This window comes from Scatophagus argus, chromosome 3 (genome assembly GCF_020382885.2).
Source record: "Scatophagus argus isolate fScaArg1 chromosome 3, fScaArg1.pri, whole genome shotgun sequence".
NCBI classification, from domain to species: Eukaryota; Metazoa; Chordata; class Actinopteri; family Scatophagidae; genus Scatophagus; species Scatophagus argus.
The window spans coordinates 4,171,969-4,284,596 of record NC_058495.1 but is presented as its reverse complement, the minus strand read 5'-3'; the positions used below and the strand labels follow the sequence as shown (position 1 = coordinate 4,284,596).

The 112,628-nt window shown below is 39.9% G+C and overlaps 9 protein-coding genes and 2 non-coding genes across 12 annotated transcripts; 5 read left to right on the top strand and 6 right to left on the bottom strand.

Annotated features, from left to right (window-relative positions):
• Positions 1-1,919: 1,919 nt before the first annotated feature.
• Positions 1,920-15,786, bottom strand: pank4 (pantothenate kinase 4 (inactive)). 2 transcript variants are annotated; one of them, XM_046382235.1, is made up of 19 exons: positions 15,590-15,784; positions 15,048-15,130; positions 14,598-14,806; positions 12,790-12,973; positions 11,940-12,032; positions 11,657-11,810; positions 10,062-10,243; positions 9,842-9,923; positions 9,175-9,275; positions 7,922-8,077; positions 7,507-7,619; positions 6,948-7,035; positions 6,172-6,323; positions 5,372-5,427; positions 5,075-5,124; positions 4,663-4,767; positions 4,478-4,578; positions 4,263-4,331; positions 1,920-3,580 (listed from the first exon to the last, which is right to left on the bottom strand). In XM_046382235.1, the coding sequence occupies exons 1-19, from the start codon at positions 15,711-15,713 to the stop codon at positions 3,331-3,333; spliced, it is 2,352 nt and encodes a 783-aa protein (XP_046238191.1). In that variant the 5' UTR covers positions 15,714-15,784; the 3' UTR covers positions 1,920-3,330. The 2 variants fall into 2 exon arrangements, 1 of the variants encoding a protein (XP_046238191.1); XR_006842635.1 differs by lacking the exons at positions 1,920-3,580; positions 4,263-4,331 and having other exon boundaries at positions 4,663-4,733; positions 15,590-15,786.
• A 3,857-nt stretch (positions 15,787-19,643) lies between these two features.
• Positions 19,644-30,514, top strand: LOC124055419 (serine/threonine-protein kinase 35-like). The gene is made up of 3 exons (XM_046382251.1): positions 19,644-20,334; positions 21,770-22,511; positions 27,372-30,514. The coding sequence occupies exons 1-2, from the start codon at positions 19,842-19,844 to the stop codon at positions 22,486-22,488; spliced, it is 1,212 nt and encodes a 403-aa protein (XP_046238207.1). The 5' UTR covers positions 19,644-19,841; the 3' UTR covers positions 22,489-22,511; positions 27,372-30,514.
• A 2,547-nt stretch (positions 30,515-33,061) lies between these two features.
• Positions 33,062-44,505, top strand: LOC124055401 (CCN family member 5-like). The gene is made up of 6 exons (XM_046382225.1): positions 33,062-34,477; positions 36,181-36,514; positions 38,904-39,120; positions 40,343-40,591; positions 41,115-41,344; positions 41,986-44,505. The coding sequence occupies exons 2-6, from the start codon at positions 36,443-36,445 to the stop codon at positions 42,271-42,273; spliced, it is 1,056 nt and encodes a 351-aa protein (XP_046238181.1). The 5' UTR covers positions 33,062-34,477; positions 36,181-36,442; the 3' UTR covers positions 42,274-44,505.
• Positions 44,506-44,581: 76 nt separating this feature from the next.
• Positions 44,582-46,459, top strand: LOC124055398 (P2Y purinoceptor 1-like). Its single transcript, XM_046382212.1, has one exon. The coding sequence runs from the start codon at positions 44,722-44,724 to the stop codon at positions 45,742-45,744; it is 1,023 nt and encodes a 340-aa protein (XP_046238168.1). The 5' UTR covers positions 44,582-44,721; the 3' UTR covers positions 45,745-46,459.
• A 14,114-nt stretch (positions 46,460-60,573) lies between these two features.
• Positions 60,574-73,960, top strand: si:ch73-267c23.10 (serine incorporator 1). Its single transcript, XM_046382197.1, has 10 exons — positions 60,574-60,852; positions 65,493-65,654; positions 66,798-66,991; positions 68,089-68,168; positions 68,300-68,437; positions 68,699-68,868; positions 69,387-69,477; positions 69,955-70,156; positions 70,907-71,134; positions 72,388-73,960. Exons 1-10 carry the CDS (start codon positions 60,814-60,816, stop codon positions 72,521-72,523), a joined length of 1,440 nt encoding a protein of 479 aa, XP_046238153.1. The 5' UTR covers positions 60,574-60,813; the 3' UTR covers positions 72,524-73,960.
• On the bottom strand, positions 73,512-79,899 carry LOC124055386 (signal-regulatory protein beta-1-like). The gene is made up of 7 exons (XM_046382186.1): positions 79,728-79,899; positions 79,276-79,617; positions 78,487-78,819; positions 78,272-78,391; positions 77,276-77,611; positions 76,179-76,496; positions 73,512-75,431 (listed from the first exon to the last, which is right to left on the bottom strand). Exons 1-7 carry the CDS (start codon positions 79,789-79,791, stop codon positions 75,097-75,099), a joined length of 1,848 nt encoding a protein of 615 aa, XP_046238142.1. The 5' UTR covers positions 79,792-79,899; the 3' UTR covers positions 73,512-75,096.
• A 1,802-nt stretch (positions 79,900-81,701) lies between these two features.
• Positions 81,702-83,478, bottom strand: tp53rk (TP53 regulating kinase). The gene is made up of 2 exons (XM_046382174.1): positions 83,203-83,478; positions 81,702-82,331 (listed from the first exon to the last, which is right to left on the bottom strand). Exons 1-2 carry the CDS (start codon positions 83,423-83,425, stop codon positions 81,844-81,846), a joined length of 711 nt encoding a protein of 236 aa, XP_046238130.1. The 5' UTR covers positions 83,426-83,478; the 3' UTR covers positions 81,702-81,843.
• Positions 83,479-84,701: 1,223 nt separating this feature from the next.
• Positions 84,702-91,227, top strand: slc2a10 (solute carrier family 2 member 10). Its single transcript, XM_046382148.1, has 6 exons — positions 84,702-84,984; positions 87,333-87,411; positions 88,517-89,788; positions 90,071-90,193; positions 90,775-90,910; positions 90,995-91,227. The coding sequence occupies exons 2-6, from the start codon at positions 87,408-87,410 to the stop codon at positions 91,089-91,091; spliced, it is 1,632 nt and encodes a 543-aa protein (XP_046238104.1). The 5' UTR covers positions 84,702-84,984; positions 87,333-87,407; the 3' UTR covers positions 91,092-91,227.
• A 1,080-nt stretch (positions 91,228-92,307) lies between these two features.
• On the bottom strand, positions 92,308-106,199 carry LOC124055377 (casein kinase II subunit alpha). Its single transcript, XM_046382159.1, has 13 exons — positions 105,950-106,199; positions 102,798-103,097; positions 102,599-102,710; positions 102,396-102,497; positions 99,698-99,748; positions 99,327-99,386; positions 98,944-99,027; positions 98,594-98,704; positions 97,509-97,610; positions 97,058-97,158; positions 95,946-96,094; positions 95,724-95,813; positions 92,308-93,974 (listed from the first exon to the last, which is right to left on the bottom strand). Exons 2-13 carry the CDS (start codon positions 102,896-102,898, stop codon positions 93,856-93,858), a joined length of 1,182 nt encoding a protein of 393 aa, XP_046238115.1. The 5' UTR covers positions 102,899-103,097; positions 105,950-106,199; the 3' UTR covers positions 92,308-93,855.
• On the bottom strand, positions 97,982-98,118 carry LOC124057212. The gene has a single exon (XR_006843086.1). It is a non-coding gene; the product is annotated as a small nucleolar RNA SNORA57 (small nucleolar RNA).
• On the bottom strand, positions 99,503-99,639 carry LOC124057213. Its single transcript, XR_006843087.1, has one exon. It is a non-coding gene; the product is annotated as a small nucleolar RNA SNORA57 (small nucleolar RNA).
• Positions 106,200-112,628: the final 6,429 nt, after the last annotated feature.

The window sequence follows — 112,628 nt, the reverse complement described above, 5'->3', positions numbered from 1 at the left end:
GTGACTTCCACCGAAAGGTACATGGAAACATCATGGAGTAACTGAAGGAAACTTCAAAATTTAAAGACCCAATTACCAGCTACACAGGAGGAAACACACTCCCCACCAACCTGAACCCAGTGGTGAATGTAACTAACATTTACAGAAGTTCTGTACTTACAGAGAGTACAAATATGGTAACTATGGTGATAATAGTTTAAGTCATTTTTCCTGCAGAAACATTTTATGGTTCCAGCTTCTCAAATGTGAGGATTTGCTGCTTATTTTTTTAAAATAACTGTATTTTTTTTAAATATTTTTTTTTATTGAAAAAAAAAAATTCCACACACACAGTGAAGGGGAGGTACAAGTAACTGAGGGAAGTTCATCTTAACCATCCATCATGGACACAGCATGAATAGTGCTCTACAAGACCAGAACAGACAACATTTAAGAACAGACACAGAATCCTGAGAGAGGTAATTCACAGATTTGGTGATAAGCTTCTTACTCTCTGGCAAGAGAAAATGCAGTTCCAAGAGAGTGTGTATCTTACAAGTGGACTCAAGATGGGCTATGTTTTCCTCACAAAAGTTGAAAATATTGAAAAAATGTAATTTATTTTTAATAACTTCACTCAAAGCACCGTGAAGGTGTCACTTTGAGCTAACTTGATTAGACGTATTGAAATCCATCATTTCCATTTTGTATAATAGTAAAGTTATTCATTTTTATACAAGTTAAAGTATGTCAGTATGTATCAGGTATGTCAGAGGAAAAGGTTGGGAATGTGGCCTGTGAAGGTCTTTTTAGCATGTTATGACTCTGATACTTCATATTTGTACTGTTAGCTACACTCTTCGAACACAATAAGATTAAATCACCTGCGAATAATAATATAAGGAAAAAGTTGGTACAAATTACCCATGAGTCACAAGAGGAACTTACTGTTTTTACATGCATCTAAAAAGTGGTGATACACAATGTGTGGCATTGTACGTTTAAGGTCACGTTGCCAATCAAATTGTTGTTATTGTTACTCAGATTCCACAAAAGGTTCAGCTACAGCATAGAAAAACCAAAGCTCAAGAAAAATAGTCTTTTGAAATAGTTGTTTACTGTAACTACAGTAATTAGTGTTATGCAAACAGAAGCAGTCAATGCTGCTCTGTTTTCTCAGGGCCTGTGTTATCAGTGTTATGAACCCTGCCTGTAATTAGAAAGCTATACAGTGCAAAGCCAAGCAATAAAGGGTTTGTCCCACTGCAGCTGCAGGAACAAGTCTATCGAAACTGTAACTCTGACGTGCTCCATGCCTTCCAAGGGAGAGGAGAAGGAGGAGGAGAAAAGAGGACACTCAAGAAGCAGAAGAGAGTCAGTGTCGATCTGAACCAGATACTGACATTAATGTGCACCACGTTAGAGTTCTGGTTCACTTGCAAAATGTCACTGTCAGAGATGCACAAAGATTACAAATGACTTTCCCATTTTTTTGTGTGTAAGAAGTGTGTGTGTGTGGGAGGCTTCGTCTCATTATCTGTCCATGAGTGCATTGATGCTGGGGGGAAACACTAGTGCCCACACTGAATATTATGCAGTAACAAAAACCATAAAAAACTGGGACAGATCTCACGTTATACATAGATGTCACTAAATCCATGAGGGTGTCTTGCAGAACTGGTGTGTGTGTGTGTGTTTTGGCAGTCAGAGTGATGAGCAAGAGGAAAATCAGGGGGACCCCCTGCCAGGCGTCCTCATGCATTATCAACCCGCAGCTCCACAGCAGGAATCAACCACCACATACCAGGGTGTCGAGCTTTTATATTGCCAAGGGCAGGTTTGGTTTTTTTGAGACTTTCAAGTCTCCCTATTCCTCTACATGACTGCAAACTCTCCTGACACATGAGAAATGAACACACACACACGTAAAAAGAATAAAATAAAAGTTTTCACAATTTAATTAAAATTGATTGTCAGGAGAATAATACACAAAATTGTGCTTGATGCGCTTAACTGAAGTAATGCAAATGAATTATATATATACATATATATTTATCTATATGTATAGATATATATATATATGTGTGTATGTATATGTATATATATGTATATACACACACATCTGTATATCATATGTACGCACATATGACAACAATATTGCAATTTGAGTCCATATGTCAAGCAACTGCAACTTTGCCTTTAAAATCAGATCCTGCTTTGAATTCATATATCTACAATGAAGTCACCAAAAGATTCAGCTGCTTCACAGTCACACAGTGTGGTTTGTTACAACTACATGCTGCAGTATTATTGCCATCAAACAATTGCATTTTTGATTTAGGGATGGATTATAGCTTGTGCTTAAACATGCCAGTTAATTACAACGAATCCCTGGACTCATGCCACAGCCAGTTCAGTGACCAAAAGTTCCAAGTGATGCTTTGATTAGACAGTAGGAATAGTTGACCTGAAATATGCAGTGTTAATTTTTGACACCAAGCACCTTGGGAAAGATCTGAGAAATCATAAAAACCTATGTCACAGTAGAATAGTGCCACCTTGTGGAGGAACATGACCAAATCTCATTGTGATAAAGTGCTGCCTCTTCCACTGTTCAAAAGTTTTCCCTGATGCACTTTGACAGCTACACAAGTGATAGTGATTCATTTCTTAATCTCAGTTCATTCACTGGCAGTAATAAAACACAGGAGATCCATGGATTCTTCCGAGACTATGGCATTAGACTGCAGAGAAACAGAAGCAGACATTTGTGGAATCATAGCCTTCAACAGGAATTAAACACGATCTAAATGAATGATGCTTTTATCACATCAGCCTCAAGGCACATGAAATAGTCTTTATCGAAGAAGTGTTACCGCTGAAGGCAGTAATTAATGCTCTCTCTCCAACACACAAACACACTCCAGCAAAAACAACACATTTGCCCATATGGTTGCACAAGGTTGTGTGTTGGCAGCATGTAAATGGCTGATGCAAAATATTACAAAACAAGTGTGAGAGTTTTTCAAATTCTAGATGCTGCATGAGATCAATCGGCAGTAATGACTGTAGCAAACTAAGTGACTGTACAGGGTGCTGGACAGAGGCCTGCAAAACAATGTAAAACATGTTCATAAAACAAGCACTAAAATGAACAGTGTTTGAAGATTAAATGTAAAACCTCTCTCTTAATGATCAATGTTAAAAACTGCCTAACTTGTACAATCAGCTTTGCAATCAGTCATTCACTAAGTGGCAGCATATGATCACTGTCCTTACATTCAGTGCTCCAGCTAAACCAGTCTGGTTGCTCATCTTCGGTGTCCTGCTCAGACTCTAGCTCTGTGGGGCTCATGATGGCGTTAGGACGTTTGAGTGCTGGCTGGATTTTCCAGCAGGTACCTCATACTTGAAGACCACACTGAACAGTTTTCCTCCCAGTCGGTCGGCCAGCCACGAGTTCTTGATGACAGCCATCTTGAGGCTCTCGCAGCTGAGCATGGCGTAGTAGTTGGTGTGAATGGCTCGGCCCATTCCCTCAATGATCACCAGGTCGGTTTGTCGCTCCCGCACCACCATCGCCAGCACTTTGTCCAGACGGCTAGGGATTAACACAGAATAAAACAAATTAATATTTTTGCTGCATTAAATGACAAAAAAGACATGAAATCTCACGAATTTAATGAAATCTCAGATTTTTAAAAGTGAAAGCGACCAGACGAAACTCAACCATCCCAATATGACACGAAGTACAGCATCTACGAAAAAGGAAAACTGAAACTATCTACAATAAAAAACAGAAAATGACAAAGTGTCCTGGTCATCACACAATATCCTGACAGGAACAAACTGCCATGGTGATCATATTGGTGAACTGAAGTGTCAGTCACAGCCTGTCTAAACTGCTGCAATCTGGCAAGAGATACAGAAGTATCCACTGCCACACTACAGAACACATTTCTTTCCCCAGGCTAAGAGACTTCTGAACTCATACGCCACAGCCATGAAAAACAGTTAATTTCTATGAGTTATTATTTATACAGGCATCGATAAAATTTCTGATTCTGTCAGTAGCAAACGGGAATACAAACTTCAGGTCGAAACAGAAGCCTGTAGTAAAACTATAAAAATAAATGAATCTAAGCATGTTCATTTTTATCCAGATTTACAGTATTTTCACTTCATATATGTTTCTTTTATTCTGCCACAGCAGATATTAGGCCACTGTTTTCACAGGCTGAATGGTACTGCTTTTAAAAATGTTAAATTGCCAAATAACCAACCTCAGATCCAGGCAGGGTGAACTGGAGCCACTCTGCACCAGCGTGAGCCTGTCCTCCCTCAGCCCGGCCCTAAACAACACGCAGAGCACAGGTCACTAAACACCTTCTTCAACATGTGATCAGACATAGAACATTATGTTATCGAAGTTATACAGGATAGGCAGTAAGATTATAGTGTTTCTTCTCAGTCTGCCCTGCCCATCTTTAAAACTCACTGAATCACTGGATCCATAGCTGCGATTCGTTCGGTCAATATTTGCAGTTCACCATTAGTTACATCGTTCAAAGCTGGACCAGAGTTGCTGGCCAACACAACCTAGGTGCAGATGGATAAAAAGGTATATTGATGTTTTATTTAGCAACATAATCGTTTTTAAATTATGTTGCTAGATTTCCTTACCTCTGTTCCTCGAGAGAGAAGCTCTCTGACAAAAGGGATCACCCCTAGAATGATGTCTACTCCACTATTATCTACGAAAAACAAGGCACACTTATGAGGAGGACCCTGCAAGAGAAAACCAGGATGGATCGTATTCAAGCACTAATCATCACGAGCAGAAACACTGTCACAAGAATCTGAAATATTACTAATGAGTGCTACAAAGCTGTTTTCCCTTTGTGCTTTATCTTGACATAGTTGTGTCTGGCACTGAATGTATTGAGGTTGTGTGTTTATTTCCCTCTGTGCTGAACATCATGTGCGTGTACTCATGGTACCATCCAGAGCTTTTGATAAAACCACTAACCTCCCACCATAAATGCCACAATGAGTAACTTAACTTTGAAATGAAAAAGCAGAGAAAGAGCCTGACCTTTAGTCTCTCAATCCACTGATCATAGGAATCAACAAGCCATGGTCGCTCTGAGAAGAAAACCCCCAAAAAATTCAGTTTGAGGTACCACTTCTGTGTACCAAGAGTGATTCTATAAGTCTCTCCATTTGACAATATTTACTTTACCTATTATTACTCAAAAAGACATTAAAATATGTAAAAATAATCAAGTAGGTCTAATGTTTATCAGTGTATCAAAAGGTTTAAGATCAAATGTTTAACAAATAAAACAGCTAAAAAAAAAGAAAAGAATATAAAGAAGATATATTTATATACCTTCTAACTGTTGTTTAGCCTCCTCAAACCCAAACTGAGAATCACATTCGAGGACGCTGCAATGACAGGAGAGATTGAATCTAAAATTTACCAAGATTCAAGATTCAAAGATTCAGAGATTCAGAGCATTTATTGTCATATGCAGAGTAAGGAAACAGGTTTCCTCGTGCAATGAAAATCTTACTTTGCTGTCCACACTGAATGCCATTAAAAGTTAAGCAATACTGAAAGAATAGTATAATTTAACAAAATATGCAATTTGAGAAGAAAAGTAAACATAAAATATGAAGTAAATATAAAGGTAAGGTAAAGTAAGCTATATACATGAATGTGTCTGTCCAACCTGCATCCTAGCCTGCAGATAAAGTGTTACTGTCTCCTCTCAAATCCTTACCTATTCATTACTTAAAGAGCAGTTCTGACCAAGAATAGCAAGCCACTGCTGACCTTTTGGCAGCCCAAAGATAAGATTACTATGATTCCTTGTGAAGAAACTTACTCAAAGCTTCAAAGGGCCACAGAAACTGAAATCTTAAAGAAATATCTGTTCTTTGTTGGACAATGAATAGTAGCAGGCCTTAGGTATTCTAATATTCCATTTACATTCTATTCGGGGTAACTGACTGACGAAAACAACATAAAATGGCCAAACACATTACCACAGTAGTAAAAAAAATCCCAGTTCAAAGCTACTGCAGTATGAAACTTAAGTAACCAGAGGTTCTCCCACTACCCACAAACAGAGAGAACAGAGCAACCAATCAACCAGGCTGCTCACAGGATCTAACTCCGTCACTCACTCTGTCACAGCCTTGGCTCCCCAGTCGAAAACATTTCCCGCCAGGACGCCCCTGACCAGGGCGAACTGTCTCTCCTCCCAGCTCAACTCCTCCAGGGAATTCACTGCCTTCTGGTAATACCTGAGAGCCATGTCATTCTCCCTCTGTTTAATCTACAACAGAGCACAGATATAATACAGCTAGTCTGAACAGAATAAAAGGTTGGTCATCAGAAGCATTCAGAGTGGAGCTGCCACAACTGGTCAATCAAAAGAAAATTAGTTGCCAACTGTTGATGATAATCGATTAATCACTTGAGTCATTTTGAGGCAAAGCTGTCAAACATTTGCTCGTTTACGCTTCTTAGATGTAAGGATTTGCTGCTTTTTTGGTTGTAAATGAAGAGTTTTTAGATTTTAGACTGTTGTAGATGTTTGGACAACAGAAACAACTTGAAAATATCACTTTGACCTTTGGGAAATTGTGACGAGCATGTTTCACAATCTTGACATTTTACTAAACAATCTTTAAAATAGCTGTTGGTGGCAGCCCTAACTCAGAAATGTGAGAAAATGTGGTTTTGTCAAAACCTAATGTATCACCTGAATTCTAGATTAAGTTATGAGGCAAAAAGAAACAGTCTGTGCAACACCATGAGCCTGTATAAAAATCTGTAAACGTATTATATATATATTAATTCTATTTGACAAATCAGAACAGTAAGAGCCAAACCAGCTGTGTGGCCCACAAAAAGAAGACAAAAGAAAAGAGAATAACTCAGTAGATTTCACTCAGACCTTAGAGTAGGGATCAGGAAAGTTGAACTCGTTTAAACAGTGTTCCCTCGTGTCTAACAGACTTCTGACAGTGAGGGATCCGTAAGCACTAGGTGAGAAGAGAAGCACTCTACATTAGCAAGAGAGAAAAACACACACACACAGACACACACACAAAATGGGGCTGGGGTGGCTGATTCAATGCACGTTTCACTGGTATTGACAGTATGTGGCTTGATGGAGCGTAAAGAAAAATAAAATAAAACTGGTTTCTGAAAATCTGGCATTTGGGAGCTTTTTGTGTTGGATTTTACTGATTGTTGTTTACTCTGCTAAATCACTGACAGAATTAATACGACTGACACATACGTATGCACTGCACCCGACTCCTAGAAACAGTAAACAGATTCAACACCAAGAGTTCCCCTTTTCATTGACAAAGCAGAAGAGCTGTTACAGCAGGTATGAAGACATCAAACTACTGCAGACGCTGAAGAAAAGAAATGAGGTACAGTTTACTAAAAGCAAGCTCAGGGTCAAACACAAAGGCCCTGCATGCAAAAACCAAATCAGTTCTTACAAAGGCTGATGGCGGAGGGTCTGAAGCTTGTGTCTGTATTTCTGACTGAACTTCTCGGCTCGCTCGGCTGCCTCCGGCATGTCAGGCTGGCTCGCAACAGCTCTCTTAACCACCTGCTCCGAAAACAAAAGAACAGCGTTCAGCCACGTTTGCAATCTCTGTGGCACACAAGCACCGAGTGTGGGAAAAAAAGCCTTCGAAAGGCTGAACCGTAAACACCAAATGTAATATCTATTTCAAATACAACACACGTTACTCAATGCAGCCTAATACGTAAAGGGTAAATTTTGTTCTTCAACCATACAAACAATCAGTTATGAAATGGATTTTTCCTTCAAAGATAACCTTGACCAACATTGTCTGTTAATTTCAAAATCTGAAATACTGTATTCCAAATCATAAACTGCCCTCCTACCCCATCTAGGGCCTCTTCGAAGCAGGACAGCCAGTATTCACGGGCCACAGCATCCTCTGTGAGGTCCATAGTGTCGGGGATGTAAGATGAAGGGTCCTGCAGCAGTGGCAGATTCACCAGCTGCCTCTCCAGACGGTCCATCTCCAACATGTCAAACTAGACACAACAAAGAGACAGAGAAGACAAACGCTGTCTCTCTTGTCCATAAAAACCAGACAAATCAATGATTCTTTCTGCTCTTCAAATGCCAACGACTAGTCCAACTATCACTCTCAAAAACTTGTATTCTAGGAGCTACTTCACTATATATTCCTTTTTCTTAGCAATGCTGTGGATGGTTTCGCTTGTGTTACTATTTTCTCTTTATTAAGACAACAAATAAGCAGAGAAGAAGAAAAAGGTGGGAAGGTTCAAACAAGATTTGATCCAAAAAGCCAGTGGAAGACAGCAGATTCACTACTTGTACATGGATGCTTCATACATTGACAGAAGATTGCTGTGTTGTAAGTCCCCAAAGATGAAGATGAATATTTCATTTAAGACAAGCATCACTTTTTGCCAGTTTGCACTCATGAAAACTAGTTAATGAAAACCGAGGAAAAAAGGAGGAAACTCAGTGGTGAGAGCAGCTAACGCTAAGGGTTAGGTTACCAACTCCTGATGTTATACAGAGGCCTGCATGCATCACACCAAGGAATCAAAAAGCCAAATCGAACGGTCACTTCTCATGTGCACAGCATATGACTGAACCCAAAAATTATGTAGTGGGGGACCAAACAGGAGCAAGATCTCAAAGCTAAGCTGAAGAAAACCTGCACTCAGGTCACTCTTGTCCTGGGGCAAGAGAACAAGGAGAATGTCTAAAGTGTCTTAAGTGGGATGTTTACAGCTAAAGAACTGTGAGCAGAAGCCACGTCATTAAACCAGGGCACACAAGTGAAGCAGACGGAGGTACTTACAGGAAACTGAAGGAGACAGTTAGGTAGACAGAGGAATGTGTGGAGAGAAGATGAAAAGAAAGATTATCAAAAATTAATAAATGTGTTTATGGGATGACATGTACGGATTCAGTGAGGACAGTGGTGATGGAAGTTCAAAACTAAGTGTGAAAGTTCAAATGTAAAAAATATCAGAAAAACCACAGAAGCAGCAGAAGAGTGAAAATCGGTCAGGAGGTTTAAGTGGCCCCACATGGTGCATTGCCCAGCTTCGGGTGTTCGAGTTTGATCACTCTCCTTCCTCTGCAGACTCACCGTTCCACTACGCGCACGTTGCATGGGATTCATATCTGGAGAAACGCTCATCAGGCCTGAGCTTCCTGCGTAATTCTCACCCCAGCTGTACTGGTTTGGATCTAGAGGAGAACAAGATGTTCAATTATGATATATTCACAATGTTACATTTGCATCATAGCACATTTTATTAATATTTAAGTTAAGCACTGAAAAATATTTCTTCTATCGTGTCTATACATTGCAGTTAAGTGTTTGTGTTTAGACAGACAAGCAGTGAAACAAAAGGTGCAGTCAATTCACTACTGAAGTCCAGGGATTTTATGCATGCCTGAAGTCAGAGAAAGCATGCAAGAATTTACTTAATGCCATACTGCAGGTTTGCATGAGTGAGGGAGGACTTGCATGCTGTTTGTGAAAAATAGGTGACTAGTTTCAGGAAATTTGTTGTCAAAAAGACAAACTACATAATACACTTTATATAACATTCATATCTTTCAGTCAAATATTTATTAATAAGTAAGCCAGGTGACTGAAGATAATAACGTGTGTTTGTAGGGTTTGTCTTCAGTGCGCATGCGTCGATACATGTGCAGCCTGTTACAGACGCTCCCGATCTTTCTCACTTTCAAGAATTTCCCTCCAGGGATTAATAAAGGAATTCTGATTCTGATTCTGATTCGCTTACTGTCCTCCTCTGCTCCTTTGAGAAATGCTCCGATGGCTCCGAGATAGCCTTCATGTCTTAGGAACAAGGCCTGAACTTCACCCTACACAAAACAGGTGATAACATAAAAATCTGGGACAATCAGGAAGTCTTGTCAATCAGCAGCACTCACTATGTCATTTAACGCTGCAGTCACACCTGGGGAGGAGTTTTGTTTTTCATGCAGAGGAAGTGGTTTTACCTTGGTGAAGAAGTTGATGCTGTAGGTGATTGTGTGCATGGTGACAGGATGTCCTCTGATGAAGAAGCCTCCAAAGTAAACTCTGGACAGGTTGTGGAGCTTGGCATACAGACAGGCCAGCTGCCCGATGTCGTTGCTGATCATATGGAGTAAGCTCTTGGCCATGTCTTCTTTAGAGAACTCTACAAATCAGGAGAGTCATATAAACATAACTGCACAATATCCACACTGCAAAACTGAAAAGCTGTCTGAGGCGTTGACAGGAATGATATTTGAATATAAGTGGTAAGGTATTGGCAGAACAATGGCAGCAATTCTTCAGAAAAACTTCTTCAAACCTATTCAAATTATGAAGCTTCTTACTACCATCCCTCTGTTCAGTGGCAGTACAAAGTACTACAAAATTATATGAGCACTGAGACAGCAACTGGACATCAATATGAAAATAATAAACTACTCAGTAATTGCTCAAGAGCAGCAGATGCACAGTAACAGGTGTTTCGATAAGCCAAGACAGCTGTGTCACTGGTTAAGTGCTGATACAACGCTGTATCACAACTGGGTGAGAGGTCATCAGTTCACTTCAACACAGGCTTACACTAAAACTGGACAATATAATACCTGCCTTGTTGAGAAGACATCACAGGCAGAAACATTTCGGACTTACTGACATCCTCTTCATTTTGTTTACATTTCAAGCTACACTCAATCTTCTGACTGACAAGTCTGTATTGTACAGTGGCAGTGAGTTAGCTCGGATTAAACAGAGGTTATGATGAGTTACAGCAGTGGTGGGTGAGTGTGGAGATGACTGTTGCATGATGACTGTGGATAGACGGGAAGTGGATTATACCTGCCGCATTGGTTTTCAGTGGAAATTAAATTACAGTGACAATGGGCTCCCACCACTGAATTTTAGTTTTAGAAACAATGAATCTAAGCTGACTGCAGCTGCTGCCCTTTGAAGCAAACAAACAAAGGAAATTACAAACTTCTTACAGCCAACTTTCAAGTCCAGAGAAGATCAGTGCTGGATACTCAAAAAGACTTGAGGGTCTGATTTTATTCACAATCAATTTTTCAGCGCAAGATGTCTTCCTGATTTAATGAAAAGATAAAAGGGCACCATCTTCAGTGTTTTGCTCCAGTATACTGTGTGTCGAGCCATTCACTAGTGCACTTAGTCCACTGCGATACAATATGAAACATAACAATTCAGATAAATGCCTTTTCATTTTAAAAAGTTAACAGTAACAATTCACTTCATTTAACAAATTAATTAATACCAAAGCACCTCACAATGTAACGCCTGTATGCGAATAACAAAATGAGGGGGGAGGCGGAGTGCTCTGCTGCGTTGTTGTGCTGTTATTTCACGTCACCTGCAATGGAAAGCAGCCCTTCTGCTGCATGGTTGCACAAGGCGGTGAGAAGGTGTGAAACAGACTGAACATACTTATTTTCTTTACCTCAGAGCTGGTTTAAGTTGTTAAATGCTGCAGTGTGTTACAGTCTTTTATCACCCCAGTGTGGATATATACATCTATAACACTACAGGGCAGAAATAAATAAACAACAATGTGCCCATGTGTCACCTTTGTCAGCAGTAGCAGACTTTCCAAAACTGCTTGCAATAAGATCTCCAGTCAAGCCCAAAGACCCGTAAGATCCTCCGTAGATATCTTTGACAAGCATATCGACACTTGTGTGCTGCCCTTTAGAGGCCAATTGTAGCAACTCATCAAATCTCTACAGGAGAGAAAAAGTAAAGTTCACTAGGCTTAAGGAGACAAACTATTGCACTGAGGAGACATCTTTAATGGTTGACTTCAAAAGCAACAGCTTTCACAGTCTGACAGTAAAACTTAATTAGGATACCTTTGTTTTGGTGAGCAAGGCTCCAAGGCCCCAGAACGTTCCTCCGCCGATTGAGCTTCCTCCAATTCGCTCAAACTTGTCCTCTGACTCAACCTGTTGAAGAGGGACAGCAGAAATCGTGTGGGGAAAAAGCCTGTACATTCAGCTAAATGTATTTTTAAAAGGTCAGCCACTTCTACATACCCTATATTATACATCACAGGAGATAACACATATCTTGCAGTCAAACCTTCACCACAAGGCTGGACGTTGTGGCAAAATATACAACCGTGCGGATTCTTCATTTCAGTTTATTGTAATATATGATTTTTTGCCAGTTTGAAGAGCATCCTGAAAATGACTGAAGCTTGAAGAAAACAGACAGCTTATTGGTTAAAATTTAGACTAAAAATTAACATAAAATATAGACTAACATAATGTAAACATTTAACTGTGCAAAGAATACTTTGGTTTAGATTATATTTTAGGGTTAAAAATAAGTAAAACAATATCTGGGATAAACTTATGAATTTCACTTGCATGCATATTTTTCGGCACGGGTGCCCACAGAGCACAGAGGCAGCGCACTGACTGACAGCTGTGGAGATTATTTCAGCTGTGTGATAGTCGGATTTTATGCAACTGAATGCTTCAATCAACAGGATGCGTACTGAATGAAGAATGTTACCACTGATTTTGCTTCACAAATGACTTAAACAATAAATATATTATCAATTATTATAATACCTGGTAACTAATTCATAATACTTATCATTTAATCAAAACATTGTGTCAGCCTTTCTTTAAATTGTTTAACAGTAAGACCCATTTTGCTAATAAGCTGACAACACTCTGATTCGCTGGTCATTACCTTGACTATGGATACCCCAGAGCCGATGTTTACGAGCAGGTAAGGGAAAATGTCTGGTTGAGTGGTCTGAAAGCGGAACTCTGAGTCGGCGTGCTTGGCGTACACGAAAGCCTCGTGGGGTATGTTCCTCAGCACAAAGTTACAACCCTTGATGAGACAGGTCATCTCATCCTCTTTGTCCACTCTGCCACAGTGTAAAGACTCAGTTAGTTTGACTCATCCTTAACCAGCATCAGAAGGCTAACTGTTTTGTCCTCCGTCTGGTTAATCATGGAGTACATTGTAGAATCTCATTTTTACAATGCTACTTGACAGTTACATCTTTCTATTAGGGAAGCTGTGTGTTCACAGCCACAGAGACAGGTTTTAATTCCAAACAAGCACATAACAACAATATCACAGATTAAAGGGCTGTACGATGAAGGGAGCTTAAACTGCTCAAATTTAACTCAGGATTATCAAGGAAAGTCAGTGCTGACAAACTCTGATAGATGTTAAATGGACTATGACAGCAAATAAAATGTTGGTTGGTTGATGTGGTGTCAACTTAATTGGAGTGTTCAGCAATGCAGGTGGAATTCTTTCATTCATTCATTCATAGCGACTCAGGCTCCATAATTCTCCCCAGAAGAACTCAAGAAAATAATGTTAAGACTTGCAGAGTTTTAAGAAGGTAAGCAGACAAATTTAATGCTGTGGCAGCCAACAAAGCCAGGGAGGCTTTGGCAGGGCATTGCTGACAAAGTTAAACACATAAATATTCTCCATCATAATAATCACAAATTTACTAGAACACTCTGAAAATAGTGTGTTTGTGTGTGTAGGAGCGGGGGGTGTTCTCTCACACCACATCACTTCACTTTGCAAAAATGGGTCAACTTTGTCACAGCAGAGAGGCCACTGCCTGGAATGTATGATGCCTGGAGTGAATGACCAAATCAAATCACACTTCTCAATTGGATTTAGCAATAAGAAAATACTTGCAATTTTATTTCACAATCACCGTATTATCATAAGCAAAGAGCCATTGCTGTGAATTGGGCCAATTTTGAAGAAAACAACACACCGATTATTACTTATTCTCAGAAATTTGTGTGTTTAGTGAAATTTTTTCAAGGCTTAATATCCAATTCTGCTGGTTCATTGTTTTGAAACCTACAATAGCCCTAACAGGCTGATATGAAAATTGCGAAAACAAGTAGCATAAATGAAAATTATGCAATTATACACAGGGACTACATATCAGAAACTGACCCACATATTAAGGTCTACCCCCTGCACTATCTACGCTATGATTAGAAACGTACATAAGGTAATATCAAATTAACCGCAAAGATAACCTGCAGAAGCTTAAAGATGCAGTGTAACTTGCTGTGACAGTATACACTGAGTAAAACGTACCCAGACTGCCACAAAGATACGTCTGAAGTTGCACTGATAAGCCAGTCACCTCTTAGTGAAGTACTTCCCCTTTCTGTGAGCTGAATCAAAAGAGTAAAACTATTGCTGATTGCTGAAAAAAGGCTCTCAGTGCTAATGCCACATGGATCAAGTCTTCAAAGTGAAATCAAAACAAATAATGTCCAACAACCACATTTGTCCTCTGTTTCAACCTGATTCACAGGAAGAAAACAGGATATTGGTTTGTGTGTGTGTGCGTCAGTTACAGTAAGGACAAAGGACTATTGCTCATTTCAAAGCAGTCATCTGAAATATGCTAGAAATGTTCCCCCACTTCTGTTTCCGTTAGTACATGCAGTAGCTACAGTACAGTAGTGTACAACATCAAAACAAAAGCTAATACTCACTTGAGTCCGAGTTTCCTCTCGATGAGTTCTTTGAACTTGTGTGCCCCTCCACCTGTGGCTTTGATAACTTTGGTTTCCGTGTTGACCAGATGGTCTTTAATGAAGTCCAAGCATGTTTCAATATAAGCATTTTCAAATTTGATGAAGTGCAGGCGTGCTGTGACCTCTTCCTGCACAGATATTTCATAGAGCTTGTCACTGGGAGCCTCCTGTGACAAAGATGACAAAGAAACACAGAGGAGAAAGAAAACTCCATTACACCTACTTGTTTACCTATTGTTCGTTAGATTATATAGATAATAACTGTTGGTAGTGGTATTTTCAAATTAAGAAAAATCAGGCTTAACAAGAGATTATACGGTTTGGAACGTCCATGCAGTTTGGGTTTTGTGGGTGTAAGAGAACTTGGCACGATGTACAGGACAAACCAGTTTCTACAGATACATTTACCTTTGTAGCGTGGTCGAAAGAGCGTACTTTAGCCACTTTGTGTTGAACAGTCGAATAGTAGGCGAGCTTTGTGAGAGATCCACCTGTTAGAACAAAACAACATTGATAAAAGATGAAGAACCCCTTACACAATACAATACACAAGCGACACGCTGAATCAAGATCCAGATTTAAAACGAAGGTTTAGTAATCTGTGAAATTGGGTAAACAGATACAATAAAAACCTTAACACACGCTAGCTAGCAGCTAACGTCTGTTGTTGTCAAAGTTGGTCACTTTGTCTGGCACGCCTTCGCTTTATCAGATAAAAATAATCCTGAAATCTCATCAGGCCTCCATCTTGACGTTAACAGATTTGCTGTCAAACGACTTAAAACAATACACGATTTTAAGCGGCTAACATTTAGCTTTGTCTTATATACTTTCATCTATCAGAAGTCTTATGTGTACTATCAGGAGAAGGCATAGCTGTTCCATGAGATTAGCCCCGTTAAAGCAAAAGTGGTAAACAAAATAAAGAAAACGTTTATATTTCTAGGTACCTATGTCTATTGCGAACCGCTTTGCGTTTTCCAGATTGCGGAATATTTCGTCGGGCGGAAGCGTAATGCTTTTATCCATGGTATTACTACTTGTGCTGCTGTCAAGTCGAACACATTCCGCCATGGTCGACAGTGGTTTGACGCTGCGTGCGTGGCGTGCGTGCGTGCCCTGAGTACTCCAATCAGCATTCACGTACAATCTGAGGAGGCGTGCGTGTCCTAACTGTGAAAACAAACATTTGTTCATGTATTGGGCTAATGACGGCTGATCAACCCAAGAGGAAAAATGAGCATGAACTGTTTTTAGGTAGTTGACGTAATCGGTACATTATATCAACGTCTTAGACATATGATATGATGCGACACTGTTTGGTGACTCAGAATCCTTCTGGAATCTCATAAGTTTTATTGATGTAAAGTTACCCATGTGTTGTAGCCAATTTAGACTAGGTATGTTTGTGTGTGTGAATGTGGGTGTGTGGTTGGTGAGGCACTGTGGTTGCTGTGGGTTACCTGCACACCTGTGGGCATAAGTGGTAATCAGTCACAGGTTAGATAAGGGAGACAGCTGATCATTCACAGGGGGAATGAGGATCAGAGGAAGCCACGCAGTTTTTCAACCGTGCCTGTGTGTGTGTGACGTAGGAAATGGTTTTTGTGTCACAAGTTTTATATTTTTGTCTTTTGTATGAGCTTGTTTTAAGTCTTTTGGCACCCGGATTTTTGTAGGTGTTTTTTTTTTTAGAGATTTGTAAGTTAATAAAGTGTGTAAAAAAAAAATACTATGGAGGACCTAATTTTTACACACTACCATGAGTTGGAAATGGCTTCAAATTCCCCCAAGTGGCATTTTTTGTAGCTAGACTGCCACTACACCATGATTGTGCAAAAGTCTTTGACACTGAAGCAGTCATAGGCTCAAGAAGATTACTTTTTTTAGATTTAAGATTTAAGTGGAGTCAAAACTTTTGCAGCTGCTGGGATTTCTCTCAGCTGAACTATGTCAGTAACAATCTGGTCATTTCTGTAACTGATCCACAGGAGGAGTAGCATATTTCCATTTGGATGATACAGCAAAAACATCACGTCTTATGTTTCAATATTTCACCTAGTGCATATCATGATGCCTCTGTGAAGCTGAATGCATTACATGTCTGTAACTGTACTGCAAGACAGTGTGAAAGATATTTTGAAAATCAAGGGGAAACAAAAGAGGAAAGCTATCTGCAAAAAGGTCAGTTGTATTCTACAGCTACATTAGCTAATGCAGCCATTACTGTGTGTTTCTTGGTGTTAAAGGGCACATGCATAAAGAAACCATTAGAGGGTAGTGCTCAAATTTATAGAAATTTAAAGTGTCCTTACTGAAAGATTCTACAGTAGACCACAGTGGGATGGAGACAATATCAGCCAACAGAAACCTTGACAAAGTGAACCAGCTTTCTTTGTACTATTGACAAAACATAACACATTAATGACACTTCAAGACCCAACATGGGTTAGTAATCCTTTACCAAGTAAAAAGTCAGTCAAGTACATCGTTAAAGAAAAGGCACTACCAGGAAGTAGCTGAGATTTGGACACTCCTGTCATTGCATCAATCCTGACACAGAAGACTAACAGGACTTAAAGGCAGATGTGATAATGCTGACCAATACTGGCAGATGTTTTGATTATATGGATAACGCAATAACAATTTTGTACTACTCAATACATTCACAAAAACATTTCATTTTCTTTGAAAATATGTTCCATGAAATTGCAATCAATTAAAACATTTTGACAAATCCATTACATTTTAGAGTAGCCTATGTGTGATAATGACTTTTGACCTATATGGTCATCTGAGTTTGTTTGGCAGTCACTTCAGCCTGTAGGTGTCTACTACAGCCTCTGGAGGGCGCTGTTGACTGACAACTTCAGGAGTTCAGAGTGGAGAAGTCCATCTCTTTCATGTTCTTCTCAGAGGAAGACTGCTGCTTGTTGAGGTGTTCAGCAGTCTTCTCGGGGGTCTTCTCTGACATTGTCTCCATCCTGTTCCTTGGACAGGAAGTGTGCCTTGATGCTGCTGCTGCACTCTGCACTTCTCATTCAGGAGAGCGTGACAAGAAGACTGCTGTTATGACAAAACCTGTTAGTAAAACATGGCCTTGATATATATTTTTTTTTTCACACTAGAGTCATTTCTGGGCTGCAGAGGATACCCATGTAAGATTTTTTTTGTCTCAGTAACAAAATAGGTCCTGATAAAATAACACATCAGTATTTAAACTTCACTGGATTACCTGCAAAGACACATTATTGTTAGTGCTGTACAAGACACTAAAAACTGCTGGTGCTTCAGAAGAGATGAGGTTCATCTGGAAATGAACCAATAAACAGTACATCCTACATATTGTCTCGCCAGGGAAACAACAGAATGATGAAATCATATGAAGTCATCATAAATTTAAATTACCTCACAATGTGTTGATCTGCTCCATTAGAGTATATTTGTCAACAAATAGTTTATTATCTTAACTTAATTTGCCCTACCGATGGGAATTTTTTTTCCAACGCCAAACACTCCAATCAGCTTATATATAATAATAAAATAAGTCCATAATAAATGTAATATATAATTAGCGCAAGGAGGAAATTAACAATGAATGAATAATCAATTTTTAATAAATAAAATGTATTTCACACTAGAATTTTTTTCGTTACTTTTTAATCGGTTTGGTGCCTTTGAGCTTAAAGCAGGTCTAGCAATTAACTTGCCCTAAAACGTCTAACATTCTCCGTTCTTGCCTCTCCAGGCATCGTGCTCCAACACGTGCTCTCGCGGGGAAAGGACACGCGCACGTGAACTACCATGCTGGAAGGAAGAGACCATCTGTAGAAAACTGGCAGGGGAGAGAGAGTTATGTACAAAGTTGGCTACAGACTGTCGCAAATGACGAATGCATATTGTCATCGAATTTAGTATTAACTACATTATATTAGTAATATTTAAACGTCGGCTGATATTTATCTCAGGTCTCCATTGTCAGACGCTTCTGTATGACTTCAATATTATGATTCACCTCGGATGAAGTTGAAATAAAAACATTTCTGTAAGTAGCAAAAGAGGTAGAAGTTATATTTGTTTGTTGACGTTAATGTTATGAATTATTGTATGTTTACCGACACAGCAATAGCGACGTTTGTTTCTAAATCGTTTTTGGTACCCCGTGTTCTTTCGTAATGGTACATCCGAACTCTGGAATTGATCCACGGAGTGGCGTCAAGAAACCATACAGACGCCGAAAGTGTCCGGAAGTGTCGATATTTTTGCGATCAAGAAAAAAGGGCTAAACCTCAATACTTTGGATAAAAAAAAATACATGGTGATATTGAGACAACGGTATCATTGTTTTTAAAATTCGATGTGATAGAAAGTATTAGTGAAATCATGCGTGATTACTTATTTGCACTATTGCTATGACTGTCGTCTGTATATAAACGATGTATATTAGACATTGCATGTTGTCGGTCAACTTTACTTTTTATATTTGTACAGTATTGATATATAACTATACGCTTTTTTTAGACTTTGTATTGTGTGTTTAGCTGTATGCAATCAGCTGTGCTGTTTAGAGACATGTATAAGTGGGCTTACATTGAGAACAACTACAGAGAACTCGATATACTTGGCTGAAGAACCTCATTCTGAAGCAGTTAATTTCTGTAAAATCATAGGTATACTCAAGTGTGCACGTATTTCTCTTTTCGTCTTCATTTACATTCACAAAGAAATTCATAAAGAAAGCTGTCTTTCTCTCTTTTGTCAACATTAAGTTCGCAGCCATTTTTTGAATAAACTTTGATCTCACTGGCGTTGCGAACAGTGTTTACGGTTAGCTTGAGCTCTGTTTCGTGGATAGGTAGAGTGTGAGCAAGAAAAACGTTTAGTGCAAATTAGCTAATTAAGGAAACATGCAGTGTCTGTCCAGATCAAGGACACGTAACGCACGTAACGTTGCTTTATTTTTAGCATCTTGACCGGAAACACTTTTATATGTCGTGGGTAAATTTATTATCTTTTTCTTCCGCTTACCCTCCCCGGAAGATGCTCCTCCCCCTTTTAACCTACATTGCTTAGGCACTTTCTTTCCTGTTTACTCCATTTAAATTAAGGAGAGTGAGGGCACACATGGACGCTGCTGATGTTGACAACATGTGGACATTTTTTCAACTAATATCTGAATCGTGAAGGATTCACGGGTCACATATGGATACAGTTGGTGGTGACAACTGGCGGAGACGCACGAGGAGCGCGCGAGCCTGCTGCAGGCAACAAACCGGAGGACGAGCTGACGAATCCAATGTGCTGCGGTGTCTCAGCGTGGGAAACACGGAAGAAGACCATGACATGAAGGGGGACACCGGCCTCTTCAAGGAGGACAACCTGGAGCAGAGAGTCATGGCGCCCCGCTACAGCCTACTGCGGGAGGTAGGAAGGGGCACGTACGGAGTGGTGTACGAAGCGGTGGCTCGGAGGTCCGGTGCTAGAGTTGCTGTGAAGAAACTGCGATGTGACGCGCCGGAAAATGTGGAGCTCGCTTTGCAGGAGTTCTGGGCGCTGGCAAGTCTGGAGAAACGACATCAGAATGTGGTGCAACTTGAAGAATGTGTGCTGCAGAGGAACGGTATGGCCCAGAAAATGAGCCATGGGAACAAACGGTCCAAGCAGTACCTGCGTTTGGTGGAGACGTCGCTAAAAGGTGAGGCTGTCTAGCTCTCCAATGTTAGCTGATTGAGCTGAGTCACTTTAATAGTCTTATAGAAGTGAAAGACGTGTTGCTGTTTGATTCGAATTAATGCTGACTTGAAAAGCGATCACTACCACTTAGGAAATCGGTATGATGTTAGAGTTATTCTTGGGGTCATCTGCTATATCCACCCTAATCTTAAATCGGAGGGTTTCTTAATGGAATTCTCATTATGTAGTTCCTCAGATTCAGGGTACTATTTATAGACATAGGTCTTTATTTCTTATAAAAAAAACGATTATTTTGGTCAGGTAATAGTTTGGGTGAGTGTCTGTCACCCAGTTACGTCACAATTTATTGGTCATTTGCTCTAGCTAACCCAGAGGAGGATGTTAAATCTAGCTGGTTTTGCTTTTTGTTTTGTCATTTGTTGTGTTTACCTTCAGTCGGGTTTCTCGTGACCCAAAAGAAAAAATAATGCTTGGAAGGTTTAGTTTGTAGGGCAGGTTTTGTCTTACGAAATTTACTCTCGGGTAGAATTGTTGTTGTCGCCATGACACACTCTCGCTGGGGGATGGTAGATTTTGTGAGAGAGCACCCAGAGCTCAGACTGACTAAAATGGAGTCTGCTGTGTTGGCTGTGGTAACAGAGGTGTTTTGCACATGTATTCCTTTGACAGTTATCACACCATAGCTAAATCCACCTCAACAACCTTGTGCCAACCCTGCCTTCACGTGCTGTGCTGACTTCATTCTGCTTTATGATAAATCACAGTGTGGTAATATTGAAAGAGAGACTGAATAAACTATTACTCTAGAACACTTATTGTCCATTTGTCCAGTGGATGCAGTTATTTCCTATTGGAAATATGTATCTCAGTTAATGCTGTGTATGGAGCGGTTCCAGCTGTCAGTCTATGAATAATAGATACAGTTCTTCATTTTTGGCTTACAGTGGATCATTGATGATGAATTCTTGATTCTTAAGTTTCAGCCTGACACACTGAAAACCTAAAATACATGCCAAAACATGTTAGAGGCGCCTTCAACTGGTTCTATTAAGTCTCAGTCTGTTAAAATTCCGATTAACACCACCCACATTGAACCTTTTCGAGATACTCTGGTAAAGAAAGGCAGGCCACATTCATTGAGACTGGAGTCGGTCAGATAGTTAGAGACTGCATATTCACCCGTGGAATTGTCACACTTATTCATATACAATTGTATGAGATAGGTGTATTTAAATAGGTGTATTTAAGATAGGAATAAATACACAAAATCTTACCTGTAGATAGTGGCTTGGTGGATTTTGTCAGTGATTTATCCAAATTGATCTTTTATTAAGATATCTTTCGATTTTAACAAAAATTTTCTCTGGGAATGTCACTAAGTGGAATAGTGTGTATGATTGCATCATTGTGTAAATGACTGCGTGTGTTCATTGCAGGTGAGAGAGTGCTCGGTCCTCCACAGGAGCCTTGTTACCTCTGGTTTGTCATGGAGTTCTGTGAAGGTGGTGACCTTAACCAGTTCATCCTGTCTCGGCGGCCGGACTCGCAAACCAACAACAGCTTCATGCTCCAGTTGACCAGTGCTGTTGCTTTCCTGCACGAAAACAACATTGTCCATAGAGACCTCAAACCTGACAACATCCTCATCTCTGAGAAGTCAGGGGCTCCAGTTCTTAAGGTGGCCGACTTTGGCCTGAGTAAAGTTTGTGCGGGCTTAGGAGACACCAATGAGGGCAAAGAAGGTGAAGACAAGAACAAAAATATCAATGTCAACAAGTTTTGGTTGTCATCGGCGTGTGGCTCAGACTTCTTTATGGCTCCAGAGGTGTGGGAGGGCCACTACACTGCCAAGGCTGACATATTTGCTCTTGGGATCATCATCTGGGCCATGCTGGAGAGAATTACTTTCATTGATGCTGAGTCTAAGCGGGAGCTGCTGGGTACATATGTAAGACAAGGAGCAGACATTGTGCCAGTGGGTGAGGCACTCCTAGAGAACCCAAAGATGGTACTGAACATCCCACAAAAACGTAGGTCGTGCATGTCTGATGGAGTGAAGAAGCTGCTGCAGGACATGCTCGCCGTCAACCCTCAGGACCGGCCCAATGCTTCTGAGCTACAGGCCAGAATGGACCAGGTTATGTGTGCTGCGTGACCCTTGACCAGGTTGTTTTACAGGTACTTATGGCTTAATCCTTATATTAATTTCCCGTGACTTTTTTGACCATTTGTATTATGTTGGCTTGTTTATGAATTACTACATAGAAATGACAAGTGATTCAAAGGGTCTGTGGAGCAATATATCTGAACATACCTACAATTGCTGTTTTTAATGTAATTTATTTAAAAAGGGTGTCCAGTGGTCCTTGAGATTCTTGAAAGTTTCTGAAAAAAAATTAACAAGGTTTAGAATTTTTTTCAATACAAACATGGGTCTATACACCTATTTCTGTCTCCTTTGTTTTTGTTTAAAAAAAAAAAAACAGGAAATGGGACATGCCTTTTAGCGTCCCCAGGTTATTGCCTGAAATTCTGTGTCATGTTGTTTCCTGCAGTGTTTTTAGTTTTCAGAGACTAATATGAGGTTCATAAAGTAGTATTGTGAGGCATTTAAATGCTCCATGTTCATATCAGAATCTTTGTCCTCCGATGTGTTTGGGCCTATACTTTGATGGCTGTCAGCCAGTAAATGATGCTTGCTTTGTGAGGTGTTGTGACATGTTCCATGGAGTTTGCTTGTGCTTAAGTGAATGGTTAGGAGTGAGGGTGGGGTTGCTGTTAGTTGCTTGCACAAAGGCTGGGGTTGGATCCAAGAATCGATTGTTTTTCCACAGCTGATATGAATACAGATTATTAATAATCACACAGACAGATTACAGAAATTTAAAACCAGTATGCACTGGACGTAAAATGTTAGATTAACCAGAAAAGGAATGTAACTACAGTTTACTCATGTACTCAAGTACCAATTTTAGGTACTTGTACTTTAGTTTTTTTGCACGAGAATAACCAAGACACCTTCTTTTGCCCCCCGGCCCCGAGGCCATGGATCCGTCAGCAAATACACACCTATGCTTGTGCACAGGCTAAGTGAGTGCACTGGCTCTTTCCATTGTTTTAATAGTTAAAGTTATTGCACATAATAACTCATTAACTGGACTACCAGAGTCACTTTCTTTGTATGACTGAAAGACACCATGTTCTACCTTTTTGCCTTTGTTTGCTGTTACATCATGAGCCTTGCTGTTGTAGGGGGTTGGGGAAGCATGCATATTATGTGAGTGGGGTGAGGGTAGGGGCTGCAGACATCCCAGCTGACTTTCTCTCTCCTGTTCTGCTTTTTGCCTGTCAGTCTGCTGAACCTGCCCCCCTCCCTTCCCATTCATTATTTTCTCCATCCTCCAATCAGCTCCCTGGATGGTCACCACTGAACTAGATATTTGTTTTGTGTGTTAATGACGTCAGTGAACGTAAATGGGCCGCTGTATTCACATGGCACATGCGTGGTGAAATGCCAGAAACCTTGCAGCGTGCCAGTTAATCATAATTGGTGACACACACTGTGATGTGTTTAGAAAGCCTGACTGATGTAACCAAGCCTTCAAAATATTAATAATGCTAAGCTACGATAGCTAACTTGACCACCCCTTTCATCGGTTGAAATGACAGGCATCACTGGCAGCAGATTAATCCGTTGTAGTTTCATAACATGAGTAAGATTACAAATTATCCCTACTTGGCCAGAGATTGTTAAAGTAAAACACATCAATCTGGAGCACTTGTCAAAATGTAAACCTGAGTAGATTTGATTGGGGATTCAAATGGATCAAGCAAGTTCAAGTCGATCGATCCCTTGTACTTCCTTACCCAGTGACATCACGCAGGCTGTGAAAGACCACAAACTGTGGTCAGGGACCAGTGTTTTATATCTCTTAGCCAAGTGTCAGCAAGAAACAATAACTATAATTACATATAATAGTCTGACCCCAGCAATCATGCCAAGGGTTGTTGTTCTCATTGCTTTGTTGTAGAGAACAAAATGATCCACAATACACTGTAGCATATAAAGGTACACCAATGTCTAAAGACGTCCCAAGTAACAGTGCTGATCCAGACATAACGTTATTTCAGAGGACAGCTAAGATAAAGCGGATCAAAAAGCGATCCTTTCTTTAACGTGTTGTGTCCACCCCAGTCTACTATTATTGCTGGGTACCTTGACTGAGAAGATACCAAAAAAGGTACCAGCTACTATCCAAGACTTTTGCCAATGGAAAACCAATAAAAAAATGGTTCCAAGTCCAGTGTAGCCAAGCAGTTCCAGATTTTCGCAGTTAATCTCTCATTCATGTCATATCAATAATTTAAAATGATAACTCTTCATGGTTTTGAAGCAGGGCCTTCACTATTTTGATTAAGTAGCATCTGAACCTGTCAGCCAGATTTCTATGCTGTGTAAAATTGACAAGTCAGCACAGCACATCAAACAGGTTGCCTCAAATGGATGCAGGATAAAAGTCCAAATCTCTTTCTGAACCTTTTAAGTCAGTTATGCAACAGAGTACGATGGCCCCAACTGTATTTGTGACAAGCCAAGCGGCTGCACATCTCAAAACACACCAGTCCCCTCACATGGTGCTGCAGGTCAGATTCAACAAAGGATTGTTTGTGCTGCTGGATTCAGCAGAGGCTCCGGCTCCTGACTGCTGCACAATGGCTTACGATAATCTTCAACACAGCAGTTTACAGAGTGACACACTGTCAGACATATAAGCTGAGTTTGATGTGAGATGGAGTCCAGGACCTCCCAGGATATTTGGAAGTGTTTGTGGCCCCGGAGTCAGCTGCCCTCTCAGTGTGATTGACAGCAGGTCTGTTGCCTCAGTAACATCCTTCTGATTGTCCCACCATACATCAGGCTTCAGTTACACTGTACTGAGTGAATGCTTTTTATCATGTGGGCTTTTTTCACTTGTGCTGCAGTTTCCATATTTATTTGATTACCAGCCAGACTTTTATTTTTTGACATGTCCTATAAGAAGTTTGTATCTGTGCTGTTGGTATTAATCAGTGTCTTTCTACATGCAGCAAATGTGACTGCCATTAATTGTGTGTGTGTGTGTGTGTGTGTGTGTGCGCACGTGCACATGCACACATGCCAACAGGGCACTCTGCAGTAGGAAATGCTGTAAAAGAGGCAACTTGCTGCAGCAGTGTGACTCAGCACATCTCTGTGTTTATTGGCTGCTGCAAATAACACTGTTACACAGTGTTTCAGGTCAGGTTGGAAGAATGTTAGAAATGTCTTTCCAGTAAGGATGGACGATCTGACAGTTTCACATCATGATTGATGTTGAACATTCTTATTTTTTTATGGGAATTGTAGAGATTGTGATATTTAATGTGCTCTTCTGTTTCCAACCTCCACAAAACACAAATTTAGATCATGTATTTTAATTGAGGTTAAATAGACTGTATTATTATTTTCCCAGATCACCAATCTCTGCTCTCCAGCTGTCACTGTGCCACACACGTTTTTCAGGCTGTGTAAATCAGCTGGCTGTTGGGTGGAATCCTCCAGGGGGTTTCAGTGTGTCCTCAAGGAAAACACAGGTTGTTTATAAGATAGCTGCTGACTGGCATGCTGCTCCCAAATAAAGATCTATCAGGGGAACAGCACTTAACTAAGTATTTGAGCTTAATATGTCAAAGAAATGAGTGTGAAGGGCAAACGTGTAAAGGACGTCTTAAAGCTAGTGCAGACCTCAGTGTCCATCGCCTGACCAGTAGTGAGGTTAAAAATGCTAAATTTGTCCTGAGCATGGTGTTACAGGAGAAGGTTAGTCAGAAGGTCAGAGGATCACTGAACTCAAAATGTTTTATTCTCTGTGTAACACGAATATGCTCAGCACACATCAGGACTGTTTGTTCATTAGGTTATGAAGGATTTTGGGTGTAAATGATGCATATGGTGTGTTCTTCACTCAATGACAGTTTTCCAAAAAAACACAGATTAAGAAAAAAATGCCACCCCTGTATTGTGATATGAATCCTAACGCCAGGACCCAGTCTTTCAAAACCTGTAATCTAGATCAGAATTATCCAGATTTTTTTATCCCTCTTTTCTATAAAAGATCAAATGGACCTTGTAGGTTTTGTTCTGGTTTTTCAGATCTGTTCGCATACTGGTCATATTCACATATCTAGGCCAGAATTGGCAACGTGACGTGTGCTCCTCCCGATGCTGATCCATCTGAAGTTACTGACTACTGTTGTACTTGTGGAATTTATTCTTTTGTACTGCAGCAGAAAAGAGGTGTTGCTTTTTGCCAGAAAACACTTCAAAAGAAACAATGTTAAAATCCGTGTCTGGATTCCATCTTTTGAAGTCTCATAGTAACCAAAATGGAGAAAAAACATCTCCTAAAGAGCTTGGCATTTATTTTCTACATTTTTTGATTATATGTTTGGTCTGAAGATGTATGAAAATAGCGAACAATTCGCATGAAAATTGTGCAAAGTGATGTTCTCAAAGCAATGATTTTGTTCAAGTAACACTTGACACACACAGAGACTCAGCTGAATATTAGGCAAGACAGAGAAAGGCAGTAAGTTTTTTTGCCACAGAGAAGCTAAAACAAGGGTTTTTTCAAGGGAAAAAATAACTTCAGTGATTTCCATTATTAAAATGGTTGGGACAGCACACAGTTGATATGCACAAGTAGAGATTCGAGGGTAGTAGAGGTCGTGGGTTACCAGAAATGTTAACCTGGTGGCCATTGATGTCCACCTGGCCAGTAGCAAACTGATGTGTTGCAGAAGTTGCCCAGTTCGTCCAGCTTGGTTCATATTGACACAAACTGTTTACGATTGTTTATATGCACACAAAAAGGCAGGTTACACCGGTAGACCACACATTTACATCCTCTGTAGTGACATGCTTTATTTTACTTTGCTCCAGCTACTGTAACATCTCATCTGGGTTTTGTGCCTTGTTTTTAACCAATTTAATGGTATTTTTCCTGTGTTTCTCTGCAGACGTGTGTTTCTACCTGGAGCTGCTACATCAGTGAGGGTCTCCGTGTTTTAATCTGAAGACTGTGAAGATAAGGGAGAATCAAAGGAAAGCAAGTTACTCCTGACGTTTGGATGCTGAAATGGAGTTTTTGTTGTATTTGAACTTGTTTACAGTGAAGTCATCTGCCAATTCAGACAGAATGTTTGTCTTTCCCTGAATATTACAGTAAAACAGGAATACGTGTTAATGGGAAGCTTAATTAATCTGACATAGCCATGCCTCCTTCAAAGGATAGAGGTATGAAGAAATTCCCAACAGAAAAATGAGGGACAGTAAAGGACAGTGCAGTGTTTGAAGCTAAATTTAAGCTAAGCTGCAGTATAAGTTGATATATGTGTGTTCACAGGGTTGATCATCTCCAGGTTTTATTTAATGAAAACACTGACATCGGATCACACTGCTTCTTGACACCTCTCGCTTCATGTGGTGGAGTTTCTCTTATTTTGTCTGAAACCTCAGTGACGTTTGGTCAGATGTTTTACTTTGTTGACAGTTGAGGTGGTGTGCCACACGCTTGCCTGTTTTGTGTTGGTGTACTTCCTGTCGTTTGCCTGTTGTTACACAGGAGCTAGGAGACATCTTTGCCATGTGTTTGCCCCAGGGAGATTTGACAGCTTTATGTTGTGATGGAAAACAGTGTCGCCATTGTTGTTGGGTTTAAATTTCTTCAGACATCTGTTTGTTTACTCTGAGGTATGCCACACAGGAGTCAGGGTTAGTTATTAGGATTGGGCTATGTCTGTAAAATCCTTTGTTACTCCATCAATATACATCATGATATGGTCAATTTTCCAGAAACTCATTGAGACTGTATAATTTTTCTAGCCTTATAAAAATGAAATAAAATATCCTGTAAATTCAGTACTGTCCTAAAGTAGTCATGCATGTTGATTCACAGCATTGCCCACAATGTCCTGATGTATCCAAAGCTTTTAAAGTGATGGTTACCCCATATAAACAGTAGAAGAGAATTTATAGTTGACAAATGTCCGCAGCCTCACACTTCCAACCCTGATGGTAGTGTGAGACTGCAGATTGGATGTTTCTAGGTATTTTTTTATTTTTACTTTCGTTTTGTACTGTCTCTTTATGGAAAGTCAGTTGCACCAAAAATCTGTCAAAACCTGTCCTGTCCGCACAGTGCCACCCTTTACTTCCATAGCCATTTTATAGTACTTCATGGCCCCTCCAAGGTTCACATCAGTGGTCCCTCCATTTAATGCTCTAGTAGATCTCAAATCATTATTTAAAAGTAGGCAGCAAACCAGGTTTCACTGATGATCTTTTTCACTCAGTAGTTTGAGTTCCTCGTGGACATGTGTGATATGATTTTTGCTGCCATGAATGCGAAAGCTGGGAAATCCCAAGACAACTTTAAGCAGAATTGAATTTTGGTTGGTTTAGTTGTTTGTTTTTTGAGAAAAAGTCAATGTATGATTTTTAACACTCGGGACAAAAAGAAATGTGAAAACATCCCAGTTAAAACTAAACTATGTTGAAAAGAAAAGCAGAAACATGTTCCATACTCAACACACTTGTACTAGTGTTACTTTTAATGAGTATATCTGGAGACATGTAAGCTTTTCACATGCCCCGTGTTTAATCTAATTCCTTGTACCTATGGTGCCTTGAAATTGCTTGTCAGATAAAATGTGGCTCAAGATCAGCTGCTGTGTTTTGTTTTTTTTTTGATTTGGCACTCCAAATCCATCGTTCAGGGTATATGGTCTCTTCAGTTTCTTCATTACTTGCAGTGTAATTGAACAAGGGATGATAAATGTTTGCCCATCAAGAATAATATGGTTTTCCAAAATTTCTGTGTGTCAGTATTTTTGGCATTTCACTGTGTAACATTTATTTGGTGAGTAAAATCACATTTTTAAAGGGAGCCCAGACTTGATGTTCGAACCGGTGCATCCATGTTAAAGGAACATTTCCTCATGTTTGGGGTGCATTATTGGCTCTAAACTCTAATAGGCTCTGTTTCTTGTTGAGAAATAATCAGTTTTAATGTAATAATCAGTCATGGTCCTTTGTGAGTTGTTGTGGCTGTGATCAGAAATGGAATGTGAAACTTAAGCGGCATTGTGGAAAGGTTGTACAGTGAACCACGGCTGTATGTTGTAATTCTGAAGTGGGACCCAGAATGAGTTGAGATAATCCTGTGTTTCTTTTTAATTGTACTACCTCATGTTTCTGCACATGTTCACCTTTTCTTTACTTAGCCATTGTTTCATTTTTTTTCAGCAAAGACATTCCTAAGTTAGAGTTATAAATTTCATGTCGTGTCACTGTGTGTGCAGTTTTCCTTAGATCCTAAATGCATCACATATGTTTGGAACAAGAGCAACAGCTTTTGACTTCTGTCAGTCCTTTTGATTGTTTTTACTGAAGCATTGTGAGAAACGGGTTTACATTGGTACAGACGTTTACACGGCTTTTAGCTCAACACAGGCCACATTTGCTGGTGATACATTTTTTTGAACTTCTGTGAACAACAAACCTCAGTTCCTCACCTGTTTCACTAACGTTTTAATTATTTGATTGTATGGAGTAGAAATGATGATCTTGAATTAGACATAAGCTAATGGTGGAGCTAAGCTTGAGATGATCAGCTCACACGCAGTATTTTTGTTCTTTAGACGAACTCTTATTTCTGAGGCTTTTATTTTACTTTATTTTAGAGGAATGTACTTAAAATACTGAGAAATTTAAGCAAACCCTCAAACTCTTCTCCCATGTAGCTGCCTCTGGATGGTCCTTTGGTGTTGGAATAATGTATCTGTAAATGAGTGCTGGGACTCTGTGTTTGACGAAATGACTTATAGGTCACTTGTTCTACATGCAACACTCTTCTCTATGCAACTCTGCCTCCTTGGATAGACTGGAACAATCCAGGCTTGGCTGGTTTTGTTTTTGCTCACTGCTTCTCATATAACTGGACCTGTTCAGATGACTTGACCCTTCATTTCAACAGAATTTACTGTCCTTGGTTGTACATCTTACTACACCTGTTTGCTTGAATGAAAACATGTTCTTTTTTTATTGCTAAATTTGTACATGTCAGGGCTCTGTTTCAATAAAGGTTGGAAATAACGCCTAATCTCTGTCAGTGTTTAACATTTCTGTGACGATGAATGAGGTGTGCTAATGAGTTCCGTGGAAATGAGAAGTATATTATTTCCATGACAGCTGGGCGTGCCTGTTTTCACCCTGTGCTCACATGATCTGAACAAAGGGAAATAATTGGAGGGAAGCTGATGATTGTTCACACTGCTTCATTACAGCTTGATTTACTGCTGCCTTACTTGAATAAGACCTGAAATGTAAAATGAAAGTGTCCATAGGCATTCACATAAAGGAAGGTCTTTTTCAAGTGGAGTGATAGAAACGATTCCTGTATAAGTCAGTCATCAATTCTCTCCCCACAAAACTTGGTTGTTAATCTTATCTGATGCAGAATGTTCATGGCAGCAACTGCAACACTGATACATTTCTATTAAACATCAGCACATCCTTCAGTAACCATTGAAATTTCCACGCATTTCCACAATGTGATGTGATTACAGAAAGGATTTTGAGAGAGAGGACATATTTATTATCAAAGCTCAAAGTCACATAGAAGGACTTTTCACACTGCATAGTCTGACAGCATACCTTAGGACTTAGCCCCTTTTCACATACACATTTTTAACCCAGGTTAACCTTACTAACTTACTACTAGCTCTGATTAAAATGTCCGCTGGAACATACAGCTAATGTTTATATTGTAGGATGTTGACTACTCTGTTTGTGTTAATCCAATTTTAAGATATCGCCTTTAAGCCCAGTGTTTAGTTGATTTTTCAGGGGCTAACCCTATTCCATGGCAAGGTCAGCTAGCCCTGGGCTAAAGTCACTGTTTATATAAATAACAGGGATGGGAGTCTTTTATGATTTCCTTCTTTCATTCTCACTTATGTTATTTGTCCTGCAGGTGCCCTTATGTTCACTCAGATAGGCCCTGCTCTCCATCTAGATCTGGTTTTAAGACCTGATTTATTTCAGTTCATAGTGCACTGGCACGCTCTATGTTAATTTATAACTTGTAATGTTTTGAATCATATTGCTGCAAACTGACAGACAGCATGCCTGTGACTGGTACATTTCCAGAAACGGACTGTGATGAGCTCTCCTGTTCTTTGTTTGCAGCACATTACAGCCTGAAATAACTACACAAAAAGCTGAGGTTGAACGGATTTTATTGAGATTGAGGCAATTTTGGGCGTATTACGTTTGAACTGATTGAAGGCCTGCTCTGTGAAGTAAAACACACTTAGTTTAGTTATTTCAACATGGACTGATATTTTCACTGTTCTGTCCACAGCCTCTCCTGTCATGTCTCCTCATGGTAAACAATGTAAATGTTCCCAGATATATCAAGTAGTGACAGGTGTAGCTGTTTAACTGTTTATGGCGTAGTGTCCTTGCGGTGTTTGATTAAAAGTGAGGATTAGATTTAGATGTGGGAGGAGGCCGGTTGCATGCTTGCTAGAAACCAGTTTCAGCATTTAATGTAGCAATGTCAAAATACTTATGAGACGTTCCAACAATACTCTTCATCTTCAGTCTTCTGTTCTTAGCTAACACGCTGCACAGGTCGGCCTCAAACATGATCTGAAATATCACATGCACAGAGAGAAGGGGGTGAACTTATGACAAAAGTGCAGAAATAATTTGAGAGAAGATCATGTTTCTTTGTGTAAAACCAGTCGGATGGGTTCTCTCAGAGCTACATACACTTCATTACATATCAACACACCTGACTCATAGACAAGTACATGGTCCATTAAAGGCGTCCTGAGGTTATTTAAGGTTTACATGACATCTGTTATCTCTGCATTCTTTCCCACTTCAAGGTGCAGCATGATGCACAGTAAATAAACTGATTTAAATTAGATATGAGACCGGTCACATAAGACCATGTGTGGAGTGTGCCACCAGAATAATTATAGACCTTTCCATTGCTTGATCGAGTACAAAATGATACATTTTTAAAATTATTTAGAAGTTCCTGTCTTTAATTAAAAGATGTGGGAGAAGTGTGACATGACATCAGCCCACATAATTGCATCAGGAGCTCTGATTGGCCAGCTGTGAATGTTAAAGTAAGACACATGAATATATGATATAGAATGTAATGGCCGACACAGTAAAATGGGATGCAATTAAAGTTAAAGGTATGTTTTTGAGGCCTTTTAAATGTATATTTTATATATAAAATATGTTTAAATATTAATTCATCATTCACCGAGCATAATATTCTGTGGGTTTACATGAGTCATACTGTTAGTCCAAAAACACTGTGACAAAGTTCCTGTCACGGATATACATCTGCTACAATACTACATGTTACGCAGCATGTTACATAATATTTACCACATTCTTATGATTACAGAGTCAGACATTTGTGTGCCAGAGTATTTTGTTCAGGCGTCATGTTCTCTGCAGCTTGACTGTGAGCTCTGACTGGTCTTTGTTTAGTGGCTGACCAGAATCTGGAGTTGACAAGACATGATCTGTGTAATTAACCCCCAACAATAGTGCACTTATTGCCCCTGATACTTTCCCAGCCCTGAAAGGATGCACAGTTGGAAGTCAGCATGCAAAAGCAGGGTCCCTCCGTTTGTGATGTGCAGTTCAGATAATACTATCCAACAACAACTATCCTCACTCCTCTTCCAGTTGTGCTTAAAAATCCCCTCACAAGCATTTGCTCTGGAAATATGCTCAAACCAAAGTGCTGTGACTGTAAAACCTCCCACTACACACCTCAGTTTCCACTGCAGAGTCTAACTAAGTTGGCTAAATCCTCCCTGTGCCCTATGATCCATTAAGCCTTGAGTTAATCATGAAGTTGTGTACCATTAGCTTGAGCTGAGTGGATTGTATTGATACCACCAAATAGTTGCCCACTGAGGTCACAGTGAACACAGCTGAAGCGATCAATCAGACACCAGTCCCAAAGTAGCCGATCTATCAGAACTGATAAGAAAAGCTGTGTCATAGTGTCAGTGTGTGAATGTAGAGATGTCAGCATTAGCGAATTCCTTAAATGACATATGATAACAAAACTATGAGAGGAAAATTCAGTGTATAATAGCAGTGAATATTAATGGGATTCTGAAACATTAATTGATTTTTGATGGCATGATAAGAGTGGCAGCATTCGACATCTTTGTTACTGTCACCCACTGTATAAGTCCATCTCAAACTGTCTCTCCGCCCTCAGCCTGTTTGTTCCTATTGAAGTTACAACAGTGTGTGTGTTCATGTTAATGAGAGAACACGTCACCCAGTGCATCAATGGGGCTCATTGATGTGTTTTGAAACAATGGAGCACTGTGGCACAGAGGAATAGGACATGTCAGCCATAGTGGTGTCAGTGGTTTGGATCTGCACAGGGAACGATAAGAGGAAAATACTACCTGTCATCACGTGAGAGGCTGTTCTGGTCCTGACAGCTCAAAAGTTCAGGAAACTGTTCATTCTTACACCAAAACCTTTTCAGCAGTGCCACCAAGTGACAGAATACCTGTACTGCAATTCATTCATTCATTGTGGTCAAAGTGCTACACAAACAAATACTAGATTAGTTGAAAACTAATTAACTGAAGAAAAAAGACATAGTTGAATAAATCAATTCAAATCTATGCTACTGATTCTTGAGAGTGGTGGGTTTACATTGAATATGGTTACAAACAAATTACAGGGTGGCATCTCTCAACATTGTCAAACTGTATAGCTTTAGATTTTTTTTTTTTAAGGCAAAAGACTTGAAATTTATCAAAAATGTAACTGAACAGCAAAATAACAACACATAAATATCACATCCAGAATCATATGCACATGCACACAGGTGTTTTCTCTTCATTATGTCCGGGTCAACCTCTGCTCAGGTAGAAGCTAAGTGGAGCTATGCTGTGAGTGTACGTGTAACTTCTCTCACTCAGGTGCAGCCAAACTAAAGGGAGGGTCAGAGAGACGAGATCACACCCACAAAGATGTCCGATCAGGCGGTGATAAGGTATGATGTTAATCAGGCAGCAGAGGTGGAAACATCCGTGTTGCTGTGAAGGACCTGTAAGCTCTTATGCAATGAAAAGATGTCAAAATAATCCCAGAGCTATTTGAACAGCCAATCATACAGTAACTTTGGTCCCATTATTGAGGAAATCAATAAAAGTGGAAGAAGTCTTCATATCTTTTCTTTAAGTTATATGTTATACCAGTGGACAGTTTTCTTTGTTGCATCAATATGTGTGCAGCAATGTGTATTGGATTTTGTAGCTGGTTGAGGTAGAGTTGATTTGAGTTATTTTACATACTGTTGGGTGGAGTCATTTACTGTTTAATTTGCAATGTGTTCATCACAGGTTATATAAATATTTATCTGCAACATAACTCAAACTGTCATGTCAGCACAGTAACTTAGGAAATACTGTATTCTCTCTTAAATGTAACGGAGAAGTAAAAAGCAGGACAAAACAGACATGCTCAAGTAAAGTACAAGCATCACAAAATTATACTTGGAGTACTTAAGAGTACTTATGCACTTGGTACCAAGTAACATGCAACATGCATGTTAACCTCTACAAAAGTAGAGTGAGCATCTGAATTTTAATTTTGTCTCAATCTGCCAGCAGCAACATGCGTCACAGAATGTCTAATAATATTTACACATAATTTAAGTGTATAGGGCTTGTGTAGAAAACATAGTGTTAGTAATAGGTGAATGCAAATGTGTTAATTGATCCAATTCAGCCACTAGGTGGCAACAAATACCCATCATCGTTTCTGCCAGCTCCACTGTAGGCATTCTCTTCCTGTATAGCTGCAGACTGTCATCTGTGAACTGGCAGTCCTGCAGCTGTCTTAAAGGGCCTGAATGAGCTCTGCAATAAATGTTGTTCATCTTAACAGTGAATTAATTAACAGTGAATTAAATTACATATATTGTGAAATGGATATTTAAAAGGATGCATTAAGCTTTTCAAAGTAACTTTTATTTATATTTTTAGCAAGCTGTGTCTCAAACTAGCCCCTTGTTCACTCATTATGTCCATATAACAGACACTCAGACCATTAAACTGAGATTTCACACGCTTATGAATCAATGCCATTTTGCGTCATCAGTAGTTGCACAACGGTAATTTTCATATTGCATTACACTCCTGCTGACATATGCTACTTTCTGCTGCTTTCTAGCTGTTCTAGAGAGAGATCATAAAATCGTGACATGAGGGGAAATATATAGTGCACCAAATACAAATAGAGACTTCTGACAAAGACATGTTACTGCCCTTAAGCTAATTAAGTTAACATATTAGCAAACACTAAAGTCCAATATTAACTCTTCTTAACTCTGTCCACCAACACATGAAATATTATAGATATCTATAGATTATAGATGTTTGCTCTTGAATGTTTAAATGGTAAATTGTATTGTGTGGTTGCTGTCTATCTTCCATCTTCCTTCGATGTTTTTCTTCCCCTTGGTGTTCAGAAATCATTTATTGCAGCTTTAACTGTGGGATTATGTCAAGACAATTGTCTAAACAAACATATTGACAAAAAGGGATATTGTTACAGTGTTACAGTGTTCAGACAAAGAGAAAGAAATGAGGATAAAGAAAATAAGTTTCAAAGGAAGTCTCAGAGATTGACACTGTAAATAACACAAGGTTTGAAATTGGTCTTAGAATTGAACTTATCTCTGTATTTCATTAGCCAGGCTATTCAGCATCTTTGAGCAGCATATTGAAGATAAAGATCATCCAGGGCAGCGGGTGGCAGTGAAGAGAAAAGGTTTGCTGCAGGAACGGGAAGATAGGCCTGAGAGTTTTCCTTCTTCTCCATAACTGTTTACTTTGCAGTCCACCGCCTGTGACATCAGAACCTGGACTATATAAATGAATGGAGGTAGGCCTTAATAAATACAGCTACACAAAGTGAGGGAGATCGAACAAAAGAAGGAGCATAGAGGACAGAGATGATGAAGATGGACAGAAGAGACACCCATCTTTTTTGCTCTTTGTTGTTGTTGTTGTGTATCATCACTCAGGTGAGATCTTCCAAAATGGGACTTATTAATTTAAATCCTCTCTGACAAATGACAGGTCACATCATCAGCCTCAAAAGTAGTTCTTCTGTCAATTGCATACACACACACACACACACACATACACTGATAAATGTATAAATACTGTATTCTGTGCTGATTTCTATTTATTTATTGGTAAATTCTTGCATGAAGATACAAACATTATCAAGATCATGTATGTTCTGTACTTGATTATTTAGTAAGGGTTCAGAAATGAAATGTGTGATTTTTCAGCGTGCACAAATATAGATCAAAGTGGTCTAGACTACGGAATGGAGGCCGAGTGAGGTTTGCTGGAATATATGTGTATATGATGCAGAAATTTACGTTGTCTATTTATCCCAGAAGAGTAAATCTTTATGTGCCAGCTGACGCCTCACTGTGAAAACCAAATGTAAAAACAGTATGTTTATCTGCAAGTAGGGAAGGTGGATTATTTCAATGTAACGTCTCAGGGATAAAGAAAAACAGTTTTGTTTATTAGTCAGTTTTATTTTATGATTTTTCAAAATTGTTTAGTTTTTACTGGGAACCTGAATTTAAATTGTTTACTAATATAAAAACCCGATTTTTTAGGCATGGATGATGCATTAAGACTGAGCTGGCTGTTGGGAAACAGAGTTGGTAAAAAGCCTTACAAATGAGGAAAATTTTATTGATCCCATGAGGCATGAACCAGATGTTTGGAACTATGGAAATTAAAAATAACTGATAATGACAACTGATAATATATATATATATATATATATGTATATGCATATATATATAATAGTAATAATAAGTCAACTGATTGGTCTTGCATGAAAAAATAAGTCACCATGCAGTGCTTATCAACGAAAAATTTGTGGATATTATCGTGATGTTAAAATATTTGTAAGTGAAGGCTCTCATTCCGCTAAAAGGTTAAAAGAAGTTTGCCTAATCTGCAAAACAAAGGCAGCTCCACAGCAGCAAGAAATCAGATGGTTGATTGTCAGTGGTTTCATATCTTTCAGCCTTCAGGTTCTGCAAAAGAAAAAACTACAATGCAGCCACATTTATGCAAGTATCATGCAAACTTTTGTTCCACTCTCATCACTAATCAGTGTGAGTGACTGTGTGAATACACTTTAACAGCATTGTAGCCTATGCTTACGCTTTAGCTGTTGTAGCTGTGATCTGATGCTGCTGCTGCAAAAAAAAATTCCTTTTAATTACAATTGCAAAATGTTCATGTAGAATATTTACAGCTGCACAGGAGTGCAGAACACTCACCTTTTTTTTCATTTCAGTTAGAAACACCGCTTTGTAGTCTAGGTAAGACATGTGGTTACACTGCGGTAACCGTGCAACAAAGTTATCCGAGGCAAACTGAACTGGTGTCTTCAGTGTTCTCTTTATTCTGATGAGCTCTTTACCTATTATGCGAAAAGCAGGTTGAAGGGCTGAATTTCCAAAAATGTTCGAAGGTTTATACTTAAAGATCATTTCCGGTGGTTGCTTTTGCTGCGTGTATAACTTGCTGAGCATAAAAACTTTGCTAAAGCAGACACCAGTGATCTATAAATCTCAGCTTGAACTGAGGACATCAGCCTTGTGATGTCCCCTGATATGAAATCAGCACTAATAAGGCTTTATTCAGAAATAGCCACTGACCAAATTAAAATTAGGGTCCAGGCAATAAATTTTATTAACTGTAAGGAAAATAATTTTCCTTCAAATATAGGCTTTATTCAGAGATACGATTATTTCCACCACAAAGTAAGCAACTTTTTATAAGCAACTACTTAAAGGTGGTTTTCTGCTTGAATCATACTCAAGATCAAAATTGGCTGTAAGTCTATTTTAATTATTTATGAGGCCCCAGGAGTGTCAACAGTACTAAAAGGTATCAACTCAACTCAAGGAGCGTACAGACGTTTTTACAGAAATCTGGCTTCAGTATCCAGCAGAAGCCCTGGAACATGTGAAGGATTACATATTTATACTTCAGATGTTTCGTGATTTGAATGTTAGCAATTAAAGGGTTGTTTTTTTAAACAACTTTTCTTACATGGCCGAAGTAGTATCTACCCCGGCAGATAGTTTCAGTATTGCATGCTGAGGTTTGCAGGTAGAAACCTGTGAAACATCTTTTTCAGAAAAACAGCTCCGGCAGTCTTAACAACACCTCTCTGTAGTTTTCACACCTTGCTTTGAACAGTTTTCATTTCTTCAGCAGAAAGTAGAAAGCAGAAAACAGTTCACAGCAATGAGTGTTGGCTTTGAGTCAAATCCTCTGCCCTTTAAACTTAATTTTGTTACCAGAGGGACCAGATTATGAACTACAGAACACATAACCAGTATCTGAGTGTTGTCAGTGTCACTGCAGGTGTTGTGCCAGCTGTGTACGGGGCCATGTCAGTGCCCGCCCACCGTGCCACGCTGCCCTGTTGGTGTTCCTCTGATGTTAGATGGCTGTGGGTGCTGTCAGGTGTGCGCCAGGCAGGAGGGTGAGGTCTGCACCGACCGGCTGCCCTGTGACACCCACCGAGGCCTGCAGTGTGACTACAGCGCCAGCTTCCCTGGAGGGCCGGGACAGTGTGTTGGTGCGAACACAGCACACACCACCTGAAAGAGATTTGTTTGGATTAGGGCTGAAAATGCATCTAGTACTACTTTTAATACATCTAAAACAAAAAAACCCCCTGCTATTAAGACTGCAACCGCTACATACTAAGCTAATTATTGCAGTAACACCTGTTTCTTCCTCTCATGTATTATTATTACATGTAAGTCACAGGACCAAGGAGACATTTTTGGTATACATAAATCCTTTCAAAACTCCAAAATCCATTTTACAACATTAACTTTTGAAGGTATTTTGGATGGAATATGTTTTGATCACATGCCCAGATGGACAAAATACACTTTGGACAGAATATTTAAAAATAAAAAAAGGAAATCACCTTGACTAACTACTGGAAGATTTTCACCAGCAAGATAAATTCCCCAATAATCCCATACACTGGTTGTGGCTGATGATGACTCTACTGAGACCAATCAGATGAATCATGTCGGCCCCCAGTGACACAAAGTAAAAGCAGCGATGGAAGCATATTTTAAAAGGAAAGCAGCAAGATAATATGCTAGCAATGTAGGTGTGTTGCTGTGCAATTCCACAGATGTGATCAAGAGAGAAGTGAGTGACAGGATGCAATGAAACATAAAAGCAGCGCTAACATCTGGAAAAATACTGTTCATTGAAGCTCATTCTTTGCTCTGTGACTTGAATATAGTGATAATACACAGGAGGCACAACCTGAGGCTACCACAGCCATCAGTCACGGGTGGTTTTATTCCATTATGTTTGAAAGACAAATATTACACTTTTGACTCAAGTGTGTATGACTTTTCACTTTGAAGCATAGCTTTGATGGTAATGGATGGCAATGGACCATAAGCTGTGTTCATCACAGGAGAAAAACCAATCATATTAAACTACTCCTACCAAAATCTTGTCAGATAAACACACCAACATGTATTTTTTGAATGCTTTTTGATTTTGATTTTTTTCAGTACTGGAGTACTTAACAGTAATATTTAACAAGGAATGTCTATACTCTTATTCAAATAATAGAGTTGAGTACTTTTCCACCACTGATGCTAGTTCTACAGAAAACAGCGTTACCTGCTATAGGGACATGTGTTAAACCAGATCAGTGACTCTTTTCCTGACTGAACTGTTGCATCATTTACCAAGGAATTTCAAACAGTGATGCAGTGAGCCACTCTCTTCCCACCGACTCTTCCTCCCCTTGCTGTGTGCAGGTCAGAATGAGCTGGGCTGTGAAATAAATGGCAGGAGGCTTGAGGAGGGGCAGGTTTTTCAACCTTCCTGTGCCCAGCTCTGCCACTGCCTGGGGGGAGGGGTGACCTGCGTGCCTCTGTGCAGCGATGATCTACTTAAGCCAGCTGATGAGTGCCCCAACCCTCAGCTGGTGAGACCAGCAGGGCGCTGCTGCAGAGAGTGGGTGTGTGACGGCATGGACAACAGCATTTCCCCAAATCCACCAGCAGGTACTGGGGGTTGATGAGCTACAACACCAAACAAAGATGGCTGGAAACATTAGTTAGTTTATCAGAACAGCAGTGACAAGTCAGGCTGTTTAGAATCATGAAAGAGTTGAGGCATCAAATTAAACTACTCTGAAGAAGTTTCATCACTGCTAGGATTTCAATGCAACATTGAAGCATTTGGATGATTTTCATATTTTTCCTGTAAAGAGTAAGTAAGCTGCTGTTAAATTCAGTTGACCAGGTGTTTGGGCACATGGTTCAGGTCACTTTCGGGTTGTGACAAAATAAACATTTAAATACCAAAGAAGTGTCAGGAAGGTCACATACATGGCAAACATCTGTGATCACTATGCTTGGTAAACTGACCCAAATAGCAGTTACAGCAGCTGTACAACATTTGAGACCGCATATGTGCTGAATTTCCTGACTCATGGGCTCTCGTCAAAGCTATCCACATCAAACAACGTTTATCTTGTTGCACACAGCAAATATTTTTCTTTTCTGTGATTTCTTTTTCCAGCAGAACCGACTCGTCAGGACTACGAGGGTGGATTGTCTGGCCCTTTGTTTGGCTCCATCTCCAACTGTATCAGTTGGACATCAGACTGGAGCCCTTGCTCCCACAGCTGTGGCCCAGGTGTCTCCATGCGCACCACTAACAGGAACTGGGCTTGTCGCCTGCAGACTGAGACCAGACTGTGCCAGGTCAGGCCATGCCAGACTTTGCTGCCGGGGCTTCGAAGGCTGCAGCCGGTCAGTGCAGTATTAACGCACATTGATAACAAAGAGGTTCCAGTTTTATTACAATGCATTCTGTGGTGCATGTTTTTCTAATACCAGACATTAGCAATAATCTTATTTTGTTCAACAGGCTAATACAACCACCAGCACTTGTGTTTCCTTAGCTAATTTTTTTGGGGTGGAGCCTTAGCAAACAAAACATAATTTAAAGCTAAAGTCCTGTGTGGGAATATTATGAGCATTATAATGTGAGTGTTGTTGAAACTTGTTAGAGCTGTTAGCAGTAGGGGTTTAAGGCTGCTGAAGGAACCCTTGGCTCAAGGGCGTATAGCAGCAGGGCTTGGTTACAACAACACAGCCATGAAAAGATAGATAGATAGATAGATAGATAGATAGATAGATAGATAGATAGATAGATAGATAGATACTTTATTGATCCCGGGGGAAATTCAAGAATTGACATTATGAAATATTTCACCCTTACCGGCACACTTTATCTGATATAGCATTGTATACAGGATAAGAATGGACCCAATACAGATGCTGGGTCCCACTTTCAGTGCTATACATCATATAAATGTCTACACAGTGCTGCGCATGCAATAAGCATACAACACTGTTTATACAGTTTCACTTGTCACTGTGTTTTTCAGGGTTCAGGACTATGTGAGAGCACCTACAAATCACCTCTGTCCATTCAGCTTGAACACCAGGGCTGCTGGAGCACCAGAGCCTACCGTCCCAGATTCTGTTCAGTGACCTGTCCGGAGGGCCGATGCTGCAGCCCTTCCCACACCAGGACAGTGCAGATGGTTTTCCGCTGCCCCCGAGGCAGGCTCACCCAGCAGCAGGTGATGATGATCGAGTCCTGTTCCTGCAGCATCTCCTCCTGCCGCCAATTCCCAGATACAGCTTCCCAGAGTGTCCTGTCGTGGCTGTGAGCAGTATGTGCATCCAGCTACAAGAAAGATAGGCAGGTCCTGTCTGTGAGGAGATTGGAGGATAAAAGTCAAAAATACAACCACAGCAATGTGGAAGTACAGGAAGTTGAGCCAGCATTTCAAAATCATTGAAGTATTACAATCAGGATGTGAAACTTAACGTTTGATAATAGCTGTTGAGAACAGTGTATCCAGATGAACAAATACACAGATTTATAAATGTGCGTTCGTATTTGAAAGTCAGCACTTAGATGTATAATTTAAAAACAGAAAGTAACCTGATTTATATTTTGCCCCATAATTGCTATGCTTCTACAAGTTTCATATGACCATGTCTTAACATTTGAATCCTGTCAACTATCTGGCAAACTCAAACAACTTTAGTTTGTACTTAGATTGCCAAGTATGTGTGCACGTGCCAGATACAGTCTAAGGAAAACATGACACAAGCAACTACATAACCCTCAGTTTCCTGAATAGATATTTTTAGGGGTTCACAAGTCAACCGAAAACCACTCAGTTTTAGCAGTTCCCCGCAGCTCTTGTTCTGGCGTCTTTCATTCTTTCAGTTTTACTGATGGGCGGCACAGTGCTGCAGTAGTTATTCCCCAAATGTTGCACATTCATCAGGTCACCGGAAACACATCTCCCACTGAATGTTACACGTGCTCAGTGTCTGCTAGGTAGCTGCTTGCACATTCATCACAAAGAATTTAGAAGTTCATAATATGTCAGTTTACTTATTTCACCCAAAATATAATTTCCTGTTTTATTTTCTGTATGTTTTCTTCATTTCATGATAGTAGCCTTCAGTCTATAGCTACATTAAATGGAAATTGTTTTCACACAGTCGAATCAAAACATTTCATTTCAACTGTAAGTCAGTGACGCTAACAGTCAGGCAGCTTCCTACAACACCACAAAAACTGAACCCCATAACTGAAACCCTCATTAGCTTTAATGTCCTCTTATCTCCAAGCATGATCACATAACTTGGCTTGTTGAACAAGTCATTATACAAACATTCACTGAGGCAAAATTAGTTTGTACCATAGACTGTATAATAAAAAGTGAATGGGACACTGGAATTGGAATTATGGCTTTATCCATCTTGTGTTTTTGGAGCCAAAAGTGACCATATGTGGATGAGATGTGATAGCTGGGGAGCATGCTGCACTTCTACTCTAACTGGATCTGGCTGAGAACCAAAGGACAAGCAGTAGCAGTGACTTGTCAGTCACAAGGTTTTACTCTAAATGAGAGACTAATTTACCACATGAACACTGTGCTGTATTGAAAACTTGAATCTAGTGACTAAGACCATAAACTCATCTGGAAATTTTACTGAGATAATAAATCAACCGAGAAGTATGATCATTTTTCATAAGCTTACATATAATCATACGTCCTTTGGAAACCAATGGGGTCGCCCCGGCTGGTCATTAGAAAGAATGTAGGTTTTAGGCACTTCCTTATTGGCTTCACTTTTCAGACCATAAATCCACTGTTTATTCTGTCTATGATTTTCACCAGTGTTGGTTGCTTCTTGGCACCACTGTAATCCTCTGCTTATGTGTGGGCAGTCCTAGGTAATGGTCTAAACCAGTGGTGTTGGTAGGGCTATATTCCAGATCTCAATGAATGTCTGCCACAGACAGTGCAAAATTTACAGATAACTGCCCTTTGATTTGGCGATACAGATGGTAATATATGAAACTGAAATGACTTGATGATATAACATTCACTTATGCTTGTCCACTTTTTTCCAGTGTGCTACCAAGTTCTCATTTGCAAATTCTTGGATGCATTTTAAATTTACAAAAAAGATCTGATGTGATTTACATAAAAATGTAGTCAGGAACAGTATTTGTTGTTGGTTAGGTCATAATAATGTTTCTAAACTGATAAATGTTTAATAAAACTGACAGTATTTATGGTTTTTAAAGTAGGCCTATACAGTGAATATCAGAATGACATTTGGTTATCTGATTTAAATATTTGACTTCAATCCACCACAGTGTAAAAGGTTATTGCATAATCATTGTTTAACAAGAGGGAGGGTGTCAAATCACACGGGAGACATTTATATATTTTAATACCCATTTTAATAGCTTGCTTGTATCCTTAACCTTGTACAGCCCGGTCATGCCAGGTATGATGTAAATTACTTCGCAAAAATAAATGCTCTGATTTGTTATTTGCAAATGTCTCTCTCTTTCTATTTCCAAGCATACCCGCGTGGCTGATCAGTATCAAACCTACACATGGGAAGTGGGCGGGCGTTTTCTTGCTTTCATATTCACTTCGCTTAGCACATCTCACTTAACGCATTGGCAGGAGGATATATCTAGTTTGATCGAGCCGGCCACTGGCTGCTTCTATTGTGTCTTTGGGGATGTGTTCAGACTGAATGAAAGGAAAATATAAAAGCAGAAGAAACACCGAAAGATGTCTGGAAATTTCACAAACGTATCGTGCGCAAGTATCAACCTGAATTTTACGCACAACTTTCTGCCGCCTGTGTTCATCACTGTGTTCGTCGTCGGGACGCTGTCCAACATCTGGGGACTGAGAAGTGTGTGCACCAGCTGGAACAACATCGGGAACATCAACATCTTCATGCTCAACCTGGGGGTGGCAGACCTGCTGTACCTCTTCACCCTACCGTTCCTCGTTGACTATTACGCGCACAACAGCCACTGGAAGTTCGGCCAGATTTTCTGCAAGGTGACCCGCTTCTGCTTCAACCTCAACCTTTACGGCAGCATCGGATTCCTGACCTGCATCAGCTTTTACAGGTACCTGGGCATCGTGCACCCCATGAAAGTGATGGGAAAAATCACCAGCCGCCACTCACTGGCCATAAGCACCATGGTTTGGATTTTAGTCATTATTCAGATCTTCCCTGATATGTTCTTCGAAAAGAATGACCCCAGGTCACCACACTCGTGTTTCGACACCACTTCGAACAAACTGATCCAAATCTACTCGCCTTACAGTATCATCTGGACCGTCACAGGGTTTGCCATACCCCTGATTATCATTTTGGTCTGTTATGGGCACATTGTTGTGGTTCTTGCCAAAAAATCCAACGTCAACCCTCTGCTGAAGCAGCGTTGTCTGAAACTGGTCGTGATTGTGGTGATACTGTTCTCCGTCTGTTTTATCCCCTACCACGTGTTTCGAAATCTTAATCTGACAACCAGGATTTTGAAACAAAATGGGATCTGCTACCCCAGCTTCCGCAACATCTACATAGCGCACCAGGTTGGCAGATGCCTCGCTTGCCTAAACAGCACAATAAACCCTTTAATTTATATAGTTGGGAATGATGATTTCCTCATGAAGCTTCAACACCTGAGTAAGCGGGCCCGGATGTCAGTCGTCGGCCTGACAGGCGCAGTCCTGCACCGCAAACCCACGGAGACAGACGCGGATTCGCCGTCAGAGATTCATGTTAACTTGTGTTGAGACTCACAGTCTGTTCACTCCGGGAACAAGTACAACTGTGACGATGACCTGCCATATATTAAGCCTGTTATCTGTCAGAGGGGATTTTCTCTTTATCTGATCAACCTCATTACAGAACACATACTATTTGCAGCTGAAACTCATGCTATCATCTCATTTACACTGCATTTTAGTTGCATTTTATTGCAACTAGGAGTCAGTATTGTGCCAAGATGTTGTTCATGTTTTGTGTGTGTGTGTGTGTGTGTGTGCGTGCGTGCGTGGGTGATATCCTGTAATGTGATTGCCTCCTTATTGTATATTGCAGAGTCCAAACCATGTATTTTGCTGGAGCTTTCCCAGGGATGTGTTAGTATAAGATTTATTGCACTACCTTTGCACTGTTACAAGTGAAGCTTTTGATATACTTGGCAATGCTTTGTATTTTTTACTGTTTACATAACTGAGACTCAATCAGTTGAGTTTTGAATAGAAGCACTCATTTGTTTTTTATAAATGTCATATTGGTCATTCCATTGCCCTTCCATATGAAGTTTCTTTAGAGAAAATATTCATGGGTTTAAGAAGAGCACCTGCCACAGCTTTGTAAGTGTTGGGACCTACAGAATGAAGAAGTGGTGGAAGGAATATTCAGAATCCCAGCAGAAGTATGAAGTACCAGGCTTTAAATACTGTTAGCAAATGTAACACAAATTAAAGTACTCCTGCAGAACAATTTGGACATTGCTGTTTATTGGACTTTACTGTGTTATAGTAAAGAGTGTGTAAAACTGTGTTACTAATATTTTGTCCACCTCATTTATATCTATAGTGTAGGCTTAACAACAGCATCCTCACTGACCAACCAAAGGGTACTTCTCCTGCCACCAGTGAGTGCATGGAGAGATTGACGAGTAGCTCAACTAGTCTTAAGGTGTCTTAATTGTTATTAAGAGTGTGTGAGAACTGGTTAGTAAGAGAGCTAAAAGTAGTGGATAAACTGTTGAAACAGATCACTAACCTTAACAATAAGTCAGGGATAAGTGATTACCTGCTTTTGTGACTCCATATGATCATAATGTAAATGTAAACTTGATGAAGATACTGAACTAAACATTCACAGTTTAACTGTGTGAAAATGTTGTAACAACCACCATTATATAAGCTCTTTTATATAATCAATGGTGATATAACTTCCAATTTGAAATGATGAGATCATCAGATAAGGCTTTGGGTGTACATCTTACCAAAAAAAGTTGGGAACCACTGTGTTAGACTACACTGGTTTTAAAACTAATGTAATGTAGATATTAGTACCTAATAAAATGGCAACTGAGTCTGTGTATGTAAACTGGCAACATATTTACTGTATACTGGGGCCAATTCTTCTTGAAGTTATTCACATAAAACACTAGAAAACTGTGAACATTCCCGCCACAATTTCCTAAGGTTGTGGTCATCAGACGTTGTGTTTTGTTTGACTAACAGTGTAAAATCCAAATCCAAATATATTCAGTTTACTATGAGGCAATGAAAAGATGCAAATTTTCCTGTTTGAGAAGCTGGAGCCATCAAATGTTCGGTAGTTTTGTTTGCAAAATGACTGCAAAATTGACAATAATTTGATAATCAAAATGACAGTTATACGAAAGATACAATCAGCTAGGTTTTGTGTGGCAGCAGCTATGGGTTTATACAGCCCTATAACCAACAGTTAACACACTTGAAAACTGCCAACAGCGAAACAACAAGTAATTTTCACAGGTTTTACTCTAGTCAAGCCAAGTCATTAGTCTTTCTGACTTCAGACGGGGGTAAAAAGCTAGAAGAATTTACAAGCACAACAGATCTGACAAGCAGCGCAGGCTAAAGACACAAAGAGAAGTGAAAGTCTCCGTCAAACAAACCGCAAAGAGCAACCAAAAGGTGAGGTGTTAGCACAAACAAAAGGTGGTTAGCACACACAAACAGGTGCACTGAGAAGGTACCCTGTTTTCATTGAATGCCACTGAATATGCTGATCATATCGGACTTGTTGACTGTGTGAGAGGGCAGACAGTTCAAGAGATCTCAGATAACTTGGCAATGGTGTGAAGCAAGTGCATCTGAAATAAATGTCAATACCATGACGGGCCTTCTTTTGCCCTGCAACATATTTGACTTCCCTGACAATGTGTTGCATTTATGGGAAGAATGTGATGTTACTGCTCTCATTAATCACTACTGCAGCTTCTCGTAAACTGAAACTGACATTGGTGGGATGGATGCATCATTCATGGCTCATTGGTTAGGGCAAAACAAATCGAAATAACCCCTCCCCAAGACAAGAATTAATTTGAATATAGTACCAGGCTGAAAGTGAAACAAAACTGCAGTAAAGTCAAAAGGTTATGAGAATGCGAATATCCGAAAGACAGCAGAGAAAATGTGCAGCAGATTAAAAGTACAACGTCTCTGGTTTTCCTAAACCTGGTCCTGGTGTTTCCTCTTAAGTGCTTATACACATTTGTCAAATTGCTTTGTGTTTTTCTTACCAGACTGTGTTTGTCAAAGCATGAGTGGGAGGGAACATCAGCAAGATGTTAATATTTATCTGTAGTGGTAACACACACTGTGTTGAGATATTCAGTGGTTTTTATTCAGAATGAGGGAATGAGGACTGTTTAAATGAATGTCTGAGACCTCAACAATGTGAAGCCACCCACAGCAAAATGATTTTACAATCATGAAACAAGAGTCCCTGTCACTATTTTACGTAATGGTGCTGCTATAATTTTCATATTGCAGCACCATTACACACTGCAGACCATACTGCTCACAAGATAGCTAAGGACTCTGCATATCTTATTTGTGCAGAATCAATACTGAACTTATCATCTTTCTGCCAACTAGAAACCACATTGTGGCTTTTGTGCATACTACAAAGGGCCAACGGAATGCTGAACTCGAAAATTATATACTCATTGTGTTATATGTTCCTGTTTATATCACTTGGTCTGATTTCCAAGCCAGATTCAAGTTGGAGTCATTACTTCCAGCAATCCTGAAGCTCACATATTGTCTGGGGGCGCAGACAAGGTCACAGATCCCATTAATTATCCTCTCAGCACCACATCCTTGGCTGTGACTTCCTGCTTCATTGTGCTGTTTCATTAGAACTGAAGAGAGCATTTAACTTTGGTAATGTTTCACTTCCTCAGAATCCTCAATAAAAAGTGACATCAGAGAATGATACAAAATACAAAACACTTCACTCCACTCACAAAGGCCTCTGGAGATTTGGTTATGACAGTTTTCTTTTTTTTTTTCAAGATTCAGTCACTAAGATTAAGATACAGCCCCATTACATAAGATAAGATGAACTACTGAACTATGCATGCGTGTTTGTGACTAGGCCAACCAATTTCCTGCATATGGCTTGAAGCTCAACTCAAAATTTCCTCAAATTTCTGGAGAACTGTAGAATACATCCCACAATTGTGAGTGCAATTTTACTGAATAAATAAGGTACTAAGGTACTTCAGTGACTGAAGAGTCAAAGGTTGTAAGTTTGAACCCCATTAAAGGACAACACTGAGTAGAGTTGAAGGTGAACAAAATACAGACACAAATGGAATTTACACAATATCCTCAAAATGACAGCAGGTCATGTATTAAGTATGAACTGTTCAGTATTCACATCCATCCAGAAGTATTTATACTACTGTGAAAATACTCAACTACAAGTAAAAGTCCTGCTTTTACAGTACAACATTACTTGAGTAAAAGTATGGAGGTATTGTCAGTGAAATTATGTTGTTGACGATTTTGTATTGATATCACTGCTGCATTAATGTGTATGTTAATGTTATATACTTATGGCTGGTTTAATCTACAACAAGTCATCATGTTCCATAAGACCATCATATGTGTGCAGTGTGGCTGTCCTGTGAGAACCACACATCTCTAAAGGAAGTGAATGAGTTCATAGAAACAGCCTGTTTTCAGCTTTGTGACGGTGCGTTTTACAGCTAATCCAGCAGGGTTTGGAAAGAGTTTATTTAGCTTAAGAAGGAGGAGAATCTTCTCATCACATAAAGGACCACTTCATTCTTCAGTTTATCACAAACATTCAAAATTAAAATACCTGGAGATATGTAATTTTTAGTGGACAGGAAGGGGATGGACCAACTGTAATCTGAACTAACCAATTAACAACTAAAGCTGTCAAACAAATTTAGCGGAATAAAAAGTATAATATTTCCCCCTGGGGTGTAGTGGAGTATAAGTATGAAGTTACAATGGAAAAACTCAATTAAAGTATAAGTACTTCAAATAAGTAGTACTTGAGTAAATGTACTGAGTTACATTCCACCACTCTTTTCTGATACTGACATTTTATTGGCATCTGATACACGTAATTGACTGTAATTGTAAAATGACTGTGATGTAATTTATAAATGTGTGACTACAGTGCTGATACTGCTGCCAAAGAGAGATGTCTGAGTGGTTAAACAATGACTGACTCTCCTGCAGTATTAACAAACTGGAACCAGAGCAGATCTCACAGAGAGATGCAAAGATGAAAACAGGCCCAGACAGGGGCTTCAGCTTCCTGAGAATTTCTCAGTATTCTGTGAACTTAGCACAGGGCAGATAAATAACTCCCGCATAGCTGAACAGCCACAGCAAACCTGCTCCTGCATATTCAATCAAGAGGTACTGTTTATACATTAGTCATCACACGTAGTATGATGATTGTTATCAGCATTTAAAAACAGGTGGGCTTTAATTTCCAGTAGGCCAGATATTATTTGCACAGTTACACTCTTCTGTTTAAGAGCACAGAGAACATAAGGGAAATTTGCAATGTTTTGTCCCTAAGTGGTGAGGTGAGACAAACAGATCACACAATACATCTGTAATACCCTGGTATTTGAGTGGACTCTCCACATTCAGACTTTTCAAACCTGTGTACAGTACACTAAAGCATAAATAAATGTTTAGCTCTATTGTAATCTACAACATATACTATGTTACTGCTATGCATCTCTGCTTGTGTGCTCCTTCTCTCACACCCCACCCCCTCTGCCTCTCTCTCTCTCTCTCTCCCTCTCTCTCTTGCTCTCCTGCTCTCTCTCTCTCTCTCTCTCTCTCTCTCTCTCTCTCTCTCTCTCCCTCTCCCTCTATCTCAACCCAACCGGTCAAGGCAGATGGCCGCCCATCTTGAGTCGGGGTCTGCTCCGAGGTTTCTGCCTTCTAAAAGGCAGTTTTTCCTCGCCACTGTCGCCAAGTGCTTGCTCAAGGGGGAATGTTGGGCTCTCTCTATTTACAATTTAATTAAAGAGTTTGGTCTAGACCTGCTCAAATTGGAAAGTGTCATGAGATAACTTTTGTTGTGAATTGGCGCTATATAAATAAACTGAATTGAATTGAATTGAATTGAACATATACATATTCCTGGAAACATGGAACACATTACACTCTTTGATAGAAAGCTTCAGACAGTTGACAGAAAAGTCAAGAGTTTGGAGAATGACTGCTGTATCCTTGTATGGGAAAATAAAATTGTAAGGTGTGTGCACCTGCTGGTCTGCAGCTGGTAGCAAATCGTTCCACTAGATTTGCAAGTAGTACGAGGACCTCTACATAAGCCACGGCTTATGTAATACCTAACACATACATCACATGAACTCATGAATCTGTCTGTTATGAAATCAAGCTCTCCTACCCTATTGCATCCCTCAGACAACAAAATTATACTTGAGTGAAGATTTAAAATTTTAAACAAACTCAAACAGGTGTTTTGAACAACTCTGTTAATTAGACCTCAAGTTGAAGGTGGGTCAAGCTTTGCTGGGATGTAACAGGAACATATATATAACAATGGTGTAAATTGTCCTGCCCAGGTGCACCAAACTTAACAGGAGAGCGAGGGAACTGCCCATCAAGCACACTTTGACCACATCCACATACTGGGAGCTCTTATCAGGCACGATAAGCGCAGTTAATATAGTAAAATGTAGCCTACTTCCTCACCATCATGCATCTGGCAAGTTGCTCCATAAGGCTGTTATGACTGTGTCTGTTTTGTTGTCTTAGGCTCTGGCAAACTGTGACACATTTTTCACAATCTTCGTTTTATAGACTAAAAACAGCATATATGTAACAGCAAATCATCCTGCCATATTTGTGGAGACTAAGGCAGGAACCATCTAAGTAGTTGCTATACATCAACAGGAAGATAACAAGACCCGACAAAAGAGAACTTACACTAGCACAACAAAAAAGGACACATGGTCTATCACAGTTGCACAAGAATAGCAGTCAAACACAGAGTAGTGTCACCTCACACCAAAAACATCACAACCAAGTTGTTGAGCAAAGTGCAAGATGAGGGAACGGTGGAGACATCCTCCATTCCCCGCCTGTCAAGATGGCTAACTAACCTACAGTAGCTAGTCTTCAGTGGCTTGCCAAGCTCAAGGTGACTTTAAACGCTGAGCTCATTGTATTACAAATGACCTGAGATGTAGCCAGCTGCAACACACTGAAGCGTGCCTCCACTCTGGATTACCACCAAAAATGAGAAAGGTTAAATAAATTACATGTTGTCTAAATTACATGCTATCTTGGACAGTGTCTCCCTTACACAGGTACAGGAGTTCCTTCAGTGACAGACTGATTCCACCACGATGCTCCACGGTACACCACAGAAAGTCCTCCTTCCCCATGTTAGACACTCTGAGTCAATAGACTGTGACTCTGGTCCTCAGTCATGTCTTCTGCAGTTTTCTCTGTATTGCTGCACTGTTGTTTTGCACTGTTAAAGTAAAATAACCACATACATACTTGTACAACACCTGTATATACCTGTGCACAAACTATATATCTATTTTCATATTCTGGAAGTACTCTTATTTCTATTTTTATTATTACTCCTTGGCCTTTAGACTGCTAATCCTGGTGGTTGGAGCAACTGTAACAACCCAATTTCCCCAAGGGATCAATAAAGTATAGCTCCGATTCTGGTTCTGAGTCTGATAAAAAAGCTCTTTCAACTTGTTACCTGGTCAGGGTGCTCAAAGCCAAAACTCCAAGATACTGAAGCACAGCTAAACAAGGAGTAACAACCATAAGTGGTGTATCAATAAAAGATGACCACGAGATTTAAACAAAAGCCATTACTAATACACACAAAAATTTGGGGATTAATTTACCACACCTCATGTTTGTTAGAATCCCAGACAGAGATGGGAGGAGAGAAGGGACAAACAGTACAAAGGATCACAAACAGCCATGACTGCTTGAAACAATGTTGTGTATGTTTTTGTGCTTTTTCTTAGTGGATTTTTAAAGGTAACTATGAAAGATAAAGAACAGCTTGATTAGGGCTTACAGTATGTTTACTCTGGTGTATTTGTATGGAATATACACTCAAACATACGCACACAAAGTCATAATCAGGCCTCCATATACCAATACTGTAATCCAGTGGAACTAGAAAAATGTAAAATTGGCAGCAGAAATTACAGACCCGAGGTTGTGTTCATAGGCCTGCCTTTTTTAGCAAATAAGAAAAGAAAAACCAAATGTTATGTTCACGTTCCAAAGAGTTCATGTTTCACAAGAATCCAACATGAATGACTGCCTTTTCAGATTACAGAAATGCCTGAGGCGAGGTTTTCAGTTACACGTCACGTTTTACCTAAACTGAAAGTGAAGCTGAGGAAATAGGAACATACCTTCACCTTCACTATTGTCATAGTACAAAATAGAAAAGAAATTCTTGAATGATAAAATAAAAACAATTAATAATAAGGAAAGAATGCATGCTTCATCCTCTTTTATTGACTAAATGTTAATTCCTTGGTTGTTGTATCTTGGACGTTAACCATTAAAAATTTCCAGCCTATAAAATCATCACAGAATATCTATATGGCTGTAGTTCAGATACTTATCGTAACGACTCCAAAGTCCGATCACATGCCTAAATGCAACCAATGATCTGTCAGCACTAACATCTGCCAGCTACAGCAGTAAAACCCTCTTTAGATTACAACATTATCTTAAGCAAAGAATTGTGTCACATTAAAAAAAAATTAAAAATCGATTATTATCCATCTAGATATTATTATTATTGTACAATGTATTATCGAAGTTTGTGTGTTTTGCAAGCATGTTGTCCCTAAAATCATAAAAACAGTCATAAGGTTGAAGGAGGAAGGTTATTAAATCTCCACATTTCTAACAACTTTGTTGGTGTGGCACTCAACTTGAACCTAACAAGCTGAATGGTTCATTGCATTAACATTATCAAGGCAGTTGAAATGACATCAGTAGACCTACTGACCATCAGTAAACCTAATACATGTTGCCGTATGTTATTAGTCCACAATATCAAAGCTTATGGTTACATGAATTCCCAGAGTGGTTAGCCTAATACAGCTAACTGCAACCCCCAAATTTAAAGGCATAACAAAAGTTATCTGCAATTAATGGCACAAAAGGTGTAGCCAGATATGATAACTATTCTAGTAGGCCTGTTTAACTTGCAACTCCTGTTTAGTGATATCCTTAAGTCGCCTGGTTACAGTTTAGCGTCCATGGTACAGAATCATCTACAGGTTCTGACAGAAAGTTTAGGGATCATAGATTAGTACTCCATACTTCCAAATAAGTTCGTTAAGTTTTGCACATGAACCTTAAATGTGTAATGTAATTATGTGAGAAACACACACAAAAAGTATCTAAAAAGTCATATTAAAAAAATACAGATTGTGCCTTTAACCTCCTTGGAAATGTTGCGTTGTTAAAGTGAACACTGCATCTTAAGTTTCTGTGACTCTGCCAGTCAATATTTCTGAATAAGGAACAAATTGTAAAGGGACCAAGTTATCACAGTCACTTCAAAGAAGTATCAATTCAAGCATTCATAAAATACCATCATCAGAAACTGAAACTTGAGTTCATTTAGAAACAGTGACAGCCTTTTACGTAGACAGCCAGGTGGGAAACCCCTAGTCACAAAACAGCATTTAAGGTAATCTCCAAGGAACTTGTTGTCAAAACAGTGGAACAATAAATATAACGTACATAAGGGGATACATAAGGGAAAACACCAGAAAAGAACACAGAACACATTGGCTAATGGATATCTAGAACAGATGCCTCCTAATGGAGGAAATCACAAGCTTATCAGCCAGCATCCAATTAGAGTTTGGGTCTGAACCTATTTAGAGTTATAGAGAGTTCAAGTACATCAGATCGAGCTTGGGGACTTGAAATTGTGAACCATGTGTGTGTGTGTGAGTGTGTTGTGTGTTGAGGTCAGGATGCAGACTGACTTCCAGGGGCTGGTAAGGGCCATTTGTCACTTTCAAAATGATGTTCATACCGGTAATGATCCTAATCTTCATTTGTGCTTTATGACTGCTGTGCTGGAGGGCTGACCCGTGCTGACTCATCCTGTAGGCCTAGTCCAACATAACAGCTATGAAGAGTTTTGTGATTGTTGTGAAATGACACAAAAGTGTTATAACAAGAATACAGGCTGCCTGCTTAATCTCTGCAGCCTTGACCAGTCGTTGGCTTTTCAAGGGGTATCAGATGTGTTCTGTTTTGCTGCAGCTGGGACATGCACACGGCTACTGTGACAAATAATGAATCAGTGGACCAATGAGTTTTCTTTACACTTCAAGTTAACCGAAGACAAAAAATGGCCTGCAGTTTGTATGGCTGAACAAATTTAGATTCTTTCCTACAGCCATATCTGACACTGCTCTGTTGGCCACATCTGTTCTGTATTTATTGTATTGAATCATAAAAGAATAAATGTCGCTGTTGACCTATGATCCCTGTCCACAAAGCACCTGAGGTCCCTGTTTATTTGTGATCCATCACGAGTAACTGCATTTGGTCTCCTTTTTTTCTCAAAGTTTTGACTGTTTTAAAATTTCACTTTACATAATGCAATGTGGCCACCTATATACTGAGTTGTTGGTAACATCAGTTACTACAGATCCCATTTATTGATGAAGGATATGTAATGAAGTCCATCCATCCATTTTCCATACGAGAAGGTTGGCGCCTATCCCAGCTGACTACAGCCGAGAGGCGGGGTACACACTGGACTGGTCGCTAGTCAATCGCAGGGTCCACACACAAACACAGGTGCAATGTAGAGTAGACAATTAACCTAATGTGCAAAAGCCACAAAGGCACAGGGAGAACATGCAAACTACACACAGAACGGCCCGGACTGGGATTCAAATCTGGAACCCTCTTGCTGTGAGGTGACACTGCTAACCACTGCAAGTCATAACACAGAAATGATGTTTTGTTATGCATGGTCTGAACAAAGCTTTCCAATACACAAAGCAATATTTACATCTTAGATTTATTATTTGGGATGCTGCTGAAGTAAAATGTTTGTTTGCTTCAAAGGACTGGCAGAAACTTTGGTGATTTGATGGTGATTTGTCTCCACCTAGTGGTGGTATTATATTTATTGGAGACACACTGATGAGTTAGTTACTGATGTCACTGTCTACAATTGATGTGCTCAGTGTATTGTCTACATGAGTGCTTTCACAGCTGATTACATTTTAAATTACAGCTAATAGTAATTCGGTACTTCTTGTAACATAAGTCTGACTTAAGTCATTTAAATGAGGACTTGGTTTCCCTGTTGTTGTACGTAATTATTGGTAAAGGATTTGAATGCTAAAGAACTTGACTTGAAAGCAAGTGTCTGGTCCATTTAGTCCTTGCAAAATCCCTAGAGTGGTTAAAAATAAAGAAAGAAAGAAGATGGAAGCAGACAAGTCACAGTCACACACCTCAGGTGAGCAGATAGAAATACCTATACACCATGGATGGCCATAGCTCCCAGGCCACCACTGTGATCCAGAATGAAATATCTCAACAACTTTATGTATTTTGTATGCAAATTCATTTTCCCCAGAAGATGACTCATGAAACATTGGAGAGCACCTTTTCATCTAGAAGCCATCAACCTAGTCAAAATTTTATTTTGTCCTATACTTTGGCTAATGACTAAAAATGCCTGCAAAACTAATGACATGTAGTTGTTTACAACTAATTAGCAAATGATAGCATGTTAACAATTTAAATAAATAAAATTACAGGAGTTACAAAAGACCAGAGTTGTTGAATATAAGCTGAGTATAAGTATAATGTGACAACGTTCTCTAGGTGGTGGCTGTTTCTGGTTTCTCTCTCATAAAGCAGAACTTTTCAGGTCAGAGATGCTTCCTCATCTGGTGTTTCACAAGGCTCCATGATTGCCTCTCCTTTGGTCTGTGTATACATGCAGAAAGAAAGAAAGAAAGAAAGAAAGAAAGAACCAACCAGCCAACCACTGAACCAATAACTTTTGCAATCCAAACCAGCTCTGGAATTAATTGTTATTTATTAAAGAATTATTAAAACCCTTTAAAGCCTTTCATTAATGCCAGCACACAGTCTTATTTCAAACATGTCTTATTTCTTTCTTCTTATTATTGTTTTACCAATTATAATTTTGAATTGTTTTTGATTGTCTGATTTAATGGGTACTTTTACTTTTTCTTCTTTTCTTCTGTACTTTTAATCAAGAAAAAATTTAGATGCATGATTTTGACAGTGTTTCCTGTTTTCCTTTCCTGCTTTGCTTTGGAATAGTGTATAGAGAAAGCCTCATGACAGTGAGCCCACTGCAGATATTGTTCCGTCACATTTCAGTTTAACATTGAGAGAATTTCCACTTGCTTTCAAAGTCAACCTCATTCAGTTCTCCACATCTGCACACCAAAGACGGACCACCAGTGTTTTCACCTGGCTCTGAAACTAGTTGTTGGAGTGATTTAGTGACAAGTATGTAAACGTAAATTACTCAGTGGTCCTAAAATACACTCAAGCATCTGCTGATATAAAAACAACAGTTCACCGTGCGAGACAGAATCCATGAGCTGCCTCCTTCTCACCACAGGTAACTTCAGACGAGACATTTCTCATGCTTGCTCTTTCACAAATTCAGCAAAGCTGCAGAGCCATGCAGACTGTGTTTGTGCTAGAATGAGTCACTATATTTGATTTGAACTCTCCTCAAACATGAACATTTAAGCAGACTCTCAGCTTGCCACAACATGTTGTTACAAATTTATGGATCTTTCAAAGCTTTTCTTTTTGTCCAGCATGCAAACTGGTGATATAGCATCCCATAATACACCCTGCACTGTTTTTACTCTGTATAGCTGCCAGTGCACAAACCAGTTTGCCTTTGCAATACTATGATGATAAACCTGATATTAACACCCAGAAGTATCCAGACTTTAACACCGGTCCTGAAGAGTGTCATTGGAGAGGACATGCAGGACTGTAAACTCCACATGCACATAATAAGCTACTTTACACACGATTTTATTAAAATGAAACTGTATTTGTTAGGTGTCGTTTTATTTGTTTCAGTTATATTAATATTGCAGTATGACATTAGCCAAAACATCTTTAATGCAATATTTTATGGTCATCATTGTGATGGCTGCATTTACATGCATTTTGTTATTGCCTAATGACAATGAATATTGCATGCAAAACTGGGCAAACTGTACCAAGAACTCCAAGCTTAATTTGTGTCAAGCAGTTTTAGATTTTTTGATTGAATGCATTTGTTTTGATTGCTTTCAATTCAATTGGGGACTGAAAAGTTTCCAAAGATACCTAATATATCAAACTGAATTTGGGAAACATGTAGCAAAATGAAAAAGAATCTAATTTTAATGTCCTGGAATGGCTGTAAAGAATTCCGTTATCAAACATAGTTTTTATTATTATAATTAAATCTGATGCTGTCATGATAAATATTAAATATAAAAACATCCTTATCCAAATAATTTTGAGAAACACATTTCATACATAAAACATTATTAAACAGAACCCGTTCAAAGTAATATCATGTTTAATCTCTTTCATGTACACTAGGGCCAGATACTTTAAATAACTCACTAATTGCTATATTAATTGTGGATGGTCCTTCCAGCTCCTGAAAGTGGGTTTTGTTCTCTGATTCTATTATGTGTACCTCCAATTCACATTTTCCAATTTACAGAAAACTCATCAACTCACTGACTTCGCTGTCTGTTAGTTGATGTCCTACTTCAGACTCCTTATGAAACTCCTCCACCTGCTGACACAAAGCGGGAGTGGCAGCAGAGGAACAGCTGGATTGCACCTCTTAAGCCACATTGTTTTGTTGTTTGTGTCTGCTTATATACTGACCAGAGATCGCATTTTTGTTAAAACAGTGATCTGGTCCAGTTAGCATGGTTTTTCCCCTAACACATTTTCATCTTGTAATTTACTGCGAACTAATGAACTCTTTGCTGTCTAAGAGAAGATCTTTAATATCTGAATGATTACAAATGATTTGGATGCTTATTTGTCACATTTTGTGGCCATCCATAAATATAAAGTTACAATTTGAGTTTGGTCTAGACCTAGGCCATGAGATAACTTTTGTTGTGAACTGGCACTATATAAATAAACTGAATTGAAATTTCAGAAAATAAAAACAATTTCTAGATTTTAATTCTGGAATTTTTTGTGGAAATGTGCCTCATCACTGGTCTATGGTGACAATTTGATTATTATACGCTCGGTTTTGATGGCATTTTATTGTGTTCGTTGTATGGGTGATAGTACCTACTGTATAATAATGGAAGTATTCATAAATTTGGTGATACTGTGCTGCTTTAACATGGGATACCAGGATGAGTGGACTGCTTATGAGGATCCAGATACAAGATAAATAATTTCCACCTGCAGGTGTAATTATATGAGTTGCATCTGCACACTCAGTTCAAGGTAGATGGTAGGTAGGCCACATGACAGTGCTGTTAGCCGCATCATTAATGCTGCAGTTTAGCGGGATGAATGGTAACCAACCTACATACATGATTGGTCTTGTCCTTGAGTGGCAGGCATGAAGTTGGCAAGTGATCTATTTTCTGAATGATAAAGTCAAATTAACAGCATGGGGGAAAAAATAAATAAAATAAAGTATATTTACAAACAGTGGTTAGCCCTGTCGCCTCATAGCAAGAGGGTTCCAGGTTCGAATCCCGGTCTGGGCCCTTCTATGTGGAGTTTGCATGTTCTCCCTGTGCCTGCGTGGGTTTTCTCCAGGTTCTCCGGCTTCCTCCCACAATACCAAAAACATGCACATTAGGTTAAATGGCTACTCTAAATTGCCCCTAGGTGTGAGTGTGAGAGTGTGTGGTTGTTTGTCTTTGTGTGTTGGCCCTGCGATTGACTGGCGACCAGTCCAGGGTGAACCCCGCCTCTCGCCCGTAGTCAGCTGGGATAGGCTCCAGCTCCCCCGCGACCCTGACGGATAAGCGGTATAGAAAATGGATGGATGGATGGATGGATATTTACAAACATCTCACACAGTCAGACTGCACAATGCATCACAATGTCGATGACAATGCAAAATAAATACATAAAAGCAATTACTTTTATGTAAGAAAAGCAAAAAATAGAATATAAAAGCATATATAATTGATGATAATATAAATATGGATAAGATAAAGACAAATACATTAACCTTTGGCCTAAAGATTGCATTGCATTAAAAACAATGCAAACGACTTAGTTTGTGTAACTAATGTAAATCTTAGAATGGCTGTATTTTAATATTAAATATTATACATAAATAAGAGTTTATACATTTAAAAATCTATATAAAATAAAATTTATAAACTGATTATTAAAGAGCGAGGCTCCGTCCACAAGGTGCACCGGTTGAGTCGGTATACAGTTTATTATAGGTCAACGTCGTAATGACGTAACGCAGTACGACGCGCTTTCAGACGCACCGAGCGGAAAAAAATCGCAACTGTACCTCACAAGCCAACAGTACTGAGCTTTAGTGTCCAGGGTTTGCACTACATGGTCTACTTTAACTGGTCGTGTCGTGTGCTGTCCAGCTGTCTCACTGTATATTTACCTGGTTTGTCTGAAATCCGGCGTGGAGGGACAGAGCAGAAGCGACCGGAGGAAGAACACGGATTTACCGACTCTCCACTCCTGTACTGAAAGTGGACAGCCATGGGAGCTGTTCTGGGGGCCTTTTCTTTCGCAAGCTGGGTGAGTTCTGATATTGCGAGTATGAACTCTGTTACATTCAGCCACACTGTTTTCAGTGGATGGGAAATGTAGGATACGATGACGTCACGAAGAGTAATAAGCAACAGGTCATATCTCTTCCCAGGGCTGTAACCCAAATACCGCTCTCCTGTCCGGAGAGCAAGTAATGCCAAACTCCATTCAAATATCCGGGGTTTTAGTTCGTAATCCTCCTCTACTCGCGTTTGGAGCAGAATAGAACAGAACGTAACTTAGAACTTAAGTTTCCCCACTTAATGTTCGCTCTCCCTCAAAACAGTACTTATTTTATGTCCCTTTCAATTACTGAGTTGTTTCATTCTGTTCTTTTCCGTCGGACAGCTTGTATTTTTAGCAGACGGAACCGAAAACCGAGTTCAATTCTAATGTCTGACGTCTTTAACGCGCTTTGCCATTTACTCACTTTTGGGCAGATATAGGCTTAAAAATTTTAAAATAGGAATCTTTTAAATTACATTTTATCTGTGTTTTCACAATTGTACGCTGCTTTACTCCTGCCTTAACTCCGTAACTGGTATTGGCGAAATAATTATTATATTATCAGTCGAACATTTCGTCTCTACCGACACTGCAGGGAGGCATTTCAGCATGCCGCATCTTTCAGGAATGTGTGTAGCCTACCAGCAAGCACACAGCCATATTAAAATGCGATGTTTTGATTGCTTCAAAGAAAACAGGAGCTTATTCTTCGTGGCTCACGGTGCGGTACTGCAGTTAATATGAGGTTAACCTGCTAAATGTCAGTGTGTGTTATAAAATATTTCTTACATGAGGGACAGCAGATTAAACTCGAAGAACCACAGCAAAGCAAAGGGTTAATCATAACACACTCGGTCATCTGCTTACACGTGATTAATTGGATTAAGTCTGCTTTGTTGCCTTGTTTTAAAACCACTCAAAGCGCCATATTCAGATATACTGTCAGCACGGCAGATGATGATAACAGCCTGTATTTATGCACAGCAAGAGAGGACAATAAGAATTAAGGAGACGACCCACTGAAGGAAAATGGTCAGGATTAGGACAAATACTACAAGAACACCAAGAACATCTTTTAATAAGATTTTAAGGTGTCTTAAGGACAATATGAATGCTTCACCAGATCATTTTATATATTTGTCTAGTAAACTTGAGTGTGTATACACAATGTTAAATTGCCCAATAATCAAACATTCCAAGTATTAAATTTACACAAAGAAACGAAATAATCCTACGTTTCTAAAGCTGCGATGAGCAAATATTATATATTATATATATTATTAAATATATAATATATTATTAAAATTATCATCGATTTGACAATTAAATGAATTCCTTCTGTCTGTCCTTTGCAGTAGCGGATTGTCAAAGCTCTGGTGATGCTCAAACCAAATGAAAACCATGCTTCTGTCAATTTTACAACAGTAAAGATTTTCTTTTTTTGGCTTGTTTGTTTGTGTGGCTCAGGTCAGGACAGAGCGTGGCCTGGTTGGTCATGTGCTGCCTGCGTATCTGGCACACATTACCATGGCCTAGTCTGTGGTTGTACTAGGTCGACCTTGTCTGGCTGGCAGAGGTATTAACTTGTTTACGGTCTTCCGGGCCTCCTTATCTCTTGACTCCACTCAGTCGTTAGTGAGGAGAGACTAAAGCAGTGTTGATACGCAGACTCTTTACCGAGGTCAATGAGCTCCTCTATAGCTTAGCTACTTTATCACAGGCACAATGGACTGATAGATGGATACATTAAAAAAAAATCTCCGTCAAACACCATCCATATGGTTTTTATTGCAGTTAATGTTTGAAATACAACTGAATGACTGAACTGACTGCCACTGGAATTGGAATTGAAATGATTCTCTGTGAGAGGAAGTCCACTTCAGTGCTTAACTAATCACTTTGGGATGACTCCCTCAGGGAAATTGAATTTCCAGCAGCTTATAAAGTAAGTAAGGAAGCAGCACAGGGGGCAGTTTGCAAACAAAAACAAACAACAACTATTTGCAAACAGATATAATAATAGGGTAAACTCTTGGCTAAATATAGAAACAGAGATACGAATAAACTAAAAAAAATAAAATAAAATAACTATAGACAACTGTGTATGGCTGACTCTTAATGTTACCATCTTAAGTGGGAAACATTGGGCCTAGGCCAGAGAGCAAAGTACTGTACAGATTACTAAGCAACAGACAAAGAAAACAAAGACTGTAACTCTGTGGTGGACAGACTGCCTCCCACTGGTCTAGAAGTGCTTCAAAGCAGAACAAGACATGAGACATGCAATGGGACAACACCCTCCTCTTGGTACAGGCCAAAGCAAGAACAAAAATAAAAAAACAAATAAGAGGCGGTCCCTTGGCTGACCCCTTCTGCTTGTCTCCTGCTAGGACTTCCGGTTGTGGGCTCTGGCTCTGTGGTGGCCTGATCTCACCTCACCCCTCTTTGCTATATAAAGCCTCTATTATGCTGGTTATTATCATATTACCACACTATTGTATATAATAATTAATTGGTATTATTGCTATGTTATCATTGTGTATATAGTCACTATGTATATAATTATGTTACTGATGTTGCATCATATATTGATCATTACTCCAACAGGAAAGCTTTGTCCTTTTCTTTCTCCGTGCCACACATCGTACTCCTTACTGCACACACCTACATGTTCAGGATCACTAAACATGGAGACATGTCACCGCCTCTCATACACATATCCAGAGACACACACATACCATAACTAATGTAAGATAATCTCTCCTACATCCTTATCTTATCATCACACGTATATTTTGCCTTTTTTTTGTCTATGGCTTTGGTCATTGGATATGTTTACACTCCCAAATTATTCACCGTCTGAATAAATGTGCTAGGAAGTGAAGCATGCAGTAAAAGAATTACGCTTCATTATATTCTGTCTTTACACCATATGTTACCAATTGGTTTTGATAGTGGCGATGAAACACATCTAACATCTGTTGAGACATACACACACGTCTGCATGTTTTCATTTATGTCTTTGTTTATTTGTCTCGACAAAACTCACATACTGAACTGTGGTTGAGGCCGCAACCCTCCTCACATTCACTGGTTTCTCATAAATGCATGTGGCTGACTGAACAGATGTATTTACAGAGCATTGCCGTGGCACCTCAGTTTAACACTTCCTGTAACCTTGGAGGCCTGAGCAGGTGTCTAATAGTGACCAAAGCCATAGAGAGTGATCAGATAACTGAGAAAAGAGCTCAGAATGTATTATGCTATAGATGTGAAAATTGTCAGTCTGATTCTGTTGAAAGATTGTTTTATGTCAGCAGTTCTCCTTTCCCTGCCTTAATGATCAGAACCGGCTTTTCAGCCCTGTCGTCTGAGCCATTCTGAACATCCATATGCTTACATACTGTGTACAGAGTGTGTGGAAATAAAATGTCAAGTACGAGTTCTGTATGTCAGGCAGAGTTCTTTTAAAATCCTGTCATAATTTAGTCTTTTCATAGCACATTTCTTCTAATTTTCACTCCAATAAAGGCTGTAAAGATAGACTTCCAGAGTTTCAGTATTTAATGCCAGCAAAACTGAAAAGTGGAACATCTTGTCCGCTAACACAGCGAGAACACGTCCTCCTCCTACCCATCCTCAGTCTTATCATCATTCTGTAACCATGGCTCCTACCACTGATATGAAAGATCAGTCAGCTGTTCTTTTTCCAAAAACAGATTCTTTTCTCCATCCTGTGAGAGTCTTATCACTGAAAAAACTCTAACTAACTAACTAACTAACTAACTCTCTAACTAACCATGTACTGTTGGCAGATTAGATCACAGTCGAATGGGAGAAAGGATAAATAGCAGATTCATTCATGCATTTAGTTCAGACAGATCAAAAGTCCGTGATTGTCAGATGATACTGCCTTGGCAGATGACTTTCAGATGATATTTTCTTTTATTTTTAATTTATGATTTACGTGTCCAATCCATTGTACTGTATTTTGGAGCAGAGAAAAATGAGGCTAATGAACAGGGTGACGTGGGATTGTTTTTATGCTCTGATGATGGCACGCCTCATCATCATCACTCACAGCATGATAGCATTGGTTTATTGTAGAAGTACAAAGAGAGAACACCAGCAAAATTATGCCTACCAAAATGTACATGTGCTTGCTGGTGAACCTTTGCAGGTAAAACATTCTGAAATTGTTGAAATACTGAAATAGGTGAAGTTGTAGTTTTAGTGGTATTCAAATTACATATACTGCAAGATGCTGAATTAGCAGTTAAAATGGAAGTATTTGTTGAATTAAAGTATGAAAGGAGTTGAAGCTTGAGTGCAAGTTCAAGCACTTAAAGAAGGTGAAATATTTAAAATCCAGGCCAAATTGAGTCAGCCAAAGTGGTCCCAGTTACCTCATGGTGTTCCCGAGCTATTGTGTTCACGAGAATGGGACCAACAGATGGATGGACAGACAACAGTGTCCAGTGCCTATACAGTGTATCATGTTTTCAGGTTGTCTATCAAACAGTACAGCAGTACTTTATTTATTTTTATTTTTTTTGCTTCAGTGTTTTTTAGCTGTCCCTCGTCTTACATATGCTAAAATGTGTGATTTTGTTTGTGCTCAGATGCCGTGCCTATGCAGCAGTGCAACCTGTCTGATGTGCAGCTGCTGTCCGAGCATCAGGAACTCCACTGTGACCAGGATCATCTATGCCTTCATCTTGCTGCTGGGGACCATCGTCGCCTGCATCATGCTGTCACCTGGTGTAGATCAACAGCTAAAAAGGGTATACATGGACAAAGGAAATGTACTGTAAAAGCATATGTGTAATGCACATTTCTATTCACAGTAACCTGTGATGAATTACACTGAGGTCATGTACAGCCAGTGCAAATCAGAATCCAGAGAGATGGCACAGGAGGTCATAGTTAGCTTTGTTAGCTCTGAATAATATCCATCACATCAGGGTTTCTGAGGCTGATACGATATCAATATTTGAGAATTTTTTAATCTGATAGATGTATAAACCAATAATTGTTTACATAAACATATAACTTATAACCATATAAATGTTATATATGATGTAAGTTCTGAACAGGATATTTTGCAAAATCAACTTGTTAGTTCTCTGTGTATCAGTGACACTGCTTCTAAATTTTCTCGGATAAAAGTATTTCTATACTTCCAATTTGCATGAGCTCATCAAATGTGGAGAGAGCTAGCAGCCTCCAGCTAGTTAACAGGAGCCACAGAGTAGCTGATTAGCTATCTGTCCCTGTCTTGTTGTGTACTACATTTGAGAGCAGTGGACACAGTGCTGCTATGCTACTTCCACAATAATTTGTTTTTGAGCCATACATTTTTCTGCCTTGGTTGTGTTTTCTCTTGAGGCCACAGCTATTTTCTTGAAGTATTTGTATTCTGGTCTGTGTGTATGACCAACATAGCACCTTTTTTCTGACAAGGGATGGCAAAACAATGGAGTCATTTTTCAATTAGCATTAGATTTGTTACCCTTATGTCACTGGGTGAAATGAAATTGGAACAGCTCTGTTCTGAATCACACAAAGGACACAAGCACATGATGACTGTGTATTGGTTGTGATTTGAGTTTTGGTCAGTGGTAGAGGAAGTACCCAGATCTTCTGCTCAAATAAAAATAGCAATACAACAGTGTAGAAATACTGAGTTAGAAGATATATGTTATGTATTCACAATTTGTCCATTACTACTGGCAGGGAGAGATTACAGAATCTTTGTTGACATGTATATATGACATCATTCATGTATTTGTTAATTATGTTTTAAATCATTAATCTGGATCTGTAAGTTTAAAGTTGTCAAATAAATATAGTGGAGTAAAAATATAATAATATATATATATTATATATAAATATAAATAATAAATATTTGTTGTGATTTGCTGTAGATCCCAGGCTTCTGTGATGATGGGGCCAGCTCCTCCATCCCTGAGATGCAGGCTCATTTCAACTGTCAGATGTTTGTGGGCTACAAGGCGGTCTACCGAGTCTGCTTTGGCATGAGCATGTGGTTCCTGTTTTTTTCCATTCTTATGATTAACATCAAGAGCAGCAGAGACCACCGTGCTGCAATTCACAATGGGTAAGCTCAGCAGTAACACCAGCAGCACTTAGATGTTATTAAAAAAAAAAAAATTCATAACCTGTGCAGTTTGACCTCAGCGTACCAAAGAAATACCAAATCTAATATAGGAAGAACTCCATTTCTCTTACACTTCCAGTTATGTAGGCGTCGCTCACCAGTACAAAATGAATGTGGGCTTATGGAGCTGTAGCCCCAAAATGTAATTTTTTGGTGCAAAACAAAAATTCTGCTAATTGTCTTTATGTTTTCAGTATGAGCGGTAGAGAAAATAGATACAGTTCTAATAGATTAAAATTTTACGGCTTTTTTGTGATGAAATACCTTTCTGTATTATTACTCATTATTATTATCATTTTGGTTTCATGCATCACTCAAACACAAGTTTGTGTTTGGTCTGCTGTAGCTGTCATTAGGAAAAGCGTATAGGACTGTAATACACAAAATCGATACCATATTATTGTGGTTATGTTCACGTGATGATAATTGAAGTTAGTCTACCGTAATGTAACGCTGCTAGTCCTAACTCTTTAACCAACCAATCAGCATACATTAGCAGAATGCTAACGCTTTATGGGCAAAACCATCTGCTCTGTAAGAAAAACGAACAGGCATTAGAATTTTTTCGATTTTGATATACAATCGATATTATATTTGCAAAAATTAAGATAAAATCTTGGTGTTTTGGTCTAGAATTAAGTGTAAATAATTATGTAAGTCACTTAGCTCCATTCACTCCTGTTCATTGAGGACTACCTCATGAGTGCCCTCTAGGTGAACTGCAGCCAACATTAGCTGCATTAGGCTGTCTTTAGAAGGGCTGTGAGCGTACTGTACTTGTTCTTCTAAATCTTGAGATTATTGACAAATTACGAACCAGCATTAAGTTGAATGCCACCACCTACTGTGTCGGAATGTGTAGATGCTGTGTATGTTAAGCTAATAAAATCAGTTTGGCTTCTTATTGTTGACTATTTACCGGCAAATTTCATTGTCAGATAATAGCTGCCACTGAATAGATAAGCTATTACGAGCCTGAAATGTATTACTTGTATGTTTATTTGCTGTGTAATCAGCCATTGACAATTTGTTTTCAGATTTTGGTTCTTTAAGTTTGCTGTGTTGGTGGCAGTGACAGTGGGTGCCTTTTACATTCCAGATGGGCCTTTTACCTACAGTAAGAACTTTCTATTGTAACTCACATCATGACATCCAGTATACACAGTGTTGTGATGATACATGATTGATGGATAGATGGATAGGCAGACAGAGAGTAATGGAATGACCCGTGTGTCTCTATTACTGCAGCGTGGTTTGTCGTGGGTTGCGGTGGAGCTTTCTTTTTCATACTGATTCAGCTGGTGCTGCTGGTGGACTTCGCCCACTCTTGGAACGAGTCCTGGGTGGACAAGATGGAGACTGGCAACTCCAAGGGCTGGTATGCAGGTCAGTGAGTCAAGCAGTTGAATGCTATATGCATCGTCTATGTTTTGAGTTTGTACTGTGTTCACACTTTCAAAGTTCAAAATGAAATTCAGTGCACAATAGAAAAAGAAACACTGCTCCTAGCTGGAGCAAAAAAACAAACAAACGAAAAAATACACTTAAAACACTTAATATCTGCCGCATACTGATGTCCTTTTTTAGTGAATGTTTTAAACATGGTTCGTATATGATATTTACCATCCTTCTACCTTCTGTTTGTAGCTTTGCTGGCCATCACAGCCCTCAGCTACATCTCGTCATTTACTGCTGTCGTGCTGTTCTTCCTCTTCTACACCAAACCCGATGGATGCTTCATCAACAAGTTCTTCATCAGCTTCAACTTGTTGTTCTGCATAGTGGCCTCTGTTGTCTCTGTGCTGCCTAAAGTACAGGTACAGGACAGAAGGTCGTACTTCAGTGTCAAATTAGCATCATTTAATGCAACGGTGCAATACTGCGACATGTTTTTTTTTATGATACAGGAAGTAGAGAGCAGCAAATACGTGTTGTCAGAAATGACTAGAGAGCTAAATGTACACCTGCCATCAAAGTCAAAGTGTTGTTCTTATTGTGTCTGTGATCTGCGTACACCAATCAGACACAACGTTAAAACCACTGGCAGGTGAAGTAAATAAAATTAATGATATCTTTATCACGCAATGATCAGTGGGAAAACCTCGGGTTTGAAGCTGTGACATTTTAGAGGATGTGATCATAACTTCCTCCAAAAGAGTAAACGGTGGACAGTGGGTCACAACTTATTTTCAAACTCTGACAAAGTCTTTTTGTCATGTTGCAACCACATCTTATAGTCTTCATCAGTGAACGGACTTTGCTCAGTCATAGCTCAGGAATATTTCATGTTGTGAATTTATAGATTTCTCACTGCTATATCTGTGTGTTACCTCAGGAGTCTCAGCCACGTTCAGGTCTTCTACAGTCCTCCATCATCACCCTGTACACCATGTTTCTGACCTGGTCTGCCATGACCAACGAGCCTGGTGAGAATGTTTGCTGATTGCTTAAAGTAATGCTGTAGTCACAATGATGCAGTTATGAATTGCAGAAATAACAGCCATCCATTAGCCTCAAGCAATATTCCTGCCTTTTGCATTGTTTCTATTTGAAAGAAATACAAACCTTTTATGTCATATGACTATGAGCCAGTGCTTTTGTTAAATGCACTTGAAATGCTGTAACGTTTTGCAGTTAATTGATTTCTCTGTAGAATGTGCAAAAGTGTCCAGTGACAAGTATTTTGTCACTGGTTTGGAGCGGTTTAAGTGTAATTTTCAAGGTACTTTCATGCCCTCATGTCCCGTGCTTACAAACATTTTTTCCAAAGATCGTGATTTGAAGGCATGTGAAAGTCAGTAACATGTCTCCAGGTCTCATATTTTCTGTCAGGTTCATTGTCTGTCATCGCACACAGAGCTGCAGATTCAAACATTGTACTTTGGTTATTCACCTCCCCTCAGACCGGGAATGTAACCCCAGCCTACTGAGTATCTTCCATCAGATCACAGCCCCCACACTGGCCCCTCGGGAGGTGGAGAACCAGACAGCTGTGGTGATCATCGACACAGAGGAACCTGTCCCAACATCTCCGTACCTGCAGTGGTGGGACGCTCAGAGCATAGTGGGGCTCGCCATATTTGTCCTGTGCATCATCTACTCAAGGTACCATTAGTGCCCTTGGTTAAAAGAAGGAACAATATGACCAATGCATGCAAAAACATCATGCCGTCTACGAGGTCGAGGCACATTCACGTGAAAATAACATCGGACAGAGTTGGTTGTGTGTCAGTTGTCGGGCTGTTGTGGGCTGATTATTGATTGGTCTCCCCACTGCTAACAGGCGGGTTGTTGACACAGTTTCAAATGGGAAAGAAAGTGTGAATTGAAAGACGTTTGGATGCACTTCTTTTGCAAAATGAACCAGTCATTCTACTGAGATAATTCAGTTAGTGTTGGTTGTCCATGCGAAAATGTTTTTGTCACAGGACCTGCACCTGACAGCTCAGATCAGCACTGTCACATGACGCATAAGCTGTTAAACACATTCGGTTATGTCTCTGACACATATTCATCGTTGACTAACTTGAAAACTTACAGATTTGAACCGAGTTTCAAAGTTTACCTATTGTTTCCTCATTCATCATTGGCATGGGTTACCACGATTATGTGTCTGGCAAAGGGCAAAGGGCTGTCAGGAGAGACGCAATACACGCTGAACAGTACGTCCGAAAAGATGCACACTGCTGTTCATTCATACAAAAGTATGTTGAATAGTAGCACACATATTAAGTATGTGAATTTGGATGCAGCATTTGATCTTCATCTGTCAGCTGCTGTTTCCAAGATCAAGAATGACCTTCAACCACAGTAGTTTAGTTAGCACAGTAAACATTTTTATCTGTTTGCCTTCAGCATTCGCTCATCCAGCACCAGCCAGGTGAACAAGCTGACCATGGCCTCCAAAGATTCGGCCATCTTGGCTGAGGGCGGCAGCTCCCCCGACCTCTCAGAAGACACGACTGGACCCAGGAGGGTGGAGGACAATGAGCGGGACATGGTCCAGTACAGCTACTCCTTCTTCCACTTCATGCTCTTCCTGGCCTCGCTCTACATTATGATGACCCTCACCAACTGGTACAGGTCAGTCCTACTCCCCCTGCTCACACAGAAATTGGGCCCATGGAAAAAAAAAATAAGAGATTGTTTGAATGAGGTGTGTTAACTCAACACAATATATAACAAAAACATAGTCCTTTTTTTGTTTCAATGCTGAAATATTACATTTTATGTCTTAAAATCTTAAAAGGTGTTTGCAGAGATAATATGTAATATCAAGTAGAAGATGACAGTCAGTTGTGTTTGATGAATCACCACAACAGAAGGTCAGTATGATCAATAGTCTACTCTGTGCCTGTTGTGCAAATTAACAAGAACCTCAGTGAGACAATATCAGCTTCGTTGTGTATATTTATTTGAACTTGGCCCAGGAGAGACAACCATACAGTTAGGCAAACTGCAAGATTCCCTCTGTCTTTTACTCTATGCAGGTCTCCTTTATGCAAGTGGTTATCCCCCCTTTTAGGGATGTTTCTTATCTTTGTAAAGCCTTGGCTACCATTTAATGACACAGAGGCTCAGGATGTTCTCGTTTCATTATCTTACACACTCCTACACAGCAACTCTAACGAGTGGAACATATTTCCTGTTGCATAGCTACAGACATGAAACAATCAAGAACAATTTTGCCTTGGCCTAAGATAATATGACATTAAACAGTCAAAGAATAGTATTGTCTTAACAAACGGTAACATAATAAATTTCCACTACAGTGCCAACCAAATCTTTGCTTTGGTGCTGCAAGCATCAATGAGTCCAAATCCATATTTTTTTGATATTAGGATTGTAATTATTTTTGCGCTGCACCAGCTTGCACCAGCTAGAGAAGGAAATACAATCACAACTTGAACAAAAAGAAGTCATTTTTACTGTGAAGTAGATGGATTTTTTTTTTTTTTTAACATGGATGGTTAGTAGAGTCATTGAGATTTTGATACAACCCTCAAGTTTTTTTTAAAAAACAGTGACAAGTTTTTATTTGTCAGAGTAAAAGATTAACCTCTGTAACTTAAATGTATTTTACCCATTGGTAAGATAAATGTGAGAGTCAGGCTGGTCAAACAGTCAAGTTTATCAAGAGATAAAGAGTCCAGATGTTTAAGTTAAAGCCCTTAAAACCTGTGTCACTGGACGTGCCGACTGTCGCAACAATATTACTGGATCCCCAGATTTAGGATTTAAAGCCCACTACAGAGAAACATGTGAATTAAAAAAGTTTTTAGCACCTTTAAACATCACAAGTTGATAACTGACAGGTCTTGTTGTGTTCCTGACAGCCCTGATGCGGACTACACCATAACCAGCAAGTGGCCCGCAGTGTGGGTGAAGATCACCTCCAGCTGGGTGTGCCTGGCCCTGTACATCTGGACCCTTGTGGCCCCTATGATCCTCACCAACCGAGACTTCAGCTGAACAGTCACTCCCTCTCTCACTCCACTCTGTGCCCCACAAACTGCTTCTTTTTTCCAACCATATTGCCTACATCTCACTTTCACAATGAACTTATATTTGATATTTACGGCTCGATTTTAGTTTGATTACTTCTGTAAAATTGGGTCTGGTTCAGAGGTGCCATAACAGCTGCTTCATGTATTTACTGTAGTGATTTCATACCAGCCAGTAGCAGCTGCTCATTTACTGGACAATCATATATTTTGTATTGAAGCACAAAAACACACCACAAAGAAAAGCAATCCATTTGTTGTTTATGTAAACATATGCGAGTTGTAAATTAGATAAAATACATTGATATGATGTGCTCTTAACAATCCAAATTCATTTCAACAAATATAAGTCAGATTTAACCAAATTCTTTATTTTTTACATTGTTTAGAAATATCGATGTTCTAAAACTTTCAGTATCACAGTATTAATAAAGGCATACAGTAATAAGCTCTTACAGTTTGCATCTATGCCTTCCAATGCCTTATGTTTCACATATTTGAATATACTGAGAGTAACATTAAGCACATAAGTGTAGTCAACTACTGCTGATAAACGTGAGACATTCCTGCAGTACGGCTCAAGGTCAGCTTAAGCTTCTGCCAAATATTTATGGACCAAGATATTCGATGTAAAGGTGTTGTTGAGATGTGAAAGTTCAGGTTGTAAAATAAGTGACACGATCGACACATTACAGCTGATATGGAGACGATTGTATTATTTTCTGTGCATCGTTGTATGACTCCAAATAGTAGTAGATTTATTATGATTTTACTTGTAAAGAATGTTGATGCTTAAATATATTGAAGAGTATATGAATCCGACCAGATTTATATAATACAAACACTGACCAAATGCCTTGTAAGCCAAAGTGATTTACTGTAGTTTTGTCATAAACTGGTTGTGAGTTCTCTAGTGCTTCTGATGAACTTTTCAGACTGATTTATATTCATTTATGTTTGCTTTGACTCAGTTTTCGGAAAAGAGATTCAATGTGCAAAACCCTGTCAAGCAATAACTGGTTCTAATCAAAATAACATGAAGTGGTTGTTTCCTAACAGTAAAATTGTACAGACAGCAGGGATTAAAAAAAAAAAAGATTTGGAGCATCACACAAACTAGTCCAGATACTGTCATTAGGAAAATACATCAAACCACAGTTTACAAAACATAAGCTTAAAAAAAAAAGAAAGAAAGAAAGTATTTTGAGCATTGCTGACGTGAGATGTCTGTATTTTGAAAATTGTTAAATGATCATTGTTTTGACACATTTTGTGACTTACCTGTAAATGTGACGATTTAGCAAGAAAGTCTGGCTTTTTGCAAGGCTGCACACTGAAACTCTGTTGTGACTTAAAGCAACTGTGCAAATACTGTAAAAGAATAAAGGCAGAAGACTTATCTGAACTTTTGTCGTGATTTTATCAGCTGTCTCTGATTCCCTCCTGGATTTATGAAGGTGCCAAGATGTAGTTTCAACTACATGAATTTTACTTAAATGTAGAATCATTTCTGCAAATCTAAACAAAGCAAAAAGCATTGCAAACAGTTTATAGTGTACAATGCCATGTAGGTGTGATTAATGTTCCCTGTCAATGGTCCAAATCCATTCTTGAAACAGTTCAAATAAGCCACTTGGGGAAAGTAAAACAATGGAATATTATCTCAAGTTAATATGACAAACATTTTAGCAAAGAGTTGCCTATTTACACATCCAGCAGCACCACAGAGCAACACTAGCAGTCATCTAGTGTTGCGCTTCTGTCCGCCTGACTTCTTGTAGCTTTCATACATAATTGAAATAAGTAGCTCTTAAAATGACCCATGGATCGATTCAGCTAAACTTGGTGATCAAAATGGATGATGCTGCTTTCTCAAGTATTCAGATATTGAACAGTGATCAGCAACCACAACCAACAGTGATCGACAAAATGGTTAAGAAAGTAATCGAAAGATACGATCTGTCTAAAATATTCGTGAACAATTATTTGGGAAGCACTGATTAACAGTTTATCAGTTACGGTATCAAGTCGTTCCTCAATTGATCCTCATTCATTTCCTAATGAATTCATCCTCATCCTAATGAATTCATCCTCATTCATTTCCTAACTAGTCAGCAGCTACTCTTGAATTTAATTAAGCATTTATCAGTAACTAGAGGTTAACTAGCAGTTAGTTCTTCATTCATACTGCATTTGTTCCCTGTTAACTTCTCAAAATATTGTGTTCCTTGTAAAGTGTTACTGAGATATTATATATATTATTATATATATATATACTTTGAAGAATAATATTTTTGTCTTTAAGAAAAGTGATCAAACTACCAGGATATAAAATACAATAAAAATTCATCTAAACAAGTGAACAAGCTAAGAGGCGACCTTGTCAGCTTTCGGCGCTTTGTGCTCAGGAAACAGTTCATTTAAAAGTACTGACCCAGAGCCACTGCATCGGGTCCATCAGATCCTCAGTCCCTCACCCTGGTTTATCTACACAAACCAGATTGTGTAGGCTGAAATGCAACAATTTACCCAGTGAGGACGTCAGCAGCCGTCTGTCAGGCGCAGTTCTGGCAGCGTGAACATCCTGTCCTCAGGCTCCCTCTGGGCACTGTGGACCACTCTGCACCTGAACGTGGAGCCCCAGTCGTCCTTGTTGGGAGTCAGTTTGAGAAAACTTAACATGGAGTAGAGGCCGTTGATGTTGAGGCTGGGCGGAGTGTTGAAGACGCCGGAGTGAACTGTCTCTCCATCTTTAGTCCAAGTCACTGACACATCCTCAGGGCAGAAGTCTTTGATGCACAGGTGAAGTGTACACTCTTCATTGAGCAGAGGGCACAGCGGCTCACAGCCAATAAACATCACATTAGGAGGAGTTCCTGAACAGACATGGCATGTCGGAGAACTTGTTAAAAGTATGCGCAGTACGCAGCAGGTTACATTCATTTTGACATTATGCAATATTTTGCAGAGCTTTATGATTTCAAACATCTTTCATCAGAGACTCATGAGTATGTAATGCAGGACATTACAGTTGATATTTCTGACATAAAACCATGAATTAAAATGACTTAAGACAATGCACAGTTTTAATTTCTTTTCTTTATGTTGTTTGCTATTTTTGTAACTGAGAAAGAAACTTTATGTGTGCAAAAGTACAGGAAGAAAACACTCTTTTATTATTTTTTATTTTATTTTTTATCTTAGAATTAGGTTGTTGCTTTAATAACACAATACATTTAACATTTTTTTTTATTTATTCTGACTCTCCTAAATTCCCTCTGCTTACACGGCTTGTGTTCATTATGTTATTATTTAAGCTATTTTAATGTAATTAGAGTATTTCTGTGCTTCATAGACATGGCTAATGAAGGGGCTTATTATTAGTCTACTGATAAAATGACCAAAAGGCCAGACCTAGATTGTTAAAGGGATACATTTGGCCAATGGGCTGCCAATTGAATAGTCTGTTGTACATTAATGACGCAAATTTTCTGACAAATTTAATATTATGACAACCTTTCCTTTACATAATGAAAATAATGTCTCATGACTACAAAATATTTTTACATTGGTCTCATTTCCTTTAGCTGAAGGCACCTGCAGAGAGCGTTTGGCGCTGCTACCTTGTGTATTGATGTGGTACATCACATCTCTGTAGCCTGGAGCTGAGAGGCTGGAGTGGTAAACGCGACAGGTGTACAAGACTCTCTCGTCCTCTCTGGCCACCACCAGCTGGATCTTACTCCACATGCTGTGGAGGCGGCTGTGATCAGAGAAAGGTCCAAAGCGTGTGACAGTGCGGACCTGTTCGCCGTCATTCCTGAACCACTCCATGTGCATGTCCTGGGGGTAGAAGTTCTCCACCCGACAGCAGAGAACCAGCAGCCTCTCCACCTCGGGGATCTGAGGGATGCTGGAGATCTGGAGGAAAGATGGCTCCACTGGAGGTGTGTGTCAGTGTGTGTGGTGAGAGGAGAGTGCAACACATTCATCACTACGGAGTCTTTTCAGGTTTAAGGAACAGCTTACAAAAAGCTGAAAATTCAGTCATTTATCTTATCATCCTCATGTCGATGGAAAGTCAGATTTAGTTTCTATGTCCACAAAGCATTTAAGTCCATACAAGTCGTCAAGCACTGAGAACTCAAACTGATTACGAAAATTACATTATTTACACCCTTTTTATGCCAGAATCTTCACTGCAACCACTAAACTGAAAGCATGAGCGCACACACTGTCTCAACTGGGTGCGTGTGTCCTAAGCATATATATGTAGTGTAAATAACATCTTCAAATGAGACGCTGAGCATTCTAATTGCTATTAACTACAACACAGAGAAAGGTGTTTGGCAGTCTTATCTATAATCAGTCAGTGAAATAAAGAAACAATAGCCTTTACACAGCCTCTTCAAGGTGGGAAAGTTGCACGCTTATTCTACCTTTATTGGAGTTAGATTCATCATGGGGACAGAAACACGACACCTGATGCATGCTTTCAGTGCACTAAACTTCAGCCTACAAAGGCAAGATGCAGAGATGAGCTGGTCTTTGGAACTAGGCACCAACTTATGCAGCAGCCATCACATCACATCTCTCAACACGCACTCGCTGCTATCACAAAGGACATGCTGTCTGACAGAATGACCAGCATCAAGTGATCTCTTCCAAACATTTCAGAAAACATAATTCAGTGACATGAACACGATGCTCTTTTGCTCACCTTTTACCCGGACTGTAGTCTCTCTGCTGAAGCTCTTGCCCCTGCAGCGCACCACACACTGATATTTGGTCAGGTCTTCAGCGACAGTCAGACACACAGTCAGGACAGATGTGTGGTTTCTGCCATCTGACTGGAGAGAGGCATGTTCACTCAGATCCTCACGGTCCAACAGAGAAACAGATTCTGACTGGAACGTCGGGTCTGCGCCGCCTCTTGATCTGAACCATTTCACCACGAGCTCCTGCTGTCTCATGCCTTGGATGGTGCACTGGAGGTTGGAAGGCATCTGAGCATATATGATGCTGGGTTGGTAGATTTCAGAGACACTTGGTGGAGCTGTGGATAGAAGTAGAAATACAGATGTGTCTGTATTCTGATGAGTTATAGAAATACAAATTAGAGGCAGAGGCAGTGCACAATTGCACAGCACTAATTGTCATTTCTGAGATATAAATTAAATGACAGGACTGTAATTTGGAAAAAAAAGCTCTCGGGGTAAAATTTTCAAGTCTGTTTCACCTTTTAATCAGCCATGCCCTGCAGTACCTCTACGTCACTTCAGGGAGGTGAGAACAGCTGGCAGTCAGCAGACATTAACCTGTGCTGCTGCTTATAGTGCAGCTACTAGTAATACTGCTCTACTAATACAATAATAACTGCTAAAAATATTTACATACAAATAAATGACATGAAATTGTTGCAATGCAAGGAATTCCAGTAAAGATCATTCAGTAGATAACCTTTGTTGTACTGATCAGGTATACAATCAACATATTATCCATCAGTTTCTTTTTACTTCTCCCTCTTTTCTCCTTTTAGATTAAGGGTTGACCTCTGTCATCTCCATTTGCGCTAAATCTGAACAGCAGACACCCAGTTATGTGTGTCTAACTCTAACAACAACAGTGTTAACCTCAGCTTGATTCAGCTTTAAAAATAGATGCACACCCTGTGTTTGAATAAAGCAATGTGCATTTTGTCCACATCGAGGCGTACCTTTACACAAATACCTGTAGAGGAGCAAAGCTCCTCCAATAAGAGAGGTGACCAGCAGCAAACTGATGACACTGGTGACAGCTATCAGTGTGGCAGCACTGTAAGGAGGCTGTGACGGAGCTGCAGGGAAGAGAGAGCCACATAACATATAGTAAATATGTCATTTCCATGGATTAGAATTTTAAGAATGAAAGAAAGAAAAAATAAAGACGCACCTTGAACGGTTAGTGTGGCAGACCTGTTGTAGGGCTGGCTGTAGGTCTGGTGCTCCACCTGGCAGATGATGCGTATGGCTCCGTGCTTCGCCACTAAGGAGTGCAATGTGATGCCACTGCGAATACTGTAGGTGCCGTCAGGATTGAGAATGGCCATTTCGGTGCATATGTGGGACAGGTGGCTTACACCTGCAAGGACAGTGCCGGAGCCATTTTGGATGTGCCACGTCACGGCCAGTTTCTCTGGATAGAAACCTGTGATGTCACACTGGAGCGTCTTCTCCTCCCCCTCTGTCACTGCTGCCTTTTCTGGGAGCATCACCGAAGGTCGAGCTGGAGGAGAAGTCAAAAACAGTACATTTATTTATTTGTTTATTTGCTAGTGTGGATGAATGCTGCTGTACCATACAATGAGATTAAAAATCATGGCAAAGTGAACTGGTGGAGACCAAAACAGGAGAGTGAATACTTGATTTGCGTTCATTATGTGAACACGACACCAAAAAAAGTTTACAAGCTCATTAGTCATAACAACTTTAGAATGTATGACAATATGTTAACACTGAGTTTGGAGTTTAGCTAACTTAGCATAAAATTTGGAAACAAGTTGGAACCTGCACTGAAATAAGATCTGCTTTTTTTTTTTTTTTTTTTTTTTGTGGGGTGGTCAGGGAAAATTCTTGATTAATCTCTGACAGTGTACTGCAGTAGTACATCCTTAGCTTCTGAGTTAGCTTCTCAGTGCAGAGTATGTGACACAGATTAGAGTGGGAGCAGACAGGGGAATACCCAGCACTTCTAGTGAAGTGGTCTCAGTGTAGACCACAGGTGTGATGACTCTGCAAGTGTACAACCCTTCATCTCTCACAGTCACATTATGAAGCAGCAGAGATGCATCGCTTTGCAGCAGTCGCACTTTATCCACTGCGGCGCCACCTCTGTTCACATGTGGTCTACCATCCTCGAAGGTGTACACAGTCCTCTTCTCTGCATGTTTATAATCCACCACGTTCCACTCAATGGTGAGAGTGCTCCACTCCACCTGCTTGGACAGTGTGCCAAACAGGCAGCTGAGAGTCACATTCGTGCCCACCAAAACACTCACTTTCCTTGTTGTGTCAGCCGCAGCACCTGGAAACACAGAAGGGAATAACCTGGAGGGTTTGTAAAGAAGACAATAGATTTTGGAAAAGACAAACGCAGAGTTTTCCCCTGAAAATGAAACACTGTTTGACTTTTACCTCCACAGATTAAAATAATAACCATGACTTGAATTAAATTTTTTATCCTCTCCAGGTGTTCCATTGTACTGCAGATGTCACGTTGTTAACCGATGATGAAGTGAAAGCAAATGCACCAGTTTTGCCTTCAACCCAATTTCCTGCCGAAGATCACGTAGCAGTTGTGTCTCTGAACATGCACATTAGAACTTAGCTGGTAAACATTAACTTGGCTGCTCATTACTTGTGATTCATGTTCTGTCATTTTGATGTGCCTCCTCCTGGACTTTTGACCTGTGTCTGAAACTTACTGTGCTACTGTGCTAAATGCGCTACTCAAGACTCCCAATAGCAATAGCACACTTAGCACATGTGTAGCAATGAGTTGAACCTGTGAACTATTGTCTATGTACTATTTATGGCAGCTGTTGAATACTGTAGAATATTCACTCATTTCATGTAGATTTTTCAGAATCAAAGGAGCAGCCTTCACTCATTTGCAAAGCACCTCAGGAATACAAGTGAACTTTCACATCCCTGGAGTCAGCCAAACAGAAGGGATGATTACAGAAGGCAAAAACCTGTTTCAGTGCACATACAAGCACCTGGCTGCTTCAAGGCAATAATTACTACATGTCCTGGGGAGAACACATCCCCTCCAGTATTCTAATTTGCTCAAAATGTTCCACTGTGGTGGCCAAGAGAGCTTAACACACCACAGCTCAAGAAAGCCTAAGAAAACACAAGCAAATTAAGGAAGCATCTTTATTAATTTGACAACATACAACATAGACAAACACACTGCAGATACCCCACAACCATCACTGTGTGTTTTCATCACATTATTTCAATAAGCAGGCTAATAATAAGCAAAAGGCTAAATGTTAGATTATCTGCAGGATCTCTATTTTAGGACTATTGCAGTTTTTATGGGATCATTTTATTGTGATTATTTTTCATAATCATTTGATCCCACAAGGGAATTTTAAACCAAATTTAGGGACGTGCATTAGGTGCTATCAACTTGAGCACAGGGTTCTGTATAATTTATCTGTTTAGAACATTGAACTGTGATGTAAATTACTGGTCTTGAACCACTTTTAGGTGTTCAGTGTTTCTATGCTGAGCTACGGTGCAGGCATAGCAGCACACAGAGGGGATTTTGTTCTGACGCTGGCTTTAGCGGATACTCACATGACGTGGCTGTTTCAGACTGTTACAGCCATTTTATCTCAAGCCAAGCTGGATTTTGTCTCTCATCACCTCCATTGGAAAAGCATAAGGGAAGGATCTCTTCACAGCCAGTATGACCAGGAGGAATGAGTGCAGCAAGAAAAAAAGAAGTGCCCTAACGCTCATATGGGCACCCGACTTTTGTTTTGAGGCAAATATATCTCCAATAAATATATTTTTGTCACAAATTTGCACTGTGTCTGGAAGTGGAATCTGAGTCTTTTAGTTACATATGAGCTATTCATAAGTATACATTTAATGCAGTGTTTTTCTGTCACGTTGAGTCGATGTGTATACCTGAAACAGGAGACGGAATTTCTCATTTAAAATGCATATGAGCTGCATGTCATTCATGCAGTATGGGGGGTTCAAGGGAATTTCCCAGTGAGTGCCCATCAAAGCTGCAGACAGCCATTGTTTCAACAACAGACAAAACTGTTACATGAAAAATTTGTTTAAACAAATTCAGCCTGGTTTTGTCCTCCACGGCCAATGAACTGAAAAGCACCAAAGCCATTCTCACTGTAATGTCTTGTTCCGCAGTAAAGCGGGACAACGGGAACATTCATATCTGTGGATTCTTAGTATTTGTTACCCCAGGATCTGCAATAGAGGACAAGGAAACCGATGCGTGTCCTACTAATGAGCATGTAATCTGACAGTGCATGTGACTGTGTTCATAAATTGTTGCAAAATGTGCTGACAGAGCTCATTTTTTTGCTTATATCAGCCTTACATAAGTAGAAAAAAAACTTCTTCCTCTTATATTACAAAACATTTTCTTTATTTGATAACATTATAGGCTTACATACGGCAGTCTTTTTGCACAATAACAGCTCTGTAATCACAACATAATTTTAGAGACAACATTTCCTGAGAAGCTTGTCTCTGTACACAGCGTGCATCATCCCACCATCGACCTCTTCCTCCCTCTCAATCGAACCTCGTCAAGCTTTTTAATGACTGCTGACGACTTCTTCGATGACGCCGTGTAGCTCTTCAGCAGCTTCTCGAACAGCACCTCTGTGTTGGGGTGGGTACTGAGGAAGGCCTTCTCCAGCACGTACAAGTCCACCCCCTTATCTTCCGGCAGAGCAGAGATGTAACTCAGGCCAAAGTCGATGAGGACCAGGTCGAGCTCCCCGTTCTCCTCGCCACATTGCAGCAACATGTTGGAGGTGGTCAAGTCTCCATGGATGACGTCCTCATCGTGCATTTTGGCAAGGATCTGGCCCATTCTCTCTGCCAACCGCTCGAGCCCTGCCTTTTTACAGGAGCCTGACTGCTGAGCGGATGCAATGTGGTCACGCACAGTCAAGGAACCCACGATTTCCTCCAAGAAAATGCAGTGGGAGGCGTAGTCCACAAAATACACTACAGGGGCAGGTATGCCTGAGGAGAAGAATAGTTAAAGAACAATCTCATTCAACAAACTGCATGTTGGGTTCTAAACATACAATAGCATCACAAACAGGTCACAAATATATACTATATACTATTTTTTTTAAAAAGCCTGAAGACCTGATTTGCCAATATAAACCTTAAAGATATTCAGTTTAATATGACGTAAAACAGACACAGGCAGATAATCTCCATAACTGAGAGGATGAAAACAGCATTTTTCTGATATTTTTGCAGAAAAATTACATGAATTATTAATTGATCAACAAAGGCTGACTATTACTTTTATTTTGATGGGACAGACTAATCTGGTGAGCTCTATTCTGAAGATGTCACCTGGAGCATTGGCAAGTTTTAGCACATTTTTATAATGTAAAATTAGAATTATAAAAATGATTTGTCCACTTGCAATGTAACATCAAATAACCAAGTGAATAAGGACTAATAATAAAGTGTTCTCCTACAAAGTTATAATTCTCGTTATACACAGACCTTTACTGCCACGCTGTGGCAATTTTTTGAACTACAGTCTGAGTCGCTGCACAGAAGTGTCACCGAGAAAATAAAATCCAGCTCTCGTTTTTATTTCATAACACCTTCCGGGCTACGTAGTTGGCCATCCCTGGCTCACCTGGCACACTCAGCCCAGCCCCTTCTAGTATCACCATCTTAATAGGTCACAGATTGAGTTTAAACAGCAGTGTGGATGGCAGTAAGTGAAAGTATCGTGTTCAGGCTACATCCGGTTGCTATGGTAAACTCCTTCTATTTAGCAGTTTGCGGTTGTTAAGCGGGCCTATGCCGCTCTGCATTCAGACCAGTTTGAGGTTCAGACCAGATGAGTTGGTTACAATAAACTTGCCTGCTCTCCGGCAGCGCAGTATGGAGCGGACCTCCTGCACAGTCCTGCGGTGTGTCAGTTTTTCGTCCAGCAACGAGTGTCTGTAACGTTTCGGGAACCTTTCTTTCACAATAGTCGGCTTTCCCAGGAACTCTGCCCGGTACACCCGAGCTTCTGCTCCCTGTTTTAGCAACTCTGCTTTACTGAGGAATTCTTGAACCGCCATACTTTTCTCCTGTTCCATGTTTATTTCCGTCTTCTTCTGCTTTTTGCAATCTTACTGCTTCCTCTGCGCCGCTGCTGCTCTAGCCTCTACAGCCACCTAGTGGTCGGAAGGAAATGCCACACTGATATCACCCAATGATAAGAAAAGCATGACAGTAGCAGTTACATCCTTTCTTTATCCTCCCTATATCCACGCACACACCATATGTGGGACGAAATTGATTGATTGATAGGACATTTATAATCTACCAATAGTAGCATCTACTGATAGTAGGCTACTATTTGCCTACTTCTGTTCTCCAGGGATCTTAATGAAATCAAAATGCCAATAGTTTATTGTCATTTTACAACTCAGGATTATACAATGAAATGTAAGCTGTAGCATCTTCATAATAACAATAATAATAATAAATACAACATGTTGACATGAAATATGTGAGTTACAACTGAGCATTTCTTCTCAAATAAATTGACAAATTTAGGGAGGCACACGGATCAGTCAAATTTCTGCACTTATTTTGTTTTCTGTGACAATCATTTTTATTTATTAGACAGACTACTTGTTATTATTGTACTTATTTGGCCGTACTCAAGGAGGAACAAGAAGGATGTGACGAGGGAAAACTCAAGCTGGAGCCCGGGTTGGCATCCTGAAGTGTTGAGCAACACTTGCCTGCCAGCTGCTCAGGTGCTGCTTCTGCTGCTGAGAACCTGACACATCAGAAATACACAAGAGATTACTGCTGGCAACTGTTACCTGAGGACAAGGGATGTGCCACTTGTAGTTTTTGTCATTATATATTATTTTGCTGATTATTAGCATTGTAATTGATTCATCATTTAGTCTATAAAAGGTCAAAAATTGTGAAAAATAGTCACAATCACAATTTGACACCTTCAAACTTCATTTACTGTCATAACATTACATTGTAAAAATCAGCAGCAACCAGCACGTGTTCGACACAGAGTGTGTTACTTGAGTAGTGTTGTTACTTGAGTAAAGGTCCTGAGTTACACTCCACCACTGCAGCCGTGGCCAGAAACACAATGACCGCTTCACAAGTTCTGCACTCACATGTGATCATAATGCGAAAAACTGAAGGAGTCAAAACTAAAACTGCTGACTGCTCCTTTAGCCCAACTGGGGCCGAGCTGTGGGCGGTGTGTCCGCTCTCTCTGGGACTTCCCTTCCTGGGAAAGTCGGATACTTGTCGACCTCTGGCGTCAAAACTTCTCCCAGAAGTTTGCCCTCCTGTAATTTGACACGGCTGCCACGTAGCCATGTAAATATACATGTATATCTAAATATCTAAAGCCATGGCTCCAACTTCCTGAAGGGCCAGAAGTTCTGCCGGAGCATCTCTGTGTATACTACCCCGGTGGGTCCGTTTCTCTTCCCCGGACGCCTCATAGCCCAAAAGGAAAGTGTGTTCAGGTCCCGTTTTAACAACAGCTCACATTCCTGGACAGACTGACGGAGGATAACGGCTCTGTGGTCCACAAACGGCAAGGCTGTACAGAAAATGGCAAGAAGACATCGCGACAGTCTGCTCTGCTTTAAACAGAAAGAGAACAATGGTGAGAACAGTAGTGAGACGCACAGTGAAACTTTGTGTTTTACCGCCCTCCGTTTATGTTACTGCTTTAGTCGAGCTGCAGTTTTCATAGAACGCACATAACTTAACAACTCTTGAAAAATGTTGCTTTATATTAATCCTTATCTTACCAGTATATTTAACATACATGAAGAGCTGCAAGAGGAAAGGAGAAAAAAACAGATAATTGCTGTAATTTTAGGAAAGTTGTTCATTTGTGTAGAAAAAAACAACATACTTTTGTTTAATACAAATTGCAGCATTTTTCCAATTCACATGCATACTTTAAAGTACAAAAGCAAATTAGAGACCGTATGCTCTCGCGTGACCACCCTGTCAAAATAAAGGTTCAATGAATGTAATTCAGATTAAGACTTTGTTATGTCAAACAAATGGTGTTTACACAGAGCTGCGAGCAGCACAGACTGTAGGCTCGTGCTGCCCTTTCTGAGAAGTTCAAGTATTTTAACATGCAAGTGTAAAACAGATCAGAAAGTCAGGGCATCCCCGCCTCAGCTCCTTTTATTTGCGTTTGAGTGTGAGCTTTAAAAGTACAGTTAAAAAGTTTTGCATTTGACAACATTACAACATTCAACAGTCAACTGAAAGTCAAGACAGAAGGATCTGTACAATACAGTTCAGTTTCTCTGTTTGCGTTAAAATTGTGTGAAATCTGACCTTATGGTACAAGCCTCTGTGAGCAGCCAGTTCAGTGAATGGGAGGGTTTGTGTATTGGTTTGTGTTTTAATGATCTAAAAGTGGGCTAAAAATATGATAAGTTCTTTTAACATTTAACCAGTCACAGTAATAGCAAATATAGATGTCAACAATTTCTTTTTGACTGATTCCAAGTGAACACGTCCATAATGGGCAGTCGTGGATCAGCGGTTAGGGTGTCGGACCCGTAACCGGTGGATTGCTGGTTCAATTCCCCGTCCCGGTGTCCATGGCTGAGGTACCCTTGAGCAAGGTACCTAACCCCCACTGCTCCCCGGGCGCTGCACGCGGTCGCCCACTGCCCCGGGTTTGCTGTGTGTGTGTGCACGTCACTTGGGTGGGTTAAATGCAGAGAACAAATTTCGTTGGAGTGAGTTCCCTCCAATGACAAAATATGTCACTTTAATCTTAGTTCTGATTATTGATATCAGCATTTCATTTCTCACTCGTGCAAATGTTGCTGACGTGCACGAATTCACTTCCTGCCAGAGTCAGTCTTCAGTGTCAGGTCACTGCAGATGTTCTTACACTACAGGTATCATAAATGGAATTCTGGTCACCTAAAATTTGGCTCTTAGTAGTAAAAATTAAATTATTGACGTGTCATCTTGGAATTGTAACTAGTAAGAATGTAATTTCAGATATGTAGAATTTCTTTTCAGATATCAGAAATATGTTTGTAATTAGTGCAAATTATATTCAAACTACTAACAATTCTATTTGACATATCTACAATTCATATTATGCTTTGTCAGAAGTGAATTGTAGCCATAAAAAAAAAAAGAAAAGATATTTGCCCAAGTCAAAATGGCAACATAGCCAGAATGGTTTGTGTATGTGTCAAACATATTGGAAAGGTAACAACTGATATTTGAATTCATTTTGCTCATCAAATTCTTTTTAAATAACGTTTAAATAACGTCACTTCCTGTAACTTAGTGAAAGAGGAATATATATATATATATATATATATATATATATAAATTCAGATCTGACTGGTTAAAATGTGATTTTTACATGTCAGAATTGTTTTACAGATACCTTAAATGAACATTTAACATTTAGTTTATCAAAATCACAGTTTTGTATGTCAAAATGTCATTTTTACCAGTGAAATCTCAATCAGGACTATTCAGCCCTACTGATTAAATCTTAAAAGGGCTTGCAATTCTAAAACCTTAATATGTTCAGTCAGTACTGCAACACAAAATAAACAGCAACGTCCTGTGGAATTTCCCCGTATTTTAACTCTTCCTTCTCTACCAGCTTGCCTCTGAGGTGCAACCATCTGAGCTGTCGAGGTGTAGATTCCTTCTGTTGTTGTTTCAGATGCACGCAAGTTCTCTCCGCTCCGTCAGTGTCAGGAGGTGGGATATCTGCTGTTGAGACTAAACAAACTGAAACTGATTGCTGCACAGTTGTGTGTTTTGTTGAGGCCATCTCAAGTGGACTCCCTAATGAAATCATGGCAATCAACGAGATGGTTGTCTTGGTGACGGGGCTATAACAGGCTCTTGTGTGCTCCGTTGTCTTTTCTATGAGCGGTGCATGAGACTCGAGCGGGACACGAGCAGGACCTGGACATGATTTTATGTTTTGCTTATGTTTCACAGAGGATCTCTTCTAAGAAATGAATCCAGACGTGCACAGCCTGACTGACGTGAGCAGCACCTAACAGGACGCAAACAATGGGTAAGTTATTTGTGAGTGAAGCGAGTGATTTTCCATTGTAAGGCAGGGTTCATTGTTACACTGGTATAAAGTAAGGTAGGTAACAGGGTAACCCGTCTAAAGTCAACAAAGATATCCTGACTTCATTGTTGCAGCTGCTGATAACTGACATTATGCGCAAGTACGTTTAGACCATGAAAGATGATTAAAAATCATAAAACCTGTCAGGGTTTTTTGGTGTCAGCAAGGAACTGTCCTCAGCTTCATGCTTTCACATACACACAGAGGACCAGATAATCAGATTCAGCAGCTTTCATCTGGACATCGGTCTGACCATTTGCATTTCTGTTAATAGACGCAGCACATGAAAGACTCCCTGGTTATTGTGAGGAGCAGCTGCCAAGCATTCATTTGGAAACTAGAAGTTAAGCTATAATTTAAAAGACAGATTTTGTTTATTTTTTAAGGCCTGTCCACAGTATCACACACAAATGTTGCGATTTTGTGTTTGCGTAAAGCTAATTGATATCTGTACGTCAGTAAAGAACTGATTCACCTTGTGTTGCTGCTGCATGAATTATTTTCTTGGGAACTGTACCTGCAAAATATGATTAATAAATTCATAAAGTTTAATCCTGATGAGCATGATCTGTCACGGTTACACTTTTATATTGACAATGGAGTGTAGAAGAACATGGCTCCAGTGCAGTGATACACATGCAATATTTCTTACTTATATATTCCGTTTTGGTATTAGAAACCATTATATAAAATCCAGTTAAAGCAAATATTTCCTCTTTTAATGTAACAACAAACGTTACAAGTTCAGAAATTGCTGCTCAGTGACATCCTCCATAGCTTTGACATGAAGTAAAAACTACTATAGAGACAATAGTGTCTTTAAAAAGGGGTATTTCTTTCTTTGAATGACTATTTCTGGAGTTGCAGACTTTATTGAGTCAACACCTAGTGGCCATTGTCGGTACTGTGTCTTCAGGCGGTTCTGCCCTGTGTCACAGAGAAGTATTAAGTTAAAACATTAATATAAATTGTTGGTGTGTAAATGTCTGTCTTTGATAGTACTCTGCTCAAAAGCTAAACCGTCTGAATGTTTCCTTCCTCCTAGGGAGCTCCATACTGTTGGCCAGTGGGATATCCACTGTGGGCGGACTGGTGTTTGGTTACGAGTTGGGCATCATCTCAGGTGCTTTGCTTCAGCTCAAGGAAGAGTTCAGACTCTCATGTGTCCAGCAGGAGGCTCTCGTCAGCTCGTTGTTGATTGGAGCTCTGCTGGCTTCTATCGTGGGCGGCTGCCTGATCGACCGCCAGGGCCGCAAGAACTGCATCCTCCTCAGCAACGTCCTGATCCTCACAGGAACCCTGATCCTGCTCATCAGCTCCTACGCTGCACTGGTGGTGGGCAGGATCACAGTGGGCTTTGCCATGTGTATATCCTCCATGTCCTGCTGCATCTTTGTGTCTGAGATAGTTACCCCTGACCGCAGGGGCTTCCTGGTAACACTGTATGAAACTGGGATCACTGTGGGCATCCTGGCAGCGTACGCCATGAACTACATCCTGTCTGACTGTAAAAGAGGGTGGAAGTGGATGTTTGGATTAGTTGTAGTACCGACTCTGATTCAGCTGGTCTCTATCTGGTTTCTTCCATCGAGCGCTACGGGATCTTTAAACCAAAGAGATTGCGCTCAAACTGAGCAAGACCTCATGAGCACCGTCGAAAACCAAGAACCAGATGACTCAAAAGTCAGCTCCAGCTCAGAAAACCAGAAAGTTCACTTGTACTTATTCCAGCGTAAAGACAATATGAGGACCCGGACTGTCATTGGCCTTGGTCTGGTGCTCTTTCAGCAGTTCACAGGCCAGCCGAATGTCCTTTTCTACGCCTCCACCATCTTCAACTCAGTTGGGTTTCAGAGCAATGCCTCAGCACTGCTGGCGTCTGTAGGTCTGGGCTTTGTCAAAGTGATCGCAACTCTGACCTCCACGGTGTTTTCAGACAGGGTGGGCAGGAGGCCTTTGCTCATCAGTGGATGCTCTGTTATGGCAGTGTGTCTGATAACCATTGGACTCCTCAGTGGACACTCTGCGATGAATGCTAAAGGGGCTTGTAATTCTGAGGACATCAACATTAACAAAACAGGTCTACCTCATGTAGCTGTTGGTGATGGGTCACTTTTTGATGCGCCTTTTGATGACACCCAAAGACTCATTCATAACAACACACAAGGTGAAGATGTGGTACTTGATAAAGTTAGACAGAACCCACTGGACGCTCCTCTGGCAGCTCCTCCTCGTGTCCATGGCACAGTTGTGAACTGGATCATTCTCGTGTGCATGATGGCTGTTGTCAGTGCATACTCCGTCGGATTTGGACCAAGTTTGTATATTTACTTCAAACGGCTCTTCATCTTCTTCCAATAAATAACTCAGTAAATAACTCTAATCTAATCCCGTCTAATCCCATTCACAGTAGGGATGCAGGTACTAATAGTGTAATTGGATTGTTCAGTCACATACACATAATGATGTTCTCACTTATTCCTAGCCAGCATGCAAATATGCCATACTGTCGTTAAAATAAAATGATCCAATATAGAGCCTGAGCTTTTTGAGAAGCTTCATAGAGCTGGGAAATGAAGTGTTTCTTATCATTAAACAGTGACCTGGCTTCTCCTGAGTGAAATATTTCCGGCCGCCATCAGAGGAAGAGCATTCGCATTTACCAGCTGCTTCAACTGGGCCGCCAACCTGTTGGTCACATTCACGTTCTTGAATTTTATCAGTGAGTTCCCATACACCCTTTTCACAGCAGATTTTTGCCAAGTTACAGTAGGAAATGTGCAGCTGTTAATAATATTCATGTTGGTTTGCTACATTAAGTAAGCCCAACGAGCACTGAGCCCTGGAACTGGGAAATAACCCATGGAGCCGGGCCATAGGCATTATTTACAGGTGTGCTTTTCACAAATCAAAGTGTTTATGGTATTTAAGTGATGTTGAATCTGTCTGATCACCAACTTCGTAATTTAAGCAATACATTAGGTTACTGTAAGTACACTAATATATCTGGATCTTTGAAAAGTGTCTTAGTCCACAAAGCATTACTAGATCTTCACAGCATCGCAGCATGAAAACGACAGGGCTGTAGGGTGTTGCAGTACATAATTTATTTCTAACTGACAGATATATGACTGACAAAAGTATACTCTTGAGGCCTTAAAAACAATTTGGCCAGATAACTTTGTACAGCCTGGTTCATTAGTGAATTCATTTTAAATCAGTTATATTTTCCTGGTTTTTCCTGACTTAGCAACAAGTGAAATGGTGGCCAACAGAGAGAGGACTGTGTGTTTTAATCAACAGATGCGATTGGTGTGTCGGGGATGTTTCTTTTGTATGGGATGAGTGCTGTGGCAGCTGGAATTTTCTTCTACCTCATGCTACCAGAGACCAAAGGGAAGACTCTGGAGGAGATAGACAAGGAGCTGCGTCTAAACAGGTAGGATCTATATTTGTCTGATGGTATACATACATAATCGTGTGTTATGACGCATGCAGAGGCTCTGATGTGTTTGTCCTGCAGGTTCTATCACAGTAAGGAGTGCTGTGGCTTCACCAGCTGGGGAAACACTTCACCACAGTACCAGAGAGTGCACTGCCAAGTGAGCACTGCAAGGTGATTCAGCTGATATTAGAAAGCTGACACAAATACACTACACGCATATAAGAGTGACAGTAGATTTTATTTTGTTACACTTGATATGTAACAGTGCGTGTTGTATTTGTGAAACATGGGAATAAAGTGTGTTTTCTGTGTGATCGTGTGTTTGTTGCAGTCATACCAGCTATCAAACTGATTTTTATAATGTAAGCCTTCTGATTTAGGGCTGTAACTGATGGTTAATGGTCAAACTACTGCCAAAGGTCAGTTTGCTTCTTTTGTCAAACCAACAGTTCGAGACCCAAAGACGCTTCATGTACTGTCCCGAATGACAAAAGCAACAAATCCTGACGTTTGACATTTTTGCATGAAAAATGACTGAAACTGTTAATCAATTAACAAATAGGTGGCCATAATTTTTTTCGGTCGACTGATGATTAATCAACTAATTGTTGCAGTTCTATTCCAGTTGCAGCGTTATCAGCTCCTGTATTTTCATGAAGTGGAAAGCTGTTGTAAATGACATACTGAGTGCATTCATTCACCTTTTGGCCTCCAAGTAATTCAGCTTGCATTTACCGGTCTGATCTTTGGCCACTCCACTTTGTGTCTCCTTTAGCAATAAAATTGGTGATATAGTCATAACCCAGGATGGATGGGCAGAAATACAAACAAATCTATCATTCTTTGAGTTTTGAATGCTCACACAAGGCCTTAAATGTCATACAGCTCCTGCTATGGCCAGAGGATGCCGATTATGGATGCTGGGAAAACATTTGCTGTTAGGTTCATGTCTCTTTGAATTCCCCATGAAGTACTAAGAAAACTATTGTACACAGAGCCAGGTCCTATGCTCACTCCCTGGCCCTAGGTAAGGTAGTCGGTTTGAAGTGATCTCATTAATCACTCATTTATTTAGGCAAACTCACCAAGTGAACGCGATATAAACTAAATTAGTGAATGTTGGAGCTGGAGATTAGAGATATTGAAGTTGTCTACTTGATTTGTCTAAGTGTGACTGCTCAAGCTCTCGATCACTTTTAGTTGACCTTTAGAATGCATTTGTGTCACATTTTGAGGGGATAGTTAAAGCAACCATAATTCTTAATGTACATGTGGCATTACAAATTACTCAGACTAAATTAGAAAGTTTGAAGTGGTACTGTCCATAATTTGCATTTTGTGTAAGTGGGAAGAGTCAGACTATGTGAACATGACAGACAATCAGTCAGGTGTACCTGATAAATAAAACACGTGTTTATTTACACAAATATTTTCAAATACTAGTCTTCTACATAAGGACATAAAAATATATACAGTGATGTAGGGACTCAAACTGCTCCGTTCTCAGGTCAATGTATACATGTTCGGATTTATTTGCATTTTCAGGTTTGGAAATGAAAAAAAAAAGAAAAAAAAAGATGCATATGTACAGCAGGGTCTAAAACTTACACTTTCAAACTCTGGCACTAAAACACTGGGGGAAAAAAAAATCTACCTTTCAAGTGCTATTCAACATTTCAATACTTCTTTCAACATGTTGGGGAAAGCCAGTAATACTGTAATACTCATTACAAAGCTCACCTGGGTCACATGACCAAACTGAACTTTCCTCCAACACGAACAGCGCTTCAGACACCTGCAGATGGTTATTGAATCATGATGGCATCTTATTCACTAGAACCCACACGGTCAACCTGCATTACAGCATCTCCATGAGTAACACCCACAAAAACAACTAGGTTTGGTCAGTCTCTTCTTCCAACCAACTGAGTAAACTTTGGTTATGTCTTGAAGTCATTCAAGAAAAAAGCCACTTGAAGTTAATTCAAGGAACTGGAAAGCAGCACGTTTAACAAACCATTTTCTTTGAGAACCTGAATGAACCTTACCTGGCTTCTAAAAGAGATCAGTACAACGCTAAAGTCGATCCAACCGCTTGATGGCGATGAACCTCATCCAGCAGTCCGGGAACATTTCATTACAAAACAAATTAATATGACAGTGAGTCGCATATCAAAAGAAAACTGGTGATCTGGTTTGGTAACAAAGGCGAGATAAAACTAATCCGGCAGAGAAAGTGTTGAAGTGTCACTGTGTTTACATACACCTGGAGCACAGAACAGCACCAAACACTTCCAAAATGCTGCGACCTGGACGGCGTTTAGACTCATCTGGGGAGGTAAATTAAGTGTTCTCATCAGGTCTTGTTTTTGATGATGCTGCAGTAGTAAACTATACAGGATGTGCTCCTTTTGGTCCTGTTGGCCAACATCTTTCGTTTGCCTTCTGCTGATGTACTTATTGACCACTGCCTTCACAATCCAAACTAAAACTCACACACACACGCACACACACACGCACGCACAAAGGGGGGCTGCTGAGACCCCTAATCAGCCGTGGATGACACTCGCTCTCATCACACACAAACACACATACGCCCCTTTGTATTTACTACAGCTCGTGAGGAAAATGAAAGGAATACCTGTATATTTCAATTACACAGAACATTCATTTCAGATGTCATGTTAACACGTTCATTCGAGGAGGAAAAGGAACAGGGGGGGGTATCTTTTTCTTAGACGACAGCATCCTCCAGCCAGGAGCTTGGCAAGGCGCGGTCACACTGAGTTAGGGTGAATGTGTTGAGGGCTGGCAGAGTGGCACCTGTCTAGTTCCCCCCGCCCTCGGACTGGGTGGTGGTGGTGGAGGAGGAGGTGGGAGAGACTGGGGGGGGGAAAGGGGAGGAGGGAGGAAGGTGATTATGGATTTGGGGGGGGGTGTCACTGTGGGGCGCCAGCAGCAGCGGGTACCGGGGTGCTCAGGGCGTTGGTGGCAGCAGACAGGACCGGCGAGCCAGTGAGAGGCCCTAGGGCAGTGGAGGCTGGCAAGGCAGAGATACCTGAGGGAAGAGAAGTCAGGGAGGCTTAGAAAACTACAATCAGACATACACTATGTTCTGCCACCAGACCAACATGAGACTGATGAACTACTGCTGTGCTACCATGCACAAAAATGACCAAAATCAATACTGGGGCTGTGATGAGAAGTGCAAGACCGCTCTTCACTGTCATCACCACAGTTGTTTTGTTTCAGTTTGTTTTGCTGGTGAGCAGCATAATAAACAACAATAGCATTGTTAAATTACATCACTGAGTGTTTTCAAGCTTAGGTTCAAAGGCTCCTGGAGAAAAACTTCATTCAAACAAGGGAGAGGGACAGGACATATTTCTTTTCTGTGTGTTACATTATTATATATTTTTAGTCTTCAGTTCTTGTGATATTTACAGATAATGTTCAAACTGGATGCATAATACACAGACATAGCAGACAGAAGCATGAAATGACTAGATTTTAACTGCAAGTTCTTACAGCTAAAGTACCTGTGGCAATGATAACCCCCATACAGTTTTCCCTTGTTTTACCAGTAAAACCTGTGCTGTCCATGTTCAGTTTGACTCGTTCCCACCTGAGGCCAGTGTAGTATTTAGTATTCTAAATTCATCCTGTATACGGTCTTGCTCAGACCCACAGAAACATTTTCTATTGGCAGAATGCCTTTATATTATTAATTCTTTAGTTAGTGTATTTACTGATTCTCTACTGTCAATTCATTATCTAACAACCCAGGATATGATAATGGAGTCTTGAATAGTGGAAATCTTTATTAGCCTGAACATTTCCACAAGTAGAAATCATGCAACATATCAAGGCCAACGCCCAGGGATTAGCAGCATGTTTGTGGTCCTGTGGACGTCCAGACCTACATTGAGGCTTACATATATTTTTAAAGATGGTGAACCATAAAGTAAAGAAAACATGAAACTTTGGAGTGATACACATAATTTTAATCTATATTAAGTATTATTATATGTAATAATAATAATACTTAATATTATTATTATATGTAATCATTCCAATATGAAACTCCAGTGATGTTGTGACGAATTATATCAGACAAATTAGTCACTGATTTCCAATAAGGGGCATGTCGGCAGGTACAAAGCTTTCCATGAAGGCTGCTCTTGTATATCCTTTCTCACTGAAGCAGAAAGAAGAGATTTGGTACGGCATGCAAGATGGCAAACCAGACCAATTTCTGGTTCAAGTGAAGATCGAGAAATGTGGAAACATCAAATAAGGGGAGTAATCTATGATTCAGACACAGAACTCTGTTCCACAAATGTTTGCCAGTTCCAATATAAATGTAAAGTGCCCTTTAAAAAATACAGCCCACATACAAAATGACATCATGCATGAAAGCTCCTTTAATCCGTTTGCAATCTAACTCATTTTCATTAATAAGGGGTCAAATGTGAGCAGTGAGAATCCTGTGCACAGGTTTTATTTAAAGTCTTGCTTCACCAAGTGTTACTGAGGTAATCACATAGTCACGATATCACCGGGTCCTACTGTGGCGAACTTTTTGTCTTTTAAACGAAGATTATGTTTAGTTTTTACAGCCTGCCATTTAAATGTCTAAAACTGGTCTTGTCACTTGTTTCTTGTACTTTTGCATAAAACTCTGCTAAAGAAGTTGATATGTTAATAAACTTGCTCTCGGTCTCCTGATGTCACTAAATACATCACTTGAATTTGCTGTGCTTCCATGTCTATTGTGGTGTAGTATAATAACTTTGTGTGTTCTCACCAGTGATCATGCTGGCTGTGCTAACAGCTGTGTTCCCACTGGGCAGGTTGGCTGATCCGGCCACACGAGACTGATCTTTCACAATGGGGACTGTAGGAAAACAAAAACAAAGAAATCACATATTTTGTAATTGTTATTACTGACTGATTCTACTCCTCCAAAGAAGAAGAAGAAGCAGCAGTAGAAGAAGAACAACAACACTGGCTGTTTATCTGGGCTTACAGAAGTAAGGGTGATCCATGGCCTCGCGGGCTGTCAGCCGGGCCTGGTGGTCATAGCGCAGCAGCTTGTCGAGAAAATCCAGAGCCTCAGGGCTTACCAGGTGCTGGTTCTCACTGTGGACAAACCGCTCCCACCGCTTACGAGAATGCCTAAAGTCCACAAGAAAAAAAAACAAAACAAAACACACACACCCCATTTTTAACATCAGTTTACAGCTAAGAGAGTGGACACAGAAAGACAGTCATGATAGATGACCACAGAGCAGCACAAAATGTAACGGTGCTCAGGTGAACTCCAGCTGTTCATTTTGAAATCATTCACATTGTTGATTCTTTTTCCCCACCAGAAAAATCTGTTAAAGTGCAACATGTTTAAATCTCTATAGTGATAATGTCCAGTGAAAATTATCATCATATATGAATAAGATATATTGCAGATATAGGGCAGTCGTGGATCAGCGGTTAGGGTGTCGGACCCGTAACCGGTGGATCGCTGGTTCGATTCCCCGTCCCGGGGACCCACTGCATTTAACCCACTTGGGTTAAGAGAACAGAGAACAAATTACGTTGGAGTGAGTTCCCTCCAATGACAAAATATGTCACTTTATTGGACATGTATTCACAGTGGTTTCTCAGCCTGCCCGCAGCAGAGTGACTGCAGGCTACTGTAATCAGTCTCTCTTTGTCCTCTGTTGACTGCTGACTGGAGCTGAAATGTACTTTACTTCATGAGGACAGGGGAAAAGAAAGACACTGGAGGCAAATAACCACGTCTCCGGTAAGTGATGAATTCAGTCAGAGCTGACAGATAAATCCTCATTGCCTGCTGCAGCTCAATAGCTTAGCGCTAATGTACAGCAAGTAAAATACAGGTGAAAATTTGGTTCGCTTTCTGTGTGAGCACAAGCTGAACTGTATTAAAGGAAAAAAGTCACAAGTTGTCAAATGCCAACACTTTGGGTCAGTGATGCATAGCATTAGTGGTCTCCATCAATTGTTTTTTAACCTAGTTAATATTTGACTCCAACACAAGGGTTAAGTATAGTTACAAATCAAAAGCTATGATAGCCAAGACAACATCATCATCATGTGACTGTTGGAAGCAGCTCTCACCTTCCCAAAATGTCATTGAAGCGAGGTTCCAGCTCAATATTGTACTTGTCAATGTAGTCGTAGAGGTCTTCAGTCCCCAAAACCTTGGCTATTCTCACCAACTACAGGAGCACAAAGAGCAAACAGTTTTCCAACTCTGTATGACAGCCTTTAACCCTTTGAGGCACAAAAACAGTGATGCCAGAGATGATACTGGGCGGTCACCACTTGCATAACATCTGTGGCCAGAAATGCCATCTTTGACATGTCAGTGTTGTTTAATAACATCAACTACAAGATCTTGATAAAAAAAATCTGCTACTTTAAGTCATAGCTTGTCATTAATGTAGCTAATTAAGAAAACTGCGCAGAAGTAGCTACTGTCTGTCCAAATACATAAGCAGGGATGAAGCGCTGGTGGCAACCAGAGGGAGAATCTTGTCCACACAATCCAAGCCCACTTTGAGTTTACCTGGTCATAATTGTCATGGCCATGGAAGAAGGGCTCCTTCCTGAAGATCATGCTTGCCAACATGCAACCCAGGCTCCACATATCCAGACTGTAGTCATACATCTGAAACACACACACAGTACAGGGGTGAAAGAGAGCTCACATAGAATGAAAGCAGAGAAATCAAATTTCCCTGAGAAGGCAACTCCACATCAATTTATCTTGAAGAACTGAAAAAAGGATAAAATGATGCAGTTGTCCTTCTGCAGTAAGAACCAAGAGAGATGTGTAATTTCATTATGAAATCTTACATTCATAAAGGTTAGTCATGATTCTAACATTGCGTTCAAATTGTTATATTTTAAAAGATTTACCACCCATAAAATAACAGCCAATCCATTCAGACAACAACAATTAGCTATGTACCATCACAGATTATTAGAATTACACTTGTAACTGGTCCTCTATTATTCTTCTCTGACATTGACCTGTGGGAATGTGCCAGTGATTGAGGATAGAACCAGAAAATGGTTGACTTTCTGGCACCGAAGACATAGCACTGGACTTGAATGTTCCTCCATCACATACACACACGTGTACGGGAAGACAACGAGTATGCCAAGAAAGGAGGTTTCCATAAGCTTAAACAGCCAAGTTTAACCGAGTAAATAGAGCTGTAACAATTAGTTGATTAATCAATCAAAGAATATTAGGTGCCAGCTACTTTGACAATTGATTGTCATTTTTCAAGCAAAAGCATCAAATATTTGCCGTTTCTGGCTTCTTAAATCTAAGGACTACTTCATTAATGACAGTAAATGAATCTCTTTCCCATAAATATGCCTTTTCTGATGCATTCAAAAATGTCAATAAATTCATGTTCTGTAGCTTTGAGATGTACCATTTAAAGCACCATACAGAAATACTGAAATGTATTCAGGAATGTCTCTTATTACGTGACAAATAATCAAGAGCAATGCAAAGCAAAGAGTGCCCAAGAAAGATTTCTATTAACACCCTTCAAATACTTTAAACATACTAAGTACCTAGAGTTAGTACGCTGTAGGTGCTAAACGTACCTACAGCGTACTAGCCCACAGCTGTACCTGATAATCCACGAGGAGCTCGGGTCCTTTAAAGTAGCGGGAGGCGACTCTGACGTTGTACTCCTGTCCTGGGTGGTAAAACTCAGCCAGACCCCAGTCAATAAGGCGCAACTACAGAATAAGATGTGAAGCAGTTAAAAACTATACATGGTGCATGCGTATGTGTTCAACACAGCAAAGTAACCGGACAGTTAATCAATTATTACATATTAATGAATGCAAGCACACAACAGGAAAAAAACCAGAAGCAGAAAAAACATCCCAAAACGCCACACAAAAGCAATAAAATCAAACTTTATTTACAATTAAATGATTGATGATGACATGAAGTCATCGTTGTCATCACTCACCTTACGGTGTTCATGATCGATCATCACATTATGTGGCTTCACATCTCTATGCATGATTCCCATGCTGTGGCAGTAGTCCAGGGCCTACAGACAAGAGCAAACAGATTTTGTAAGCCATTGGTCACAAGTTTTTTTTATTCTCAGTAGCTCCAAAACAGCAACAGATTACAAGAAGATGCTGCCTACTAGATAACCCAAACAATGTTGATAGACTAAATAGAGGCTTGCAAACCTAAACATTTCCAAAAAGTCAAATGAAAACAAGAACGCAAAAAAAAAAACCCACGCACACATCATGTTTAAGGACTTAATTCTTCACTCTCCTCTGGACTTTTAGAAATTACACATTACAAACTGAGGCAGCTGAACCATGGAGGACTGACCTTAAGGATCTCATACATGTAGAACCGGATGTCATAATCTGTCAGGGTCTGGTACAGTTGCTGGAAACCAAAACACAGTAAAAATACAGTCAGTTAGGCCTTTCTTGTAATCTCATGCAATAAACAATCAGCATGCATTCAGGCAACAGTGACACATCACTGACATTGACCTGTGGGAATGTGCCAGTGATTGAGGATAGAACCAGAAAATGGTTGACTTTCTGGCACCGAAGACATAGCACTGGACTTGGATGTTCCTCCATCACATACACACACGTGTACGGGAAGACAACGAGTATGCCAAGAAAGGAGGTTTCCATAAGCTTACATAGCCAACTTTAACCGAGTAAAAGAAAAAGTTTAGTTCCTACCTTGAAGTCTGTGTTGTTAACGTGTTCAAAGACCAAGGCAGGCGTCCGAGACTGAAAAAACATAAGGTTGTGTGTTTAATATGTTGCAGTCTCGATCAGCAATATCTACCACCAGCCACAGTTAATTTCTTCTATTTGACTGAAGAAGCTAGGGCACTAATGCAAACTCTTTACCAACTACCCAACCAGCCACACTGTGAGCAACACTTTGACCAAGTCTACAAACGTCTCTTCATTTCATTCCAAATGGAAACTCAGTCAGGATGCAGACAGTCAACAGCAGGCCAACAAAACTAAACAAATTCTAGTTTCTCTTATTTTGAACTCCTGGAAGACAGGGCTTACCATCTTCACCATGATGAGGTGGGATGTAGCCATTCGGAGATTACAGAATTTTAGATTTGAGTTTTATTTTTAGTAAACAAACATCTCCAAATCAAGGTCTGTACAATCTATTGCTGATACAAGTTGCCTCATATAAGGGCTAAAATCGTGACTTGTTGCTTACAGTGTGAACTCCAGCTGCAACCAACTTTAACTGCTTTTCTATTAATTGTTTTTATACTATTAATCAGTCTCTACAATCACCAGGGCCCAAGTGATGTCTGAAAACTGCTTTGTCTGTCTGAGGAGAAAGTAATTGTTTTGTTTAAATGCCTGTCAAGAGGTGCTCAGTTGTTATTACAAATTATCATTTAGTTTATTAACAGCAGTAGACTGATTTAACAGTTGGTCAATTAAGTGGGCTAATAACCGGCATTTTGAGATTTGGGCCAATAAAATTTAAGCAGACACTATAGATTTATCACTATAGTCTTGCATTACAAAGACAAAACGTTATTAAATGTGTTTGTGACATTTTTGTTAAATGTTCATTTAGGTTTTGTAATTTTGTGCCTTGTTTGATTTCATTACAATTGTTGTATTTGAATAAACATTATACAGAACAGCCATGCTTTCTAAATATTGGCATCAGCCACCCTTATCAGTTGACCACTATCAGTTAGCCATTTATAAATGACAAAATTGTGAAAAATGCCAGTTTGTGGGCAATATTTTTTGTTTCTTGTTAATACCCAAGGGTATTCAGATTACATGATATTAAATGAAGAGCAACAAATATCGAGCAATTTTACTTCAAAAGAAATTAATTATTTAATTGAACAAACTATTTGCCATTTTATGCAGAATCCTCAAATACTGCAAATCATCTCCTCTGGAGGAAGGTGTTCTGAAGTTTTCAGTCTCATTTTTGTGTATTTCACTAATCCATACAAACTTCAGTCAAAAGCCAGTACCAAAAACAACATAATGACTATACTGTGCCCTGTAAAAGAGCACCATTGGCTCCACAAGGACATGAGTAGCCAGCCAGCAAGGAAAAGTAGCCAGCTAGTGGAGTCTGAGGGGGATTAAAAGTGCAGCACTTTCAGTAGAATTTAATGGGGATGTTGTTTCTAGAGCCAATATGATTATTGGTGACTGAGCAGACCCATAATCAATATTTGGAACCAATATACATTAGCAGGAAAGTGTCAAAATATTCAGTGACAGATTGCATAACTATACTGAAGCACAATTTTGAGACTTGACTATTTTCATTTTCTGCCACTTTTTACATTCAGTGTTGATAAGCTATTATTCATGACGTGTAACCAATTAGATAGTGTTGTGTGCAGGGCACTGAGTGAGACCAGTGTGGAGAATACAGAGGATGCTGCATCAGTTACTTTGCAGACGCGCATTGCTGCACCAGTGTCTGTGCAATCAATGTAAATCTTAAGGTGTTTGGTCATAAGTAATTTTGCTCATTTCTGTCAAACACTGAAGACAACTTTCCACTCCATTCTCCATGGCACAGTCCATCAGCTGAATGCACATGCACGCACACACACACAGAAGCAGACAGGTACGTCCGTATCTCTATTATCATGGTCAAGTTGTTTTAAAAGCAGAGGCCAGTGGTCACAAAATGTGCATGAATTGCAACCTACATTAGAATCAAGAATTAATAACAAAGTAGCAAGCTTTACTTAAATGCGTAGTTTGTGTTTGGCCAGCAGCTGGCGCTCACAGAATTTGCCTCTGATTTTTTTTACTCTGAACACTTCATGTTTTATTGTCATAATGAACAATGGAGGAAAATCTTCACCCAGAGCATAAATGAATTTCAGCATGAGACGAAGGTCTTTAAGTCAAAGTAGAAATCTCAATTTAAAACTAGTCAGATTTCAAAATGGTGGCAGTCCTGCATCATAAGCACAGCTTATGATGAATGCACATCCTTCCCTTATCCTTGCATGCTTTGCATCCTCTAAATCCTGTTTGCTGCTGTAACACTGTAATTTTCCAGTTATGGGACTAATAAAGGATTATCTTATCTTTCTTATTATTCGGAGAGAGAGCTGATATAACACAGGAACATGAGGCTGTACAACTGCTTAGATAGCTCTAACTAACTGAAAGCCACAACTGACTATACTTACAGACACATACTTCCCAAGCCCAAGTGAAATCGATAAGCTTGCACAGCTGGTGGGTTCACCACGCTATTGGTACAGTAATGATATTTCAGAACAAATTACAGTTTACGTTTTGATAACATGTAAATCATATCATCAGGAAATAAAAACAAGTCCTCTTTTGTACACATGACCAAAGAATAAAGTGTTTTTTCAAATGAATATGCTATACTTACCACAGGGTCTTTCACAATGTCGATGAGGGAGATTATATTCGGACCTCCACGCAGGTTCTCCAAAATCTTGATCTCACGCTTGATCTTCTTTTTCTTCACAGGCTAAAGAGGAAAGGATAAGGCAGAATTGGTCGAATGGGATCAAAGCATTCAGTCATAGATAAGCGGACTGAATCCAGGCCTCTGTCTCTATATAAATTTACCTTGAGGATCTTCACCACCACCTTCTCATTATTGGTGATGTTGATTGCCTCAAAAACTTCACTGTACTTGCCACGCCCTAGCTTTCGGACCAGCTGAAAGTCATCCTGGTTTCTGTGAAGAAAAATTCACAGCCAGACATCAGCTGGGTTGAAGGGCTATATGTTGCAAATGTTGTGCAAGCGACAAAAAGATATTCACCCCCATTCCACCACGTGAGACTCGTAGTCCCAGTACTCCCTGGGCCGATGAGTGTTGACCTCAGTGTACACTCGGGCCCGGCTCGGCACGGGTCCTGACATGTCCGACAGCTTGGCAGAGATGGTGGGGCGACCTTACTGCTGCGGAGTATGGTTGGAGCACGGGAAGGATGGGTGGGAGGGAGGGAGGAAGAGGGAAGGTAGAGGATGAGAGGGGACTGATCTCAACAGGGTAAGGGGTTTGGGGAGGGGGCTTTGCCTGAGGACGGGGGGAGGGGCCACCAGGGGCACGGTGGGATAGCTGACAAGGAAATTGAGAAAGAGAGAAAAATAAAGATTAGAAAAACATATTTCCTGATTTATACATCTACAGCACTGATGCATGTGGTATTTCCTTCCATCAGTTTATAATGATATAAAATGTTGAAACTTAAACTAGGCAACGTTTGGCATTGTGCCACAGTTCTCAGATTTCTTCTGCCATTCTATTGCTAAAATCATTTCTGATTTCAATGGGTCTAATGACAGGCTCATTGACTGAAAATCCAATTTGATCGATGCAAATTGAAACACTGATCCATATTATCACTGTTACGTTACTCATCTACTTTGAAATCCCCATGTCACCTGTGTCACAGTTCTCATCCAAGTGCATCTTTTTGCTGGTCATTCAAACAGTGCTGGCGGCAGGCAGCCATGAAAAATATGAAGATATTTACTGTCCTCTCAGGAATAAATTAACAGCATGGAACTATTCTGTACTTCAGTGAAAAGATAGCACAACAAAGTACATGCAAACAACGTCATTACAAGTCAGAACGCTCACATGGACATGGCCCTGCATCTTACTCAGCAGTCCACTGGCTTGTTCCTCTTGTTGTGACATTAACAGCTGATCTGTTTCAGCAATGTTAGGCTGAAAAGAATTATGCAAGTAGGAAAAACTCATACATATAATTTGTTGAGATATAATTTTGCTGAGGAAAAGTGTGCTAGGTGTTGACTAATTTATGTAATGTGAAAAGTCACAATCTTAAGGCATTAAGATAAACAACTGCTTCATATATACATCTTGACAGCTATTACTGCATTTGACCAGTTAAAATTATTTATGTGCTGTTGTTTCACCTTCATGGCCAAAAATAGAAAAATGAAGTTGCAACCGACTTTGTTAAAAGGCCATATGATGTCACCTCATGTGGATGGCAGACCCCTGAACTAAATCAAAAGAATATTGTGACACACTTTGTGAAATGAGCAAGTATTGAATCATTGTCCAAAGAATCACTATAATATTACGTACTCATGAAACATGTGATTTACACCTCTGCATCTCACAAATTAGATGGAGCCAATGAGTTAATGATTACTTCAAACATATCATGAATGACTCTGAGACTCTCATGTATCTTGAGTTCATGAATGAGGATAAGAAGGAGCATCAGATCAACAGGTAGATTTTTGTAGTATACACAAGCATGGCATGAGACTGTTTTGAAGAGGAAGCTGAGCACTAAGCTCATACATTATGTTCTAAACTTAATCTGTGGACATATTCCTCGGATAGTGACTTGATAGCTGTGGCCAAAATGAGCTCCGGCCCCAGTTTAGTATTTATTTACGTCACTGACTCCCCAAAGTATTGATGGTCTGCGGAATTACGAGGTCAGAAGGGGATAAGCTGTGCAACCATTGATCTTCTTTTACCAACTAAATTCATTCTTTGAATAGCACAAGTAAATTAACATCGGGGACAGTATCATTAAGATTTCAACATTACTACAACTCTACACTACACCACACTACACTACAATGCGTCATCATGTGTCATATATAAAATCAACACCCTTCTTTGCATTGTTTTGATCAAATCACAAACTACAGACTATTACAGACTACACTGTGAATTGAAATGCAAAATAATTTGAATTTGAACATTTGAACATACAGCTTCATTTCACATTGCTCTCCAATTTAGTAAGAGATCATTTTAAAAGACAGAACCGAGTCAAAAGCCAACTATACAACCGTGTCTATGTACTCGGCCAAAAAATACTTTGCCTAAGGACGTGCAAATAATGAGAAACCCGTAGACGTGCAGTGAGCTACCGTCAACCAGGCAGGTTAGTGGAGTTCGTAAATTCTTAACCATCGTACACATTAAAGTTAACGCTAAATGTGGATTTTTTGTCGCACATAAGTCACATGCGCAGCAGTGTTAAGCATTAACAGCACACCGTTGCTACTTTACTCGAATAAATTATTCTTGCTATGCATTCACACTGACATATACAACCGGGAACATTTACAATCGCTTGCGACCTAACCTCATAACTTAATGCTACTTCTTGATGACATGTGAAGTCTTTGCCTAAACAACGTTAGCTAACAACTTCACCCCGAGATAAAAAGATATAAGCTAGCTCACTAGGGTAGCATGAAGACCCCCAATAAAATCGCCCACATCGGCCATAGCCACGACGTCGTTAACTTCCGGTGAAACGCAAATAAGAATTTTCATATGTTTAAGTCAACGTTAATAACGGGAGTTTAGTTACATTGGTTATAATCCACAAAGACACGGCCATGTAACATGAATGAAGACCTTCTCCGGATCGACGAAGTCAACACCTCCATTCGGCAATCATCTATCAGTTGATAAGCTAGCTAGCTAGCGCACTCAGGACTAGATTGAATTAAAATGTTTAACTTTCACAAAAGCTCAATCTTGCATGGAAAGACACAATGGCTTGTGCAAGTGTTAATCTTATGTGTTGAAGTTTAGTGTCATCATTATACTACTGACTCTAAATTATGCGACATCCGTAATGTTAACGTTATGCCGACATTCGCTTAAAAACTAAAGACACATAGCATTACGTTTCAGAGTGCTTACAAATTTGTTTCAAATAGTGATTAATGTAGCTGTATTCTTCGATGAGTAAAGCAACTACCTACAAGTTAGCTAACTAGATCATTCGACTGGAATGGCTTTCGGTGTGAGCAGGAGGTGTTGGTAACTTAGAGGCTCCAGGTGGGCCCAAGTTGCTAGCTTGCGAATCGTAGCACAGCTAACATTAGCACTTGCTACTTTTCACAGAGAATATGAGTCGGCATTTTAACTGGTAAATAGACACTGGAGTCGATATTTACCCCCCTGATCAATTCGACGACCGAAATGCTTCCCAATAAGATGAGTTTCGTCAACCCAACGGTCCTCTCCTCCCTCCGTCGCCGGTGTGGATATGCCAGTGTGTGATTTCTGCTGTATCAGAGACAATATGGCTGACCACCGCCACCTACGTCCCCTAGACTGCAACGGGGGCCGTGGAGGGACACGCCACTTACATTAAGGCCAACGATCAGAACTTTAACCTCATAGTTACTCTTTGATTTAAAATCACCACCATCCAGTGTTTTGGAGTACAGAACTAACCCAACCAAAATATGTGACTGTCCTAATTCTTTTAGACTGCACTGTATACCACACGCTAATCAGGAACCACAACTACAGAACGCTGAAGCCAACCAGTGTAGGAGGGTAATGGGAGGGAATTAAAGTGAAGAGAAAAATATGTAATATTTTTATCAGTAATTGTTACATAAAACATTGATCTCTCAGTAGCTCCTTTCACATAAGAAGTGTGCCTTATGTGCCAGTGTTGCACAATAAAAACAAAATTTACAAAAATGTTTTATTTTCCTTGATTGACAGGCATGTCAGTCTTTCATCCTCAACTGTTGTTGCCTACATTTTACATACATTTGCTTGCCCAACCTCAGCTCCAGTCAAATGTTCTTACATTTGGCATATTTAGATTTCCTGGCTACAGCATCTAGTAAAGACGGCCTGGACTGATTTACTGCCTGTTGTCCTTTTGGTAGATTAAGGATGGCGTGACATCACAGACACTATGGCTTTAGCTTTAGCTTTAGCATAGCAGTCACGGAGACCTATAGCTAGATTATCACGTGGTCAGGCAGGGGAAATGAAATTGGCTATTCATATGAGCACACAGATCATCCGTCTCAGAGTCTTAATCTATGTAGTTGCCATTTTTTTTCTTTTTTTATTATTGGAAAGCAGATGCAGATCAACATATGTCTGTGACTGCAGACAAGAAATATAAACATACACACATACATGTGCCAAGACATTGACCAAGAAATAAATCACAGAAACAACAAGAAATAAATAAATAATGTATAGACACATGTACACATGCATACACATACATAAGTACATCATTACTGTGTACAATTGGCAGACACAATTAGCCATAACTAAAACAATAAAAGATAACACAGAACACCTGCATATTTTATAGCTCCTTGACCCTAACCAACCCCACCCCATAGATCTTTCTCTAAATTTCATAACATGCTGGATATTTCAGATAAATACATAAAAATACAAAATAATAATAAGGAGTTAAATCATAGCTCGAGCTACATCGTGTGCAGCACACGCTGACCTGCTCCATTAATCTTGGCAACAGAGAGCTCCACACATAACATCTCTAGTTGCCATTACTGAGGGGTTAAGATAGATAAATCAAAAGATGTCATCATATATTTGAATGTGTTATTTCAAAACAAATATTTTATAAAGAAAGGAACCTTAAAATCTATTTTTAAAAACTCAACTGGGGGAGAAAAATCTTAGAATCTTAGAAAAATCTTATTATGACCAAAAGGGGGTGCCCCAACATTCAAAACCATGCACATGTACTTAGCAACTGCCCTTAAGACTAGTGGACGCGTACGGTATAGCTAGTCATTCATACAATACTAAAAGACATTATGTACTTATAATATTGAAATACAGGGTTAATATTTGTAAAAGGAGATCAGTTATAAGAGCTGCCTTACCTGCCCCTGTTTTCCACAATTTTTTTATTTTACTTTTTTTGTGTTTTAGTTTTTACAGGCGAGAGAGAGAAAGAGAGAGAAGAGAAAGATAGAAAGGTGCACACACAAACAGCATGGGGGGGAAGGTGGTTGAAGTTGTAAATAAAAGCCAATCAACAGATTCTTGCTCTTGAGCCATCTTTAGGTTAACAGGCCAATCCCGCCAGATAACAATTTAATCCAGTCATGTGTATTAATATAGCAATAACAGCAAGTTTTATCTCACTTTTATGCCAGCAACCAGTAAGTCATTATCTGATGACTGACATGTTTAAATGGCAGGAGTCTCCTTCTGGCATCATTCAATGAGAAGCAAAGTTCAGGTGTCACTGTGGTGTTGTACTTGGAGCGAGAGCCGGCACACTCGTTCTTCTCCACCACACAGCAGGCGAGTCGAGGAGGTTGTTGGGGGCAGCATGTTTCTGTCAGCGAGACTATTCATTGTGCTCTTTGGGGCCTTGATTGAGGATATCCTCTAAACAATTGCTCTGGGTGTTGAAACTGGTTCAAAGTTTTTGGACATATATCAGACAATGACTCTCATCCATCTCACAGTTACAGGCGACTCAAAGCAGTGAACAATTGCATTTATTGGCCCCAAGATCATTCATCATGTCTTGTTAAAATGCGCAACCACGGGCTTCCTTATACGTAGGAGAGTTTTTCCCATGCAGTGTCATAACTTAATATATGTTGCTTTGTGTTAGTGTTTTTCTGGCTCGAGGGAACAGTTATCTCCTAAACATCTATGCCAAACACAGGCTACCTGTGATTACCCTGCAGCAAACTCTGAGGTTGAAGGGAAGTTCACAGAGCAGTTTGAATAAATGTTGGAAAAATGAAATGGGATTAAATGTGTCCTTCTGGAGAACCCGATGTATTGTTTGAAAAAGGGGTACACTTACTACAAATAAAATGAAGAAACCTCATGTCATGATGGACATCAGGCCGCTGCAACTGTTTTCCTCTTTCCTTCTTCAGAGCAGTCTGTGCAGACATATTGTGCTATTATTTTAACAGGGGCTGAAATCAGGCCTCACATTAGTCACCCTTCACCTCTGCATTAAGGACCACCGCCCTAAGGCTGAGGTAAAGAGCAGGAGCCGGAGCCAAGCAGGGAGCAATCAGAGCCCTGCCCACATGGACCGATATTGTCTGTACTAATGTCTCAGGTCATTCCACCACTTCCTCCCACTGCATGTTGGGAGGAAAACAATAGTCCCGAGAGTGTCCGTCAACACCATCGCCCATACAAAACACACGCCCACACACACACTCATCTGCTCTGTTAGACAAATACGTCAGTTTGATACTGGCCTTGCTGGACATCAGCAGGCAGAGTCATCCACCTCTGTTGTACAGTAATGGAATATGCAGTAATCTGTCTTACGGCAACCTACAATTAAAGATGTAATTTGTAACATTTGTGCATTAAAATGTGCTGGACAACTAGACCTTTGTTATATATTTTTTGAGCTGTGTACTCACATTATCCCAAATGTTTTCGACAATGTTCAAACCCAGAGAAAGAGAGAGAAAAATCCATAATCACCAAAAAAAAGTATACACCTCTTATCATAGATATTACATGATGTAGATGTAGTTGTACTGCATATTTCCTGCCTAACAATGATTCTGAAGTAAAAACTAAGGATAGACTAGCAAGTGGTGTATTTGTCCAATCATTTGCAACAGAGATTCATGACGGGATTCATCCCAGGTCGTCAGAAACTGCCACTTTGTCACTCTAGCTACTCATCCAGAAGCACCGGGTACCCGTTCGCGTTTGGTGTGATGTGCAAAGCCTTCCTGCCATGAAGCCTAACACGTGATGGCACTTTGGTTAATTTTAACCACAAAAACAATTTTGTTTGTTGAATATATCTAGAATATTTGGTCTCACACGGGATGCGAGTTCTGGTTTCCTGGGTGACACACAATCAAACTTTCGCACTTTGTAAGCTAATTTAAAGACTGGTGCATCTCATACAGACGCCTAAGGGTACCTTCTGTGTCTGAAAGGGATGTGCCAGAAAGGTGGTATTTGGAGCCCTGTAAATGAGACTGGACTCAAAACATTACTCCAATAATATTAAAGCAAAGCAAGTCCATTACAGTATGTAACAGATCTTTTGAAGACCGCTGATAAAGTTTCTGATCCGACAGAAATTCATCTGATTGCACCAGAGTCAGATCATTGATTGTTTGGGAAATTGAGGACTTGCAATGACCCTTCAACCACTTCAAATGGCCCAACTAGTTGAGGGAGACCAATTTTAGGTTTAAATCAGGTTGAATCTGTACAGGGTCTGCCATGCTTCACAGCCCTGTTGCTGCTGTAGTGTTCCTCTCATTGAAGCGTGAAACTCCAGTTCACTCTTGTTTTGCTTGAACAGTTTCAGGTGCCACATTGTTAAATGCAACAACACTTGAAAATGACTGTGACGAAGGACACATCGTCACCTGGTTTGCACATATAGCACCACGCACTTTGACTGGGTATGACGACATATGCACCTTAATAACTGCACAGACACTTTAAGAGCAACGGCACTTTATTGAAGATTTGCACAATACATTTTAACACATTGCTTGTTTACCCATTTATATGCATATATTTATCTTATGTATTGAATATTTATCATTATATTTATTGTCCTTTTCTCAGGTCTGATATTGACTTAGGTGACATGGGTGGTGTGTGGCCCACACAGCTGTACCTAGAGGAGAGGGACAGAGGATTAAATGTGTATATTTAATATGTGTTAATTGCTTAGAAATAAGGTAAGCTAAGCTGTATTGGGTTGCTCAGAGTGGGTACTAAGAAGATCAAAAAGTGTTGTGTACTCACCAGTTGTTGCATCTTCAGGGTGTGCGGGCAAAAGGCTTCCCCAGGCAACGGACACCGATTTTATAGTTCCAGGGGAAAACCAAGAGTGAATTGGTGTGGGGTGATGGATATGTGTGCAGTGGAGTACAACAAATGTAAGGTGATTTAGATGTGTTTGTTTTTAGTAATAGTTGGGGTAAATGGATGTGTATAGGCTATGAAATCTGTTTGTATGTGTATAAAAGAAAAAATGGTGGGTTACTGGCAGTTGGCTGGCAGTGGATCCCCGTGGATGGAATCTTCCAGGGTCATTAGCTGAGACACACTATATATAGGTGCCATTTTAACAACATGGTGTGTTGCTGCTTGAATGATTCTGTGCTGTTGGCCAAACTGAATGAATAAAAGAACCACATCTGTGACACTCCTTAAACCTGCCGTGGATTATTCTTTTTGCTGTACCAACCAGCCGTAATTCTGGCCTTTCCTACAATGACTTAGTGTTTCACAGTGCACATTCACTTGGGCTTAAGTTTTCAGATATCCTGTAACAGGGCATGGTTTTGTCCTTTTTTACAAACAAACCTGTTGAAAGTAATTCCCTTAACAAGTATACCACAACCTAAAGAGATATGTATACATATCAGCCTTCAAATAATTAACTATAACTATAACTATTAGTCAAACTTTGTGTGCAAGAACACACATACACACCCACACAGAGAATGGGAGAGAGAAACACTCAACTGTGTCTGGCCTAGTTAGACTTTGTTTGGCTGCTGCAGAGGATTGGGTTGCTCCCTACTCTCCCACTCCACCCATCACTGGAAAACTATCATAAAAATCGGAAGCGGTCTGTCCAAAGTCGTTGTCCCATGAAAGGGCCCACAGTGCATGTCCAATGGCGATTACCTCCTCTGACAGGGTTGAATAAGAGACAGTGAGGGGGTGGAAGGTGTCTGCCGTGTCAAACAGTTGAGCTACAGCACCATAAGGGTCTGTTTCAGGCTAAATGTGGTGGAGGGGAACTGTATCGCAATCTTAGCCCTTCCTATTTGCCCCATGGTATCCTCCAGTAATGTTTACCAGATGGGGCTGAAGTTCAAGAAAGTGTCGTGGAAGACTTTGACACATTAATTTACATTTAAACTTTATACTGTCCAGTATGGGGATAAGGCACTCTGTGGCATTTGCTCCTTACTTTATTTTTCTTATTCACCTGGAGTACATAAAGGATTCCATAATCTAGGATATGAATTTTCCTACCACAGTATTGTCTGTATTGTCTCCGCTTTTACCATCTTAGTTAGCTTTTTGGACAACAACACTCCCTTTTGCCATAGTTTGGTTAAAAAATATTATTCGATAGTCACCTGTGTAGGTACTTATGCCAATTTATACAGTGATTTAGCCATTTGAGTTCATGTTAACATTTCTTGAGTTGGGTTTTGTCCTTACATCAAAAGCCAGTGCAGTACAATCAGTGTGTGTATTGTAGTGTATTTACATCACACATATCTCCTATCTCCTTCTTATATTTTACCTGTCTTCACTTTACTTTGTGTTTATATTTTTGATATTTTTCTTAAGTGTTCAGTTTTATATTTTGCTGCTATTTATACGTGTGCATTTGAGCTGAGAATCTTTACAAAATCTCGTTATGCTTGCGTAATGACAATAAAGACTCTTGATTCTTGATTCTTAATTAAAGAACGTTTTTCATTGTTTCATGACATACAGGACCTGCCCAGTGAATTCATTGAGAAATCTGAGTCACAATAATTAAAAGTAACTTTGACTCAGTTTTGTTCAGCCATGCTTTCTCACCTAGGAATTAAAATAAGCATCAGCTGAGCACTTTAGGCCATCTGGGCCCCACTGATGTCAAAGCTGGCACTGACCCAGGGACTCAGGCCCCACTGGGAGGGCCTTGACAGGGTCGAGCCCTCAGGCCTTTTCCTTCCTGTTCCTCTATGACATCTTCCTGCCTGGGGGAGAAGCCTCTGGGAGCCATTGAGAGCGGCCCCGCTGGGTCCTTGGAGCTGCAGGATAAGCTCACACAGCAGATTCTAATTAGGCTTTAGCACTGAC

What these genes read in the sequence shown, in the direction of transcription:
- pank4 (XM_046382235.1), bottom strand. Translation starts at nt 15,713, where the DNA reads ATGGCGGAATGTGTTCGACTTGACAGCAGCACAAGTAGTAATACCATG. An exon ending in GCGGTTCGCAATAGACATAG is followed by an intron (nt 15,131 to 15,589) that starts GTACCTAGAAAT and finishes TTGTTCTAACAG; the next exon opens with GTGGATCTCTCACAAAGCTC. An exon ending in GCTATGGATCCAGTGATTCA is followed by an intron (nt 4,332 to 4,477) that starts GTGAGTTTTAAA and finishes CGTGTTGTTTAG; the next exon opens with GGCCGGGCTGAGGGAGGACA.
- LOC124055419 (XM_046382251.1), top strand. Translation starts at nt 19,842, where the DNA reads ATGGATACAGTTGGTGGTGACAACTGGCGGAGACGCACGAGGAGCGCG. An exon ending in GGTGGAGACGTCGCTAAAAG is followed by an intron (nt 20,335 to 21,769) that starts GTGAGGCTGTCT and finishes TGTTCATTGCAG; the next exon opens with GTGAGAGAGTGCTCGGTCCT.
- LOC124055401 (XM_046382225.1), top strand. Translation starts at nt 36,443, where the DNA reads ATGATGAAGATGGACAGAAGAGACACCCATCTTTTTTGCTCTTTGTTG. An exon ending in TGTTGTGTATCATCACTCAG is followed by an intron (nt 36,515 to 38,903) that starts GTGAGATCTTCC and finishes GTGTCACTGCAG; the next exon opens with GTGTTGTGCCAGCTGTGTAC. An exon ending in AGGGCCGGGACAGTGTGTTG is followed by an intron (nt 39,121 to 40,342) that starts GTGCGAACACAG and finishes TGCTGTGTGCAG; the next exon opens with GTCAGAATGAGCTGGGCTGT.
- LOC124055398 (XM_046382212.1), top strand. Translation starts at nt 44,722, where the DNA reads ATGTCTGGAAATTTCACAAACGTATCGTGCGCAAGTATCAACCTGAAT.
- si:ch73-267c23.10 (XM_046382197.1), top strand. Translation starts at nt 60,814, where the DNA reads ATGGGAGCTGTTCTGGGGGCCTTTTCTTTCGCAAGCTGG. An exon ending in CTGTGCTGCCTAAAGTACAG is followed by an intron (nt 68,869 to 69,386) that starts GTACAGGACAGA and finishes GTGTTACCTCAG; the next exon opens with GAGTCTCAGCCACGTTCAGG. An exon ending in TGCCATGACCAACGAGCCTG is followed by an intron (nt 69,478 to 69,954) that starts GTGAGAATGTTT and finishes ACCTCCCCTCAG; the next exon opens with ACCGGGAATGTAACCCCAGC.
- LOC124055386 (XM_046382186.1), bottom strand. Translation starts at nt 79,791, where the DNA reads ATGGAACACCTGGAGAGGATAAAAAATTTAATTCAAGTCATGGTTATT. An exon ending in CACTTCACTAGAAGTGCTGG is followed by an intron (nt 78,820 to 79,275) that starts GTATTCCCCTGT and finishes CTTCTCCTCCAG; the next exon opens with CTCGACCTTCGGTGATGCTC. An exon ending in GTACCACATCAATACACAAG is followed by an intron (nt 75,432 to 76,178) that starts GTAGCAGCGCCA and finishes ATGTCTGTTCAG; the next exon opens with GAACTCCTCCTAATGTGATG.
- tp53rk (XM_046382174.1), bottom strand. Translation starts at nt 83,425, where the DNA reads ATGGAACAGGAGAAAAGTATGGCGGTTCAAGAATTCCTCAGTAAAGCA. An exon ending in ACTGCGCTGCCGGAGAGCAG is followed by an intron (nt 82,332 to 83,202) that starts GCAAGTTTATTG and finishes TCTTCTCCTCAG; the next exon opens with GCATACCTGCCCCTGTAGTG.
- slc2a10 (XM_046382148.1), top strand. An exon ending in CTCCGTCGGATTTGGACCAA is followed by an intron (nt 89,789 to 90,070) that starts GTTTGTATATTT and finishes ATCATTAAACAG; the next exon opens with TGACCTGGCTTCTCCTGAGT. An exon ending in CACGTTCTTGAATTTTATCA is followed by an intron (nt 90,194 to 90,774) that starts GTGAGTTCCCAT and finishes TTTAATCAACAG; the next exon opens with ATGCGATTGGTGTGTCGGGG.
- LOC124055377 (XM_046382159.1), bottom strand. Translation starts at nt 102,898, where the DNA reads ATGTCAGGACCCGTGCCGAGCCGGGCCCGAGTGTACACTGAGGTCAAC. An exon ending in TGGTGGTGAAGATCCTCAAG is followed by an intron (nt 102,498 to 102,598) that starts GTAAATTTATAT and finishes TTTCCTCTTTAG; the next exon opens with CCTGTGAAGAAAAAGAAGAT. An exon ending in GCCATGACAATTATGACCAG is followed by an intron (nt 97,159 to 97,508) that starts GTAAACTCAAAG and finishes GTGCTCCTGTAG; the next exon opens with TTGGTGAGAATAGCCAAGGT.